Source organism: Patella vulgata, chromosome 9 (genome assembly GCF_932274485.2).
Source record: "Patella vulgata chromosome 9, xgPatVulg1.2, whole genome shotgun sequence".
Classification (NCBI taxonomy): Eukaryota; Metazoa; Mollusca; class Gastropoda; family Patellidae; genus Patella; species Patella vulgata.
Genome location: NC_065887.2, coordinates 38,171,746 through 38,315,924, shown reverse-complemented (window position 1 = coordinate 38,315,924; position 144,179 = coordinate 38,171,746). Strand labels below are relative to the sequence as shown.

General features: G+C 35.3%; 7 protein-coding genes and 1 long non-coding RNA gene across 13 annotated transcripts; 2 read left to right on the top strand and 6 right to left on the bottom strand.

The window, feature by feature from the left end:
* Positions 1-11,567: 11,567 nt before the first annotated feature.
* LOC130014318 (uncharacterized) lies at positions 11,568-13,863 on the bottom strand. The gene is made up of 4 exons (XR_008789271.1): positions 13,724-13,863; positions 13,116-13,169; positions 12,498-12,573; positions 11,568-11,916 (listed from the first exon to the last, which is right to left on the bottom strand). It is a non-coding gene; the product is annotated as an uncharacterized LOC130014318 (long non-coding RNA).
* Positions 13,864-17,508: 3,645 nt separating this feature from the next.
* LOC126807877 (uncharacterized) lies at positions 17,509-37,157 on the bottom strand. The gene is made up of 5 exons (XM_050532741.2): positions 35,395-37,157; positions 24,669-25,157; positions 21,912-22,087; positions 21,288-21,542; positions 17,509-20,628 (listed from the first exon to the last, which is right to left on the bottom strand). The coding sequence occupies exons 1-5, from the start codon at positions 35,864-35,866 to the stop codon at positions 20,404-20,406; spliced, it is 1,617 nt and encodes a 538-aa protein (XP_050388698.2). The 5' UTR covers positions 35,867-37,157; the 3' UTR covers positions 17,509-20,403.
* A 14,651-nt stretch (positions 37,158-51,808) lies between these two features.
* LOC126807860 (lanosterol synthase) lies at positions 51,809-69,350 on the top strand. 4 transcript variants are annotated; one of them, XM_050532705.2, is made up of 18 exons: positions 51,809-51,912; positions 53,022-53,271; positions 54,350-54,488; positions 55,549-55,657; positions 56,151-56,272; positions 56,732-56,828; positions 57,368-57,503; positions 57,887-57,995; positions 58,496-58,614; positions 59,706-59,803; positions 60,465-60,492; positions 60,629-60,685; positions 61,271-61,393; positions 62,011-62,160; positions 62,735-62,831; positions 63,505-63,928; positions 65,173-65,251; positions 66,735-69,350. In XM_050532705.2, exons 2-18 carry the CDS (start codon positions 53,080-53,082, stop codon positions 66,858-66,860), a joined length of 2,205 nt encoding a protein of 734 aa, XP_050388662.2. In that variant the 5' UTR covers positions 51,809-51,912; positions 53,022-53,079; the 3' UTR covers positions 66,861-69,350. The 4 variants fall into 4 exon arrangements, with proteins under 4 accessions (XP_050388662.2, XP_050388661.2, XP_055959424.1 ...); XM_050532704.2 differs by having other exon boundaries at positions 51,809-52,001; XM_056103449.1 differs by lacking the exon at positions 51,809-51,912 and adding an exon at positions 52,145-52,249.
* A 1,133-nt stretch (positions 69,351-70,483) lies between these two features.
* Positions 70,484-123,476, bottom strand: LOC126807872 (serine/threonine-protein kinase 17B). The gene is made up of 8 exons (XM_050532733.2): positions 123,328-123,476; positions 121,626-121,821; positions 98,147-98,359; positions 93,587-93,725; positions 93,035-93,161; positions 92,457-92,505; positions 78,967-79,146; positions 70,484-78,696 (listed from the first exon to the last, which is right to left on the bottom strand). Exons 2-8 carry the CDS (start codon positions 121,715-121,717, stop codon positions 77,709-77,711), a joined length of 1,788 nt encoding a protein of 595 aa, XP_050388690.1. The 5' UTR covers positions 121,718-121,821; positions 123,328-123,476; the 3' UTR covers positions 70,484-77,708.
* Positions 80,008-84,268, bottom strand: LOC130014245 (uncharacterized). Its single transcript, XM_056103157.1, has 2 exons — positions 83,158-84,268; positions 80,008-81,027 (listed from the first exon to the last, which is right to left on the bottom strand). The coding sequence occupies exons 1-2, from the start codon at positions 84,056-84,058 to the stop codon at positions 80,069-80,071; spliced, it is 1,860 nt and encodes a 619-aa protein (XP_055959132.1). The 5' UTR covers positions 84,059-84,268; the 3' UTR covers positions 80,008-80,068.
* LOC130014246 (uncharacterized) lies at positions 85,995-90,255 on the bottom strand. Its single transcript, XM_056103158.1, has 2 exons — positions 89,145-90,255; positions 85,995-87,014 (listed from the first exon to the last, which is right to left on the bottom strand). Exons 1-2 carry the CDS (start codon positions 90,043-90,045, stop codon positions 86,056-86,058), a joined length of 1,860 nt encoding a protein of 619 aa, XP_055959133.1. The 5' UTR covers positions 90,046-90,255; the 3' UTR covers positions 85,995-86,055.
* A 109-nt stretch (positions 123,477-123,585) lies between the features above and the next one.
* LOC126807903 (post-GPI attachment to proteins factor 3) lies at positions 123,586-143,725 on the top strand. 2 transcript variants are annotated; one of them, XM_050532785.2, is made up of 8 exons: positions 123,586-123,711; positions 133,587-133,946; positions 137,918-138,067; positions 138,976-139,038; positions 139,830-139,891; positions 140,506-140,642; positions 141,372-141,576; positions 141,862-143,725. In XM_050532785.2, exons 2-8 carry the CDS (start codon positions 133,662-133,664, stop codon positions 141,926-141,928), a joined length of 969 nt encoding a protein of 322 aa, XP_050388742.2. In that variant the 5' UTR covers positions 123,586-123,711; positions 133,587-133,661; the 3' UTR covers positions 141,929-143,725. The 2 variants fall into 2 exon arrangements, with proteins under 2 accessions (XP_050388742.2, XP_050388740.2); XM_050532783.2 differs by lacking the exon at positions 123,586-123,711 and adding an exon at positions 131,880-132,130.
* Positions 125,385-131,898, bottom strand: LOC126807883 (tripartite motif-containing protein 45). Of its 2 annotated transcripts, none has more exons than XM_050532749.2 (2): positions 131,670-131,898; positions 125,385-130,516 (listed from the first exon to the last, which is right to left on the bottom strand). In XM_050532749.2, exon 2 carries the CDS (start codon positions 130,510-130,512, stop codon positions 129,160-129,162), a length of 1,353 nt encoding a protein of 450 aa, XP_050388706.2. In that variant the 5' UTR covers positions 130,513-130,516; positions 131,670-131,898; the 3' UTR covers positions 125,385-129,159. The 2 variants fall into 2 exon arrangements, with proteins under 2 accessions (XP_050388706.2, XP_050388705.2); XM_050532748.2 differs by having other exon boundaries at positions 131,579-131,896.
* Positions 143,726-144,179: the final 454 nt, after the last annotated feature.

Below are 144,179 nucleotides of genomic sequence, written 5' to 3'. Positions count from 1 at the left end.
ATGTTATATGCAACTGATCAAATTATCTAACGCGATTGATTAGCGTATTTATCAAATATGGAAACATCTTATATTGTGACATGTCAATACTTATGATAATCTAATGTTAAGCGATTATCTTTCTTACACGTGATAAAAGTTTCTTTAATTCAATATAAATATATTGAAATTTGTCAGGAAAACGTTCACGACATCGTAGATGTGAAGAGCCAGTTGAGATAAAATAAATACAATACATTCAGGAGAGATGGAAATCATCACCTATTCTTGTGCAAACTTTTGTGCGTGCAGTCTGTCAAGCGCTCACTACTATAGAGGAAATGTATTATTAAAATAAAGTTTAAAAATATGCTACTGACCATAAGTCTAACAATATTCGCACATTAATTGGGAAAGCCTTATTTGATGGGTTCAAACTGGCGACTTGAACTGCCTGTTCTTAATAGCAGTAAATATGCTTAGATACGCGAAGTTATTAACACATATACTATATAGGAGGACAATTTTTGTAGAGAACATGTTTCAAGTTTGGATTAAAATATTTTTGTAAACGTTAACATGAATAATACAATATAGATAACTGGGAGATAATACACTCTTAGCACCCGAAAATATAACAGAAAAATATCCACATTTAACGTATACACATTTAACGTATAGAGTACTATATATACGGTTACATATATTAACGCATAGAGTAATATATAATGGTACACTAGTTAACGCATAGAGTAATGTATACAAGTTCACGCATAAAGTACTGTAATGGTATACAAGTTAACGCATAGAGTACAATATATAATGGTACACAAGTTAACGCATAGAGTACAATATATAGGTTACAAAAGTTAACGCATAGAGTACTATGTATTGTTTAATGGTCGAGAGCGAGACATTAAGTAATATATTGTAACAACGAGTGTTTTTACAATATATTACGCAATGTCTCAGCTCGAGACCATTAAACATCTTAAAATACAGACACTCCGCACGTGCGTTTACAGTGAAATACGTCACTCGAGTCTAATATTTGACAAGGTACGATTGGCAAGTTGCCCGTACGATTATTTGAAATAATGGTACGCCAACATCAAAGGGTGACGTCACATCTGTATTTTAAAATGTTATACAGGTTGGCAGATAAGAATTCTAAAGGTTATACAGGTTAACGCATAGATTACCATAAGGTTAGAAAAGTTAACGCATAGAGTACTAGTTTAAAATGTTAACACATAAAGTACTACAATGTTATACAGGTTGACAGATAAGAGTGCTACACGGTTATACAAGTTAACAAATTAACCCAAGTACAAAAACGTTATACAAGTTGACAGATGCAAGGTTATATACATTGCACATAGAGTACTAGAAATTCGGCGGGGTATATATTTAAAAACTAGAAATGATCTTTGGTAACTACGAAATAGAAAGCGTGCGTGGTGTGTGTGTGGGGGGTGGGTCTTTATTAAACCCTAGTCATTTAATTGTTCACAATATCTTCATCAAGAAGGTTACACAAACGAAATAGTAGAGATGGGCTCCTTTTTTGTTTTAACAAATTTGCATTTGTAGGTAGTAGGTTTAGGTTTTACACTCTTTTCTTAATATATGGATAAAACTTTGCTCTTGACAAATATTCGTTTTAAAGTTTTTGTAATATCGCAGGTTATTTGAATTTGATAATACATGTGTCACCCTTCATGTAGATCGAAATCAGACAGTCTAAGCATAAATTCTCTGATAAAGAGAGAAGTATAGCCAATTCCAAACGAAACCAAAACAAATAGAGTAAAATAGTGCTCTGACTTTGGTTGCCCAGGTTACATGACCAACCAAATCTAACTGCCTTAGCATTATATATACTTGCTGAAGTTGTCTACATTTTGACATAAGGGCAAGTTTATACCAGTACTTGGCACATTTTGGCATGTAATCAATGGATAATTTCTGACGGCCGCATTTACACAGTGTTCCTCTGTTGACGAGCTTCTGTGTACATTGTACACCAAGTAAAAATTTACAAAAGTTTGACTGTGCCCTTTTGATATGACTTCTTACGCCAAAGCCCCAAACTGAGAGCCACACAGGGGTATAGGCGGTATTATTGAGTCAATACGTTAAAGCAGATATTTAAAGGGGGCAGCCAGCTTTTCTAGTCAGACTCTTAATACAGATAAGAGCTTTATCAGTTTTGACAGAAAGAGTATATACACATTTTGACCAACATAAACCCGATGAGAACATAATACAAGATAATTGTAGTAGGATTCAATTGCAATACGCGTGTTCTTAAAGTACCACGGTTTGTTCTTTTTGTGTGGGCCACCATTTCGGAAGACCGTAATTTTCGTCTTAGACAAATTTACTTCTAGATTAAAGTTATCACAGAATTTTTCGCTGAAACCTACCCACAGAATCAGCTACAAATTATCAGAATATTAGAGAAGTAGCAAAACCCCAGCCTCCTAGATGGTTAAAATAACTAACATTTTCACCATCTGACATAGCATCAAGAGGTTGGTTTATATCGAAGCAGAAATACGGGGGACTGAGGATGCGCCCTTGCCTTAAACCAATGAAACTTTCGAAACTGTGTGTTTTGGCCGTAATTTAACACTAGATACTGTAGACGAGTATAAACTCTTTAAGGCAGTGTACACTTTTCCATGGACACCCTTTTCTATCAGGAGGGACAGTAATTTGGTTCGATTGATAGTCAAAAGCGACAGAGGAATCAACATACAAACAGTAAAATCGACCTTTTGAGCTTGACAAGTACTCCTGGACAAGGCCATAAGAGTGAATGCATGGTCTATTGTAAAATATACAGGACGAAACCCAGCCTGTGCCATGTTGGTCAGCCCATGACATGAGTCTTGCATTTAGAATTGACGTAAAAACCTTGTATAAAACCTGTACATATCCCAACATGTTGGTGTTATGTTTTAGTTTAACCCCGTAAAATATGCCAAAACGGTGTTTACAGCGGACTGAAACTTTTAAAAAAATTTATGGGGTGCCCCCCCCCCCAAACCCCCCGCCAGTGGGAGGCTGATTCTACCACACTCTCCCTATCGCGCTACATCGGCTGCTGCGCTGCCTCGTGCCTCCGGCGTCACAGATTGTCAACATTTTATATAATTTCATTTGCGGACCCCCCCCCCCCCAATATATATTTCACGGCTACGCCTCTGGTACCGGGGTTTATATTTAGACTTTATGTGGACTAGTGGCTAAAACCTTTCACAGACTTCTAGTCAAGGTAGGATCATTCAAGCTGGACTATAATTTAATAATGCTCTCTTTATCATAATTGCCTTTCTTAACTTTTACAGTCCAGTGTTACATTATTGTTGCATTATGAGTACATTCAAAGTATTCGGGCTCTTTGACGTTCGACCCATATGGGCGGCCATTCCGGGAACGTTCTGACTATATCCAAGGTGAATTCGTACATCATTTGGGGCACCTTCCAAATGGACTTTGGGCGGTATTAGGTCAGGCATCGAACAGCACTCGAGGTGCATTCTGAATATTCTGACTGCACTAAATATTCCTACTGTGTTCCAACTACTTTCGATAGCTAATACACACGGAAAGTGCAAGAATCATTCGAGCGAGGCGGGTTCGAGGTGTATTCTAATTATTCAAACGGCATTCTTACATAGCTGTAATAATTTTTGTCAATTCGAAATCCTGGCCCTCCCGAATGTGGTGCGAATTTTGAGAATTCTTTTCTCCAGATAGTTCTACTTGATTCTTACTGAATCTGGATATGTGTGACGCCGAAAAAAGACTTTTCAGTGTCCGTCTACATTTTGTTCCTATACAACAATGGATGCAAAAATTACTAGTTGAAGATATAATCACAGCGGTATAGCTAATTACCCATACATCTCCATAGCTTACGGTATTAAAGTCTTGATTCTTATTTACACGATTGTTAATAACAAACCATAATGTCAAAATAAAAAAGGGGATTTCTACTAACAGAAAAGCCACCAATATTATCAACAACAACGCACTGGAAGTGTTTGTCGCTGTGCTTGTATTTCTCGAACCTAGCTCGACGTGTCTCCGGGATTGAGATTTCATCGTAAATACTAACTGGCATGTTATTCCCATTAGCAACAGATACGGTACTAACTGATCTACAATCATAAAAAATATACTCATAAACATTACGGTTTGTACATCAGTTGTCCACTGATAAATGATTAAACATCCATTGATAGAAGTGTTTCTGTCGGTATATTCCATTGGTTGTATAACAGCAGCAAACAATTGAGGAGCATTTATGGTTATGGCCATGAAAACAGAGATACTTGTAGCAATCACAGCCCGTCTCATTGTGCACCACTGTGCAGCTTTAAATGGATAGCAAACAGATATACATCGAAAAACTCCCAGAACAACCGTTAACCAAATAGATGCCGAATGGGACACAACTTGTAATAGATATTTGTGATATATTATTCCACACCATTCATATGGGACCGGTTTATCGAGATTATTAAAAAAAATATACAATGCTGTTGGAATACAAGCTATTGCAGTAATCGAATCAAAAACGGCAATGGCGGACAGCAAAAAGGAAGTTGCCGACCACATTTGTTTCTGCAATAAAACAAAGACAAACAAACTGTCCATAGCAATCACAATTAAAGTCGAGTAAAACTGCACGTGACCTTCAAGAATGACTTGAATTCCGGAAAAGAAATCCGATCCTAACATCCCACGATATTCTTCGTCTTCATTGTGATATATTACATCAGTATGATTCACCTCCATATTTAAATATCAACACATCCGGGCCCCAAAGTATCCAGACAAATAGTATCTAGAAAAATAGTATGGTTAAAAAAAAATCACGGTCGTCAACGTCTGGATTGGGATATACTGTATTTCATTAGTATATTTAGAGAAGCTAATTCTCTATTCGTTGGTACCTAGACGAAATGGACACGAATGGGCAGCAACGCATATAATGAAGCAATGTGAATATATATAACCTGATTAACATTTAATCGTTTCTGTTTTTACTGCAATTTCTAATCAGTTATGTTCGGTGAAATACGCGAAGTGTCCAAATTGAATGACAGTCTTTGATGTCTGGTTATTCCAGCCTACCTCGGTAGTATTCTCCTCTGGGATATGTTTAGCTTCGTACATCGAGTAGCTTCATTACAAATGGCGCTCGAAAGCATTCTGGCACGCGATTCGTGTGCCAATTTTTCAAATTTCCATTTTGTCTTAAATAGTGGATATCATAAGCCCATCTTTTCACGGTAAGATTACATCAGTGTTGATTTAAATTGACCCAGACGGATTTAAGTCTATTGATTGATCTATAGTAAAATGAACTCACACGTGAAGAAAACACCATTCCGACACTGACTACTTATTAGATATTAATCACTTATTCATAAAAAATATGCTGGCTATGCTTGAAATAGGTAATAACCAAAACTTGTCCAACAGTTGATTGAAGTTTAGTAATATTAACTCACACTTTAACGAAATCACCATAGCACTCAATACTTATTAACTATTGAACTTCATCCATGTTTGCAATAGGCTACATTTCCAACGCAATAAAGACGAGCCTTGTTTCTTACCGCGAAATCAATAATTTTGATGATCTGACATTTAAACGTATATCAGCTTTCCACTGCAAGATATTAGCACAATTTACTTTTGACAGACTAACACATTGATTCTGATGCTTCTGAGCTATTCTTCACCTTATAAAATATATCATCCGCCATAATAGGCGGTTTGAAACACAACTGATCTCAGCTGACAAACTAGACTAGTATTACTATTTAGTGTTACTATTTTTTTCTGTATTGCTTTCAATGTATATTCATAGAAAATTCAGGGCAATAATCACTCATAGAGTTTCCATTATAATTGCGTTAGCAAGGTCTAAATTATTTTAAATAATTGTTTCCTATCACACCACTGTGACATCCCGAGAAGAAAAAGGTCGGGCAGAGACTAATTTAAAGAACACAGCTGTTGATTGGTGAATGACGTGCAGGATCGAATTCTTCTGGGATTATAAAGCCACGTGACCAATTTCACAAATATCGGATGAAAACTGTAGACAGTGGCGATTTTACACCATGGTCCGGTATACAGTAAGTAATCACTTTATTTGTTGAATTAAACGTTTGACAATATAAATTTGAATACCAAAAAAGCTTTCATGGAAAAATTCGTATTCCCATACACATACGATGGCAACCGACACCAAGCGGAAAATTATACACATCGCGGATGCAATAATTCCTATCAATCAACTAATAGTCCTTAAAAGTCGTTGGAAATATCTCCTGGGGATCCATTTGAATTATTATACGACTCATCTTTCTATGTAAGCTCTATGTGGGCACTAACCGTTTCAAATGTATGCCACTAGAATATGTAGATAGTATCTTTAAGGTAATTAGCTCATTCTATACTAATTATGATAAATGTTTTAACATTTAAAGGTCTATTCTAGAAATTCTATACAATGACATTATTTATTAATAGCTTCAAAGAAGATCTAAAGGTACTTAAAATGTTATTAAACCAGTGTTGAAATTAGTTTGTGTCTGCATATCTTTTGTCATTTCATCAGGCATTCCCCTGATAGACACTTACACAAAGTTTGAACATTCTACCTCAATTAGAAAGGGGGTTATTGTGTTCGAAAGTCTCGACCTATCAGATTGAAGTCCCTACAAAGCCTAAGCAGAAAATGCTCATCGTCGAACTTGGTCAACGTAGTCCAGGGGCGGATCCTAGATAGTCCAGGGGCGGATCCAAGAATTTTTGCAGGAGGGGGTTTCTCAGGTTCCTGTAAAAAATGTATCCCCCGCCCCCTCGGCTTGAAATTTTTTGAGAAATACATGGTCTCTATCGTCATTTTGGCGTACATACATACACATGGATCTTTTTAAACAGAGAAATCCAATATCCTGTTTAATACGATGACATTGTGATTCAATTTTATTGATGCAAAGCATTAATTGTGATATCGCATATGTCTATATCATTATCTCGCGCTTTGAGTGCCCATCCTGTCGCACCATCTGACGATAAAGGATAAAGCACAATTATGCGCCTGCGTACTGATGTAATGAAACTATACACGAAGATTCACATCTATCACTCAATTAGAATCCAAGCAATCAAGCTCGAAAGTCTCGACCAATCAAATTGCTTATAGTTCTGTTTAACTTGAGCAGAAAATGCTCATTATCGCGCTTAGTCAAAGTATTGATGTAATGAAACTGTACATCAAGTTCCATCACTCTGACTTAATTAAAACCAAAGTAATCGTGTCCCAACGCATCAACCAATCAAATTGTGTATCACTCTTTCGCCTAAGCAGAACATGCTCATCTTCAAACGCCATCACGGTATTCGCCTAATAAACACCTAGCTCAATTAGAATTATTGCGTCCTAAGAAGTATGAAAGGCAGACGGACGGACGGACCCATTTTCATAGTCTCCGGTTTTCTTCAAAAGGCATGGGCAAAAACAAGCAGAAGTGAGAGCACAGTGGAAATGTTAAAAAGCTGATGGAAAAATCGTATCTCGCAACAGAGGTTGAATATTTAAATGAACTCAATTGGCTAGTTTGAAAAATGAATGGCCATTTTTATTCAAAAGAGAGCATTCCTTAACCATTTTAGTACATTAATGAAATATGTTTTGCTAACTGTTGAAGTCAACGTTATTGTGAATAAACAATTGGACCGCTTCACCAGTTATTCCAAACAGGATGCGCTTACTTTCGAAGTCTTTAGTGCAGAGTACCCGACAAAATTATTCTGTGTCTATTTTATTTTAATGCATACATTTTGTTGAAGACCAAAAGGAACTAATTACTTGTAAGGTAAATATAGTAGGTATTACTTCTTGTAATCACATCTGACTACACATCAATAAATGTTACTGATATTTCTTTAAATTCTTTTACCAAATGACCCACTTCAATAGTATCATCCTTTGAATCATATTGTACGTTATAGACATCTCCTTAATGGTCATCAACATCACAATCTGATTAAAATACAGATCTATATTTCGTTTCGTTTTTTTTTATACATTTGATGGCCTGCACAACATGAAGATACGAGCGGCTATTAACCCTATGACGTCAGACATTTGATTAGCCAATTAGTATTGATGTTTCTAGTGCATGTGCATTACACACAGTTCCGTAACAGACCGTTTCATTGGCTAATGCCTCACACCAACCAGAACACGTCCAGTTCCTAGTGTAGTAAAGACAAGTAAAACGAAATTTCTAACTATAAAAAACGAAACGAAATAGGATCTGTGTTTTAATCAGATTGATGAACACCGCTAACGAGCTGAAAAACCAACCTATTATACAACAGTATATACAAAGTTACCAGTTTCGTATGTAAAATGCATGAGAATTGTGCCAATAGTCTAGATAGAATTGTCCATACCAATGAAAAAAACCGTTTCATCATGTTTTCTAGTGTATAGAAAAAACCCTCATCATGTGTTCTTCTGGAAAGAAAGAGAGAGAGAGAAATGGGGTTTAACGTCCACTCGAAACAAACTAGGTCATTTCGGGACTAACATATGGTTTAATTTTATTTCAATAATTCGCTTGCGGGTAGGGGTCTTTAACAGTGGGAGGAAACCTGAGGACCCGGAGAAAACCCACACGGTTGGACAGGCGACCTTATTCATTTTCACGTAAAACCGGGGATTCTTCTGGAAAGAAAAAAAACCCAGAAGAATAACCCCCAATTCCCCTGGATATGCTTTCACAGCCGCCCCAAGCTTTCAGATCACAAGTTATTCCTGGCATAGGAAAACCTGGAAACCTCAAAGAGATTTACCTTTACAGGTTTATAAAAAAAGATTAAAATAAAGAGCTAGTCGTTCTTGCAAACATACTCGTGGTTCGAAAATAGATAATGACGAATTACTTTCTTCTGAACGAAGTGAGGAGTGTTTAAAGTTTTGACAAGATATTTTCAATTGTCGGATATCATTGGTACAAAGTCTCTATTATCAATTTTATCGTTAAATTATTAAATGGCGAGATTGTTCTAATCCATTTAATATCAAAGCCATCCGATTGTCTAGAGATTTGGTTAGGGGCGTTGTAGCACCATGGGTCGTTTGTCAGACGTGGAGAACGGCAGACGCTAAACCGGTCGCCACATCTGGCGTATAATTCATACATCGTTTCTTACTACATATTTTGGAACAGCCCTTGATCGTCTAGGGGGGATCACGTGGCTAAGTGGGTAAGACGCTAGCTCGCTAGCCTGGAGGTCGGGTGTTCGATCCCTGCATTGGCCGAGAAAGTTCATCCAGATTTTCCGGCGTGGTTCTCCCTTGTCAGTGATGCAGGACGGAGGGGCTGACAAGGAAAGTTGTCTAGTCGTTCGGATGGGACGAAATACCGAGGTCCCGTGTACACATTGGCGTGCACGTAAAAGATCCCTTGGCAGTTGGAATTCGATATAAGAGTAGGCCGTAGTGCCGCTGTCCGGGCAAAATTTCCCTCATAGCACACTGTATGGCGCATGCCCGTCTTCATTAGCACAGGTTAGGAGCAGAACAGTAGGACGTTAAACTCCATTTCATTTCATTTCATTTCATTTGATCGTCTAGGAGTTGGTTGGCTCTGGACTGGCTACTGTTGTATCTCTTTTTTTAAGGACTTCACCATTGTGTTTTCTTACGATACCGACTCAAATATAGCAATTGGGCAATCTGATTAAAATTCAGATCTATATTTCTTTTTTTTATATACTTTCGATGGCCCACACTACATGAAGATCTGGCCAATTGTTGTAGGAGGTCACGTCAGAGGTCATGCGAGCGACTTTTAACACTACGACGTCAGACACTTGATTAACCAATAAACATTGATGTTTCTAGTGAATAGTGCACCTCACGCCAAAAGCTCACCGTAACAGACCGTTTCACTGGCTAATCCCTCACATCATCCAGAACACGTCTATGATAACAACTCTTCTAGATCCTAGTGTAGTAGAAAAGTAAAATGAAATTTTGAGCTATAAAAAAACGAAACGAAATTTAATCAGATTGCCAATTGGGTCGAAACCTGCCTGATCAGAGCCGATAAGAATTCGTTACTAAATTAACTACCAGCCCTGGTACTATATTTACATCTAGATATGCAATGGTACTATATTTACATCTAGATATGCAATGGTACTATATTTACATCTAGATATGCAATGGTACTATATTTACATCTAGATATGCAATGGTACTATATTTACATCTAGATATGCAATGGTACTATATTTACATCTAGATATGCAATGGTACTATATTTACATCTAGATATGCAATGGTACTATATTTACATCTAGATATGCGATGGTACTATATTTTACATCTAGATATGCAATGGTACTATATTTACATCTAGATATGCAATGGTACTATATTTACATCTAGATATGCAATGGTACTATATTTACATCTAGATATGCGATGGTACTATATTTACATCTAGATATGCGATGGTACTATATTTTACATCTAGATATGCAATGGTACTATATTTACATCTAGATATGCGATGGTACTATATTTACATCTAGATTACACTTTTGCAACCCAATAAACGCTGTAAAATTAATGCTGTTCTAGGATTTATTCCCCAATAATAGTTACACCCTTTGGTGTAAATGCAGTATAACACTGGTAGTGGTCTAGCTTATCCAAAACACCCCACAATGGCACCTATTCAGGTGTTCAGTATTCATGAATATCGGCCACACTTGTTAGGTGTAGTTCTTTAAGTTGATAACCGTTGAGAAGGTATTACATTTAAAAAACGCTAGCTGTGGTGTAAAGTTTACAATTAATTACCACTGCTTATAGTTTTTAATTACACCCATTTTTAACAGTGTACTATTTTATAATTAGACACAAGATGGTATTATATTTACATTTGAATACGATAGTACTATATTATTTACACCTTGATGCACGACTGTACTATTTTACATCTAGATACAAGATGCTACTATATTTTACATCTATATAGATATATATCTATATATATAGATACATGATGGCGCTATATATATACATCTAGATACGCCATAGTCACAGTGGCTCAGTTAGTAAGACACTAGCCCATTCACCAGGAGATCCGGTGTTGGCCAAGAAATTTCCCCTCGTCAGTGGTGAAGGATGGGGTGCCTGGTGACGGGAAAAACAGGAATTCTGCGTAGAGAACCCTGTACAGCTGGAATTCATAAGCCCCTTTTCATGCAGAAAAGTGGAATGTTAATCCCAATTTCTGCCAGGGATGGTCGTGTAATTAGAACCCCAGACCAATACACCCTTTCTAAATGGATTTATATGCTAAATAGAACTTAAGTTTTCAACAAATGCTGCTAGTGACCATTTTACAAACACATACTTATTGTTTTAACAAAAATGATATTCAAGTTTTTAGATCAGGTTCAAATACTCCCCAATAAATCAGCCTGCACATGAAATTGAACATGGGTGATGACAACAAACACATTGGTGGTTTCATGAAAGTAATATATTATATTCAACCCATATCAGATACAATAGAACATCTAAATATCAAAGTGAATAACCAAGTTCTATTCATGGACATACAAAACCAATGATACTTATTGACTGGAAGAAATTCACAGTTCCTCTGATGCCTGGCATTCTACCAGGAACATATTGTTCTTGTTTTTTTAAATGGATATTATTAATGTTTTCCCAACACAAACTAAAACTCTTATATACAATTAAGCTTGTAATTCCAAACCTTCTCTAATAGTCTTTTTATAATAATATATACTTATAATCACTTTATTCTGGTCAATCTCAAGATGCTTTCTTTAACTTGCCTAATTTTTCTGAAAGACAATGTGAAATAAATTATGTTATATTGTGTAGCATAGAGTTAAGAGTTTAAAGAGAGAGAGATAAATGGGGTTAAACGTCCACTCGACACAAACTAGGTCATTTCGGAACTAACATATGGTTTAAATTTCAATAATTCGCTTGCGTGTAGGGGTCTTTAGCAGTGGGAGGAAACTGGAGGACCCAGAGAAAACCGATGAGGTTGGACAGGCAACCCTAACCCTAACACCTTGTCACGTACAACCGGGGATTCGAACCCACACCAGGCCTTATGATACATCACACACATGCTAACCATTCGTCCATCCAAACCACCCCCCCCCCCCCCGAGTTTAAAGGATACTACCTGTTTGTTTGGGGTTAGATATGAATAAAAGTATAAATAAAAACATGTCTAGGGTCTTTGAAGGGCATACGTGTGACCTCAATAACAGTATCCAGTATTCATAGTGCTAAGGTTTTAAACGACTAACAACTATAATGTACTTTAAGTGTGACTGAAGTAAAACAACATACACAGTAAATGATTACATGTATGTAGTGCTAAGGTACTATAATGTACATTTTCCATTACCTGTTACTTTAGCCAGTTCCTTGTCTTTATTTGATAAAAATAAAATATCACTGTTAGTTTGCTTTTGATAGACTTTCTGAAAAAAAAATAATTTACTAAAATTTTAAACCAAAGAGCTTCAAATTTTGTTCACCTAGTAAAATTCCCAGATTATTTTCTGAACACTTTTTATAAAAACTTGTATCATACCAGAAGAAGTCTGTGAGTACACAAGGAATAAACTTCTTTTCAAATGCTTTCAATTGTTATTTATTTACTTCCAACTCTGTTGTATATTATGTGTTTTGTGTTTATCATACATTGTAAACAATCTTATCATTTAGATATTCTATTAACATTTAATTATGTGAAAAGCCCTGTACATAAAGCCCTTCATGAAGACTGTGACATGTATAATTTTGTACTGGGTCAATAATAATAATACAATACTTTGGACAATTTGAGAATAGCATTTTGGTGGGTTTTTTTTTTCTCTTCCAATTTACAAATGAAGGATAAAAGTCTGCCATGGCAGTGAGTAGCATTTTTCGCCTACTCTTTGCATGCACTGTGTAACCGTTAAAATATTTAGCTGTATATTATATACTTAATACTATGTATATTATATAAGGTACTAACAGCGCCTGTCTTCAAACTTTTCAGTTCTGACTCTAAAATTGTCAGTTCTTTAATCTGAAATATATTATGTGAAAATTTAAAAAAATATATGGCCCTACATTAAATGATTATATCCACTGAGTTTCAAGAAATCAATGTAAGAAGATAATTAGACATTTATAATGCTGTCTCCACTAGAAGCCTACTAGTAGTCAGGCCCGTAGCCAGCTTGCTAGCTTCGGAGGGGCAGTGAGGTTTTTAGGGGGGGGGGGGGGCACACCTGGCACAGTCTACAGTAGGTATTTTAGAGCTATGGTCGGCATTTTTTTTTCGGGGGAGCTACGGGCCTGCTACTAGTAGACCCACATGTGACATTTACATGACAAAAGGTTTGTGCTAGAATCGAGCTTGGGAACATAATTGACATATTAAAATTTCTTTCAAAATACTTAACTAAAATACTGGGCCACAGAATAAGTTGTCATTTGTGTTCGAGAGAATAAATCGTACCAATCTGTTCAGTATCAGTAGACATAAGACTAAGACACAGTTCCATGGCCACTCGTTGCAGATTATTTAATTTAGCTTGTTCTAAAAGTAAGGCTTTTTATATTGATCGCGACGTCTACCTTTTTGTATTTTGCTAATTCAGCCAGCTCCCTGTTCTCCATTTCTTATAGATATAGCTAGTTAGACCGTAGAAAAAACAGAAGACACTATCCCTCCATTGAAAATGATTACATTTTACTACTTTTACTTTACCTTTTCCTGTAAATGAGAATTACTTCCCTTTGACCGAAATCAAGATTTCACTCAAAAGAAACTGTATGGAAGCCTGTAACTACCATTCCTAAATTCTACTTTTCGCCCCTTCAAAACACGAGAGTCGAAAAGTAGAAGTTACGACAAAATGTGAGGCGACAGCACGCTATACAAGCCAAAATCGACTTGAAAATAGGAAATTAAGAAATAATAGGCCTTACACAGCGATAAAAGCGCCCCTCGTTATTTTCTAATTTCTAGTTTTCGACTTGCATTTTGGCTTGTATTCCGTCTTGTCGACTTTCGACCTACTGTGTGAACCATCGTAAATTTTAAACGGATTTCTTCGATTATGAACAAACTACTTAACTTTGGTTATTATAAACTTACCTGTGTTTGTAATGAACTCCCGTTCGATAAAATCAATTGCACAACTAATTATCACAACGATGAGAACAAGTTCTCTCTTGAAAAATTTGAAAATTTACTTGTAATTTCGACAGAGTCGATGTCAACAATGTCTTCGTGACGTATTGGTCGATTCCAATATACCTGTTGCGGGGGTTGGTTAACATTGAAAGATAGTTTGACAGCGCGATCATTTTGATCGTATATGGGTTTGGGCGACGAAAAATATCAATTGAAGGCAATTACATAAGAGATTTATATGGAAACCATTGATCGCCAGTCTATCAAATTTTCTTCACAATTAAAATATCACTGATTGCACGGATACTCGTAAAAATAAAGTCAAGTATAAACTATAAATATTCTATCTTGTTTATGGTTTAAATAATTTAACAAGGATCATGAAGCTTACCTCCGAATTCTCTGAGTGTATTTTTAATTTTATACGCATTCTTTCGATCGAATAATAACCGCTTCAGTAACATCTTTAAGCATGTTGCGGCAGCCCTCAGCGTGCCTATTGGGTGCCCGGGTGGGTATATAATGCTACTAAGCCCGTATGACCCCGTAAGAAGCGGAACATTAATTCTCGATTCGACAGTTTTGACCGAAGTGTGATAAAGCCCGTAAAACGAATGTATAGTTGTGTTTGTGCGGCATGCGTGTTCAAAAGTAAATTATCCCATCCGAGTCGCTAATCAAATAATTAGAACAAAATATTTCAAAAAGTAAAGCTATAAAATTTGCAGAGATTTTACTAGAATGTAAAAGACGGTAACTAAATACAGGAATGCGGGTAGTTATGTGTGCGAACGCTCAAACTCAATGCCAATTGTCGTAGGTATCCAGACCACTCGGACCAAAGACTACTCGGACTAAGACCAGTCGGACCAAAACAAGACCAGTCGGACCAATTAAATTATATTATAAGGCTAGACAATATGCTATTTATTTATTATTAAATCACAATACAAAGAAGCAAATAATTCTTAAACGGAATTCTTATATTTAGAGTTGTTTAGTTCAATTTTGTGTACGGAAAATAAATCAACGATTAGTTTTAAAATTAATTTATAATGGTGCCAAAAAAAAATATCAATCTAGTTTTTCTTATTTACTCCTGCAATGAGACTCGGTATGTCCAGACTTTTGACAGTTTCTGAATATACGGGTATACTGTTCTTGTCTGATAGCCTAATTTCAATTATTCCACATTCGCGGTATCCCCAGTGGTTTCATTCCGTTCTACCCAACTAACCCCTGGGTTACTATATATGGGGGGAGGGGGGTGAGACACGTTTTCAAGTTATCCGCCCTTGATGCGTTAATATAAACAGCACATAATAATACGAAGACCGGACGTTTATATGCCCCTTTTTAAACGTGACTAAAAGTGTGGTTCTCGATATTTTGCGATTTGGGATACAATTATCAATTTATTCAAACAACACATTATTATTAGTTCGAGTAGTCATATCAAAACACACACAATTATCAATTTATTCAAATAACACTTTATTATTGGTTCGAGTAGTCATATTAAAATAAACACAATAATCAATTTATTAAAATAACACTTTATTATTGGTTCGAGTAATCATATTAAAACAAACGCAATTATCAATTCATTAAAACAACACTTTATTATTGGTCCGAGTCGTCTTTCTGTTGGGTCCGAGTAGTCTATTTGTTTGGGCTGAGTGGTTTATCAGTTGGTCCGACTGGTCTTGAACCGAGTGGTCTTTGGTCCGAGTGGTCATGGATTCTTGTCGTAATTGTACTTGAATTTCCTATGCTGTCACCCCTAATACGAAATGATATCTTCCGCAGAGCGACGTAACCATCTTCTATATTGGTATTTTTCTTTGGGAAAAATTTGTGATATTTCAATTTTTCAAGAGAGAACTTGTTTTCATCGTTGTGACAATTAGTTGTGCAATGGATTTTATCGGACGGGAGTTCATTACAAACACACAGGTAATTTATAATAACCAAAGTTAAGTAGTTTGTTCATAATCGAAGAAATCCGTTTAAAATTTACCAAGACTCAGACAGTAGTCACATTTTTGTATTTATTGATGGCAGTAAGAAGGCGCTAACACGCTATACAAGCCAAAATGCAACTCGAAAAGTAGAAATTATGAAATTGTGTTAAAACACACCGCGCTATTAGCGACCTATCATTTTGGCTTGCTGTCGTACTGTCGACTTTTCGAGTTTCGCCTCAATAGATTGTTGGGTTATGAAAGTTCAGTGAATATTCAACTTCAAATGACAATGATTACTACACGTGCATTTCTTAGTGTGCGCTACTATTCGCCTATAAATAGCCACCACACGTGACATTCTACTTATATCTAACTTATATAAACCTCCAAAATTCTGATACTAACGAATCGTACTTACAGTAATATTTAGATTGTCAGTTGTGAAAACAAGTTCAAAAACTACTTTGAAACATGTCTTTCCATGTACAAACTGTGCGATTTGATGATATATTTAGATTAATTAAATCATATTCAAGCTAATTTATCAATTTTTAGCTTCAAATCCCTCCCAAAACATTCATATCGCTAGTAAATACGCCAATCTTTTTTAAGCATCATTATTTGTGACGTGACTGGACTATTGCGGCAACCAAACAATCTGGGGGAAGATTAATTTTCCACTTATTTGTCTGAAATCGCTGTCCATTTATAAATATCGAAGCCCAAGTAAATTATGGGAATATCTTCTGCTCACTTCTTTTTCCGCTGTTTAATCACAGAGAATGTTTAGTCTCTCACTGTTCTGACAACCGCTAGCCATTTGATCAACATATAACGCGCTCCATGAAAACCTTTTCATTTCTGTCCTGTGGCCTGCGCCATGGGTGCTTTTCGGGGAATCCAGGTTTTTTCTAGTAAGATTGAGTGTCTCCAAATACCAGTATGGTCATATTTTTATTGGGAATAACTACCATATAATTACTTTCGTGGGAATGCACCTTTAACTATGCTACGGTACTTCATAAACTTTGCAAGGATTCTTTTACGTGCACGCAAATGTGTATATCGGGAAACAGTTTTTCGTCCAATCCGAACGACTACACACTGTTCTCTGCCAGACCCCCCGTTATGCAACACTGACAAGCGGAAAATGCTAACTTAGCCACGGTGCAAGAAAACGTAAGAGGTTAAACCCCATTTCATTTGTTAAAAATACAAAACTCTACATGAGGTATATAAATATGTAAGTAGTTTTAATGATCAACTATTTATATATTACCTACTATATAAATACACGTATTTACATACAATAATATCATCTTCCATTTCAAATACAATAATATCATCTTCAAATATATAACTTATACTGAAACAAATACATATACTAGTTCTATAGTTTCTTCTTTACTATGGTGGGGATAATCATCTCTACTTCATTTCTTTTACCGAAACAGTCTGTACGTTTCTATGATGGGGTTAATCACCCAGATTTAACCCTCTAGAGTTGAACACCCCTTCAACCTAACTTTAAAGTGATTATATTATCTTTTTTATCGAAGAAATCGACATACTATATCTATAGTATGTGATCCTTACCAAAATTACCGTTCTAACATTTTTTAATGGGGTGGGTGGGGGGGCGTTCTGGGGTTTTTTTTCAGGGGTGGGGGAGAGATAACCGCCTGTGTGCCCCTCTAATATTTAAATCTCATATTTTTTTTTATCTTATTGGAATAACCATACGGTATTATCAGGGACGGACATCCTGAGCCCCATTTTCTCCCAAATTCCTAAGTTTCTTTTTCCACAAAATATCCAACAAATTTTCTGTTGTACTTTTGTAAAAGTATATGGTGGTCGGGTATCCAACCATCGTCATTTCTGTTGGGTTTTTTTTTTAAGTAAGTAAATGAAATGAGGTTTAACGTCATACTGTTCTGCTCCGATTTTGCTAATGAAGAGGGTTTAAAGTAAGTTGAATAATTAGTTAGAACCCCCACCACACTACGTCAGATACAGGCCATGTTTAATTTTACACCATCCAATTCAAATTACAAAAAAGTTTACATAAACCGTTGGCCACTTTCACATCACATTAAAGGAGGAATTTTAACAAACAATTTCAAAAACAATATTATAATATCCTTCTTCTAATCTTCTTGATTTTTGTATAAAGTTTGAAAAATTGTTGCAAGCACTTGATTGCCACAGGCGCCATCTTCTCATAGGCAAGGTATTCTCTTCTCACGAGCAAGGTATTCTCTTGATTGTCCCACCTTATCACGAGCAAGGTATTCTCTCGATAGTGCTTGACCTGATGGTTTTTACTCACACGCTGCTTTATCCATGATTGGGAAATGACACATTTTGCATGAGCCAGTTATGAAAGATTTTCGTGCCATTTTTGTTATATAAAGTTTTTAGATAATTTAATTGGTCATTGTTTAATATGCTCATGTTGATGAAAAATTGGGTAATGTCGTTTAATTCAAATCTGAAGCTTTGACATTTCATATTTTAAATATTGCTACAGATGAGGAAATGTTTGACACCACTTAAAGGTTAAAGATCCCCTGTGAAATCCGTCACCACTGCATCGCATGATAATGGAGTGTACTAGACAAACACAGACATGCAACACTGGGAATTAGATTAAAGACTATCAGTAGGGTATTATTACATGATGGGGGCACCGGTCACATGAGTGAGGTTTGACTGTATATTGGTCTTCAGGATGAAAACTTACAAGCAAGACACGAGTTATCTGTCCTTAGATACCATTGGTTAACCACGTGCCTTTCAAATAAAGGAATCTTAATCTCCAGAGCACTCTCCTAAAAAGCTAAATACCTTGACTGCGAAAGGATGGGTTGCTTAAAACGCAAATTAAAATATAGTATTAAAGGTACGTAACTCGTTACATCTAAATTCAAATAATAACAAAATAACAAAATGGGCACTGCCAACTCTTCATCTTTAAATTGGCGAGAAACTTTAAGATTCACATTATGGCAATGGTGTCCACGCGCTTTGCTCTCCTCAATTCTGACAAGTCTCTCGAAAATCAGTAATACCATAGGCACTTGAAGTGATTAAAATTTCTTATATCATCTTGTCTTGCATACCACAGTAGGGACAAAGTATATCACGCGCCATATTGTTTTGAATCGGTGAATTTCTTTCTAAGATTATCGCACAATAGTTGCTACTTGTAACACTCTCCTTCCGTTTTGTTGCAGACTAGACTTCCTTTAGTTCTTATACAACCCCCAATTTCAATAAAATGATCATTTTATAGCGTTATTATTTACAAATCCAACTTAACGCAATATCAATTTCTGAATGGGCGGGAAGACGCGGTGTTTGGGAACCTTTTATTTCTGATTGGTTAATGCCCATGAAGTTTTCCTTAGTAACAGTCTAGTCTAGATCACACAGTCCCTACGTCAAACTATCCGTTGAACCTGATTTGTCTAGGGACTGGGTAATCAAACAAAAGAGAATCCCCTTGGCCCGAATGATCCAATTTAGTTATATTAGCAGCTATATAAAGACTCTTTGACAATAAATGGAGGCGGAATGTGTCACTCGTAGTGAATATTGTGAAATGATCGAGAACGAAATGTCTGGTTAAGTCAAAACAATATGGCGCGTGATATACTTTGTACCTATTGTAGTATGCTAGACAAGAAATGCCAGAAAGTTTGATCCCTTCAAGTGCCTGTGCGTAATACTCACAAGATACGAGCCTTAGAATTCAGTCATGTCCTAGACATGTTTTGTTGTTACAAAAGCTAGTGCTCTCTTTGAGAGCAAAATTATAGGCTAATTAGCCTACCAAGGGAATTAACTCTGTCCTCCTAAAAGGACCATTCGTCTCTCAGTTATAATCACAATTTCGCCCTTCTCTTGGTTATACAAGATTGTGTCTTGACTTCCAGAATTCTTCTGTATCAATCAGGCCATGCAGCTGCTGAAAAACCACAGAACAAACAGTACACGAATAGGCTACAGCACAGATTATTCAAAATGTCTTCGCATATCAGGCTGCTATTTACGCAACCCAAGCGTCATTTTCTACGCCGTTTTTTTTTCTCGTCACATACATCGTTTTTCACAACACAATATTTACGTTGATATAAATTAAAAGGTTAAAAAGACTTCTTGCTGGGGAACACTTTGTCTTCTCTTTGTAACATTTTCATCAACCAGACAGCCGTCGGCAGATTCTGGCAACCCAAAAACTTCTGACGTAGTTCACGGGGCGTGTAAGGTGGTGACGTATCGCATGGCGCTCCAAATATTGTGCTTCTCACGTGGATGTGTCGACCTTCACTGTATTGTGGTGATGAATGCTTCACGACATTTTTACTTTTCTGAAGAAAAAGAAGAAAGAAACATGAAAAGAAATGCTAAACATAAGATTTCCCGAGTTATAGCTATTTAAATCATGGATAAGTCATACACTTTGTGACTTTAAGATACCGACACCGGGGACCTAGGATAGAAACGCGATGGTCATAACGTCGAAACAGACACCAATGAGAACGACAAGATCATGACCTTATGGTTAATAATGACGTAGATGTTAAGGACGATGGTGACAGCAGGTGTATCATGACACAGACACCGATAATGGTGTTGACTTGATTAATGATGACGATATAACATATCGTGACCTAGGCATGATTGATGCTGATGATAAGGCGTATCGTGACCTAGACGTGGATATTAACACGACTATCTTAATAGAGTCATGACGACACGACTTCGCGTCGGTGATGAGGGTGATAATGTGACGATACGACTTCACGTCAGTGATGCGGGTGATAATGTGACGACACGACTTAACGTCGGTGATGAGGGTGATAATGAGGGTGATAATGTGACGACACGACTTAACGTCGGTGATGAGGGTGATAATGTCATGGTTACTCATAACAAATATGAAATACAACCATGACGCGGCAGCGGCTTATGACACTGAAAACAATCTAAATCAAGATGTCGATCAGGATAATAATGACATTTTTACCTCAAAAATATCCCTCGTGCACATGTTTGAGCTGTTATTATTCGACCAATGGAGAGTAAATTCGTCATCAAATGAATATTCATTACTTCGACCACTGGTGAAAACAATGACATTGGAATGGTCGGGTGAATTCTTGAAATGTTCTGCTATAACTCCAGAATAACTCTGGTCAACCATTAGATGAACAGCTTTCGCGGCACAATTCTTGAGGTCATCCATTAGTTCAGATACAGGATATTTTTCATTTTCCTCTGCCTGAAATAGTAGGTTTTAATAAAAATAAAATTATTGAAGTTTTACCATGAAATATGAATTTAAATCAAAATTGTCATTCTTCCAAAGAAACGAACAGCCATATCCTTCAATACTAGACTTGTATTAGCGTTGTATGAAAGAATAATTAGTCCTTTGGATATCTTAATAATTGAGAATGACAATTTCGAACGACCGATCATGTGATAACCTATAAGTGCGCATGAGTCATCAAATAGCGAGCGTATGCGAGAAGTTACTACCACTGAACGATCCCTTAGTGATAGTTAAGTCGTTATTTCGAACCACCGGAAATAACTAGAAAACGGCTGAGATTGTATCAAAATTGTGATGTTCCGTAATCAAACTTACCAGTCCATCACTGTTGCTATCCCATAAAAGAGATGTGCCGTCATTTTTAGCTGGATTATTGAAATAGACCACCAGGGAATCAACACAGTGAGCTGACAGACACAGTTTCCGTAAATGGTATCGTACTGCTAGTTTCATGGCGGCTGGGTGTACTCGCTGGGGTGCATCACCTTGTCCTGCAATCACAAAACACAATTATTGGTTAGGTAATAATATCATCCGACATTGTAAATGGAATTGAATACGGCTTAACGTCGTCGTGTCATCATAATATCTCGGCAATTTCAGACTAACAATATCACATGTACAATTCTTGTGAGGAAAATTTTGCCTGGACAGCGTTTGTTGTACCTATTCATCATCGAATTTCAACTTCCAATTCCACACATTAGACTAGAAATGACTGTTCACATGTACTGTCCACTAATAATGTCAAAATTTGGAGTCTTCAAATATTGAATTAAAACTGGCTCTCAAATATTGGACAGATACTACGAAAAAAGGGCGGGGGGGGGGGGGGTAAATGCTAAAAGCTAAGGGTCATTGCAGATTTCGTCATAGGTCACGACATGTAAGTTGGGTAAGCGCATTTTATCTCGTGATCTATGGCGAAATCTGCAATGGTCCTTAGCTTATAGCTCTAACCTACTATAAGTACCCGAGTGTTTGGGGGTTGTATTGGGGGTACCTTTAAACTGCACACAGATAGGAATTATGTGTTCGACATTCCTGAAATAGCGTCTTTTTCAAGTTATTTAAACAATATCTAAAGCAAGAACTGTAATTGTTCTAAAGGACGCATTTCACCCTGAGAAAGTAATAGAACATTAAACTAGCGTTCAGTAAAGCACAATTAAGAATCGTTTTCTAGGAAATTACTGGACTCGAACCAAAAGACACCCACTCGCAGGAATTCCTCGACTCCGTAAAATGTTGAAGTGTTTTCGTAAAATCATTGTAACAATGAAAACGCGCACTTGTTATTGTGGTGAATTTACTTGAAACATGCCACATTTACGCTTGGTTAAAATTTAAAACACTCTATTCCACTCAGTTTGAACTGTTAAAAGCTCCGAGTCGATATTCAATTAATAACTACTTTCATGGAAATTTAGTGGATTTTTTTCGTCTACCAGATGCCCCTAAAACCACATAATCAGCAAAAATTTATATCAACCGTACCAGGTAAGCATGAGTGCGAAAATCTCAGAAATAAATGAGACAGAAGATAAACTTTCGTCGCTTTTATTAATTATGATTCTAAATTCATGAAAAATTGATAAATGTGTTATGGAAAATTTCATTTATAAATTGTTTTTCTATCATTCGTTTATTTAAATCACTTTTTGGCAATGCGTTTATTTTCAACCAGTAGTCTAAATTAAAAGGTAGACGAATCTTATCATTAAAAACATTCTATTGAGCTATTTCAGTTTTGTGTAAATAAACCTTTGATGTTTGGCCGCCTGTAGAGAAAAGTTATTTCTTTTGATCACGTGGGGAGTTTTGTGGGCTGTTCCATTCACCCCCGTCTTTATTCAAATTACATACAAACAGTAAGGGATAAAAGATAAAACTGATTCTCCGGTCATTCTATGTTCCCCCCCTCGAGCCGATCAGCTTCTAAAGAAACAATAGTCGGCTAGTTCTCTCACTGGACAACTTTAAAGGCACATCAAAGGGAAGATAACAATTATTGACGTGATAATTTTCTCCATCTATCTAACTTCTCTCTGTACGTCTGGCTTCTTCTCATCTAGAACTATCTCAAAGGGTGAACTGATTGTAAAGGAGATGTCCATTTCACCAGCACAGAAATCACAAATAAAAATCTCCTGTGCGTTCGATTCTATGAAGTCTATAATTACCAATTAAAAACTCTGTCCGTGTCTCGGGTAGGGATAACCATGTTATTGAAGACATTCGACACTAAAGGGTTAATATTACAGACAAATAAAACAAACTTGGTTTGAAAGGGATGGAGTTTAACGTCCAGTCGACATTATATATTGCGCTCATGCTGAGACTAATTATGGTTGGCTTTATTTACTATGCGGTCAATTGTGCAATTTGATGGATAAGAATTTTGCCCGGACAGGAGTGTTTTACTCTTATTCGAATTATATCTATCACGGGTTCTCTTACGCATATGCTAAAGTGCACACATATGAGAGAGAGAGAGAGAGAGAGAGAGAGAGAGAGAGAGAGGTGAGGTTTAACGTCCACTCGACACAAACTAGGTCATTTCGGGACTAACATCTGGTTTAATTTTATTTCAATAATTCGCTTGCGCGTAGGGGTCTTTAGCAGTGGGAGTAACAATTCGCTTGCGCGTAGGGGTCTTTAGCAGTGGGAGGAAATCGGAGAAAACTCACGAGATGGACAGGCGACCATACTCCTTGTCACGTACAAGCGGGGAATCGAAACCACCCCAGTTGATTCCATGACAGATCTTATGACACAGCGCGCAGGTGCTAACCATTCGGCCATCCAACCCCCCACCCCCCAGGATCGGGTAAAGTCCACTGACTAACTGCGTTTTTGGGGAATTAAAATATTTCTAAATTTCGGTCGGGCAAGTGGTTCTTTAGAAGTGGGGGGGAAACCGGAGTATCGAAAGAGCTAGTCAGGAGGCGACCGATAATATGGTTGTCAAATACAGGCGTGGGGTCGAACCCATGATATTATTTGCATAGACAACACACATATACATGATCCATAGCGCACGTGTTGCTCTCAGGGCCCATATATACTTACTTATCAGTGATTTAGCTCCATTAGCGAAGAACAGCTTGATATTTCTTCTTTTAAAACCATTTCTTCTTAACATATTGTACATATTCTCAACATTCTTCTTGTGACGTAACCCTGACGTCATACGATTCCAGCCTCCTGATAGGACGACAGCTTGATCACAGATTTCAAATAATCGACAGCTGGTGCGAACCGTCTCGCGTGTGGTGGAACATCGCTGTGTATTGTCCCTTATTGGATTACAGATAATCCCGCTTGTTTCATTGGGTGTTCTTAGCACTTGGCATCGCCCGAATCCAGCCACATTAGACATGCACTCTAAATAATTTTTACGTTTTATCATGTATAATTTGTTGGCCGCCGTCGATTCTAGGTGCACCACAGGAAGAAAGTTGATCTCGCATCTTCTTGCGTAGTTCCGTCTTCTTGATCGCCTCTCCAATGCGTTGCGGCATCTACGTCTTAAAGCCAGTTGCATACATTCGCCAGTATCTGGAATAAACAAATAGGACATCTTTTTCACAAATGGTAAACACCAATCTTCTGATTATTTCCTACCTATTTTTGATCTAATATCAACCAATTACAGACAAAAAATAGGGATTTATTTGCCTTATATCTTACGCGCAGGGACGGTGCATTTGTGCCCAAGGAAAGATTAATCACTGCCCGACCCCTTTCTTGTCCCCCGCGGCAACTTAGTTGTGCTAATAATACCACTGGCCTTGTTTGTTAAAGCAGCAAACCAGATATCAATATCAGACTCTCAACTGTTAATAAATTAAATACGTTACTCGTAGTAATTTAATATCAGGATAATATACATTTTTAGTTTCTCTAAGTTTATTTTCTTGGTCTCCTTTACACGTGCGCGTGATTTCCAACGAGCGCGGTTTTTCTCTTTTGTTTTCACAAGATAGTGAATAAAAATTGATCATTGATTACAAAAAGTAATATTTTTATAGCCTGCTCAGTCCTTACCAAAATAACAAAACATTAATGAAGAAATTAAATATCTTCACAAACTGACGTCACCCCCTGGACATGATTTATTTGTTCGCGGACTCCTTTCAATCATTGTGAGTATATTCCTCCGTGCCCCTCTAGTTTAGTTTGAATGAAGATATCGTTTGTATTGTGAAGTGTTTATTGTCTTAATAAACTGAGGATTGGCAGGTTGTTGGCGTGATTTGAAGAATCCGGTGATTTTTAAAGGTCCACTTACACATTCTCCTTCCGTACAATTTTCACGACCAAATCAAATATCACGCGAATTCCATGTGGAAGAAAATGGTACCAGTTAGTGAAATGAAAGGAAATGAGGTTTAACGCCCCACGCGTCTGCACAAATCGGGCTAATGCAGACCAACAATACACCATTGCAATGAAACAAGGTGCAGCTATGCATTTATCTATGTGATGTCCATTTAAAGCGTGTGGTTATTTCTTTATCTACGTGGCGTGCCTTTAAAGTGTTGTTGTTGGGTATGTGGTATCCCTTTAGGAGTGTAGTTATCTATCCGACGTCCCTTTAAAGTGTGTAGTTAGGTGTCTATATATGTGATGTCCCTTTAAAGTTTGTGGCTCGGTATATATCTATGTAGTGTCCCTTTAAAGTGTTTGGTTAAGTATTTATCTGCAGTCCCTTTAATGTGTGTAGTTAAGTAGTTATCTATGCGGTGTCCCTTTAAAGTGTGTATTTACTTATTTATCTATCTGGTGTCCCTTTAAAGTGTGTAGTTCGGTTTTTGTGTATGGTGGTGATAAAAGATAAGATGGCGGATGGTAATAGTATTATTACTAGCATGCACGTCTGTATATCTACTGATGATTATCTGTATTCAACAAATGAACGATAACAACACGTGTATCCTGTTTCTACTTTCACTTCCCAAGTAGTTACACACAATATCAATGAACATCTTTTTTGGGACCGCTCCACAGACCGCCCGGACAATTCTGATATTCGAGGCAGACCATGAATGTATAAAGAATACTAAAACGTTTGAATTTTTAAGAAGAAATAATTATGCTACTGTTAGAATATGAAAGGAACCACGGTGACTAAATGGGTAAGGTCTTGGGTTCGATCTTGGGGTTCCTTGGGGTTTTCCAGCGTGGTTTCCTCCTCGATGTAGTGCATTACGGAGTGGCTGGCGTGGAACCTGTGTGGACATAATCATAAGCAGTCCCTGAAATGTATCGTAACTCCGTTCTAAATTCAAATTCACATTGATTCCAACATCAGAATGCTTCTATGTCATTAATTCATAATAAAACAATGGTGGAATAAAGGTACATTTCAACATCGAGTAAAACACACGGATTTTTGGATTCCTGGACCCTTTATCACCTGTTCCTTGTATTTGTTACACATTTGGAAAGCGCGTTATATTTCTCCAGTTGCATGTCCCTTTAAAATATGAATGCGAAAATGACCCGTTTATTTAGCCCCTCTATAATCGTCGACTAGGAGCCGTTTATTCCTGTTGTGTTCTAGAATATCTTCCGTTAAATATCAAAACACTGACGTAACACAAAACCTTTATTATCAACTACACAAATCTATTTTGAAACAGACTGTCTTAAATTTCTCAATTCAAACCATTGGCGCCATCTCCCGGAAAGATTAAGTACATACATACATACGTACACATATTAAAGTTAAGACAAAGGTAAGATATCGAGAGAAGTGATGTGAGGAGGGGATGGACAACGGTGTCTGGAGAAATTAAACATTTACTATAGCTACAACTGGCCCAGTTTTACCATGCGAAATTCGTACGTAACTAACGTTCGAAAACTAAATGGTAGCTAGCTTTTTTCCGCAGGTAGTGTTTCTGATGTTTAGAATGTGCGTAATTATTACTTAAAGTGGCATTTGGTAAGATTAGATAAAGAACGGACAGTTCTTGCTATAATAGTTAAAATTAGATAATGAAAAGAGAATATGCTGAAAATTTCAGTCAAATTGCTTCAGTCTGAGCCTAGACATTAGCAAATAAATTTTAGGCTAACCTCGATCGTCATTACTACCGTTACTACGGTTATTTCATCCCTTACAAAACGTATTCAACTCCACAAAACATTGCAGGCTAACGATAGCATCGAGGGTTGATTATGTTCTTGGTAAGTTAAGGCCTAAAGAAAGACCTGCAATAGGCAGATTTAGCTCTTGCATGATGCAATTTAAGACTGACGATGATTGCAAAATGCACCAATCACACACTTCAATCGGATTTTACGTGGAATCGGCAATTGAAATGGGTAACGAATGAAATTTAACTCTGCACCAACAGTGTGTCGGAAATATCATAAGAAATAAGCAGGTATGGATTTAGTAGTTTTCGGTTTTATTTGAAATCTTGAAGTGAATCCCTTCAGCTAATACAGGGCTGAAATGGATTGGAAAGGGTTACTACTGGGAGCGACACATACTTTAAAACCCTTGGCACCACGACATGTGATTATTCTGTGCGATATTTTATACTATATTGTCAGGAACTGAGACCGGAATTCCACTCACCTGTCTGTTTAGTTTTTACTAACCATGTTGTTTATTACAAATTTAACGTCCAATACATTTTTGTTTGATATTATAGACAGGTTGATTTATTAACCTTGGAAGGTTTGTATTTTATACTACTCCGCGGTGAGTGGTGAAGGAAAGGGGGGGGGGGCTGGCAAGGGAGAGTGTCTAGTCATAGGACGAAAACCCAAGGTGTAGTGTCCCTTGATAGTTGTCATTCGAAAATTTACCTCATAGCACACTGTATGCTATATGCCCGTCTTCATTAGCCCAGTCGGTGAGGAAAGTAGGACGATAAACCCCATTTCATTTTCTCCCTAGTACCCGGTAAGTTGTAGCAAGTTTGCAGAGTACGTACACTGAGAACAACTCCAGTCATTCGGTGCATTCTGGTTAGTACTCAATATCAACAAAAATTAACCCTAGACAAAAAACTCAAGTTGCATATTCCAAGTTAAAAACTCACGGCACATGTATTTAAATTGATACTAGATATTTTTTGTTAATAACGAGGCATTGAAATTGGACATTTTTGAAATTTTGCCAAATAGTTTAAAGTCTACGAGTGCATCAAATAAAAGTAATAGGCATTACGCGTCTTTGAGTTATGATGGTACTAAATTTACCAATTATTAGTAAATAAACAAGAATAATTTGTGGAAACGAATGTATCTAATTACGATATTTTTTTCTCAATTTTCGATAAGCTCGCGCCACCTATATTCTGACGCTGGTCCTCATTCAGTCTTTTCGGACAATCTGTAATTATTCAAAATATATATCATCCTACAAAAACAGCAAAAATACATCCAAATTCTCAAAGTGATTGGCAATGTCCTTCATGACGAAAAAAAACCCAACAACAGTAAGTCAATATTTCTTTTGCTTTTTTAGCGTAACATATTTTTTTTTTTACCACATACTAGATCTGTCAAACTCATCTCATCAACTTATAAGAGCCAATTTGTTCTGTCAAATCGTTTTCCTTCACGACTTTTTAAAGTACAAATGCAATATTTGTTTTCTAATTGATATAAAACAATGTTGAGTAATGAAATAATTATGGCGACATCGCTTCACTCCCCTGAAACATTTAACACCAGCAAACAGGGGCCACCCATTAAGATCCGCACGTATATGAGAGTACACAATCAGCTTCTCAATGCGCGATTTAGTAAATAAATTTGTGTTTTTAGCCGGGTATTAAGCGACCGCGCCAAGGATTAGAGTCCGAGTGGAAAGTCAGTGATCTTAGACTGTGATCAATTAACAACTACTTCATATAAATTCGTAAACATGTGTTGAGATTTACAGTTAAATTCCGTCTAGTATTCTACCGCCATCAATTAAATAGGATTTTTTTTTCCTTTCTTTTATTGTTCAATGATTTTATTAATAAATATGCTACAATAAAGACGGTAATTCCCGAGGGCCCCCTCTAGCACTACTCCAATTATAGGATTATATGAATGATATTTCAGTTTTAATTGCAATCTAACATTAAAAAATAAAACGAGAAAGAGAGAGAGAGAGGAGGAGAGAGAGAGCATTATTTGCGTGTGCGTAGGCATCTTTAGCAGTTGAAGGAAAGGTGGAGGTCCCGAAGATAACCTATGCCCCTACAAACATGGGATCGAAACAATGAAGTTTGACTTCATGACAGGCCTTATGATCCAAAGAATGTCCGTATGTAAAATATGTAAATATGTAGACTGAAATTGACACTCGGACACGTGAAAATTGTGTGGCCTGTTGCGTATCGTATGCCCCATAAAACCTGTTTTCATTAAATTTGTTAAATCATTGAGATAATCTATTCCTTTAAAGATATCTAATAAAGGAAACGATAAGATAAATAATGTCAATTGTGAGTCACTTTAAGGTTTTATAAGAGGTAAAATAGCGATAAAAATAAACCCAATGATTAAGAATCTCTCCAGAAACACTCCATAAAGAAAATCAAATAGTTTCTTTAAAACTGGGTAAATACCCTTCTATAACACTACCCATTGTATGAATGTAATTGGAGAGAGGGGCTAACCTTGTCGTAACCCTCATAAATTAACCAGCTAACGCGCTTCTATTATTTGATCATCAACTTTTAGTGCTTTACCCAATAAACTTTCTACAGTCAATAAACTAAACGGAGGTAGGTTCGTAAATAAATAGGCACAGGGCTTTCCTCTCTGCCAATTAGACGACATTTTCCTCTTAACTCGTCTATTTTCAGGTGTTTTTGTTTGAGCAAAGATCAATATGAAAGACCTACCCCTCCCCCACTTCAACTTAACAAGATGATCCCCGTGTTAATCCCACCCACACCGATCTCAACTTGTCTTAAATAAATAATTATTTAGCTTTTTCTATAGCCTAATAGTTCACAGCTTCTTATCTCATACCTAATAGATCCTAAGTACATAGCACTCACTCGCATAACTTTCAACTTTTCTCACTTAACACTTCAAAATTCAATTTTAACAGATCGATTTTTAATCACGTGCTCTCGCCTTTCAGTTTTAATGGGTCATTCAAATTAAATAACATGACGAAAGCAAACACTTGTTTATCAACAGCTACACTAATAAAACTTTTACATCATAATAACCTGGACAAATGGTATTACTTGTGAAACTGATCCTAACAGCCCATGTAACATTTCCCAAGGGTCCGAGATCAGGGTATCTGTCGATATGAACTGTCGAAATAGCTCAAAAAGAAGTCCCCACCCCGACACACACATACACAAAATATATATATATATATATAGAAGACCAAGCCAGCGAAAAGAAGTCCCCCCCCCCCCCACACACACACACACACACATACACAAAAAATATATATAGAAGACCAAGCCACACCCAATAACTAAAGACTGATCTAATCCATCATAAAAGGCTGTTTTGGAGGTACTTTAGTCAATAAAATCTATTGATAATCGCGATCATGATCACATATCACTTTAAACTCGAAAAACACATGCATTAATTTGAGAAGATAAGTTGCTTTTTCATTAATATAATTCAATAAAAGTATGTAATATTTCATTTTGATTCCAATATCATGTCTTTAAAACCCATGAAAGCCGTTGGCTTGCTAAAGGCTGAGTCACACTAGTGGATTTATCCTTTAAGTAAAATCCTATCGAAAGTCTTGAAGGATAAATCCTCTAGGTTTTTATGGTCACACACTAAGTAAAATCCTATGGGTTTTAGTCATGTGACACCGCAGGAATGTAAATAAGCCTTTTTGTCTGTTTCGGCCTGGTTGAGTTCAACGTCAGACATCCTGTGGAAGTGCGCGCTTACATTTGATTGGTCAATTCATAGGACAAATCCTACGTGAATAGGACTTGTTCTAAACCTAAGGATTATCCGGAGGCCAGATAATCTATAACCTATAGGACAAATTTTCCTGTTCACATGAAATGATTTAGCCTATGAATATAAAACCTCAGGAGAAATCCACTAGCGTGACTCAGCCTTAACCTGGAGGTCCGGTGATCGATCCCGATGTTGCCGCTTCCCGGGAAAACATTTCACTCATAGCACACTGTATGGCGTATGCCCGTCTTCATTAGCCCAGTTGGTGCAAAAGAGTGTAGAACGTTAAACCCCATTTCATTTCATTTAAAACCAGTAAGCATTGGAAATATAGTGGTACTGATAGTTCGGTAAGAAGAATTTAAACACACAGAAAGAAATAAAGATAGCGAGAAATAAAGATAAGGAGACAGAAATAAAGGAATAAAATCAGGAATGTGTCTGTGAGGAGAGTAAGACAGGAAACGTCTGGTGAAAGATGATCAAAGAAAAGCTGTCTGTTTAAACACCAATAAATCTAAACTGGTTTAAAACAGACAGACACAATTACAGTGTACAGTGTATTAACTGGTTAATACTTACAATAAACTACACTCAATACAAACGGGGATGCGGAAATTTTTGGAGAGGGAAAAGGAGAAGCAACTCCAATTGTGGAAATTCCTGTACGCCAAGTGGATAGAGGGGAATACTTTTTTTAGACCCCCCCCCCCCCACACACACACACATGCCGCCAAGAACATTAAAAAAAATTCAGAAAAAGGGCCATTTGCTGGCCAACGTTTAGTAAGAAAGTTCTTATATTTTCGTTTCGTTACTTTTATTGTAGCACGTGTAGATATAAAAAGGCACATGAACGTTTTATGGAAGAGGGTAGGTATTGCTACGACCCTTGTTATATACATAGTTAAATCTATTAAAATAAAATAAATGCATAATGTCCTACGTTTATGTGAAAAGGAAATGAATGCAGATTGGCATTTCCTTACCAAACACTTGCCATTTTGAGATTAACATTCGGTTGGTTTATATTCAACATGGTAGGAGGAGGGGGGGTGCTGGACAATAACTGTTTTTCGAATTACAAGTCAATGGCTGGTTTTCATTTACCTTGGTCTTTTTCCTCCACTGGAAATGGGGTTTAACGTCCACTCGACACAAACTAGGTCATTTCGGGACTAACATGTGGTTTAATTTCATTTCAATAATTCGCTTGCGCGTAGGGGTCTTTAGCAGTGGGAGGAAACTGGAGGACCCGGTGAAAACCCACGGGGTTGGACAGCGCGCACGTGCTAACCATTCGGCTATCTACCCCCCCCCCCCATTATTTTAATTAAGGCAGTTGTCTGTTTAATGAATAGTCAGATTATTGGCTGCCGTGTCGGTCTAATTATTGCTACATGTATGGCTATCACCACCATATCTTTTCGAGTGGAGTTTCCATGTGAATGAAGATACTTGTGTAAAAATGTAAAGTTGTTTGTAGTGTTAAAAAGAAAAGCTAACCGGAGCTTTGTTGAATCGTTTTAGCACGCGAAACAAAACAATGCCTCAAAAAACAAAGAAAAAACAGTTAGAAAACACAGGGGAAAAAAATGTCCAACTGTTGAAAACAGAATACGAGAGATTTCTACTGATGTTATCGATAAGACATGAAAGGAATGGAAAAACTGAAAGTAGAACCGAGATGAAAGAAATGATAAAATAAAAGTAGAGCTATGTAGTTTTGAAGAATGGGTTAGCAACGTGCTCTTTGATCGTTGACCGAAAATATTTTATCTACCGGCAATCTTGGCCATTTCATTAGAAGAATAAAGGCTTGGATAGGCTACATTACATGACAATACAAACCAACAGTTGAGTAGAAACATTGTTTGCAACTTAGAAAAACAATCACCGAGATAACTTTCTTCACTTAATGAATGATGTTCCATTACACGCTTGAGTTGTGAAGATAACGTTGTTGGAACGTTTAACTGTTATTGGGGTTAATTGGTGTGCTTTGATGTCATGTGGTTTAAAGAGACACTATGTTAAGATATCGAGTTAAAAAAAAGTTTGATTTAAAATTTGTTGTAAGATTGTCAGATCTCGTTCATTCATTATGTGAAAAGCGTCAGTAATGGTCGTTCATGATACCGTTTATAGCGCATCCTCAGTCTCTTGCAAATGTGATTACGGGTTCTATGCCACTCCTGGTTCCCCCCCCCCCCACACACACACACACCGCCCCTCCTCTCCCCATCCCCCATCTATAAAGCTATGTGCGCAATCGAATTAATAAAATACATGTTAGTTCAAAATAACCCCGTTTTCTGTGGAATGGATGCTAAACACCATATCATTCTGTGTTCATGGTTTTCAATGAAGTTACTGATCCCTAATTTTTCACCAATATAGAAACACATGAATATCATCTCGACTTTTGATCAATAATCATGTTAAATTATGTGTTTTATACTTCTTTGATTTGTGATCAGGCATATTTTTAAACAATGACAGGTCTATATAGTACCTGGCAAGATAAAGTCCCTTTGATATGGCTCTTCATCAAAACAAAAACAGATTCAATCAGAAATATTCCTTTTTGATATATTAAATGTATTTTTTATTTATTATAAGTTTCGTTTGATATTCATTTGTTCATTGAGCACCTGGTTTCGTTTGATAAATGTATTCTTTAATCATCTGGGCCAAATAGAAAAAAATAGCTTACCATTATTGATTCTTTTGTCATTGAATTAAAGCGACTAAAACTATTTTAGACCAATGGGCCTATACCAATTTTAAAAATCCGGTACATTTCAGTAAAAAAATCGACCTTGTGTACAGAGATCTGAGTATGTTAAATGAAATGGGGTTTAACGTCCTACTGTCCTCCCGTCCAATGAAGACGGGCATATAGTATGCTATGAGGAGACGTTTGTCCACACACTGATGCTATCTACTCTTCTGAATTTAACGTACTTACAATCAATCTGTTTGACAGATGTAATAAGCCTTCTTCTAAATCTGTGTAATATAACTGAGCTTTAAGTTCAAATGCATTCTACGTGTGACGTCACATCACATGGCGTCGATCATTGGCGTCGGTGAAATGAAATAAAATGGGCATTGACGACATACTGTTCTGCTCCGACTGGGCTAATACCAATGAAGACGGGCATACGCCATGCGGTGTGTTATGAGGGACAGCGGCGCTACGGCTTACTCTTATATCGAATTCCAACTGCCAAGGGATATTTTACGTGCACGCCAATGTTGTTCGTCCCATCCGAACGACTATACGTTGTCCCTTGCCTGTGTCTCGGTCCTGCACCACTGACAAGAAACTGAAGTTGAAGATATTAAATCAATAGAAAGTAAAGTGATCTTTTATTGGCAATAAGGCTGACCAGGGCCAGATTAAGGCCCTAACAGACCCTAACAGAATCAAAGCACTGAAAAGGTTATGACACTCCCACATATACATGTATGTCACTTGAGATAAAAAGCGAAATTACACCGTAAAATATGTGGATATCTTTCGAAATGAAACAAAGCTGAATTTAAAATAGTTTTATTCTACATTTTCAGATCGCAAAATCCAGACTAGTTTCATTCAACTGCGGATTACTGAATGGATTAAATAATAAGATGTAGTTTGCTATTATTCATTACAAGTATATGTTGAAATTGTTCCCCGTGGCAGTTGTCAGATTTTTATTTTATTGCATGCTTATGCTTAAAATATATCATTTATGCATGTGGACTTCGGGTTTTTTTACCCATTCGAAGGACTAGACACAGAAGCCACGCTGAAAATTCCATGGCACTTTGTTGGCCAACAGATCTTAGTGGAAGGATAACTTAAAGAAAAACATTTGAATCTATAACTTACCTAAATAAATGCCGCCTTTTTTCTGACACATGTGACTCCTTTTGTCCATATCCACGTTAAACACAATTACAAGATGGCCAAAATTAGCTGTAGGGTAAGGATCAATAACAACTACAGCTTGATGTAAATTATTTCTAGACAGAGATCCATCAGGTAATATAGCTTTAAATTTGCCGTACGCCGACGGCAAGGCCACGTGAATGTTCATTGCGGACCTCGGCACCAGCACTAAACTCCGACATTCCCGCGACGTCGTAAAGAATATATTTTCACAGTTAAGGTTATGCACATAATGAAAAGCGGCATCCGCCCATCTTTTAAGTCTCGTACCCGTTTGGAAAGATCCGCCCGTCTGCGTCCAGTCCTTGTTTTTACCATAAGACGATATCACTCCGGATACGATATGGATATGTAAATAAATATGAAGAATAAAACGAAGAAGTGTTCTTAATGACACGCGTCTTTCAGCCATGTTGAAGTATGTTTTCTTGATATTATGAATGAATTATAAATTAATCAATCTCGTGAATAGCCGAATGACAAACGCCCTTTTCCTTATTCTGTTCGAGGCATTTGTTGAATGTCTTCTAACAAAGCTTACAGTCCCTTGGCCCGTATTAGAACTAAATCGAATATCTTACAACTAGAACATACATTCTAGATCAACTCGTGTAGGCTCTACTATATCAAAATGTTTTTAAAAATATTAAAAAAGAACTACAGTAATTTGTTTTTTTTTATCCGTGCACAATTATCTCCTGAGATTCGCCACCTTACGACATTTTATACGCATAATTTAATAAAACTGTCAATCTAAACATCACGTGCTGTGCACTTCAGAAACTTTGTTTACTGTCGATTAAATCGTTTCTTATAATTTAATGTCTTTCATTACACATCATCTCTCAGTGCAAACAAATCGCTGGGAAATTCTTCTCCGTTTTGGTCACTTGGCGCTTCAACGGAGATCTAATCTTATCGAGTTAGTCAAACTGTTAACCTAACAACTTCCAAAATCGACTTCTCTTGTCGACCTTTTCAAACACTTGAAGTAACATTGCTGGCTGTTCAACGAATAACGTAACATCGCGATAAACATCAGTTAATATTGTCCTTGAAATCACGCCTGTACCCAACTTGCCGTCATAAACTTATTAACATATGAAAAACATCCCGATATTCAACCATCGACAATTACAAAAAATCACTATTAATGGGTTCACTTTCCTCAATTAGACAATTAAATGGGTTAATTGATTATGAAAATCGTCCCGAAATCCAATCTGCGGTAAATCTTAAACGTTCACTTTAAACTGGTCCATTGTCCTTAACCGACAAAATATTCCTTTATGCGTCTTAAGAACAGGTTAGCCAGCAACACGTGTTGAAAGTTGAAAGTTCCCGCGTGTAACCGTAAAAAAAGTTTGGTGTACTACAACACGCTTTCTCTAATTATCCGCACAAAGTTACAATGTGAGTTAGTTAAAAAAAAAGACAACCTGTCTCGAACCAGTTAGCAGGAAAACAGAAACTCAATACTCGAAGCTGAATATCACTGGACTCGATGCAAGAGTGTAAATGCGTTAATAGTATTAGTATTGTTATTAAGTTCACTTATAAAATCCTCGGATTAGCACACAATCGTTGATAATATATGAGAGTTTGAAGTCAGAATTCTTCGTCTCTATTTGTAAAAGTAAAATCGTTTTATGCTTCTTAATAAATCATCTATTACGGTAAGAATGTAAACACGAATATGTTCAGTTTCTGTTTGTACTCTGTGATATAGTTGAGTCTCGGCTCGAGACAAACATCAAACACGCCGCCACACAGAACAAATTAATCTACCTTTATCCTCGATAGATTAATTCAACCATTCCATTGGTTGTATTCCGACTGTCCCCACCTGTCAATCATGTGTCTGATATTTTGATTGGTTAGCGGTGACATCAATAGTAATTGTTAATTGATACTTTGTAGGAGTTCGCGGTGTCGGTAGAACACGTTTTGTCATAATGCACGTGCGATAATCCCCTTGTAAAATGATAATCCTAAGTATGGGGAACGTTTGAATATTTTTATCGGTTATCATTAAAATTACACCCGCTCTTTGATGTATGTCAAAAGTAAATTGTCGATTTCATTTTGTTGATTTGTTTAAATTGTTTAGTAGGATTCACAATGTGTGTTCGTTTAAAATTTTACGTCCACAGATAAACCCGATGTTGAGATATAATCGACTGATTTCTGTAAGTCGACAAAGTAGGCCAAAAATGACGCTAAAATAAGTTACAAAAAGACAACAAAAACGACCTCGAAGAGACGAGACGTTCACACACCTTGCATTTTATCGAAAGTCAACATCGATTAAAAAAAAACTGTGAAAAATAAGTCGAAATGTCAGTTTAAATTTTCCCCCAATTACTAAAATTAGTCAACAGTGCATCTTTAATTATGGTGTTTCGGCAGTATTTGTATCCATCCCATTTTTACCTTGCGGTCCTAGATTACCGGGCATTGCCCAAATAATCGTATGACCAGTTCGCCGCCTGATTATTTCCTTTAAGGGATGAATGAATGAATGAAATGGGGTTTAAAGTCCTACTTTTCTGCACCGAACGGGCTAATTAAGACGGGCTTACACATACAGTGTGCTATATGACGGTTCTTTTACGTTCACGCCAGTTATACGCGGATACTCGTACTAGTAATAGGTTTTGAAAATTATTGTTTCGAACATGCAAAAGTGCATTGACAACTAATCCATTTTAAAATGTGAAAAAGCAACGTAGACGTTTATTTTTAAATGGAAGCAAATAAAGCCATTTTTCTTTTTAAAAGAGCGTTTAAATTCAGTTTTAGAACCGTTTTTTTTTCGTGTTTGGGTTTTTTTAAATTTTTAAGACATATTTTGGGGTGATTGTTTTATTTTTAATGCACATTTTGAAAGAAATTGAGTATGTATGTATACTGTAGTTATTCATATTTCCAAAATATCAGAAGTCGGCATTTCTTTGATGTGAATGTACCACTTAAAGTAGTCATAATTTTAACCAAAAAGGCCGACCACCCTTGTTCTGAGTGGTTCGGCGAGAACAAAAGACCAAAGGCAAAATTAGATTTTAAAAAATATAAATAGAAGTTAGCCAAATATTGTGAAAATATCAAAAAAACCATCATAATAATCTTGAAATGTCTTCATAATTTTCTTGTTTTAGCCGTAAGGTGATAAGAATTCTGAAGGTTTGACCACCCCGAGTTCCAGTGTTTGATGTTTTTATTTAAGATGGAATCCTTCAAGTTGTGTCAACATCCTCCACACTTGTCTTATTTCCCGTATTACTTATATTCAAAAGATACAAAAATAATACCTTTTACTGATGTTGGGAGTCCCTACCACCCACGACTTTTAGATTTTCCCCGGTGTATTAACGAAGCTGTCGGGAAGATATAACCTATGAACGACCGCCTTGACAGGGCTAACCCAACTGTGATCTCATGTACAGGGTATTTAGATTATCTACGATAAAAAAAAAATTGTTTCGAAAAACTAAGTAAACAAGCGCGGATCTAGTGGGGTATGGTGGGGTGGGATGGGGTGCGGTGGTGGTGCGCCGGACTCCCTGATGTGTGCTTCGCCGCCCGTGCGTCCCTATCTATGGTCTCTGGATTCGCCGTTGGTAAAAGTCCATTTGTTTACTTATATTAGTTAAAATTTTGCCAGTTGAAGGCAATCGCGTATATATCATCACTGTCATTGTCTATGGACGAAATATTTTTGTTTTATTGAGGGTGGGGTGGGGGTGGGTGTGCTAGCTTTTGAATATATAAATGGGGTTGTTCATCCTACTTTTCTGAACCAACCGTACTAAGCCACGTGGTGTGCTACGAGGGGAAGTATGTCGGGACATCGGCGTTTCCTCCTACTCTTTATCGAATTCGAACTGGAGAGGGTTATTTTACGTGCACGCCAAGGTGTTCTCGAGATCTCGGTTGTTCGTCCCATCCGAAAGACTTGACATTTTTTTCTCGCCAGGCCGTCTGTCCTGCACCACTGAAAAGAGGAAACCAGACTGGAAAATCTCCGAGGAACTTTCTCAGTCAACCCGACTGTCGAATCTATAGTACCTCCTGGATGGTGAAACAGCAGCATACACACTGACTGTTATATAATATATGTTAAAACATGCGGCGCTGAGAATAAAAAGATATACTGATAAGACGTTCAGAGCATGGATAACTGATTCAAAGGTATATTAAATATAAATCTATCCAGATGTTTTGTCGTATACAAGTTGACGATGGTGAAACCACTTGTGTTGAAATGTCACTGGTACTTACTGTATTCTATCAACATGGTTTATATTAAACAGTCATCACAACTAATACGTACTTTACACGGTGGTCGAGTGGGCTAAACCCAGTGCCAGATTTACCTATACACAGAGAGAGAGAGAGAGAGAGAGAGAGAGATGTGGTTTAACGTCCACTCGACACAAACTAGGTCATTTCGGGACTAACACATGGTTCAATTTTATTTCAATAATTCGCTTGCTCGTAGGGATCTTTTAGCAGTGGGAGGAAACCGGGGGACCTGGAGAAAAACCACAAGGTTTATAAAGGCAACCCCATTCCTTGTCACGTACAACCGGGGAATCGAAACCACGCCAGTTGACTCAATGACAGACCTTATGATACAGCACGCACGCGCTAATCATTCGGTCATCAAACCCACCTATTTACCTATAGGCTTGGCAATTTTGAAGCCGAGGGTCTCAAACACTCGTTATCATCCTAGGTTATACCCAGTTCTATTAAAACACCCTTCCATCTTCGTCTAGTCATGAGGGTGTGGGATGAGGGGCACCAACAAGTAAAGTAACCCAGGCCCATCGCCGCTTTAATCCGACACGATCTAAACCGTGTAGTTTCGGGTCTTGGATTTGTCAAAAATATGGTTGTGGATACGAGCCCACGATTTTAAAGCGAAAAGAAGTAGATCGACTGTCTAACTTCGTCGGTTTCTCCGGATTGTCCGGTTCTTCCCAATCTGATTATGATGCAACTAATTATTTAACAGTTGTTTGTTTTCTTTGCAGTGACGCTTGACTTTAGCAATTGTGATTAGTTACAATCGTACTCTCCAAACAAAATATCTTTTATTGGCTACATTTTAAGGTTCAGGCGAACGGAATACAAATTTCTTTAAGATATAGTTAGACTGCAGATCTGATGTTAAAAGGTAGGTTGTCAGGCAAATACACAGCTAACTACCGACGGACGTACTTGCTGGGGGAAATAAAAATATTAGTAACGGCAATTTAAATACGACCGTGTAAAAGGAAACGGAAAGAAAATAGACTGTTGGAGGTGAAAGAATGGAGAAATTAGTGGATAGGACGATTAGAATCCCACCCACACGAGAGGACATGCGACAAAAGACTGAATCTTTTATAAGAATGGTTTTTATTTTTCGCAATAGGTTCTAATAATATTATTCCTTGTTTGTGTTCATGTGTGGCAGTAAACCGGCTTCCGGTTTTAGTTGTCGTCTGCTAGCTATTGAAGTTGCACGTGAACATATTCTTTGTATATTTACCATATATATTAAATTAGTATATTATATAATATCTATGTCGGTGTATATATGATAGTGTTGATGTCTGATATACAACAATACGTCTTTAATATAATTTCGTCTTATCTATAATAATGTTTAAAGAAACGCGTTGTATTTTTCTTGAGCAGAACAGTAGGGCATTAAACCCCATTTGTATTTTTGTTTTTAAAAGAAATGGAGGCTGGAATGGAATGTAATGGGGTTTAACGACTTATCGTCATTTTAAGACTAACATGTTTATATGGTGAATTTTGGCGGGAAACAGGCTTGCAAAATTACCAAGGTAAACAGATTCAGAGGTTACGTAATATTTAATCAAATTGTTAGTACATATAAAATTTAACCTAGATCTGTGTACAAATTTTGAGCAGCACACAGAGAGGGCACAAAGGGGGGGGGGGAACACAGTTAACTCCTTTTGTATTGATATGTAAATAGTCTGCCAGGCAACGAAACATACGCTCACTGCAGATAAGTCGTTCAAAAAGTTATAGAAGCGAAACAACTTATCACGGAAAACCTTCACAATTAGGAGTGAAACAACTTATCACGGAAAACCTTCATAATTAAATTGTCAGCAGCACACAGAGGAGTACAAACAGGGAGGGTACACAGTTATCTCCCTTTGTATTGAAATGTAAATAGTTTGCCAAGCAACGAAACATACGCCCACCAGCAAATAAGTCGTTCAAAAAGTTATATGAGTGAAACAAAAAACCCAAAAAAAAACCTTTAAGATTAAAGTCTGTATTTTGTAATATTGGGGAATAACCCTGGAAGTTGTTATGGAAAATCGTTGTAAATCAATAGAATTCTTCCTTTCAATAGGATAAACAACATACATTTCAGAAAGATATGATCCTTATTAATGCCTCGCATGGTGCTAACAAGATTTCGAATCAAATTGCCTATAATTACCGCATGTGACATAAACACAGTTTATTCACTTTCCGAATACTGCTGCTGTCCTGGAAAAAATATATTATTCTTAGAGAAGAAAAAAAGATCCCGTACCTTATTATCTTTATTGGTATAAAAGCTTACATTTTACCGTGTGTGGCTAGAACTAGAAAGAGGCTTTGTCTTATTCAATTTATCAATGAAATCTTTCTTTTTTCTTGAAAGGTAACGTAGACATTTGATGAATAGTTCAAGAAAAACATACCCAGGGTTATTTCCGTTAATTTGGATGATTGAAGTTCGTCAGAATTTATTCTGAATAGATTGGATATTCTGTTCCTTCTCTAAATTTATTTTCTGAGTCGGCATTTCTCTTTAAAAGGCTGCATCAAATTGTTGCACTTGCTTTGAACTTTAACATATTTCAATAAAATGTTTGCACATTTCTGTAAAATCATTACGGAATATCATAAACATGCTTCTTTTGTTATAGTTTTCGTAATAATAAAAAGTCAGGGTTTTTTTTAAAGATAAAGATGGAATTGCGCAGCAGAAAAAAAGACGCAATATTTCTACAGCAGCGTCGTCTTTGAACAAAATGAAGTGGGGTTTAACGTCCTACTGTTCTGCACCAACCGGGCTAATGAAGACGGCCACACACCCTGTAGTAGTGTGCTATAAGGGTAATTTTGCCCGAACAGTGCCAATGTGTACACGGAACCTCGTTTTTACCATCCAAACTAGATACTGTTCTTTACAGTATTCTGCACATAGAGAACTATTATCTACTCTACTTCGAGAATAGATCTCTGCCCTAACTGGTCACCATATCCAACAATTAGTATATACTGTTTTGTAATGCGGTGCTACTCTGGTTCACATTTGTTATACACAAAAAATACCAATTAAACCATTTCAATTTTATTCAATGAAAGCAGAATATACACTTCTCAAAATCGTCGATTTAGGACTTAAAATGTCGGTCAACTAGCTTAGTGTCTGTTCTCAAGCGGAGCTAATTGCAGAAAGACAACGTAAGTTGAGTATGCCTTACTAGGTCCCCGTCCTACACCACTGACAAGCGTAAAAATCTCGAGGTACTTTCCCGACCAGCATGGGGATTGAACCGGGAACTGGAGCCATAGTAGCGGGTTCGTTCAAGGTGTTAGCCGAGAAAGTTCATCGGAATTTTCTGACGTGGTTCCCCCGTGGTATAGAACGGAGTACCCGATAAGGACAGCTTTCTAGTCTTTCGGATGGGACGAAAAACGTGGCGTGCACGTAAAAAATCCCTTGACAGTTGGAATTCAATATAAGAGTAGGCCGTAGCACCGCTGTCTGGTCAAAATTTCCCCCACAGCACACTGTATGGCGTAAGTCAGTATTCATTAGCCAGTCGGAGCAGTAGAACGTTAAACCCCATTTCATTTCATTTCGAACCTGGAACTCCTGGTTGGTGACGAGCTGATCAGTCACAAAATCACGATCTTTCATCTCACAGACACATTTCGAATTTATGTAGATAACAGGTCAGGGCCTACTTTGCCAATTGTCAACTGGCGTCGCTCAAGATTGCCTAGCCAACTTTGTTTAGCAGCGTGGAAGGATAACTAATGTAATTTGTCGCCGATTGGTTTCTTCAAACTGTTATAGTATGGTGTTAATATAAATTACATGAAATCATTTCTAGGATTTAAATTTGTCTCAGAATCGTGCCCTGTTATAAATGAAATAGTGTTTTAACGCCCTTCTATTCGGCACCGACTGGACTAATGAAGACGGAAGCCCTGTTATAGGAGTGCATTCTCTAAACTCTAAACTTTTCTAAGAACCAAGCCCTGGTAGTAAGGTGTGAAATCTACGACTGTAGAATTACCCGTTGTAAGATGTAGTAGATAACATTAATCGTTTGATGTGTTTGTTTAGTACTTATAACAACTTATATACTTGTCTTTGATGTTTTCTGTTTTACCGCCAACAATCTACAATTACTTTATATTTATAGCTTGTACAATCCCAAATTATATCCTAACGTTTTAAACTTTCTTCAAGGCGATCACATAATTTTTCATCGATACCTAACAGAAGCCCGATTTCCTATCGTCCATAATCTGTTGAACCAAAAATCAGCTGATATCGACGTCGGTCTACACACATTGATGTCATCGATGTCCCGATTTGTTATCCTTACAAAAACATCGGTTGACGACAATTGTTGACAACGGATCGGTAAGGATGACAGATAATGTATGCATCAGCCATATTCTGTCAAATGCTCTATTTTGGCTTAAATCTGCGGAATATCGCCGGAAAAGCAATCTGATAAAAATACAGATCTATATTTCGTTTCGTTTTTTTTTATACTTTCGATGTCCTCTACTACATGAAGTTCTGACCAGTTCCAGTGGGAGGTCGTGTCAGGGGTCGTACGAGTGGCTTTTGGCCCTATGACGCCAGACATTTGATTAACCAATCAGCGTTGATGTTTCTAATAGGATACCCAACAGTTCCTTGCATTGTACGCCAAGAATTCGCTGCAACGGACCGTTTCATTGGCTAATCCCTCACATAAGCCAGGACGCAGGTTATATAACAAATATTCCACATCTTATTGTAGTAAAGACAAGTAAAACGAAATTTTGAACTATAAAAAATGAAACGAAACAGGATACGGAAAAGAATCCTTGGTTTCGTATTGGTCTGTACTGCCATCACGTCGAAATGGATATCGTCTGCTATTGGACAAAGACTAGGCTGTATAAAATATAAAATATTAGAAAGTTCGATAGTTTAGTTTGGGACAATGCCCATCTTAGCTGAAATCAAAATTTTTCCATAAAAATCGTAGAACGTGCGCCGACCTTTATTTTTGTGTTTTGGTTTAGATTAAATCAACACGTTGCCAAGATTAAGTTGTTTTAAACAGCCAAGTTGTATATTCTCTTCTTAGTTTATCTGGTCTTAGTTAAAATAAACAATATTTGGAAATAAAAGGTGCGCTTACAAGGGAGGGAATGGAACTGGGTTTAACTTCGCATTGACATTTTCTATGTCATTTTGAGATTACGTGTGCATTGTGACGAGAGAAATTTGCCTGGGCAGTGATGCTTTCGTCCACTTCCACGGGATATGTTACATGAATTATCGATTTGTACACCACACCTAGGACGGTTGATAAAGAGCATCAATATGTTTCACAGAGAATTACGAGTCTCGTATAAAATCTCTGTCATAGATGACTGCCTTAATACGTGCTGTCACAGCACGCGGTGTGAATCATTGGCTGAATGGCGCGTGCATTGTTTACATAAGACATAACTGCTTCGGAGAGAATGCTGCATTTTAGTCATTTTAATACCCATTTACACTAAATCGGAAATAATTTTTAACTACAACTACGTCAAACGCCTTTATTTTTTTTTCCAATATATACAAAAAATGTTTTAGAATTTAATTTGTTTCAGGAAAAAAGTTAATATTTCTAGCTCATTAAGCCGCATCAATGTCATTCTTATCAGTGATTGTCGCGGCCAAGCAAATATTCACTGCGGATCAGTGTGAAGGAGCATGCCACGACGAATTGCTGAATGTGTGAGGATTGGTGGAACAATTACTTACTATTAAGACATTTTCACTTTTGAGTGAAATGGGGCCGTCAGATAAGCCGCCCATATGAACTGTTTATGTTCATGTGTAGGCAATTGGCCTGTTATACACTGGTTACCTCTAATAAAAACTCTAATAAAAACAGCAGTGCATTTCCGCAGTTTTGTATTTTTTCTGAATATCGCCTACTTTTTTTAAACAGTATATATACTTTTATTTCGACTTCCAACTGCCTAGGGTTCTTTTACGTGCACGCCAATGTGTTTTTCGTACCATCCGAACGACTATACGTTGTCCCTGACAAGAACCGATATGGAAATATCAGACTTGGTCCATTCGACGACTCTAACCGAACCCGGAACATTTTGTTCGTGAGTCCAGTGTATATGGCCATCAAGGCGGGGGGAATTCCATGTAACATATTCTAAACATTATCACAAATACGAGGCAACATTTTTATCATTTTGGTAGGACGGTGTTAAATTTGTTGATTGCTTAAATCTAAATAAAGGCGACTAGGAAACGAGGGAGTGAGTAAACGAAGAAGGAACGGCTTGAGAGGTGTCAATATTGACTGTTACATCTTCCTCTCCGCCCCCTTCCCCTATACAATAAATACCCCATTACTATAATATTTGACTTGACTCGTATAAAAACAACAACAAGAACATTATACATTCCATAAAATAAAAGTAATGAATGGATGGAATGAAATGGGATTTAACGTCTTCTTACTTTCTGCATCATCCAGGCTTATTAAAGGCTCAATACCACTCTTGTTGTAACTAAATAATATGTCCCAATCTTTATTCTGGTCAACAAATTGTACTATTTTACAATATTCCAATTAATTGATGATACAAATTTCATCTTAACACACCTAATTTAAAAAATTGGAAAAATTCAACTATATGATTTGAAAAGCCTGACGTAAAGCTTTTCAAATGTGATTTGGATTTAAAAATATTTTTGAACCCTTTTGACAAGTAAAATAGGATTTAATGGATAATTTACACAACAGGTAGGACACTAACACATCTAGTACTTAGAATAAGGCTATTTTTTATTTTCTGGAGCTGTCAAGCCAGCAAGGGTGTTATTGTCCCTTTAAGACGGGCATACAAAATGCAGTGCGCTATATTAAGCGAGACATTGTGCCCGGGCAGCGGCGCTAGAGCCATCTCCTACTTCGACTGTCAAATGATATTTCATGAGTTGTGAACGACACAGGCTACACGAGACGCCTATAGACGCCTTTCCATGTACTGCACCACGGCACTGACAAAGTGAAAATCCCGAGGAACTTTTAACCTCTCACCAACATGATAATTCGGTTTCTGTAGGACCAAGATATTGCAATTTTCATTGCTATGGTTACATCTTGTGATGCAAAGTGGAACAATTAACACGAAGAGGGACATTTCCGCCTTCTCTTCTTCAAATACTAGTTGTTTTCTTTACCTGTACGCCAATGCATAAACGTATTGGTCTCGAACACTCGTCCCATGCGAGTCGCACATTCCTAAACAAGACTTGGAAATCAAAATGTTTTTCTCGGCATTTGCCAAGCATAACAGCAATACCTGGATGTTCTAGCCGAGAACCACCTTACTGAAATGAACCGACTGGGTTAATGAAGACGGGCGTACGTCATACAGTGTGCCATGAGGGAAATTTTGCCTGGACAGCGGCACTAAGTCCTACTCTTATTTCGAAATCTAACTCTCAGGGGTTATTTTACGTACACGCCAATGTGTACAAGGGACTCGGAGGTCTATAAAAATGTACCATACCGTCTATGTCGGTGATACCATTTCTGTAGTTTAGGAGTTCAGTTCTTTGGGCCTGCACTGGCTGCAGCTAGAATTTCACATCTTGCATTTCGCAACTAAACAGAGAGAGAGAGAGAGAGAGAGAGAGAGAATGGGGTTTAACGTCCACTCGACACAAACTAGGTCATTTCGGGACCAACACACGGTTCAATTTTATTTCAATAATTCGCTTGCGCGTAGGGGTCTTTAGCAGTGGGAGGAAACCGGAGGACCCGGAGAAAACCCACGAGGTTGAACAGGCGACCCTACTCCTTGTCATGTACAACCGGGGACTCAATGACAGACCGTATGATACAGCGCAGCGCGCACGTGCTACCATTCGGCTATCCCCCCCAACCCCCGCAACTAAACAAATTAAAGGTTTACAGCTATTAAAGTAGAAATACTGTTTGGGGGTAACTTATATATACGCCCTTGTCTGTTGTTCAATACGATTCAGTTTATTGAATAAAATACTGCCATTAATAATGACCGACATTTGGCATAAAGGGAGATAACATCTTGTACGGTTAATGGATTTCCAAATTCCTTGTGTAACGTATTAGATATTTTCGCCAATATTTAAATTTATGTCAACTTCAGAACTGTTAGTTGACAATTATCATGATTTTCATCTGGCCCTAAATCGAGTTTGTTCAAACATTTGGCTTGGAACTAACCGGAGTTATGCTCATCTATTTTATACTGGTCGCATATTGTAGCGAAATTTCACGCTAGAAATTCTGGCTGCAGGCCTACGTGGTTCCAAATTTGATTTACCTTCGTAAACCCGTCTCGTTTCCATTTAAAACACATTTGTATCAACGTTTAGCGCGTCCAACCTTGCCTGCTCCTTTAAAAGTTAAATAGAAACACGACGAAGGAAATTATTCCACTCCCCCAAAAATAAACAAACAAACAACCAAAATAAAATATTTAGAAAACGTGAGATTTAAAAGTTTGATGAATGAAACGGGAAGGGGTGGTTGTTGATACATAAACAAAAAGCTGGTTCCCACGCTTTGTTCATTCACAAAATATAGTCACAGTTCATCCATTCATCGTTTACCCTCATCGATCACCCTGGCCTTGGTCCGCTAGAACAAAATAATCCCCACAGTAACCTAATTTTTTGTATGGTCACCTCTCCTTGATGCACAGTTGGGTTGTGCTATATTTTATTCCCGTTTCAAATGTTCTCTCCGTCTAATAGGAATGTATGGAAGCCTATTGTGGCCATGTTACATTATGCTTCCGTTAGAATGTCACTGTGTGTGTATCATTTTCAGTTAGAGGGTTGACAGTCTCCAGTTAAGATCAATAGTTAATTATCTCCTGTTGGTCTATATATTATTCCCACACTTCTTCACATTAAAACAAGATTACTACAATTCCACAGACATCGGTTTATAAATTATTGATGTGGTCGTGGAAATGAAATAAAATGCAATGGGGTTTCCTGTTGTATAAAGGCGCGGGCTTTAGTTTATATGAGCTGTCATTGAGTCAAGTGGTGTGGTATCGCTTCCCGGGGCAAGGAATACGGCTTTGCCTGGCCCTCTGGCCCTCTGGCCCTCTGACCCCATCCCCCCCTCTCTGCTAAAGCTCCTGCGAGCAAGCGAATTATTACATTAAAAAAATTGGACCATATGTTAGTCAGTAAGAACTGCCCCCCCCCCCCTCCCCGTGAAGGAGTGTATATACATATCCCCTAAAACCGTTTTTCTAGACCACACTGTACCACTTCTTATTTAATAGGTATGATTGACTTCACCTAGGTAAGAAGGTTTATTTTACTTTTAATAAACAACTTGCCCGCCATTTAAAAATATTTAACCCTACCAGCAACTATATTTTTTTAAATATCTCTATAATTTTTTAAATATCTTTTTTTAAATATCTCTATAAGTTTTTAAATATTAAATTCCTACCTTAGATATTGCATGAGTAACATATGATATGCTATATTTTCAGGGAGAGTTGGGTTGGGGTTACTACCAAATGTCTATCCATGCACCCCTGGTTCGCCAGCCTAACGTTCATTCTACGACCAGGACTGTTCTCAATGAATATCCTGGCGACATGCTTTGGGTCCTGATCACGAAGGATGCCATTATGCACCACACACACCATCAGGTGGTTCAGTCGTTTTTGCGTCAGGGAGTTGTGCAGCCAAGTTTTGATACGGCGCAGAGTGCTGAAGGATCGCTTGGCTGAGCGGGAAATAGCAGGGTTCAGCAGTTTGAGACGGAGAAGAGCTTCGACAGAAGGGAACATCTGCCTCACTTCAGGTGACATACTGAGGAACGCTTCGTGCACAAGCGAAATAGATTTGGCAGAAAACTGGCGCTTGAAGAATGACAATTCTTGTTCCAAGTCCCGATTCAGTTCAGGATACGTAGAAACAGGCTCACAATCGTATTGTCCAGATACCAGCATTTCCGTTAATTTACCGGTGCGCGGAAAAAAAGTCACAGGAAAAAGTCACAAATTTGCCTAGGTAAAAAAAACACAGGAAAAAAGTCACAGTTTTTTTATTACATCTCAAATTCAATAACAAATTCAATAACAATATAAACAATAACGTATTAGCACATATTATGGCATATGAGCACATCTGACATTTTAATACATTATAGCACATTTGACATATCAGTACATCAGACATTTTAGCACATTCAGCTCATTCAACATTCTAGCACATCAATACTCTTTGTTAATTCTAATGTTCCATCCATCTCCATGTAAGAATTCTGGGGTGGATTTGGCACCGCTGGCACGATCTCTGCAAAGATTTCGTAGTTGTGTCTGCATCTTTACAAACTTCTTCTTGACCTTCCTGACAGGTGGATTTCCGATGGCATCCTGGGCGACGACAGTCTGGACTGTGGCTGATTCCTTCTGGAACCACTCCACCACTCTCCAGATGGATGGATGGTGTTGGCCGACAAGATTTTAGAAGTTGTTGTTCCATCCCTCGCAGATGTTGTTGGTACAGGGGGCACTGTTCAACCAAACCTAATTAACTCAAAGACAAATAACTTAAAATATCAAAGATATACTCACTCTACAATACAATATATATAAGTTGTGACTTTTTTACCTGTGGGTTTTTTTTTACTGTGTTTTTTTTACTGTGGCTTTTTTACCTGTGACTTTTTTTCCTAAATTCAATTTACCGCAGCAGGCCAAGTCAGTCGAGGTGAAACAAACGTCAAAATAATTCAAGGCTGCATCTAGCATTTTGTAATATGGCTAAATATATACGCCCATGAGCGAGACACGTATTGTAAGTGCAGGAGGACCGTACTAAAAACAAACTTGTGAAAAGACAAACTACATGTTAGTACCTAGCTACAAATGTCGTAGCGTTAAACTGCGTTTAACGCTACAATTGATACATTCTAAAACTTCTTACGCAAGTCGCAAGTACAAATAGGTTCAAACGCACAATTGTCAACACGTCATACAGTTTGTATTGACATAGGTAATTCTATCACAAATAGTAAAGACTGGACCACTAAAATAGATATTGAGCAGTTTTTCTTTGTGGTAATGCGTTCTACATTTTCAAAGCGACATTTCTTTTAATGTACCGGGTAAGTATTGTAAGCCGCCATGACACCAGCCAGATGAAATCTCGCCAAATTTCGCGTAAGAGTTGGGTTTCATCAAATCATATAATTATGCGGTAAGAGAGAGAGAGAAATGGGGTTTAACGTCCACTCGACACAAACTAGGTCATTTCGGGACTAACATATGGTTTAATTTTATTTACATAATTCGCTTGCGCGTAGGGGTCTTTAGCAGTGGGAGGAAACCGGAGGACCCGGAGAAAACCCACGAGGTTGGACAGGCGACCCTACTCCTTGCCACGTACAACCGCGGATTCGAAACCACGCCAGTCGACTCAATGACAGACTTTATGATACAGCGCGCTCACGCTTACCATTCAGCCATCCAACCCCCAATTATGCGGTAAGACTTCACCCTTATTTCAATGGGAATTGGTTTATTATATTTTAAGCTATGTGCAGTACAGTTTGGGGTCAGTTTATGTGTAAATTAAGGGGGCTATAGGCCAGTAAACTTTTTGTAGTCATTTGACTTAAAAACTTGCGCAAAGGAACTCCGTCGGACGAGCCACTACTGTGGCTGGAGTAAGGCGGAAGACACCAGTAGTGGGACCATTTTTAGATAGTACCGGAAAGGATCTGTCGGGTGAAATTTAAACACAGTTTTTACACACAAAAATAAAAAATCATTACGCCTAGAAGTTTCGACTTCTGATATCCGAGTCTAACGTCTGGCAAGTTCGTTTCTTTCCTTCCCGACCTCCAGTTCTAGCGTCTGGATAATTCAGACTACAATAAGAGAAATCCATGCAAGCGGCAGACAGCCCGTGAGTTATTTTTAGGAAAGTCAGTCGATGTAAGAAGATTGCTGATTGGCTAACAGGTATCTGACCATTGAGTTCATAGAGAGGGGTATCCATACTGTCAGTTTTTTATTTTACCGTTATCGCCCCCGTTATCGAATTGTTCTAATATGAACTGATCGACTGAATTATGCATGAATAAGGTGATTTTATAGTGGGCATAGACTTTGTATTGAAACTCACGTAATTAAATTTTGACGAATCTTTCGAGACGAATTTTAAGTGATAAAAGGTAAGTAGGGCAATAATAAACTGAAAGTAGACACAGCGGTTGATTGGAAAGAAATAACAACTGTATTTTGATTGAACTGTTGTAACCTTATGTATAATTAATATACGCGTTCTGTTTGGTCACATTATGGATGCATAATGATTAAGTGGTTATAACGTTTTACGGACTTTCACGCTCGCTCCTTAAAAGGAAGGGAAGTTACTCATGTATAATTGTGTAGGGATAAGACCATGGCTATTCTCTAGCAGGTAAGCTTAAAAACTTATGGACTGAAATGGCTAGCTTCTATATAACATGGATCATCACATTCTAACCAAACCACTGCCAGTTTCAGCGTCAAAGGACCTGGTTCACAGGACCTCTAAACAGCGTTTTGTGGAATCAGATATTTGCAAGCTATATAGATCCAAATCCGGGGATCACGTGGCTAAGTGGGTAAGACGCTAGCTCGCAAGCCTGGAGGTCGAGTGTTCGATCTCTGCATTGGCCGAGAAAGTTCATCCAGATTTTCCGGCGTGGTTCTCCCTTGTCAGTGATGCAGGACGGAGGGGCTGACAAGGAAAGCTGTCTAGTCGTCCGGATGGGACGAAAAACCGAGGTCCCGTGTACACATTGGCGTGCACGTAAAAGATCCCCTGGCAGTTGGAATTCGATATAAGAGTAGGCCGTAGTGCCGCTACCCGGGCAAAATTTCCCTCATAGCACACTGTATGGCGTATGCCCGTCTTCATTAGCCCAGGTTAGGAGCAGAACAGTAGGACGTTAAACTCCATTTCATTTCATTTCATTTCAGATCCAAATCCAGACAAATCTGCCAATTTTTTAACATATCTCATATCACATTAGTTGTTACTGTGTTTCATTCCTTGAACATGCTGGTGCAAAATGTGTCATTATTATTATTAGTTAGAAATAATAATCTTTTATGAACATTATTTAACTTGTACAATTTAAGAATCTTACAGATTTTTGTATTACTACTTGTTTGAATTTTAAATGTGTAAATTCAATATTTTTCAGGACTGGTTCATTTATTTATGTAGCCTACAACTGATTGCTACAAACTTCACAAGAAAACATGCCGTATAAATATAACAACAACGGACGAAGAAATCGTGGTGGTCCGTACAAAACAACGCCCGCAACAGATCTAACTAGATGGCGTCTAACAAATGTGGAAGGTCGACAGACGTGGTATTATATTCCTGATGGAGAAAAAGCCGAGAGAGAACAGACGATGCTTGAACTATATTCTCTAGGACTTGATACAGTATGTATAGAAATATTCTCTAGGACTTGATACAGTATGTATAGAAATATTCTCTAGGACTTGATACAGTATGTATAGAAATGAAATGAAATAGGGTTTAGTTCTCCTACTGTTCTGTTCTGACTGCTGAGGAAGATGGAGTATGTATAGAATGATGGAGAAATGGACAGTTTATGTAAATTGTCATTTAAAGGAGCTAAATCGCTAATATTTGGGACTTAGAAATTGACACAAATTGGTCGCAACGCATATAATAATATAATATGAATGTATATAAACTGTGGAATATGTCTAGCCTCGTTCTTTGAGTCCCTTGTTACAAATGGCGCTAAAACGCATTATGGTACACTATTCGTGTACCAATGGTAACATTTTTATTTTGTCTTAAATATTGGATATCAGAAGCCCATCTTTTCCCGGTAAGACCACAACATCAATGTTGATTTAAATTCACAAATAATTTGTGTTTTCAATGTCAAAGACTTTGGATGATATTGAGTTAGAGACTTAGCTTCTTTAATGTCTGCTGTCCTCCAGTTAAATTCTAGGGTTAGGGAATGGATAATTAGATTTCTTAAAGGGAGATCATAAATAGGGTGCCCCTCATTCTACACAGCCAGAAAAAAGCTCTAATTAAAGATGCATTATGTAAGAGCTAAATATGCCTATTACAGGCTTTTATTTTGGCTTCAGATGTTATAAAAGTGTTTATTTAGACATTTATTCACATGGCAAGCCTATAATCAACTCTCAAGATCATTGGATGGCGCAGATGTGAATAAATTAAAATGTGATCACCATTTAATTTAAGAGTCTTGATTAACAAGTAACATTGCTACAATAATAAACAATCTGTGTCAATACTTCAAACAGTGATAACGTTGCTCGGAATATAGTAATTAGAATGAAATTTTCAATATTTTAATTTTGAATTATCTATATTTGAACTATTATAACGAAAACGCCCAGCTCTTTATCCAAATCTTACATAATGTGTCTTTAAAGTTGGATTTCCTTTTTAAAGTTTTGCCTTCAAAATTTCAAATTAATATTAACACTTTTTTTTTCTTTGTGACAGAGTGAATATGCACCAGATCTACCAAGACCAACTAAAGCTAGTCAGGCATCATATAACGGAATGAAATTCTACAGTAAATTACAAGCTGAAGACGGCCATTGGGCTGGAGATTATGGTGGTCCACTTTTTCTTATGCCAGGTCGGTTAACTTTTTTATCACAAGATTCAAAGCGCCAAAAGGGGGGGGGGGGGGATGGCTGAATGGTTAGCGTGCGCGCGCTGTATCATAAAGTCTGTCATTGAGTCGACTGGCGTGGTTTCAAATCCCCGGTTGTACATGACAAGGAGTAGGGTCGCCTGTCCAACCTCGTGGGTTTTCTCCAGGTCCTCCGGTTTCCTCCCACTGCTAAAGACCCCTACGCGCAAGCGAATTATTGAAATAAAAAAAAATTAAAAACCATATGTTAGTCCCGAAATGACCTAGTTTGTGTTGAGTGGACGTTAAACCCCATTTCTCTCTCTCTCTCAAAGGGCCAAAAGAAGAAAGTTTACTAACTGTCGGGTCATGTCATATTTTTATCCCTTAAATGTTAAATTGTGAAAATGTGAGCTCTAAAAGATTACTGAGAAGTTGAGACTTACATAAGCGTAACTTGTTCTTAAATGACAAACTGTAAAAATGTGAACTCTAAAAGATTACTGAGTGATCGAGACAGTGATAAGGTCGATAAGGGTAACATGTTCTTAAATGACAGACTGTAAAAATTTGAGTTGGTTCGATATCGTACAGGAACATCCTTTCACACTTCAGGCGGAAAATAACTTTCAATGATTGGAGATTTGTAACAAGAGCTGTGATTGGCGGGATTAGCATTCTGTAGTACAAAAAAGTCAGCCAGTGCAGTCAAGTTATAGAATGTTTTCCGTCCAAATCAGGATTTTGTGAAAATGAAAAATTAGAACATAAATAAGCAATAATCTTCCATGTCACATGCACAAAGCACCGTTGGCATACATATTTTACGACATGATACGTCATAGCATCTTTACATTGTGGTGATGGTTATCTTATCACTGCTGACACTGAAATTATAAATTGTTTCAGTAATTCATGTGAAGGATGTTATATATTTAAAAGCTTTAGTTATACGTTGTTATATATTTGACAGGTTTAGTTGTCATATATGTGACAGGTTTAGTTATATGTTATGTTATATATTTAACAGGTTTAGTTATATGTTATATTATATATTTAACAGGTTTAGTTATATGTTGTTATATAACAGGAAGTAAGTTTACTGAAGCTCAAACTCTAGAAATGATCCGTTATTTACGATCTGTACAATGTCCTGACGGAGGCTGGGGACTGTAAGTTATTTTCTACATTTCACGAATGTATATATTTTAATAAGGCCTTTCGATTGAATCGTCTGTTCACAATTCTTGTAAATATTCTGCAAATCAACAAATTATAAGAAAGACCCCTGAATTATTACTTTTTAAGAGTTATTGCCCTGGGCCCAGTTTCACGAAATTTTTACTAAAGATAAAATCCAAATTTTAGTAGATACTTCAATTTTGATTGGCTAAGCACTAAAATCAATCTAATATTATCCAATCAAATTACTAAAATTTGGATTTTATACTAGTTAAAATTTCGTGAAACAGGCCCCTGGTCTGCCAAGCCTTGTAAACTTTCCACAGTTGTAGTTTTGAGACTGTGTTTTTAAATATTGTTGGAATTCAAGAGTGGGAGAGTCTAGTCACAAGTCCAATGTCCTAACCTTTAGTAATCTTAATCCTGATAATTTAGCCAATAAAATCTGTGTAATCTATCGTTTTTTCACTTTTTTCTCACCAGACATATTGAAGGTCCACCAACAGTATTTGGTTGTGCGTTAAACTATGTAGTGATGAGATTACTGGGCGTGCCATCCAGCGACCCAGATTTAATCAAAGCCAGACAGATGCTCCATTCTTTAGGTAACTATGATGTATATAGCAATAAAAGCTAGACCGGTGCTTCATTCTTTAGGTAAAAATGTAATCTGTGATTTTAGATATTGTAGTGTATGCACTTGTTTAATGAAGACTTCAGACATCTTGATCCCAAACACCTAGTGTAGAGGCCACAAAATTTTCAGTTACTCTGCGCTCAAAGGGTTAAAATTAAAAAGCTTGACAAATATGACAAAAAAATTCAGTCTAGTCAAGAAGCATTTAATAGGATTTCCAGATATAAATTGATATATCAGTCTGGAAACATGAGATTTGATCCGATGAAGGGACGTGAACAACTGAATTCAACAGGTAGATTGGCAGACTTCTCTAAATTCTTTTACACAAACCAGTGACAAATCATGTTTTTGCTGTTAAAAAAGGTTTTATTATTATATATTTCCGGTATAGCTAAAGGGTTAAGATAAGGTTTATGTATTTCAGGTACAGCTAAAGGTATTCCATCCTGGGGCAAGTTTTGGTTGGCTATATTAAATGTTTATAGTTGGGATGGTTTACATTCTCTCTTTCCAGAAATGTGGTAATTTCTTATTTATAAGATAGTTGTTAGTTACCTTCCAATTGGTAGTTAAGTTAGAATCGGAGGAATTTTGAAGCCCAGTTCCAAATTGTCAGGGATAGCGTCTATGTGACTGACAGGTGTTGTCTAGTCACTTGTATGTTCAGCATAACCAAGGTGCACGTAAAAGGACCCATGGCAGTTAGAATTTGATGAAGAGTAGGTAGAAACGCTGCAGGTCCGGCAAAATTCTCCACCCTGCTATTGCAACCATGACCAATGCATTAGGTTGAAGTTAACTTTATAATAACCTGCATCAGGCCCTGAGTTCACAAATCATTCTCAGACTGAAGTTAAGAATTTTAACTAAACTATAGCCCCTTGAAAAACTTTTGTTGTTTTAATGTATCAAATACATCAATAAGAAGCTACATGTATGTTCAATGCTTTATGAACAAATACAAATTTATCTGAAGATCGAAAGTTATTCTACATACATGATCAAAAAAGGATTGATGCTCTGTGTTTCTATGGTTTATATATTGGATGTATGTTTACAGGATTTTACCTGACTGGATACCTGTACATCCGTCTAAATTATGGTGTCACTGTCGTCAAGTCTATCTACCCATGGCTTTCTGTTACGGTAAACGATTTAAAGCTAAAGAAGATGAACTGATCTTATCATTACGTAAGGTAATATTGTCTTGTTATGAAAATATCTCAAAAAAAAAATGTTGGGTTCATTTAAATTACACTTTATATAAATAGCAGTACATGCTTTATAACTGTTTTTCGCTTGAATTTTGATAGAAACACCTGGAAAATTATTTGTTATAGTGGTCTGATAGTGATTCCATATTTGGTGGACCTCCTGTTAAGAGTTATCTCTCTTTAGTCTTCAGACTAAAAAATCGAACAATAATAAGTATTTCTAATGCTGTAAAGTTTTGTTTTTAGAGTTTTCTGTAATTTTACATTCATATGTCAGCAGAAATGTTGATATTTAAAGTTACAGAATAATAGAATTAAATTGTAAATAAAATTTGTAAAATAATTGTTTATTTATGTCGATACAGGAACTATATACAGAAGATTATGAGAATATTGATTGGCCAGCACAGAGAAACAATTGTTCATTGGCTGATTTATATACTCCACACACCTGGTTTCTAGATATAGCATATTGTAAGTTCTTTATTTGATAAAGTCCTATCCATTTCTTATCGAGAGGGTTTTGGGGACCAAAGGGGTCTACATTGTTGCATTGTAGCTATTGAATTTGATATTTATATGTATCATATGTTAGTCCCATTTAACCTAGTTATGTAAAATTGATCTCCACTCTCTATATGTATCATATGTTAGTCCCATATTACCTAGTTATGTTGATGTTTAACTGACACCTCCACTCATTAATATGTATCATATGTTAGTCCCATATTACCTAGTTATGTTGATGTTTAACTGACACCTCCACTCATTAATATGTATCATATGTTAGTCCCATATTACCTAGTTATGTTGATGTTTAACTGACACTTCCACTCACTAGATGTACCATATGTTAGTCCCATATAACCTAGTTATGTTGATGTTAAACTGACACTTCCACTCACTACCATATGTTTGTATCAGGTTGTGTCACCTTCCTTGTTGAAACATGATGATTGTGTTTATAATTTTAGATGTGTTGGATATATATGAGAAATGTTATATATCATCAGTTAGAGAGAAAGCATTAAAGATGTGTTACGATCATATCTGTGCTGATGATAAATTTACTAAAGGTATCAGTATAGGACCGGTGAGTTACAAATTACATACATATATATGAAGAGTCCAGGGGAAGAATGATCTAAGTCACATTTTTGTCTTTTCGCATAAAAGGCAAAACAGACTTTTGGATGAGAATGCTTGACCCGAACAGAACAACGTGTGGGTTTAATTACAACTTCAAAATGATGTTTAATACGAATCATAGTTACCAGTACAACAACTGACTTCCACTTTTCAGTCAAATTAAGGTCAAATAAAGGGTACGATGGACGTATTTGTCCAGGAGGCCATTTTAGAAGGGCCTTGGTTCGATGTGACTCTGATAGTTTTTACCTGAAATTAATTGTTACACAGAAAGCTTAAACAGATGGCGCCATTAACTGGGGTTCGTTGAAAAAGCGTCTTAGATCGTTCTTCCTCGGGGCTCTTCATATATAACACAATCTCATTATTATAAACAGTTTTAAAAGCAAGACATTATCATTGTGTTCAATTTTTGTTTATTTGGCCCTTGTCAGTAGTGCAGAATGGACGGTCTGGCAAGGAACAGTGTCTAGTCATAAGGATGGACCAAAAAAAACAACAAGGTCCCGTGCAAATAGCACACTGTATTGCAAACTGGTATGCCCATCATCATTAGCCCCTTTTTTCGTTACGTTTCACACTCCATTAATATCTAAAGAAATTTTTAAGAAAGCATCTGGACCTGTGAGGACAGAATGATAATAGTTTAAATAGGTGAATTGCTGAATATTCTTTTAAAAAACTCTTTGCACAAAGATGAAGTGGTGTAAACAACCCAAAAATTAATCGAACTAAAATTTTAATTATTAAAAAGACACAATGCTATTGATTACTACAAGATATCCTTATATAAACCAATATTTCTACTATGAAGAATATTAAATGTCAGTGATAAATGTAGTAAAATGATATCTCTTCACATTGACCCAGTATATTTAAGAAGGATAGGCATTGATTCAAATAATTTAAGATTTCCACTATAGAACCAGAATGCAGTTTGTCCATTTCAAAACCCTGTCAAGAAAATGTTTTCATATTCTTATTGTTTACAAATCTAACTCTAGAAACCTGTATTATTTGTGTGATATGTTTCAGGTATCCAAGGTAATACAGATGTTAGTTCGCTGGTTTATTGATGGTCCAGATCATCCAGACTTTAAAATGCATCAAGATCGTGTTAAAGACTATCTCTGGTATAATATTTATTATCCAGTCTCTTATTGCTGTCATGGAGCCATTGTGAAATAATAGTGTCGTCTAGGACCTTTTATTACTTCAATACATTTTTCACGCATTTTTTAAGACACTTTCGTTTGAGTTTTGTATTTAAAAAATCTTATGTGGCATCTGTATTAAAAATGGATAATTGAGACTATGTTTTTTATCGTACCGACTTTAGTAATGATGACCAAGGCTAGGCCTAAAAATCAAAAGCTAATATCTTGGTTCAGAGTGGATCAATTTGACTGAAATTTTCAGCAATTTTCCCTTTACATTATCTACTACCAGCTCGTTATTTAATCTCCCATAATGCCCCTTTAAAGTTGTTCTGCGACACCTGTATAATAAACATACATTAAAACCTAGCACAGTCAGATAACAATTCTGGTATAAATAATGTTAAAAATAAGACTGCCAATTTCATTAAAAGGTTAAGAATCAAATAGGTTTTCCCTATGACAAATATAAACTTAATTTTGATTAAATAAAAGCCCTGATTACTGATACCGGTAATGCTGTATTGTAAAATAATATTTATAGCATGACTGACGTTTCTTACATAAACATTGTAAATTAAATGAGAATTCAAAAATTACATATTTAAGCTTTTATTGTAAAATTTGTGTTTTTCAGGATTGGTTTAGATGGAATGAAAATGAATGTAAGTAGCTGTATTTGTTGTATTTTCAAGAACTTTTAATAATATGATAATATGCCTAAAATATTGACCTAGCTTTAACAATTTTCTGTGCCATACATGGTATGTATTTATCATAGATAACCAAATTATTTTTAAGGGTACGAATGGTTCACAGTTATGGGATACAGCTTTTGTAGCACAGGCACTTTTAGAGGTTAGTTGATTTTCATAGTGTTATAGCTTTAAACATGATCAACTAATATTACAGCCTTAAACAGGTTCAACTAATATCAGACAACATTAGATACTACAGCTTTATACATGTTCAACTAATATCAAACAACATTAGATACTACAGCTTTAAACAGGTTCAAGTAATATCAAACAACATTAGATACTACAGTTTTAAACAGGTTCAAGTAATATCAAACAACATTAGATACTACAGCTTTAAACAGGTTCAACTAATATCAAACAACATCAGATACTACAGCTTTAAACAGGTTCAACTAATATCAAACAACATTAGATACTACAGCTTTAAACAGGTTCAACTAATATCAAACAACATTAGATACTACAGCTTTAAACAGGTTCAACTAATATCAAACAAGGACAGTAAAGGAATGGAGATTAACATATCATCCATACAATACTTTGGTTATTGTGAGAAAAACATACATACAGTTGTTGTTTTTTTTATGGCAATATGTTCAATGCTAAGGAGAATAATTTTGCTTAGATAGCTGAATTTCCACCCCAGTTTTCATCCCATTTCACTTTACTGGTTAAATTTCAGGGTGGAGCAGATACTATGAAGGAATTTTCTCACTGTTTGGACAAAACTCACGAATTCCTGAAAGTGAGTCAGATTCCTGAAAACCCACCTGATTATCAGAAATATTATAGACAGATGAATAAGGTAGGTTGACTTTCAAATTTAGAGCTGAAGAGACAAATTGAACTTTGTCTTCATGAATTTAACTTTTTTTGACAGGGTTAGCTAAGTTAAGGGTTGGGCAAGCAGTCTTAACACATTCTCTGTAGATCATTAGGTTTGTATACCGGCCAAAAGGTCAACCATTGCTGGTTTATATGTGACAAGTCTAACTGTGTAATTTTTTTCCTGATACTCCAGGTTCCTTTGATTTTTAAAGATCCTGAATGCTAGCGAATTGTCTAGTCATTTGGATGGTACGAAAAACTGAGGTCCCGTGTATACATTGGCATGCATGTAAAAGATCCCTTGGCAGTTGGAATTCGATATAAGAGTAGGCCATAGTGCCACTGCCCGGGTAAAATTTCCCTAATAGCACACTGTATGGCGTATGCCTGTCTTCATTAGCCCGGTCGGAGCAGAACAGTAGGACAGTAAAACCCCATTTCATTTCACTAGATACAATCTAACATATTTTAGTCCTGAAATGATTTGGTTAGTTTCAAGTGGTTATTAAACCATTTCTCTGTCCATTTAGTAGAAGAGACTGTTGCTCGATAATCTTTTAAAAACTAATTTACGCTATTTTTTCTGATGTATAGGGAGGATTTCCATTTAGTACAAGAGACTGTGGCTGGATAGTCAGTGATTGTACAGCAGAAGGGTTAAAGAGCGTATTGTATTTACAGGAGAGATGTGATTATTTATCACAACAAATTCCTGCAGAAAAACTTTACCAAGCTGTAGATGTGGTAAGTATTTAAATTTTACAACATACAAATCTTCCTTCCCTTTCTAAACTTGTATTTTTTTGTATAGTGTATTGTATAACTGAATCATTTGTGTATATTTGTATAGTGTATTGTGTACTTGATTCATTTGTGTATATTTTGTATAGTGTATTGTGTAGATGCATCATTTGTGTATACTTTGTACAGTGTATTGTGTAGATGAATCGTTTGTATTTATTTTTTACAATGTATTGTGTAGTTGAATCACTTGTGTTTTTTGTATAGTGTAATGTATTTTGTAGATGAATTGTTTGTGTTTATTTTGTATAGTTTATTATAGGCCCTATACCTGAATTGTTTGTGTATATTTTGTATAATGTATTGTGCACCTGAATTGTTTGTGTATATTTTGTGTAGTGTATTGTGTGCCTGAATCCTTTGTGTATATTTTGTATGGTGTATTGTGTACCTGAATCATTGTGTATATTTTGTATAGTGTATTGTGTACTTAATTCATTTATGTGTAGTTTTGTTGCATATTTTTATTGTATATTTTATTCCATATTTTTATTGTATATTTTTGTGTATATTTTAGTTATTAAGTATGAAATGTCATGATGGAGGATTTGCTAGTTACGAAACAAAACGTGGTGGAGTTTTACTAGAAAAATTAAACCCTTCAGAAGTATTTGGTAAGATAAGTTTTTGTGTTATCTAGAATGAGCATCGTCTAGATTGTATTTTACTAGAGTGTAAAAAAATAGTGCTGTGAAAATGGATCTTATATTACCTGAGGAGGAGGCCATGGTAGTTCTGTGATTTAACTACTGGTATACAATTATGAAATTGACATCAGTGTCTTGTAAATGCTCCCATTACCTACAAAAGAATAAATATGTGACCGACAGCTGGGTCGATTTAGCTTCTCTGTGTGTATGATTTGTTGCCTGGCAACCTATATATATTTTTAAAGTATTAAAGCTGTGTCATGTTTTCTCTTTAATGTTTAAAAGGGGCCCCAAATTAGTTCTCAAAAACAATTTGTACCATAAATAAATATGTCATGTTTCGGTAGAGTTTAACAAAGGGGACATACCATTTTTGCAACTACGTTAAGGCAACTATAGGGCTTGTGCTGGAATTTTCTCCGTTTTCACTGTTGATGCAAGGGCCCAATGACATTTTCAGCCAGGGGCAACATGCAAGCTTAATCCGGCTCTGTATGGGATTCAAAATATATATCAAATGATGGTCAGTCGCTTATTCTTTCTGAGTGATTTGATTGATTATATTCCTTCTGATTACAGGTGATAGATTATATTCCTTCTGATTACAGGTGATAGATTATATTCCTTCTGATTACAGGTGATATTATGATTGATTATACGTATGTAGAATGTACGTCTGCTGTGATGCAATCATTGAAACATTTCAAGGACAAACATCCTGAATACAGAGCTGACGAAATCAGACTTACACTCGATGACGGTCTTCATTATATTCAAAATAAACAAAGACCTGATGGATCATGGGAAGGTTCATGGGGAGTGTGTTTTACGTATGCAGCATGGTTTGGTTTAGAAGCGTACGCTTGTATGGGATTCCGATACGATAAAAATAATGCTCCCCCTGCAGTAAAAGAAGCGTGTAAATTTCTGGAGTTGAAACAGAAAGAAGATGGTGGTTGGGGTGAGAAATTTGAGTCATGTGAACAAAGACAGTATGTAGAGTGTGAACAATCACAAATAGTCAACACCTGCTGGGCTTTATTAGGTCTTATGTCTGTCAGGTAATATAAACTTAAAGATACATTATGTAAGATTAGAGAAAGAGCTGGCAGTTATCACTATAAACGTTAAAAACTACATAATTTAAAGGAAATTTGCTGAAAATTTCAGTCAAATTTATCCAATCTGAACCAAGAATTTAGCAATTGAATTTTAGGCCTAGCCTCGATCATCATTACTAAAGTCGGTACAATAAAGAACATGAACATAGTCTCGATTATCCATTTTTTTAATATAATCATCAATGAGCATTGAGCAGCAGATCGGATTCTATTCCAGTAAATATCGTAGGCTAGTTATGACATCGAGAGTTGAATATGGTCTGCATAAGTTAATTAATGTCTGATTAATAATTTAGATAACATTTCAGGCCTAAAGAAAGCCCTGCTATAGGTCTTGTATAATGTTTGGTTAAAGTAGCTAAGTCTCTAACTTAATATCATCCAAAGTCTTTGACTTTGAAAACATGAATTATTTGTGAATTTAAATCAACATTGATGTTGTGATCTTACCGGGAAAAGATGGGCTTCTGATATCCAATATTTAAGACAAAATAAACATTTTACCATTGGTACACAAATCGTGTACCATAATGCGTTTCAGAGCCATTTGTACCATAAGTCATGTCAAACGGTGAGGCCATATTCTTATCTGGAGAGCATGCGCAACAAAAACTATCGGTGTAGACTGGAATAACCAGACGCTAGAGATTACCATTCAATTGAGACTTCTGGCATAACTGATTTGAAATTAGAGTAAAAACAGAAACAATTGAATGTAACCCATTTGTGTCAATTTCTAGATCCCAAATATTAACTGTGTGTCCATAGCCCTAATACACATCTTTTGATAGTAGATATTAAAAGAAAAAATGTTGAAAGTGGCACCGCTATTTTTGATGCATTTCATGTCCACCAGTTACAGAATATATACAAAAAAGTTCCACCACAGTGAGCAAAGATCTTCAACCATATCATCTTTCTCCATTACGTTCAGAGGGGTTGGGTGGTCGAGTGGTCTAATGTATGCTCTTTAGATCATAAGGACTGTCATTGAGTCAAGTGGGGTGGTTTCGATCAGAAGCATGTACGTGACAAGGAGTAGGATTGATGGCCCAACCTCATTTGTTTCCTCACACTGCTAAAGACACCTACATGCAAGCGTATTATTGACATTAAATTGAACCATATGTTAGTCCCAAAATGGCCTATTTGTCATAATAACCATATGTATTAATTATTTACAGATATCCACATTTAGAAGTTTTAGAGAAAGGTATAAAATTAATCATGGATAGACAAATATCAAATGGAGATTGGCCACAGGTAATGTTGAGTTTATCCTATGTTTAAACCTATTGGGTGACAGGGGGGTTGGGGGACCGAATGGTTTAATTGTGTGCATTAGTTTATAATATCTGTCATTGAGTCAAGTCGTGGGGTTTCAATTCCCTGCTTGTACGTGACAAGGAGTATGGTTGCCTGTCCAACCTCGTGTATTTTCTACAGACCCTCCAGTTTCCTCCGACTACTAAAGACTCTGAAGTGCAACTGAATTATTGAAATAAAATTGAACCATATCTTAGCCCTGAAATGACCTAGTTTGTGTCCTGGAACTTAAACACCACCTCTCTCTCTCTCTCTCTCCCTTTGTTGAGTGACTAAGCTAGTGGGCAACTGATTGATGGTTACTTTCTGTTTCTAAAATCCACATCCAAATATTGCTAAAAAAAGCGAGAAATAGGGAGGGATTAAGTTTAACATTTTATTTATCTGCTCCAACCAGGTAAATGGAGACATGAATAATTTATGCCGTGCTATGAGGGTAATTTTGCCCAGACAGCGACACTACAGCACAGTCTTATTTTAATTTTCAACATCAGTGCCAGTGGATTTTAAACTGCCAATGGTATACACAGGCAGACAGATACCAGTTGATGATTTTCATTGTCAGACTTTCCATCCTGCACCACTGACAAGGGGGTGGGGGGTTGGATGGCTGAATGGTTAGCGTGCGCACGCTGTATCATAAAGCCTGCCATTGAGTCAACTGGCGTGGTTTCGAATCCAACCTTGTGGGTTTTCTCCGGGTCCTCCGGTTTCCTCCCACTGCTAAAGACCCCTACGCGGAAGCGAATTCTTGAAATAAAATTAAACCATATGTTAGTCCCGAAATGACCTAGTTTGTGTCGTGTGGATGTTAAACCCCATTTCTCTCTTACTGACAAGGGGAAACCACAAATAGGGTTAAATTGTGTCACAAAAAAACAATAAAATCAAGAAAATTTGTATTTTTGTGGTACTGATCCGTATGATCAGAAACAAAGCAGTAAAAAAGTATAATTTTACTGTGTATCTAATGATGATTTTCCTGAAAACCAAAAACCACAATATACAATATTCAAGTAACAATGCACAATTTGTATTTTTCACTAAAATATCAAATTTCTCAAGGCTTAATCCCATGCTATTACGCTAACATTGATTATTTAATATTTGATTAAGGAAACAAAATCAAAATACTAACGCTAGATAATATCACGGCATGGATTCAATCAGATTTAAAAAGAAATTCTTACCAAAATGGCAGCAGGCTTGTTACAATTTCAATTCGATATATCGTTGTTAATAATGAACAGAATTGAACCATTTTTGGACTGATATTCCTATTTGAGATTCAACTTTCATAATATCGTACTTTTCAAGTGAATCCTATAGCTCTAAAATGGTGCATCAAGACTTTAAGACTTATGTTATGTTCCTATATAGATAATAATGTAAACTTATTAAATATGTTTTATATTTTCAGGAGAATATTCCAGGTGTTTTTAATAAAACATGTGCTATAAGTTATACTAATTATAGAAATATATTCCCCATCTGGACACTCGGTCGATTTACAAAACTTTATCCACAGAGTTCTCTAGCTTCCTAATCTACTACATAACTTCATGATGTCAGAAATTATCTCATGATTGACAACTAATTGTTCGGTCATCCCCACGGGATAGAATCCAATACGATACCAAATAATTTCACCAATATAATTATGATTGTTGATGAAGAGCAGCCAATCATCATCATCATCGACCAATGATCCATGACACATAGAATAATTTTTTTTATATACTTTATTTTATTATTAACCATTTGAACACCAAGTCCCAGAACTTATTGTGACCTCAACTATGGTTTCCTGGGACCAAGATCTACATCTAGATGTTGAGCTGTAAGATGTCCTTCATCTGGATGTTAACAAGTGAATGAGAACCAACGGCTTGTATTGGCAGAACTACAACTTCACAGCAAGAAATCCGGATGCTTGTGTTCAAAGGGTTAAATTTAAAAGATGACTTCCAATTACAACAACTGAATGCTGAACTTTTTCAAGATTTACGGGACCATTTATAAGCATCCTCAACGTGGTTGTTATTGTAAATTTCAGACACTTACAAAGAAAGACAACTTAGTATATGAACTATGGATGCAGACCACCAAAGATTATTCCCATTGACTTTCTACCTCCTTATATTCAAGTGTGAAAATTAGGATACAATGTTGACAAGAGCTTAATTAAAGGAACCATACCTATTCATTTGTGGATTAAACTAGTTAAATCTGTGGAAATGATTTTGCAATTTTGGTGATTGACAATAGGTTCCTGAACTTCATGCTATTTACTAAGTGCCTGGTAAGCTGTCTACATATAAGTGCCATTGTTATAGTGTTATATAATCAAATTCTATGTAAGAAACATCAAATCCAACCACCAACTCACACAGGATTCTGGGGTTTTTTTAACCGCTCTGTCCAAACTTAGTGAATTTAGTGCGAAATTCATGGACATTTTTTAAAATTAATATCCTGTATCAGTGCTGTACAGTTTCTATGATGATGATTTAATTGTTTTTAATAAATATCCTAATTCTATCATTCTTTGAGTTCTTGAAATAGAAGGAAATTAAGTTGACAGACTAATATACTGAGCGCCATGGAAAACGCATCACTATTTTTTCCCAAATATTTTATTACTAGGTGGTTTTGTATGTATAATATTATGCAATACTATGAACTATTGTTTCACACAATGCTCCCAAACGCAAAAAAAATCGGCCTGTGTTCACAAAAAAAAATTGCACGAGATGCACATGAAAAACCCAATATTCACGTGCAGCATTGTGTGTGAGCCCTTTAAAAGCATGTTTTCAACTTAATATGCAGTACATGAACTGTGAAACGTCAATCTGTCGTAATTTGTTGTTGTACGTGTGAAGGAATCGAGCTAGAGATGCCGAGACTTACTGAAAATCAACGGAATGAAGCCATGGGAATGTCCAGGGCTGGCATGTCTACACGTGCTATTGCCAGACACTTCAATTGTCATCAGTCCACTATTGGAAGGTTGGTGGAACGTGTTTGAGTTACTGGATCAACACGTGACCGTCAACGTCCTGGTCCACAACGCGTTACAACCCAGGCTCAAGACCGCTACATCCGGGTCACTCATCTGCGTGACAGATTCCGCCCAGCGACTCGAACAGGTGCAGCAGTCGTCGGAAGACAAGGACCAGTAAGTGCCAACATCGTAAGACGTCGTCTAAGAGAAGTAGGACTCCGTGCACGACGACCTTATGTTGGAGCTATCCTCAGGGATCATCACCGTCAGCGGCGTTTGATATGGGCTCAAGGACACCAGACATGGAGAAGAGTAGACTGGCAAAGTGTGCTCTTCAGTGATGAGAGTCGCTTTCATCTTTATCACGCTGATGGCCGTCAACGTGTGTGGAGACGTCTTGGGGAACGTCTTGCAGACTGCTGCGTCTTCGAAACGAATCGATTGGGTGGGGAAGTGTAATGGTGTGGGGAGGCTTCACATTTCATTACCGGACCGCCCTACACATTTGCAGGGGTCGCGTTAATGCTGTAGCCTACCGTGATGATGTCTTGCAACCAATTGTTGTTCCAATGTTTGGAGCGCACCCACAACTTCAGCACTTCCAACAGGATAATGCACGTACGCATACTGCCCGTTTTAGTATGGACTACCTGGCTGCTAACAACATCAATGTCTTGGACTGGCCAGCCATGTCTCCGGACATGGCACTGATAGAACATGTCTGGGATGAGATTGGACGCCGTCTGTATCGGAGACCACAGATGCACACCATTGCTGCTTTAGAAGCTGCTCTTGTCCAAGAATGGAACAATTTGCCCCAGGCCTTCTTTCAAACATTGGTAAATTCCATGCGACGTCGCTGCACAGCATGCGTAAGAGCCCGTGGAGGATACACGCGCTACTGACATCTGTGTCGTACTTTTGGTTTTAACCCCTCTGACTTTGTACCGTTAATTACAGATTAAACATCCATAAGTGTACAAATGTGTTGTTATTGATGTGTTCCCATTTGAATATTGTTCACAATAAGAAGCAAAATAAATAAGATATGTTTACAGGATCATTTTGTTATACGAAAAACTGAGTGATGCGTTTTCCATGGCGCTCGGTATATATTTTAATAGTCTGTACCGGAAGGAGTCACAGGTGCTCAGCAAGGCACCGACTCACCTGGATTTTTATGTTTGATCCTGGCGTTGGCCGTGAACGTTTCTCAGGATTTTCTGGCGTAATTCCCGCTTATCAGTAATCCAGGATGGAGCCAGGACAGCTCCCAGAAAGATTTGGCAAAGGTTTCTTCATATCATGGCCTACGGCCATATTCATTAGCCCTTTATGTACTGGGCTTAATCATTGTATGAATACGAATAGGGTTTAATTTCTCATCAACACAATATTTCGGTAATTTTGAGACGGACATGGTAATTTTTACTTCTATGTTTACATGTTCAATGTGAGGTAAGAGAATATTGCCTGAACTTCATGTCTACTCTTCTTTCAGTTGCAATTGCAAGTGTTATATATGTCTATACTAGCAGGATACCCGGCTTCGCTCGGGGGTCATAACTCCGAAACCGGAAGTGGTAGACTAACGCCACCTGGCCTATGTTACTCCCCGGTCCGAGCTACCCCTATACCCCAAATTTCAGACTCGGGGCAGACCTAGTGTAGCCGCCAACCCCGAACAGACAGACAGACAGACAAACGACAGTCACAAAAATATATATAGATAGTCCAGGACACTATAACTTGGTGTTATACATGTCTATATAGACAAGCACACTATAACTTGGTGTTATACATGTCTATATAGACCGGCACACTATAACTTGGTGTTATACATGTCTATATAGACCGGCACACTATAACTTGCTTGATAAAGACTAGAAGTAGCCTAGTCGAAACCTTGCTCAGTAATTGTATTCCATAGAATTGTGACCTGATGCCATTGCATTGAAACAATTTAAGCAGACTTGTATCACTTCTTTAAATAATATGGTACACAATTATCATTTTAATTAAAGCTACGTTTCGTTGCGGGTTCTCTAAACATTATCACTTGAATGCTTAACTAACCACCAAAGGGGGGTAATAATTAATTTAACACCTTTTTATCAGATGTATGCTATTATGGACATAAAAATCCCAGGATGTGGAAGAAATAATGACAGATCCATTTTGATAAAAGCATTTTAATTAATATTAAGTCACATTTACAATAACATATTGTTCCATACACGGTCCACTCTACTCTATTTACATCAAAAATTAAAACTAAAAAAAAAAATTATATTTGTACATAAAACAAACAAAAAATATCAAAGATTTATGTTAAATTATGTGATAAAATTAGTATACATCAATTGTAGTCAATATACAACTACACTACTATCTACATTAAAACTTCATTCCTTATAAACAAGTAAATGTACAGTTATCTCCCTTTAATTGTTAATCATGTCTTTTTGAAGCACTATCTTCCTTAAATTAAATTTTATTACATATCAGTAAAACAAAAGAAGAAAAGGTTTTACTATGAATATTTGTAGCATTAAACAAGAATTGATGTAAGAATATCACCATTCACATTTCAGTGAGAGAGAGAAAAATGGGTTATTTAGGGACCAAAAGGGTAGATAGTTAATCAATGACAATATCATTGTTTGCAACTAACCTACTTTTACTTTATCATTGACCTAATATTTCTCAGTTCATTTCTTGTTTTATAGTAATATTAAACTAATTTTAATAAATAGTTATATTCAATTCATTCCGTTCAATAATTGTAATTTCAAAACAAAGAGTATATAAAATACAAACACTCTCATTGTAATCTACTGTATAAAAACCCATCACATTAACATACATAAAAAATATTCATGTTTTCTCATGGTACCTTAGTTGAAAAAGAATCAAAACTATTCTTTTGTCATCTCCATTCAAGACAACCTAAATCATTTTCTGTTGTGAGAATTTGTTAGACCTGGGGTTCGTTTCAGTCACAGCCAATGTCAGCCTATATAACTAAGGGTGATTAGTTTGGATCATCTACATTTAGACTGAATCTAATCTAACCCTAAATTAACCTGAACGGTCCATTGAGGTTTATCTAAAAGAAAAAAGATTTGTAAAGTTAAATTTCAATTTGCCAAATAATTCCAAAATCAAAAATATCGTGTTCTGTATCCCTTTTCTTTTCTAATAACAAATTAACTTTAACAAATTTTATACCATGAAAAGACACAGAAGGCGGACACACTGACAACATCCAAACCTCACCATTTTATATCGAAATCAATTTGTAAATCAGATAATAAAATATATAATACTATATTCTCTAATAAATTATATCGTTATATCAAGTTTCACCCATCCAATTAAAAAGTTTCTAGTTCTTCGGATGGTCAGAATACTGTCTGATCCTGACTGGATGGAAACAAACTAAATCTGACAAAATAATTTAAATGAAGCCCTCAAAAATGTTTTAATGAATCAAATACAATCATGAATTGAAGATTTTACATAAAATCAAACAAAAAATTACATGTATATTGTATAATTATCCCTCAGCAGTAAAAATATCCTGATTTGCTGGGGTTAAAAGGGTAGATATGGTTACCATTGTTCCCTAAAACACTACAGATCATTTTTTTGGTGGAATTATACTTTTTAATAATTGCATCAACATTTTATAAGCACACTGATGGTTTATATTTTTCAGGATTCAATATTTGGTCTTTTTATGTCGATTTACATTTTTATTGTTTGCTCATTTGTTGACATAAAATTTAATCCAAAAGGATAATAACTTTAATGCTGTATTGGAATCATATCATATTTAAGGTAACTATGACAAGTTTCAGATTTGAATAAAATCTCAAATCAGGTTACAGGTCATGTTTTCTTCTTGAATGCTCGAGTGTCAAAAATAACTGTCGATTTTTAAGTAGAAAGCATAACCAGTAATGTTATTTCGGTGCTATTTTTTAAGTTAGTATCTCCTAATTACGCTAATATCACACAGCAAATAATTTTTGCATCTAAATTCAAGTAAGATAACATACATGTAAAAATTCTAATATTATACTTAAGCCGACCAAAAAATCGACCCGATTTCTATACTTGTACTAACTGTGCTTAAAATTAAAATTACGGGTGTAAAAGTTGTTCCCTAAAAACTAAGGTAGGAATGATAAGGAATTTTTTGTACGAGATCTTTTTAGATGTTTTATATGAGAATTGGTAATGTTTATAAAAGCTGCTATGTTACATCGTGCAGCTCCTTGCTATTTGGCAGTGTCTAGTTTGAGGCTAGTTGGTGAGGTTAGAAATTCCCACAAGGGTTAGCGTTAGGTAACCCTAAGCCCAGAAATCCTGATAAACAAATTTTCCATATGAAAATGAAATGAACCAACTAGGCTAATAAAGCCGGGAATACACCATAAAGTGTGCTGTGAGGGAAATTTTGCCCGGACAGCGGCACTACGGCCTACTCTTATTTCGAATTCCTACTGTCAAGGGTTCAGGACCTTGGTTTTTGTCACTTCCCAGGTCCTCGGTGCTGTACCACAGACAAGAGGAACACATGCCAGAAAATCCAGATGAACTTTCTCGGCCAAAACCGGGATTGAACACAGAACCTTCAGGTTAGAGAACCAACATCTTACTCACTGAGCCACCTCAGTTCCCCCGCATATGAACATGACCTCCCCAGCTAGCCTGAAAATAGACGACACCATTAATCTTTGATTTTAACATCCTGTTTACCGTGATAGAATTAGTCTTGATCGTCCTGTCCCAGCTCGAATTGTCTCTTAAACAACTGCAACATTTCTAGGTCTGGATAAATAGCTTCCAATGTTGTACATGGTAACTGTACAGTTCAGGCAATGTATTCTGTATATTTTAAACACAAGGTGAAGGTCAGTTCACCTCTTAACCAATCGTAAGTCATGACTAATTATCTGTGATGCTATTCTGTCAGACCAATATTAGTCAAAAAGCACAGGCACTTGAAGGGATTAAAATACAACTTCTATATCGTCAAGCAGTAGTAATAAGTTTTATTGTAATCCCTTCAAGCGCCTGTGTCAGAGACAATTTGGGGTGTGTGATCAAGACTATGTCATACAGTAACATTTCATTCCTTCTGAACATAAACCTATACTACATATTTATGGAATAGTCATTTTTTTAAAACAAAATGAATTGTGTTTATGTACAGTAAATGAAGTTTGTTAAATACTGAATTGAGTTTTTTTTGGTTTTGTGTGCAGATGGGAATACTTGAATTATTGAAGTTATCTTAAATATTTGGGACATATTGGATTACTGGGTGCTGTGAAATATGTTGACACATACTTTTTGGCTTATTTGAAATTAAAGCAACACTATAACCATCTAACCAGGAATATTCATGACAATCACATCAAATATGTTGCAGGAAATTAGGACAATAAATCTCATTTGATTTAGATTCAACTTTCAGTACGGCAGCTTGCGAGGGATTAAAAATCCCTCAAATGACCGTCCGAGACTTTAAACAAACAAAAATATAGTCCTAGTTCATTCCACAGTATGAGTCAAATAAGGACTGAACTTTTTTATCCATAAAAAACAATGCATGCATTGGAGGAAACCTAATTACATAACATACAAGTTTAATTATAGAATATGACACTTACAAAACCTGATGAACAACGAACGTGTACTATTATGCATAAAATCATTAATGAGGTAATTTTTATTTTCATGCATAATTCATATTAGTAAACAAACAAGGAATAAACACAAAATATTCAATTTTTTTGTGAATAAATATCTGTTACTATAATCAGAAATGACAGACTGGAAAAGAAAGACACAAATTTGACATAAAAACAATTAGTTAGCATTGATATTCACAAACAGCTTGTTATGTTACATTTAAAAACACTTAAAAGTCTGATATTTTTATAATCAAACTGACATGACATTCAGAATAGAGAACAAGAACAAAACTTTCATGCTAGTTACCGTAAAAAAAACCCTTCTAGTTCCGAACAAATACATTCTAGTTCCTATCAAAAACATTCAAATTCTAATCGGGGACTTTCTAGTTCCAATAAAACTTTCTAATTGTGATCGGAAATATTAATCAGGGATATTCTAATTCAGCTTGGGAAATATTGTTATTTCGAATGCGTTACAAATGAAGACACTAAAGAATCTATAGATCTTAACAACAAGCATAAAACAAGATATTTGAACATTTAAAGCTTAAATATATCGAAAAAAACACTGCCTCAAAAATAGCTCAGCTTTCAGTTTCAAAAAATAATATATTGTATAACAGACTCTCAAAAACTTTAATGTTCAGTATTGGAAATATTGTAAAAAAATTTTTTTTTTTTTCATCTTTCAATTCATTATCTTCTAGGGACAAAGTACTTACAAGTAAGTACACAAACATTTATTCCTGGACCAGTGTAGGGGCAAGGTATGCTGACTCATACTAGATTGTCGGACAACATTTCAAATAGAAATGAAATGGGGTTTAACGTTCTACTGTTCTGCTCCGACTGGGCTAATGAGGATGAGCATACGTCAAATGCTATGAGGGAAATTTTGCCTGGGCAGCGCCACTATGGCCTACTCTTATATTGAATTCCAACTGCCCAGGGATCTTTTACATGCACTCCAATGTGAACACAGGACCTTGGTTTGTCAGGCCTCCGTCCTGCACCACTGACAAGGGGAAATCACGTCGGAAAATCCCGATGAACTTTCTCGGCCAATGCAACATTTCAAATATATTTAGAAATTTCATGATGGTATTGTTCTGTGGGGATATTCTATATTCATCTTTGACAAACTAAAAATAATCGTAACATTAAAGTTTTTGAGAATATAGCGTCTGTTGGATGTAATTACGCTCTAATCAATCACTAACCTTGCTCAATATACATATATACATGCACATACACACAACGGCCAAATTGGTCGAGTCGTCAATTTTCATAAATTATAAAATTACGAGAACATTCCCACAATACAGTTAGAAATATAATAACATAAATAGCAAGCAGACGGAGCTGATTTCACATTTCCTGTTTTGTGATAAATAAAGTCACCTTGTCGGAGTACGTAGCAATACAGTATTACCTTCATCATTGACATTAAAGTTTTGAAAATTATCAAAATTTAAAACAGAAAATGTGAAATATATTAAAGCCAAGAATTATAAAATATGTAATTCATATAAATTCATTTTCATTGTATTTAAATCAGTAAAAATGAGTCTATTTGATTTATACAGATATCGTTATAATAAGAACTAATCCTTTAAAAATTATTGGGTTCTCGGATCATTTGTGACGATTCCTTTCCCCTAAATGTTGGTATTATTAAATGGAATAGTCTTAATGATTTATGAAGTAATATACACAATGACTAATGATGATGATGATGATTTCGATGATGACAGGCAATGATGATAATGAAGATGATCCAACACAATTGCTTCAATCACAAAATTATTTTAACAGAACTCGTAAATCCACGTTTCGATAATAAAGACATTTTCTTGACAAATTTTGAAATCTTTAAAACGATTTTGGTTGTCAAAATTACAATTCACTACCGAATTCTGAGCCTCTTATGAAGAAAAACAATAATTGTTGGTATTCTTTCTGAATTAGTTAATTATGTCAATTGTCATATATGTTAAAATGATAAATCCTCCGAGAAAAACAGATATCTGTATTATAATGATCATTAAATGAGATAAAATGTTTGAATTGGTGAAAATCAAATATTGAACATCATTTCACAAGTCTCCATGCAAAAATAAATAAAGAGTTACAAAATCCATCAAAAAATTACAACACAATAAATAGTATATTTCCATTAGATACCAGCTTGTGTTTTATAACAGCCAACGTTTTTTTATCATATCTTGTACAGAATTTCTCCTCAACTTTTTATATAAAATGTCTTCATTAAATTTTTGATAAACGTTTTCTATTTTATTTCAAGAAATTTTTATAAAAAGTTATAAAAGACAACTATGTACAAAGTATGATTTGAACATTTCAAGAAAATGTGGCGCCTTAGATGGTGTTTTTGGTTGCTTACACAAATACTTGAATCTTCAAGTAGTATTATCCAAGATTATTCAATTTCAATTGAAACTGATGGTATTTGTCTCTACTATGAAATATTTACTAATCTTATTAAATGAAATCAACAAACATTCAAAAATAAACAAACAGATGAAGCAATATAGACTGCTTTGTGAAAGATTTATGATCATTTGAATTGAATATTTAAATAGTAAATGCAGGAGGACCGCACTACACACAAAACAAAACTGACTAGACAAACCTGCGGACAAGACAAACTAAATAGACGTTGCAAGAAATAAACATCAAATATCAAATCAGGGGAATGGATCCGGAACCCAGTCTTAAGCATCCACTGTGCGGTACAGTCACTGTTCTCAAATGCTATTTTAATATTCAATTCAAATTCAAATAATGCATTAGGATATTAGAATAGTAAATTTAGCATTCAATGTGACCACTATGGACTGATAACAATACTCGCACATACTTTACAACATGCACATTATAGAGTTCATTAATATACAAATTATCATAATCTTAATCAATTAATCTTTTAATCCACATGTCTGACCATAATATTGTATCTCTGGCCAGAGTTGTTAATCAATCTGGCCAGAGTTGTTAATCGTTCTGGTTGGTTTATTCTAAGAATCATCTTTATTTATGATTTATGTAGGAAAGAAAGTTAATATAAATAATCCTTAACAATTGTCTGATTGGTAAAAAAAAAAAATGCAAAGACATCTGTATCTTACTTGATTAAAATATATTTAAACTGGAAAATACTCATGCAATGACTCATAAAAAGATATAGCCAGAATATGGTTTTTGTACAACAGCTTAAACCAACATTGTTCATATTGTTAAAATATGATTTTAATTTAAGTTTAAAGATACTTATGATAATATCATATGGTTAATTTGTTTTCTCAAATGTTATATTATGATAATGAGTAAATGAACTCGTTGTGACATACAATAAGAATGAAAAACAAAACAGGGCACCAGGGCATAAAACTTCATTTTCCTCAACTTGTGTTTCATGACTCATTAGCATTCTAAATAATTTCACATTTTTCAGGGCATTCATGTGATAAAAGAGTTGGGTTTAACATCCCGTCAATGGAATTATTCGGCTATTTTGAGATTAACATAAGTGTTGGAGGGAAATAAGATTGAATGCCCTGGGCCCAGGTCTGACAATGATAAAAATTAATTTGTAAGTATTTTTTGACATAGTTATAATTACTACCGATACCCTTTTATTACGAGACAAACTCATTCACTGTTTAACAGATGCCGAGTTAGTTTCCAAGGCTGTTAACTCTTCAACAACTGTAATAGTGCGATGATTTAACGACGCCAATTTCTGCAGGTCTTCATCTTCTTCAACAGTTTCACTTTTCCGTCTTTTGACGGGAATCTCCATGGATCTACGTTTGAAAGACTCATCTTTATCTTTATTCTTTATACTCTCTCCGGGCAGACGACTTGGAAGTGAAATTCGCTGAACCTTGTTACGTGCAATGACCTTTTGTTCTTTACCATTAAATGGATTAATAAATTCAATGCTATTCTGAGTAGAAGATATTTCTCCATCGTTCGAGACGTTTGGAAATGGTTTTTGCTCACCAGTAGGACTTGATAACTCTGTCTGCTTTTCAAATGTTTTTGAAAACTGAGTAATTTCCGTCTGCTCAGATATAAAGGAGTCTGAGTTTGTGTTATTCACGAGAGAGCTAGAGGAAGACAGTGGTTTCAAAACAATTGTTTTATTCACACTATACGTAACTTTAGAATGATTTTCTTCATTTTTTCGGTTTTCATCATTTTGAAGTGAAACAGAATTTGTTATTAATGGTTCACTGGCAGCCACTTTTTTTACAATGTCATCAACTTCCATAGATTTACAATGCATATCACCGTTGACAACTGGTATTTTTTCCACCATATTGTTTTTATTATCAGATATTTCCGTTAACGTTTCCACAGATTTAACCGTAGAACGAAAGTCCGAGGGGATTTCAATATGAATTTCTTTACTACATTTTACTGACGATTCTGAAAGCACATCTTTCTCATCTAATTCTATTATGTTTTTTCTCCCAGTCATCCGTGGCAAGGTTTGGTGATGCTTTTCGTTGCAATGGGATGAAGTTTCCTCCATATTTGATTCGTTGCTATTGGATACAGTAGGTGGAAGGTTGGCCTGTATTACATGGGATTGCAACCAGGGGTGTTCAAGGCACTGACGGGCTGTTAAACGCTTTCTGAAATAATAAACAAAATCTTGGTTTACATTTTCGTTTATATACCAAGTCGTAGTCTGATAATAAAAACAATACCTATTACTTGTGCTTAAAAATATTTGGCACAAAGGAGAACAGACATGGCCTGATGTGGGACTTTTCCAGAATTAGGAGGTTACTCTTGGGCATGTCTGATAACAGCGGTGTTTAACCCAAATCTTTAAGGAAGTTCATCTCTCAAAATGAGTACTTAGTTTTCAATCTGACTTCAACAATTAAACTAAAACTTACTTGGCATTTTTTACAAGCAGACGGCTAATGAAATCCTGACAATGGTCACTTTTATCGCTGAATAATTCCTCTGGGAAGTCGACTTGCATTGAAGATATATTACAAAATGTTTCTTGTTGGTTTTCTCCAGCAAATGGTGAAAATGCTGTCAACATAACGTATGTTAATACGCCCATACTCCTGTAATAAATACAATACATATATTTGACTCGACTTTAATGGCATTTTTTGAAAGATGTCGATAAGCTAGGGTATGGATGAACAGATGAAAGATTTAACATCCAGGGGCATTATGCACAAAAACTGATACCAAAATGTTTTTAAGGATTTAGAATTTTCATTGGCTGAGAGCTAAAATCTTAACCAATGAAAAGGCTGCATTTTGAAAACATTTCAGTTTAAGTATATATGTTGAATAGGCCCCTTTCTGTAACCACAACTAGGTTACTTCACAGAGAGAGAGAGAAATGGGGTTTAATGTCCACTCACACAAACTAGGTCATTTCGGGACTAGCATATGGTTTAATTTTATTTCAATAATTCGCTTGCGCGTAGGGGTCTTTAGCAGTGGGAGGAAACCAGAGGACCTGTTTTGGATTATAGAAACGATACTCGATTATATAGGAAACATGTTTATTAAAGGCTGTTGCCTTTCTATACTCAGTACTCACATCTTGACTATACAAGATTTTACAAAGAAAAACACATGGTTTCAAAATATGGCTGCCAACTCAACTTCTTACAACATTTTTTAACTCCAAAAAAAAGAGAGTCAAAAGAAAACAAGAGTTGTCTCCCTTCAATCATTAATCATTTCAGAACACACTCCCCCCTTATTGACGCGAGGTCAATAAAATACACTAAAATTTAACATAATTCTTGAGATTTGAACTCTTAATAACAAAACTCTATATCTTGGATACTATTCTTTAAGATGCATTACTCTATAAGATTCTATACTCAAATACTAAGATTCTATACTCAAAATATTAAGATTCTAAACTCGTTACATGTACTAAGATTCTAAACTCGTAAATACATATATAACACTGATTTCTAACTGTGTACTCCAATACTTATCAATAATAAGATACATTCTCTACTAATCTCTAACCAACTCTATTGGATACAATTTCTGTATAGGTCGATTCATAAATATTATTTTGCCCTGTTTGTTCTGAACTCTTACAACAGCGGATCGCACGTTATTATCACGACCTGGTAAAATTCTATCAACTCTACCCATTTCCCAATTTAAGCGCGATACTTTATCATCAAATACTAGCACAATATCACCCTCACGTATGATAGGACCTGTTTTAACTCTGGAACGATGATGCTCGCGTAATTGAGTAACATAGTCATTCCGCCATCTTGACCAATAATGATTTATAACAGTCTGCAAGTATTTCTTGCGCTTGCAGAATTCTGAAGAGGTATTACCAACTACTTTAGGATTTGGAGTAAACAGCGGTTCAGACAATATCCTTCTCCCCAATACTAAATGCGAAGGGGTTAGGGGTTCTATACAATCATCGCTAAGATATGTAAGAGGACGCGAGTTTAAAACGCCTTCAATGTCCACTAATAAAGTCAGTAGCTCCTCATACGACAAATGAGCATTACCTAAAGCTTTTTTCAGGCATCGTTTAGTTGAACGCACCATACGCTCAAAAAATCCGCCCCACCATGGGGATCGTTCAATATTATAACACCATTTAATGTTCCTACTATTTGTAAAGGCTCGAAGTTCAGCACTCTTGAAAACCAATCCATTGTCTGAATTCACTAAAGTTGGTACTCCACGCCTTCCAATAAAACGTCGAAAACTCCTAATAAAAGAGGAAGAACTAGCGTCCGTTGCTAAATCTAAATGAACCGCGCGACTACTCGCACAAGTATACAACACTATGAACACCTTGTTCATCTCTCCACTCTTAGAATAAATGTCTTTAACGTATAATGGTCCAGCATAGTCCACTCCAATATTTGTAAAAGCGAAATCGTCAGAAAGTCGAAATTCTGGTAAAGGAGGCGCTAACGGAACTCCATAAGATTTACCTTCCATTTTACGACAAGGAATACATTTAGTAATCACAGCTTTAACAACTTGTCGTCCGCGACAAACCCAAAACTTTTGGCGCAACTGAACTAAAGTCTCTGCTGTCCCATTATGATGCACATCTCGGTGACACTTTTCAATAATCAAACTCGTAAAACGATGAGAATCTGGTAGGAAAATAGGAAATTTGGCATCAAACGGCAAATTAGAATTATCTATACGACCATAACATCTCAAAATACCATTGTCATCAGGTTTTAAATTAAGCGATAGCCTCTGTTGCTCAAATTTACGGCCACTCAAACTATGTTGAATATCTCTGCACCAGATATTTTCGGCACAATTAATTTCTTCCTTGGACAATTGATCTGTTTGGACTTGTACATTGTCTCTTTTATTCTTCACGAAACGCAAAACATAAGCAGTCACTCTTAGTAGGCTATTAAAGTTGCTATAGCGGGAAACGTCTAGTATATTTTCGATATTGTGATTAGTTTCGACATTTGCGACACAAACAGTTGCTTTCTTAACTTCAGAATAAAATGGTTCACTCAAAGTTTCTTCAACGTTCCTCGGCCAATTCTCTGTCGAACTTAGCAAGTATGGTGGTCCATGCCACCATAGATCATTGTTTACCAATTCTACTGCCTTGCATCCACGTGAAGCAACATCTGCAGGATTTTCTTTAGTTGAGCAGTAAGACCATTTACTAACGTCAGAAGAATCACGAATTTCAACCACACGATTATTCACGAACTGCTTAAACTCACGAGTAGTATTTTTAATCCAAGATAACGCGACTTGAGAATCAGACCAAAAATATACAGGCGCATCTACGATGTCCTTTAAAGCTTCTTTTACACATGCAGCTAGTCTAACAGATATTAAGCATGCTAGTAGCTCAAGTCTGGGTATAGATTGTTTCTTTAAAGGCGCCACACGCGTTTTAGAGGCAATTAAATTACAGTGTATTTCTTTAGTATCTGAATGTTCACATCTGATATATACACAAGAACCATACGCCTTTTCGGAAGCGTCACCGAATACATGAAATTGAATAGAATTCGCTTGCCGTAGTTCATAACAAATACAGCGGTTAATGTGCAAAGCCTTTACAGCAGATAGGCTAGACACTAAATTATTCCAATAATCACAAAAATTATTATCTAACGGATCATCCCAGTCTAAAGGATTTTCACACAACTTTTGAAAACATAGCTTAAACAGTAATACAATAGGTGATATTAAACCAACTGGATCAAAGAATTTCGCAGTTGTACTAAGAACCTGTCTTTTAGTTAAAGTTGCATTAACAATCATACTTGACAAAATTTTATCAAATTCGAATTGAAACATATCAGCGCTATTATCCCACTTTTGACCTAAAACACTGTTACAATCAAAATTTGAATTCTGAACAAAATCATTATAACCTGTATCGTCTTCGATTACATCAGTCTCCATTTTCTTAACATCAAATTCTACTTCAGGAAAATCACTGGACTCATGCAGCATAGACATTAACACTTGCGAATTACTACACCATTTTCTCATATTGAATCCACCCTGATTTAAACATAATTTAACTAATTTACATAAATCATAAGCAGAGTTTACATTATCTGCCCCAGAAGCAAAATCATCAACATACAATGACTTAAGAATATTATTCAAAATTTCTAAGTTATCATCCATAGAATTACTTAAGTGATAACGAAGGGTTGCATTTAAAATGAACGGACTTGAAGTCACTCCAAAGACCACTCTATTAAATCTAAACACTTTAATTTTAGGTGACTCGCTAAATGGATCATCAACCCATAAGAATCTAAGAAAGTCTCGATGCTCTTTATAAATGGCAATGTTCAAAAATGCCTTCTGTATGTCAGCAGTCAGAGCGATGGAATTCATTCTAAAACGAAGGAGAATATCGAAAATAAGCGGATTTAAAGAAGGGCCCGAGTATAAACACTCATTAAGACTAGGTCCACTTGTTTTACACGAGGCATCATACACAACTCTTAACTTAGTTGTGTCCTTATCTAAGCGTAAAACTTCTCTGTGCGGAATATAATGTATTGATCCAGAATTAATTATTACATCATCATCATTTACAATATCAATAATACCTTCAGATAATTGTTCATTAATTATTCTATCATATTCTTTAAGAACATCCGGCTTACTATTAAGTCGATACAAAAGAGATGATAAGCGTTTAACACACGTAGAATAATTATCAGATATTTTAAGATGATTTTCTTTAAATGGTAACTTCACTTCATACCTTTTACCCTCAAATGTGATATTATCATTAAAATCTGACAAAACACTAGATTCGTCATTACGAATACCCAAAGATTCAAGCTCCCAAAACTTATTCAACTCAGACTTAATTGAAGATACATCACAATTGTCATCAGATACAGAACTAACGTGCAATACATGCGTATGACTTAAATTAATAGTACATTGGTCACTACTCGAATTATTAATTACAGGGCCAGACAGCACCCACCCAAGTTTCGTCAACATTGCAACCGGGCCAGGGAACTCCCCCCGTCTCGTTTCGCCACAAAAGAAATTCCAATAGAAATCTGCCCCGATTAATATATCTACTGCAAAATCAGAAGGCCCAGATGGATTAGCTAATTTCAAACCCCGTAGATGAGGGTACTTTACTAAAGCATTACATGTTAATTGGTCGCTTATGGCATTGCATATAGAAGGTACACAATGCGCTGTAACATACAAATGTAAACCATCATCACCTGCAACAGTAAATTGAACAATATCACATAATCGTAACTTAGGAGTTTCCTCCCCAAAAGTTTTAATAAGTAAATTTTCACGCCCCACAGTTCTTAAATTTAACAATCTACGTGTTTCATCAGTAACATATGTTCTTTGACTACACAAATCAAATACAATGTTCTTATACAATCCCCTAGAATTATCATTATGATTAGCACATACAAAACCTACAGCAGTTTGTAACAAAATAGAATTTTGATCATCTGTACACGTCATGTTAGATGTCACAGTTTGACTCGGTTGTCCGGTTTCAGTTTTATTAACATAACTAGGCCGCCTTAAATTTTGTTCAGGCCTATAAGTACAAATGGCTTTATTGTGTCTTTCTCCGCAGTTAAAGCATTTATAGTCACGATTAGGACAATTTCGTAACACATGTCCAGAGCGCAAACACAAAAAACACTTTGCTTTATGACGTAAAATAGATTTGCGAGCTGAAATGTCGGTAACAGAAGTGCAATTCACAGATGGGTGTTGCTGAGTACAAAACACACAGTACGGAACAGGTCTTTGATCTTTACTCGAAAATAAAGTTGAAGCTGTTGAGGGATTAACCCGGTTCGATCTGGATTGAGGACTGTATACGTTGTTCAAAGAATACCCGGATTTCTTGGTAGAATTACTATGCATTAAATCGACTCGCTCTCTAGCTTCAAGTTCAGTTTTTAAAATATCTAAGACCTCGTCCACACTCCAATCTTTAACTCCACGGCTAATAAATAAACGTAACTCTTCAGGAAGTTTATTCATGATAATAGGAATAAGAATATTACCATACGATTCAGACTGTACACCCATAGATTTTAGACTTCGTATCTGGACCTCAATGGTGTCGTATAATCTGCGAATATGTTTAACTTCACAACCACTCGTAACAGATTGTAAATTTAGTAAAACGTCCATATGCCCAGAAATAACAACTTGCTTATTTGCAAACCTATCTTTTAAAAGCTGAATTGCTGCATCATAGTTTTCGCCTATCAAGGACAAACCTGCTACACAAGAAGATGCCGGTCCGTCCAACAGACTCTTTAAATAATTAAATTTCTCAACATTTGAAATGGCACTGTTATTATCTACTGCAGCCTGGAAGCTATCCCAAAAAGGCTGCCACAACTTTGAATCACCAGAAAATCTAGGCAAACACAATTTTGGCAATTTAGTCTTACAGACAAAAGTTTCTTTCAATGAATTACTAGGGCTACTCAAATCAGAATTATCAGCTATACTGGTACTCAATTTTTCACTGGCCTTCTCATTCTTATGTAAACAAAATTTGATTTTATATAAAGTTCTATTAATAGTGTCCGCAAATTCACTTGATTCAAAAATATCATTACCCACTTCATCTTCGTCTTCAATATCTTCCAATACTTTTTCATCGTAAGATGCTAAAACAACTTTCTTTTCCGTTAAAGAAATTCTGTATCCTTCTAAACTTTCAACTGAAGAAGGAGATCCATCAAATTCGGCTAATAATTCTTGAACACTTTGAATAATTCGGGTAACAAAGGCCCTATGTCCCCCTCTGATGCGTTTGTTTTTCTTGGCCACATCACTACGCCTGTCTGCGTCGTTACTGGTCGTAGACATGATAATAAATGTCAATACTTTATAGGATTAAGATAATAAGGTCGACTGGCACATGAACTTAACTCAACAGATTGACTGACATAACTGTATCCGTCTCGTCGGACCATGTTTTGGATTATAGAAACGATACTCGATTATATAGGAAACATGTTTATTAAAGGCTGTTGCCTTTCTATACTCAGTACTCACATCTTGACTATACAAGATTTTACAAAGAAAAACACATGGTTTCAAAATATGGCTGCCAACTCAACTTCTTACAACATTTTTTAACTCCAAAAAAAAGAGAGTCAAAAGAAAACAAGAGTTGTCTCCCTTCAATCATTAATCATTTCAGAACACACTCCCCCCTTATTGACGCGAGGTCAATAAAATACACTAAAATTTAACATAATTCTTGAGATTTGAACTCTTAATAACAAAACTCTATATCTTGGATACTATTCTTTAAGATGCATTACTCTATAAGATTCTATACTCAAATACTAAGATTCTATACTCAAAATATTAAGATTCTAAACTCGTTACATGTACTAAGATTCTAAACTCGTAAATACATATATAACACTGATTTCTAACTGTGTACTCCAATACTTATCAATAATAAGATACATTCTCTACTAATCTCTAACCAACTCTATTGGATACAATTTCTGTATAGGTCGATTCATAAATATTATTTTGCCCTGTTTGTTCTGAACTCTTACAACAGCGGATCGCACGTTATTATCACGACCTGGTAAAATTCTATCAACTCTACCCATTTCCCAATTTAAGCGCGATACTTTATCATCAAATACTAGCACAATATCACCCTCACGTATGATAGGACCTGTTTTAACTCTGGAACGATGATGCTCGCGTAATTGAGTAACATAGTCATTCCGCCATCTTGACCAATAATGATTTATAACAGTCTGCAAGTATTTCTTGCGCTTGCAGAATTCTGAAGAGGTATTACCAACTACTTTAGGATTTGGAGTAAACAGCGGTTCAGACAATATCCTTCTCCCCAATACTAAATGCGAAGGGGTTAGGGGTTCTATACAATCATCGCTAAGATATGTAAGAGGACGCGAGTTTAAAACGCCTTCAATGTCCACTAATAAAGTCAGTAGCTCCTCATACGACAAATGAGCATTACCTAAAGCTTTTTTCAGGCATCGTTTAGTTGAACGCACCATACGCTCAAAAAATCCGCCCCACCATGGGGATCGTTCAATATTATAACACCATTTAATGTTCCTACTATTTGTAAAGGCTCGAAGTTCAGCACTCTTGAAAACCAATCCATTGTCTGAATTCACTAAAGTTGGTACTCCACGCCTTCCAATAAAACGTCGAAAACTCCTAATAAAAGAGGAAGAACTAGCGTCCGTTGCTAAATCTAAATGAACCGCGCGACTACTCGCACAAGTATACAACACTATGAACACCTTGTTCATCTCTCCACTCTTAGAATAAATGTCTTTAACGTATAATGGTCCAGCATAGTCCACTCCAATATTTGTAAAAGCGAAATCGTCAGAAAGTCGAAATTCTGGTAAAGGAGGCGCTAACGGAACTCCATAAGATTTACCTTCCATTTTACGACAAGGAATACATTTAGTAATCACAGCTTTAACAACTTGTCGTCCGCGACAAACCCAAAACTTTTGGCGCAACTGAACTAAAGTCTCTGCTGTCCCATTATGATGCACATCTCGGTGACACTTTTCAATAATCAAACTCGTAAAACGATGAGAATCTGGTAGGAAAATAGGAAATTTGGCATCAAACGGCAAATTAGAATTATCTATACGACCATAACATCTCAAAATACCATTGTCATCAGGTTTTAAATTAAGCGATAGCCTCTGTTGCTCAAATTTACGGCCACTCAAACTATGTTGAATATCTCTGCACCAGATATTTTCGGCACAATTAATTTCTTCCTTGGACAATTGATCTGTTTGGACTTGTACATTGTCTCTTTTATTCTTCACGAAACGCAAAACATAAGCAGTCACTCTTAGTAGGCTATTAAAGTTGCTATAGCGGGAAACGTCTAGTATATTTTCGATATTGTGATTAGTTTCGACATTTGCGACACAAACAGTTGCTTTCTTAACTTCAGAATAAAATGGTTCACTCAAAGTTTCTTCAACGTTCCTCGGCCAATTCTCTGTCGAACTTAGCAAGTATGGTGGTCCATGCCACCATAGATCATTGTTTACCAATTCTACTGCCTTGCATCCACGTGAAGCAACATCTGCAGGATTTTCTTTAGTTGAGCAGTAAGACCATTTACTAACGTCAGAAGAATCACGAATTTCAACCACACGATTATTCACGAACTGCTTAAACTCACGAGTAGTATTTTTAATCCAAGATAACGCGACTTGAGAATCAGACCAAAAATATACAGGCGCATCTACGATGTCCTTTAAAGCTTCTTTTACACATGCAGCTAGTCTAACAGATATTAAGCATGCTAGTAGCTCAAGTCTGGGTATAGATTGTTTCTTTAAAGGCGCCACACGCGTTTTAGAGGCAATTAAATTACAGTGTATTTCTTTAGTATCTGAATGTTCACATCTGATATATACACAAGAACCATACGCCTTTTCGGAAGCGTCACCGAATACATGAAATTGAATAGAATTCGCTTGCCGTAGTTCATAACAAATACAGCGGTTAATGTGCAAAGCCTTTACAGCAGATAGGCTAGACACTAAATTATTCCAATAATCACAAAAATTATTATCTAACGGATCATCCCAGTCTAAAGGATTTTCACACAACTTTTGAAAACATAGCTTAAACAGTAATACAATAGGTGATATTAAACCAACTGGATCAAAGAATTTCGCAGTTGTACTAAGAACCTGTCTTTTAGTTAAAGTTGCATTAACAATCATACTTGACAAAATTTTATCAAATTCGAATTGAAACATATCAGCGCTATTATCCCACTTTTGACCTAAAACACTGTTACAATCAAAATTTGAATTCTGAACAAAATCATTATAACCTGTATCGTCTTCGATTACATCAGTCTCCATTTTCTTAACATCAAATTCTACTTCAGGAAAATCACTGGACTCATGCAGCATAGACATTAACACTTGCGAATTACTACACCATTTTCTCATATTGAATCCACCCTGATTTAAACATAATTTAACTAATTTACATAAATCATAAGCAGAGTTTACATTATCTGCCCCAGAAGCAAAATCATCAACATACAATGACTTAAGAATATTATTCAAAATTTCTAAGTTATCATCCATAGAATTACTTAAGTGATAACGAAGGGTTGCATTTAAAATGAACGGACTTGAAGTCACTCCAAAGACCACTCTATTAAATCTAAACACTTTAATTTTAGGTGACTCGCTAAATGGATCATCAACCCATAAGAATCTAAGAAAGTCTCGATGCTCTTTATAAATGGCAATGTTCAAAAATGCCTTCTGTATGTCAGCAGTCAGAGCGATGGAATTCATTCTAAAACGAAGGAGAATATCGAAAATAAGCGGATTTAAAGAAGGGCCCGAGTATAAACACTCATTAAGACTAGGTCCACTTGTTTTACACGAGGCATCATACACAACTCTTAACTTAGTTGTGTCCTTATCTAAGCGTAAAACTTCTCTGTGCGGAATATAATGTATTGATCCAGAATTAATTATTACATCATCATCATTTACAATATCAATAATACCTTCAGATAATTGTTCATTAATTATTCTATCATATTCTTTAAGAACATCCGGCTTACTATTAAGTCGATACAAAAGAGATGATAAGCGTTTAACACACGTAGAATAATTATCAGATATTTTAAGATGATTTTCTTTAAATGGTAACTTCACTTCATACCTTTTACCCTCAAATGTGATATTATCATTAAAATCTGACAAAACACTAGATTCGTCATTACGAATACCCAAAGATTCAAGCTCCCAAAACTTATTCAACTCAGACTTAATTGAAGATACATCACAATTGTCATCAGATACAGAACTAACGTGCAATACATGCGTATGACTTAAATTAATAGTACATTGGTCACTACTCGAATTATTAATTACAGGGCCAGACAGCACCCACCCAAGTTTCGTCAACATTGCAACCGGGCCAGGGAACTCCCCCCGTCTCGTTTCGCCACAAAAGAAATTCCAATAGAAATCTGCCCCGATTAATATATCTACTGCAAAATCAGAAGGCCCAGATGGATTAGCTAATTTCAAACCCCGTAGATGAGGGTACTTTACTAAAGCATTACATGTTAATTGGTCGCTTATGGCATTGCATATAGAAGGTACACAATGCGCTGTAACATACAAATGTAAACCATCATCACCTGCAACAGTAAATTGAACAATATCACATAATCGTAACTTAGGAGTTTCCTCCCCAAAAGTTTTAATAAGTAAATTTTCACGCCCCACAGTTCTTAAATTTAACAATCTACGTGTTTCATCAGTAACATATGTTCTTTGACTACACAAATCAAATACAATGTTCTTATACAATCCCCTAGAATTATCATTATGATTAGCACATACAAAACCTACAGCAGTTTGTAACAAAATAGAATTTTGATCATCTGTACACGTCATGTTAGATGTCACAGTTTGACTCGGTTGTCCGGTTTCAGTTTTATTAACATAACTAGGCCGCCTTAAATTTTGTTCAGGCCTATAAGTACAAATGGCTTTATTGTGTCTTTCTCCGCAGTTAAAGCATTTATAGTCACGATTAGGACAATTTCGTAACACATGTCCAGAGCGCAAACACAAAAAACACTTTGCTTTATGACGTAAAATAGATTTGCGAGCTGAAATGTCGGTAACAGAAGTGCAATTCACAGATGGGTGTTGCTGAGTACAAAACACACAGTACGGAACAGGTCTTTGATCTTTACTCGAAAATAAAGTTGAAGCTGTTGAGGGATTAACCCGGTTCGATCTGGATTGAGGACTGTATACGTTGTTCAAAGAATACCCGGATTTCTTGGTAGAATTACTATGCATTAAATCGACTCGCTCTCTAGCTTCAAGTTCAGTTTTTAAAATATCTAAGACCTCGTCCACACTCCAATCTTTAACTCCACGGCTAATAAATAAACGTAACTCTTCAGGAAGTTTATTCATGATAATAGGAATAAGAATATTACCATACGATTCAGACTGTACACCCATAGATTTTAGACTTCGTATCTGGACCTCAATGGTGTCGTATAATCTGCGAATATGTTTAACTTCACAACCACTCGTAACAGATTGTAAATTTAGTAAAACGTCCATATGCCCAGAAATAACAACTTGCTTATTTGCAAACCTATCTTTTAAAAGCTGAATTGCTGCATCATAGTTTTCGCCTATCAAGGACAAACCTGCTACACAAGAAGATGCCGGTCCGTCCAACAGACTCTTTAAATAATTAAATTTCTCAACATTTGAAATGGCACTGTTATTATCTACTGCAGCCTGGAAGCTATCCCAAAAAGGCTGCCACAACTTTGAATCACCAGAAAATCTAGGCAAACACAATTTTGGCAATTTAGTCTTACAGACAAAAGTTTCTTTCAATGAATTACTAGGGCTACTCAAATCAGAATTATCAGCTATACTGGTACTCAATTTTTCACTGGCCTTCTCATTCTTATGTAAACAAAATTTGATTTTATATAAAGTTCTATTAATAGTGTCCGCAAATTCACTTGATTCAAAAATATCATTACCCACTTCATCTTCGTCTTCAATATCTTCCAATACTTTTTCATCGTAAGATGCTAAAACAACTTTCTTTTCCGTTAAAGAAATTCTGTATCCTTCTAAACTTTCAACTGAAGAAGGAGATCCATCAAATTCGGCTAATAATTCTTGAACACTTTGAATAATTCGGGTAACAAAGGCCCTATGTCCCCCTCTGATGCGTTTGTTTTTCTTGGCCACATCACTACGCCTGTCTGCGTCGTTACTGGTCGTAGACATGATAATAAATGTCAATACTTTATAGGATTAAGATAATAAGGTCGACTGGCACATGAACTTAACTCAACAGATTGACTGACATAACTGTATCCGTCTCGTCGGACCATGTTTTGGATTATAGAAACGATACTCGATTATATAGGAAACATGTTTATTAAAGGCTGTTGCCTTTCTATACTCAGTACTCACATCTTGACTATACAAGATTTTACAAAGAAAAACACATGGTTTCAAAATATGGCTGCCAACTCAACTTCTTACAACATTTTTTAACTCCAAAAAAAAGAGAGTCAAAAGAAAACAAGAGTTGTCTCCCTTCAATCATTAATCATTTCAGAACAGGACCTGGGGAAAACCCACGAGGTTGGACAGGCGACCCTACTCCTTGTCACGTACAAATGGGGATTCGAAACCACGCCAGTTGACTCAATGACAGGCTTTATGATACAGCGCGCGCGTGCTAACCATTCGGCCATCCAACCCCCCTAGGTTACTTCAGTATAATAGTCTGTTTTGCTTGTCAGCTGAAGCCGTTAGCAGTAGGGAGGGAAACCTGGCTGAACCTCGAGTAACAAACTGGCTGTCAACATTACCCTTTCAACACAGATGATCGAAAACTACAACCACATTAGAGACAAACCTAAAACATGCAGCAGAAGGACGTAGACAATCCAGCCCCAGAAAAACTGACACTAAAACATTTTAAGTACAGTGAATGCCGTCTTTTCATCACTAAGGTCTTTAATTTGTATTTATGATTTTAACTCAGATAATGGAAAGTATGCAGTATCAAAATATTTTAGTTACGTTTTCATGAATACAGCATAATTATGAATTTATCAGGACTGTCGGAACCCAATAATTTACAAATATGCTTTTATTAGCTTAAAAAGCTCCCGAAACCCAAATTTGCCCCCGCTAAGCTGACAGCCCCCCCCCCCCCCAATATGAATTTCGTTCTGACGGGCATGATTTATGGATGATCTTGGTGGATGCTTCGACTAAAATTTAAAGATGGTAAAATTTGAACTTACCACATATCAGTCATGATGCTGAGAGGTTCATAATCTAAAACTTCTGGTGCTATAAATATACAGTACAGTTTATTGATCATTCAAAAAGAGAGAGAGAAATGAGGTTTAACATCCACTCAACACAAATCAGGTCATTTTGGTACTAACATATGGTTTAATTCTATATCAATAATATTTTTTTGCGTGTGGGGAAACCAGAGGCCCTGGAGAAAACCCATGAGATGGACAGGCGATCCTACTCCTTGTCAAGTACAGACTGGGAATCAAAACCACGCCACTTGGCTCAATGACAGACCTTGTGATCTAACAAAACCTAGGAAATGGAGCTGATGAATTTCCTTTCCTGTTCGCCTCTTCCCACTATATACTACATGTAGACTAGCCTCTATACTAGACTAGCCTCTGAAACACAACTGCGATATCACCCTTGGACTAAGCAGAAGTTAAGCATTCATTAACAACAAATGAAATCAATGGTCTGGCTAGGTGAGAGCGATGTTGGAAGAATGAGAAGCTGTCGTCCTTGTGAATGATGTGATGATACTGTAACCTGACCAATATTAATATTACTAACTTACCAACATAGTCAGCTGTTCCTATAATATCTCGTATATCTTCACCAGCATGAACTAAACACGCAAAACCTAAATCACAGATTTTAATATTTCCATGTGGAAACGGTTTTGTTAATAATATATTTTGTGGCTGAAAATAAAAAAAAAACAATCAGTATTATGAGCTTAATCCTAACAAAATATCCAATCTTTACGACCAATACTCTTTATAAAGTATTGATCCTTCATTGATAACCTACTCGACCTAAGAAGCTTATTTTGACCAATATTTAAAAGCAATAATGTTAGGCAGGCGACAATACTCTTTATCAAATAAATTTATGAGACTGAGCCTTCATTAGTAAATCAATCTGAATAAAACACAAATCCTATTTTGTTTTGTTTTTTTTATTGTTCAAAATTATGGTTACTTGTCTTTACTACACCAGGATCTGGAAGAGTTGTTATATAACACACGTTCCTGATGATGTGTGGGATTAGCCAGAAAAATGAAACAAAATACAGATCTGTATATTAATCAGATTGTTGGTAAATGAGAGAAGAGAAGATCGTTACCTTTAAATCTAAATGTACTATATTCTGTTCATGTAAATAAACTAAACCCTCTAATATCTGTACAACCAATCTTATTACATCTTCTTCTTTAAATGATTCTTCTATTACACATTCATGGAATAATTCTCCTCCTTCACAACTAGAAATAATACACAATATATTAATACACAACTACAAATATACAAACATAGAATATAGTAATACACATATATACATGTATATATACACAAAATCAAATACATGCAAGTTGGACTATGTCTAGCTATAACAATCCAAGACGCAAGAAGATAGGAGAAGTTGGGACAGAAGAGAAGAGAATTTGAGTAGCAATCAGACCCAGTATGGTAGTACCACAGAGTAAATTAATACATAAAAACACAATATACATTAACAATAACAGATATACATGCACACATAACATACATAGTATTTACTGATACACAAACATACAATATACACACATCTAGAATTTATTGATACACACATACAAACTTCATAACAACATCTCAGAGAGAGAGAGAGAGAGAGAGAGAGAGAGAAATGGGGTTTAACGTCCACTCAACACAAACCAAATCATTTCGGGACTAACTTATGGTTCAATTTTATTTCAATTTCAATAATTCGCTAGCGTGTAGAGGTCTTTAGCAGTGGGAGGAAAGTGGAGTACTCGGAGAAAACACACAAGGTTGGACAGGCGACCCTACTCCTTGTCACCTACAACATCTAAGTCATTTTTAGTCTAACGGTTTTATTGTTTTATTTTCTGGAACACATGGCTCTAATAGCAGTGGTACAGCAGGATAAAAAGTACAGCCACTGTTTCCAAAATCAAAGTGGCATCAGGTGTTCTGAACCAAGTACCGGTAATCTTACCCTTGGACACAAGGTTAGGAAAGCAACCATTAAATTCAGGGGTCGTTGTCTTTGTCAATCTTATGTATGATTAGTAAAAGCGACCATCCATGAGACAAGTGACATTAGACAGATTATTAGTGTAATTATTAGAACCAGTTTAATCTGTTATAAGCATCCATATGTTACAGGATACAAACAATGTTACATTACCAGATGATACAGGGTGTAACTAGATATTTCTACCTGACTGATTTCATACAACATGAATCTACATATTGTCATCTACTACATGTCTATATTCTAGACAGACAGGTCATTACTAGTTTAATGTCAGGTCAATATCCAGACCACAGGTCAACTACATTCATAAACTTGGTCAAACATACATGTATGAAAAATGAAATGAAATGGAGTTTAGGGTCCTACTGTTCTGCTCCGACTGGGTTAATGAAGACGGGCATATGCCATACAGTGTGCTACGAGGGACATTTTGCCCGGGCAGCGGCACTATGGCCTACTCTTGTATCGAATTCCAACTGCCAAGGGTTCTTTTACGTGCATGCCAATGTATACACTGGACCTCAGTTTTTCATCCCATCCAAATGACTAGACAGCAGTCCTTCTCAAGCCCTCCGTCCTGCACCACTGACAAGGGGAAACCAGGTTTCAACATACGACTATGAAAATTTTGAATGATTACCAATATAATTATTGTGATACATGTTTAAAAACACAACTCTGACTCCTAATTTTTTTAAGTTTAATTTGTAATCACCATAAAAACAGATGATTTAAAATACAATTATTTCTTATTCTATTTAATTGTTATCTTTGCATGTAAACACAAGTCGAGATGGTGTCAACCATTAAAATGGCCCATAAAAAAATAGTAATCTACTGAATAAAATGCTTTATTTTGCTATTTGTGATGCAAAAACTTGATCACAACTAAAAATTATAAATTGATTGTAAAGTAATTATCTGGTAGTTATTTCTAGTAAAAGTAGGGTAATTTTGGTGGATAGTAGAGAAACACAATCTTATTACAAAAATACTGGTTTCATTGAAAAACAGCCAGGCGGTGCAGGTCCAAGACAAAAATGTAAGGGTTTCAGTAACTGCCACTTCTTTTGTGTTGATCTAATAGTAATAGCTTCTACTAACTTCTAGCACAAATTTTAGCTCTGTGGCCAATGAAAGGTTGGAATTATTAAAATATTTTGCTTTAAAGATACATTAGTTAAGAGTTTAATAAAGAGTTGATCATTCTTGCTATAATAATTCAAAAATAGTTGATGAAAAAAGAAAATATTGAAAATTTCATTCAAATTACTTCATTCTCAGCCAAGTTATCATTGTTTGTAGTTTTGACAAGATGTGTGCACAGTGGTAACCAAGGCACTGTTATAATCGGGACTTAGCCTCGCTTTACTACTTTTAAATTAAATTTTTAAATAGCGAACCGTTTTAATCTAGTTAAAATCTTGAGTATCCTATGCTATCGAGAGTCAATTATGGTCTTGTTTTTTTTATTAAATGTCTAATTAATAGTTTATAACATTTCAGGCCTAAAATTTAGCTCTTGCATAGTGTATGTTTAAGTTTTTGTGAATAAAGTGACAGGATATACACTCTAAATACCTCCATCTTTTTAAAAAAAATCCCTCTTATTTACCAAATCCCTCACATTGTCTAAACTTAAGGAGTTTTTTAGGAGACCAGTCAAATATAGAAAACAATGATCGCATGTACTCAAGTCAATTAAGTACAAAAACTCGAAAAGGTTGTGATATAATAAGACTTTTGTCGTTTTAAACTGTGAAAACTAAAGTAGCATGATTAGTAATTCTAGAGGTTTTTTACTAATTGTATGAGGAAGTTAAGGAAATATCTTAATAACTACTTCCTTATAGAATTCAAATCAACTTATTATAATTAGTTATATTTAATTATAATTACTTATCTAAAGACGGGAAATAATCTTACAACTCGTTCTTTTATTTAACCCTTTGGGTACCAGACTCAAAATTCTAAATGACGTCAAATTAAAACCAATTGTTTGATATGACATCATTATTTTTACATATTTTTAACGTCCCTAAATGTCAATTAATAATGGATCATTAACAAAGACACCATGAATTGAAGATTTTTTAACTTTCAACAGAATTAGCTCTCGAATAATGTCTCTTTTACTAAATGTTAAATAATCAATTTGAGCCCTTGAGGACAATTTTGTGTGGATTAAACCATGTAAGATTTAAAACTATTTGATATGAAACATTACTCATTATACAGCAGAAAAATAAACCTTAAATTTATTGAAAACTTCAGACCAAATTTTGAATAGCAAGTAACTAATGTATAGCAAAACATTGAAAATCAAAAACAACCTTCTGATTATCTCATGGATGATATATGTAAGTCTAGCTGCTAGAGGGGGTCCACAAGTTTTTTCCAACAGATAAAGGGACATAGCTTTGGTACATGTATTAGTTATATCTTTTGTCCTCAAGAACATACATATATATATATTTCAAGTTAAGAACATCCACAAGATTTTTCAAACATATCTAAGGTCATAACGCCTGAAGAAATTATATCGAAATCGTTGAAAACCCGATAGACATTTTGTGAATATAAACACTGTGTTTAAATGTTAAGTATAACTTATCGCATCTAGCGTGACTACAAGGGATCATGGACAGACAGAGAGAGAGATAATAAAATTGAAAACTTCTTTTCACTCAGTTATAAATAGCTAGTGCTGGATAGATGCAACACAAAACAAATACTACACAGAAATATAGCAACAGATTAACTATTCCCAGAAAGAAATACAAAATTCAAAAGGTAAAAAATATGTTAATGAAAATTTCTATGATGCAGTCAGTCCTGTGAGAACCCCACAACATAAGCATAATATTACACTAAGTCAATCACCTCTGATTAACACATGGTGTGACATACAAGTCTACTCTGACATGTACTTGATGATTAGGGTAAGGTAAAGACTAGCCAGGAACTAGAGCCATTTCTTTGTGCAGAGAGAAAATGAAACACAAACATATTCTATACATCTGACATTTATACAATGAATCAGCTGATCATGATAGCAGACAGTTTGGAGAACTAGGCTACTGTTACAGTGTTACATGTATGTCATGCCAATGGTATTTCATGTACGTCTGTAAATCTTCAGAACTTGGAACTTTGGAACAAAGTCATTTTATTACAACAATATTGCCTACTGGTTGCATCAGCTAGGATTTTTGTACAAGGGTGTGAGGTTAATATATTCTCTTTATCTGGAAATTTACTTGGCTTCTTCATTCAATTCTGAGGCAATCTATCTGACCTTTAAATTGGCTACCCTATTATCATAAAGTATTCCAGTAAGGACACAGTAACATTTCATCTTAGGAAAGTATGTTAGTCATTCGATTAACAGTCCTTCAAGTTTACGAAATCATGCGGGAGCCATAAATGTGAAGGACTGGATTAAGCTGTATAGAATTAAATATGGTCCTAAAAATGCAAATAGGGATCAGGAGCTTTAAACCGTATTCTAGCCTATTCCTAGAAGTCATTTAAGATGAAGCTGAATTATATAAAAATTGCTCTCTCTAGGTTCCCTCTACACAGGTCCAGATCATCATTGTCTATCCATTATAATTGTAATAAATTAAATAGTTCAATTCTTACTACTCAGTGATTAAAATAAGTTCTGATGACGTTTCATAAACTTCTAATAAATCCACCAATCGTGGATGAGCAAATGCCATTTCTAACATCACCACTTCTCGTAAGATTTCTTCTCTCGCACTCTTTCCTTTCCGCCGTTTGCGTATGAATTTGGCCGCCACAACATCTTTTGTTTCGTTATTGACACACTTTTTAACAACTGCATATTTTCCCCTAAAAATATAAAATAAAAAAATATAAATCACAATTATTGTGACAATACAAAATGAGAAAAGACTGTACCATAAAAAAAATGTTTGAGTTATTGGTCTTATGTCAGTGTACCCAACATTCATTGTATGTACATGTAATATCATTTGTCCAGCAATCATTTGTCCAGGAACTTGTTGGAACGTAGTGTGAAATAAACCCAGTGATTGCTTTCCATATAAATTTGTGTTTTATATTGATGTATCGTTCACTATCCTACTACTGATATTGTGCAGATTAAAATTACATACATGTACCCGTAATCTGTCAATAACACATAATATCAGTTTTCTAATTCTTATACATATTAAGAATTCTTTCTTGTTATATTTTGTGAAAACCACTAAATAAAACAATCTTTTATATTTTGTAAAACAACTGCATCTAAGACTAAGTCTAAAACCACTGGTCATAAAAGAGACTTGATATTATGCCTATCATCTGTTGCTTCCACTTGTCCATGTGTCCATGTACAAGTAGCTTTTTGGGTGGTGATAAGGGGATTTAGTGTTGCCTAGTCCTTCAGATGAGACAGAAAAATATGAAGTTTATCCATGTACATGTGCGTCATTGGTGTACACACAAAAGATCCCTTCCCTACTGCATCCCAAAACTTAATGTGTTTACAGTCCTGACTCTCAAATATCAAACCAGCAGGATGAACTTGTAGAAAAGCATTTTATTTTGAGATTTTTATTTACAATTTAAATGGCGTTTTAAAATAACTACATGTAGACCGCTTTGATTTCCGTGGTGTTTAATATGTTGATTTGATGTGTTAAGTAGAAATATTATATCTATATCAATAAAGCCAGTGTTGATGTATATATGTCCGGTGTTTGGTTGTTGAGTGAAAGTGGGGGTGTAGAAGAGGAATGTAGAGGTTATAATCTGACCCAGCCAGCCAGCCAGTACAATACAGTCACATATAGTAGTATATAGTCTATAAGGTAATTATACAACCAGGTATTCTAGACTAGATAACTAGTTGTAAAACAACAGGTGATTAATGATATGTCAGGTATTTTAAACATACTATTATAATTACTAGGTTTAATTAAAGGGGAAGTACTTGACTTATACATCCCTCTATTTCATTGGGTTTAAAGTAATGTTATAATATCCCCCACTCCTATTTCACTGGGTTTTAATTAAAGGGAACTGTTAGGGTTACATCCCCCAATTACCTGTAGATCTATTTCACTAAGGGAAACTATTATATTCACCCTCTATTAATTGTTAGGGTTATATTCCAACTATTACCTATTTCACTGGATTGGAAGGGAAACTATTATATACACCTTCTATTAATTGTTAGGGTTACATGTATATTCCCCTATTAACTTTTTCACTGGACTGGAAGGGAAACTATTATATACACCCTCTATTTCATGTACCTATAAGGGTTATATTACCCTATTACCTGTAGACCTATTTCTATTTCACTGGATTGGGAGTACCTGTAGACCTATTTCACTGGATTTGAAGAGAAACTTATGTACAACTCTATTACCTGTATAACTATTTCCATGGGTTTATATTAAAGGGATGTTATTATATACACCCTCTATTACCTGTATAACTATTTCACTGTGTATAAATATTTCACTGGGTTTAACTATTTCGCTGGGTTTAACTATTTCGCTGGGTTTAAAGGGAAACAGTTAGGGTTTTTCCACATGTATATGTACATTGATCAAGAGGAATTTACAAAATCATAATCATGTAAAAATAAAACGTGAATGTAACGTCAAGAGTAGAGAATCCAGTTTTAATAAATCAAATTGTCATTTTATAAAAACAGGGTTTGCCCTTTAAATATTGTAAAAAAAATAAACCGTTGAAGTTGGATCTGGTTGAATTTCAAATTCAAATGAAACCTACCATGAAATAGTATGACTCATATCTTGGTAATGTATAAATGCCCAGTCAAGCGGAACCAAAATCTCCATAAAATCTGAGATTTATATAATTATTTATACCTGGATAAATTACCTGAATACAGGTAAAAACTGTATATATTCTTTACTAAAAGCTCATCCTGCTTACATCATAAAAACTTTATAACAATTAATACCCCAATAACTGACAGGTATTTCTACAGTAAGGGCTATATATATAACGTATATACCTTTGTACTGGTACATCAGTGTAGCCTTAATATTTCACTCACCACAGCACAAATAAAATATATTTTACGATGTGCTTTGGCTTTAAGTTTATTATTACTCCATCAAATAATATTTTCTTAGACTATTAAATATTTTACTTGGAGCATTAGTACAATAAAATAATTTTTAAAATCTGCATAGCTAAGCTTCAGTGTTGTTTTTATGGTTGCTGTTTGTTTTTTTTTTAAATTAATAGCCCAATAAGTGAAAGATGACTTCTAGAAGTTATAACCTAATATTTTAATGTATAATATTCTCTATATATGAATAAAATATAAAGTATAATATGATTTGGCTTTTACCTCTTATTATTTTCAAAATTAGGGAATGTATATCTAAAGATGCTTTATTATAAATGACATTTTCCTTTACCATTTTGACAATCTGATTAAAATACAGATCTATATTTCGTTTCGTTTTTTTTTTTTTTTTTTATACTTTCGATGGCTTACACTACATGAAGATCTGACAAGTTGTAATGGGAGGTCGCGTCAGGGGTCGTACGAGCGGCTTTTGACCCTATGAAGTCAGACATTGATCAATCAATCAGCGTTGATGTTTCTAGTGTTTACCCACAGTTCCGTGCCTTGCACGCCAAGAAGTCGCCGTGACAGATGGTTTCATTGACTAATCCCTCACGCCATCGAGAACGCAATTTATATAACAACTTTTCCAGATCCTACTGAGGTACAGACAAATAAAACGAAATTTTGAACTATAAAAAATGAAACGAAAGGTGTATGGAAGATTTATTTAATGTTTCCTTCCATCAAGGTGATATCACAGACTTTAAAGGAAATATAATTTTGTTTTAACAACAATATTTCCACCTACAAATACAATTCAGCAAATGTCAAATGTTTAAAAGATTGCCTCAACTGAATTAATCATATCAGTTAAAATAAATTTACAATAAATGTTCTGAATAGATAAAGATATCTACAGTAGAAAGATGGGGTTTTCTTGTAAAAGTAATCAATATTAAAAGTTTGTATGGTAACTTTGGTTAAAGATAGATTTAACCAGGTAGAATATAACCTTGAGAATGGTACATATATTGTATATCTATAAGTTATCTGTTGTATATTGATGTTAAACACCTGTAGTATATAACATGGTTAAACATATTACCTATGTTCTTTTTTTTATTACACATTATACTCTAACTTCTCACTCAAAAATACACGTATTGGTCACGTATGGCAAAGTCTAGACTACCTAAAGCATATGGATGTAACATCATCAATTTTTCTTCAGGTTTTTCCGTTTCCTCCTATAAACAACCCTTCATGCTTGCAATTTATTGAAACAAACATATGCATGTACCATGTTTGTTTCATTCTTTCTAATGTTGATGTACATAGAACTCAACATGGTCTTTTTAAATTATCTCATATACACTTGAGACTAACATATCCTTTTAATATCCCTTGGAACTACAGGTGGAGGTGATATGAATTATGTCTGGACAGAGTTCTTGTGTTCAAGAAAAAAAACTGCTCAGTCAGGGATTATTTAATACCGATTTGGTCTTTTATTTTCATTGGGCCAACTTGCAGAACTTGCCAATCTGACTAAAACACAGATTCATTTCGTTTCGTTTTTTATAGTTCAAAATTTCGTTTTACTTGTCTTTACTACACTAGGATCTGGAAAGAGTTGTCATGTAACCAGCATTTTCTGGATGATGTGAGGGATTAGCCAATGAAAACAGTCTGTTAGGCTGACCTTAAAAATATCTTTGTTTCACCAAACCCGACCCACAATCGAGGAGAAGGGTCGGTAGGTCGGGTTTTTTTCAGATTTTTTTTTTAAGAGCTAATTTGACAGCTTGATAATTTTCCGGGTGCAAACATTCGTCTTCTTTTATTGGCAAACAAATCAATGACATCGGCATCGGGATTTTTCTTGATGCACGACTCGCACACAAATTGCGACAAACTCACGTTTGAAACTCCCTCAACACGTTTTAACGATCGTGCGGGTTGTGCCTTTATTTTTCTCGAAAACGGATATTGAAAATATCGTCGTCATGTTTAAAACGACGCCCCACAGACATAGAGGCAGAATCATTTCGTGGGAATGGACGTGCTTTCGTCTGCAACCATTTTGTTGAGAAGCGACACCTATGACGCTTTCGTCTTGATCAACCAGTTTCAATAATGAATCAAACCATAGCCATAATAAAGGGAAATAACTCTCGTGATATATTTCAGGTTGACACACAAAATAAAATAAAAAGATCGCGGAAAAGTGCAATAAAATAATTTAAGTCGGGGGTGGTTTTAGTTAGTCGGTCGCGTTAGGCGAAACAAAGATATTTTTAAGGTCAGCCTTACGGCGAGTTTTTAGTGTGAGGTCCACAATACTGTGGGTAACCCACTAGAAACACCAACGCTGATTGGTTAATCAAATGTCTGATGTCATAGGGTTAAAAGACACTTGTATGACCTCTGACACAATCTTCCAGCTAAAGTATAAAAAAAAAAAAAACGAAATATAGATCTGTACTTTAATCAGATTGAGAACTTGTAGAACTTTTTATTTTGGGATTAGAAAATCGTTAAGTTCTTCATGGCCAACACACTGGTATTTAAACTAGGAACAGTCTAGTAATGGAACCTGTGCATTCTTACACACCCCTCACCCCCTAGGTAGATTCATAACATTTTACACAAAAACAGAATAAACGAAACCAACTCCTTATAATACTATCTGACCTGGGTGTAAATTACACTTAGATGTTTTCAACAAAACCAAGGGGGTAAAATAAATTTCTCTTTAATATATTGACCGACACAATCATTTATAGATCAAAGAAAAATACCTATTATCCGATGTCTATACATCCATGTATAATACATTCACAATATCTCTTAAAACGCTAGCAAAAAATAAACAAATTTACGACCTAAATAAGTTCTATATTCATCATGTGATCAGCAACACGTCCCGATATTGCGCTGATGAATGAAATTAAACTATTAGTACACAGTATTTTTGGGCTGAGGTATAATGTATACACAAAAAACGTGTTTGTTTGTCCCCTTATAGTCGAATATTATATTGTTATTTTATTATCCTATCATATTTTCATACAGCTGAAAGTATTCTTGGACAATTGACTGTTATCATTGATATTTCTATAGACTGTAATTCCTACACCATTATTAAACATTAGGACAATTAGCTTTTCACTTTTGATCAAAACAAAGTAATGCTGAATAGCGTACACCACATGTAGTGGCTCCTAGCTTGTCAAGACACAGATCCAAATTATAAATGGTATGAAATGTGGTTAAACAATGCAAACACAGCCAGCATAGGCCATGCCGTGTGCTACACTCTACAAGGGAAATTTTGTCTGGACAGTGGCATTTCTGCTTACTCTTCATCGAATGCAAACTGCCAAGGATTCTTTTACGTGCATGCCAACATGTACAAAAGTATTTGTTTTCATGTCCCATCTAAACTATTAGACAGTGTAATTCCAAATCATATACAAGATTTATAGTCAACACAAAAAGTCAACCTTTGAGCCCTGTTGTTGAAAACTGTCAAAGACAGACATTTAAATTTGTTACATGAATAAACAGGAGTGTTGACTAGTCTTACTAATAAACTCAATCCCAATCTATGCAGGTGTTGATATTAAAAATATTGATGAATGAACTACATGTTTAAAGTAGAATAGTATCTTCAATAACCCACCAAATAAACTGTATTCATGTCATTATTACTAGTACGTACCAATTGAAATTTATTATACAAGGCTCTTTATAACTCGTACATGTCATATATGATATACAAGCACTATTATATACTGTAAACCTGTAGATTGTCATTTTAGGGGATTGAGAAATCATTGTACAGTAATGTGAACGCTGAATCTCTAAAACAGAATATCAGTATATATAAAGAGTTCAACTCTGTGCAGTATACAAAAATATGATGAGTGTCAAAGATCTGTGCTTGTGACTTTCAATTTTCTCAATATTAAAACTCAATGTCTGTTTGTAAATGTTAATATTTTAGAATTGTATTGATCTACATGTATACACTAAAATTCTCAGATTTATAACTTCATACTATAAGTCTACTTTAATACTTCTACATGTATTTCATTTTACTTGATCTAATGTAAGCCTTGCACATTCAACCTGTTGTCCTTCAGTTAGGTGCATTGCCTCGTACTGACCCCTAAAGATTAACCCTGTCTGCTTTTTAAATGTATATCCCTGTACATGGGAGTCAATGGGCTACTACTACAGCTACATAGTTGCCACCAATACTATATAGTTCCTGATATTAACAATATCTATGCCTATGATTCCTGATAGCAATAACCTTGATGAGAAAATATAGTTCCTGGAAGTAATAAAAGCGTTGATTATGTAAAACATATGAGATGTAAAGAATAGATGGTCGAAAAGGTTCCAGATTATATAAACAACTAACTGACATTATAAACATCTCTCCTTCATATATCATACTATAACCTACGTAATACCTAGTATAAATATGATGTTCATCAAGTCACCTTCTTAATACACCACTCTACTCAATAGATACCAGATTTATACTGAAAACACATGCAGATTGGAATTGGTGGCCCCCAACATTCTGTGTTTCAGAAAAATTTGTTTGTGCCCGAGGAACATCAAATCTTTTGGACTAGATCAGACCACTTTGGTTTTGAGTTGGGTTGTGAGAGAGAGAGAGAGAGAGAGAGAGAGAGAGAGAGAGTTTAACATTCACTCGACCCAAACTAGGTCATTTCGGGACCAACACATGGTTTAATTTTATTTCAACAATTCACTTGCGTGTAGGGGTCTTTAGCAGTGGGAGGAAACCGGAGGACCCAGAGAAAACCCACATGGTTGGACAGGCGACCCTACTTCTTGTCACATACAACCGCGGAATCGAAACCACGCCAGTTGATTCAATGACAGACCTTGTGATACAGCGCGCATGTGCTAACCATTCAGCCATCCAACCCCCTTTTGGGTTAATACATATGTTGATTTAATTAAATTTGATAATGTATGTTGATCTGTTCTGTTCTGTGATATATGTATATACTTAATTAAAGTTCTACATCCACTGATATACCTATAGTAACCAATTTTCAGTTCAATTAATGACAGATTAAGACAAAATTTGAAATTTAAATTAGTCAACAACAATTAAACTACACACAACTACAAAGAACGATGGAAAAATGAAATGGGGTTTAATGTCCTACTGTTCTGCTTGAATGATGGAAAAGGCATGGGATCTTTGTTAATGCATTAATATGCATCATATGTACTTGGTACAATGTATGTTTTTGCTGACAAATCATCTAGCAAATGATTGTTTTACCTTAGTAATAGATTGTATTACCTGACAGATATATTGTATTACCTGAGAGATATATTATGTTACCTGTACATCTATGTAAAAAGGCTTAGCATGTAATTCTGTTGTTTTTGTTGGAAGATATATATGAGTTGTACCAAAATCATAATTCAATCCACATATCCAGAAATTAGACATACGGTTTTTACAATCGTTTTACCTAGTCAATATTTCTACAAAGTCTTGGCTGCATTAAAGTCGTAAAAGGTCTTGGAGAATGGACTAGATTTAGAGCTGACCGGTATATTCAATCTAAAATATTTCATCTTTATGACACAAGCCTTTCTACTGATATTTTAATTGCTTGAATTTTCTTGGCTTTCATTTGGGGAGAATGGTGATGTGAACTTTGCTGCCGGTCATCACCCCGGTAGCCAGTCAATTTCGCTGCCAGTCATCTAGTGAGTCAATTTGCTGCTAGTCATTTAGTGAGTTCATTTCGTCGAGAGTCATCTAGCTGGCAGCCAGTACATTTCACTGCTAGTCATCTAGCGAGTCAATTCGCTGCTAGTCATCTAGTTGGTAGCCAGTCCATTTCGCATGCTAGTCATCTAGCGAGTCAATTAGCTGCTAGTCATCTAGTTGGTAGCAAGTCCATTTCGCATGCTAGTCATCTAGCGAGTCAATTCTCTATCAGTCATGCAGCCAGTCCCAATTCGCTGCTAGTCATCCATAAATGAATCAAGACGACAGGAGTCAACTGTTAAGCATACATTTCATATACCAAAAAAAGTGACAAGGTGACATTGAATCGGGCCCATTAACCACTTACGGTACATTATTTATCCACTCCTAAATGCACAAATTTTTTATTCATGACAGTAAGATGAACTGATGTTGAGTTATTATATAGACAATAATAACTTTTAAAATTCCATAAAATACCTCTCCTTTTATACTATAATTATACACACCCACCCATCTCATGTTATACATCAGATATTATCTTATTAATAATATTATTATATCTAACTAAATATCTAATGTATTTATAAATGCTGTTTCAATGTAAAATTGAAGAAAAAAGCAGAGTCATAACTGGCTTTAAATTGGCTGCATTGGCAAAAGACTTGCATTTCTACTGAAATACCATGTTCACCAAAAATAGCAATTTAATCTAAAATCTTGTCATACAATATAAATAGACCATAAATCAAGGGTAATCAAGAGTTAAAGATTAACTAAATCTGTATAAACTTAATTACATTGTAAATGCAAAACGCAAGACAGGTGGGTTGGAGAATATCTACGATTGACTAGCTATTTTGTTTAGCATTTATGGCTCCAGAAGGGTAACAGTCGCTATATTGCCAGTGGAAACATTTGGATCCTGTTAACACAACCATTGAGAGAATAAATGAAATGGGGTTTAACGTCCTACTTTTCCGCCTACACCAACTGGGCTAGATGAAATAGGGTTTAATGTACTACTTTTCTGCCTGCACCGACTGGGCTAATGAAGACACTCAAGACAGTGAATTTAATAAAGATGATATTAAGCATAGCGCTTCCCTATAACACTGGGGTCTTGTGTATATGTTAACTGGCTGCTTTATGTACTGTATTACAGTTTATGCAAAGACATATATGGTAAATTTCTCAATCCACTACTAATTTTTCTTCCAAACAATCGTAAAACATAAAAGAATCTCAGTATGATCTTTGTATACAAATTTAGCGTGAAACCATATTTGCTGTAGTCAAAGGTGAAATATGCTGGAATGTTCAAGACTTGGACTAGACTAAGACTAGACAACAATTTTAGCGTGACACGTACATGTATACCCAAAGGTCTCACATAATAGTTGAGAAAATTTGAAAATTAAAAATCAAAGAGGAATGATCTATTTTATCATTTTACAACTTAACAAAAATTCTAAATCTATATTCCTTCATGATTTTTTAAAATAAAAATTATCAAAAATCTAAAAACATAAAGATCTTGGAAGCTGTATCTGAGATTAATTATTTGTATATCTTCAAAGATATATGTAGAGTAAATAAAAACAAGTAGAGATGATATGTTACAATAAATATAACAGGTACAGAGATGTTAGATCTGTCATAAAATAAACTTTCATTGATAATTTTTGACACCTAGCAACTACATGTTACCTACAACACCAAGGTGTTTATATCTATCTACATCTATATGTACATGATGTGGTCTGATTAACAAAACAACAAATCAACAAAAAAATAAACAGAAAAAAAAACCATCAACATACACCAAATATATATATAGACATTAAGGAAGCAACATGATTAACACACAAGGCTTGGAGTCAAACATTAAAAAAATCATTGACTTGCTAATCAAACTACTCAATTAAAGAGAGATAGAGAGAGAGAGAGAGAGAGAGATGGGGTTTAAGTTCACTCGACACAAACTAGGTCATTTCGGGATTAACATATGGTTCAATTTTATTTCAATAATTCACTTGTGCATAGGGATCTTTAGCAGTGGGAGAAAACCAGATAAACCCACAAGGTTGGACAGGCGACCCTACTCCTTGTCATGTACAACCGGGGATTCGAAACCACGCCAGTTGACTCAATGACAGACCTTATGATACAGCGGGCACATGTTAACCATTCGGCCATCCAACCCCACCTTAATTAAAGAACAACTAAATAAGACTGATAAATAAAATAACAGAGAAAACGGTAATACTGTTCGGAGCAGAACAGTAGGATGTTAAACCCCATTTCATTTCATTTCACAGAGATCTGATCTTACCTGCCCTATATTACCAGTGATTCTTTCACACTAACTGTCCTTTTATAATTAGTCAGGGGTTTTCCTTTTTTTAGTCAGTCTTGGAATTTAAAGACAATTATCGGGAAGTAAAAACCATGATTCCTCAAAGAGTCAAAATTTATAAAATTGCAAATCATTGACTTCCAAATTAAATTTTTGTCACAGGACAACCACGAAATAAGCCAGCAATAAATTATTGACAGATATTACATTAATCATACATAAAGCACAGTATCATGCAAATTTAGGAGAGAAAAACATGAACACTCAAAGCGGTAAGACCACAAATCACTAGTAGTCAACTGTTTATGTGATATTATACATGTACATGTAGTAGTGACAGATTGATAATACATGTACATGTATATGTATGTTCTTTATACTGTTTTGCAATGGAATGGGGTTTAAAGTTGAAACTAAAATATGGTCATTTTCATTTCATTGGTTACATGTGCAATTTGAAGGTGTGAATTTTGCCCAGACAGTGGCACTTCCACCTCCTCTCCTTCGAATTCCAACAGCTAAGGTTTTTTCTCTGTGCATACCAACATGTACACCAGAGGACTTTAATGCTTTTCTCCCTTCATAACGACTAATATTTTGCAATCGGAAAAACCAGTTACCTTGAGATGATATTTGGTAAAATATGCTTTTGTAGGATATGCTTTTCTTTGTTCATTACAAATGGCACCTAGAACCATAGAATACTCAACTCGTGTATTGATTATAAAATGTTTACTGTGTCTTAAATATTGGATATAAAAATCAAATATTTTCACGGCAAGATAACAACATGAATATTGATTGAAATTGACCAATATTGAATTCTAATTCGTGTTTTTAATTTTAAATATTATGGAAAATACTGAATTAGAAGTTCCTCTCCTTTAAAATAATATGATAATGTAATATTCAGTATGTCTGTTAAGTTTCAAATTTGTGATTTATAAAATTTATAAAACTATAAAAATGATATTTATTATTTTGTCAAGTGTAAAATAAAAATAATTGGTATCAGGTTATAAAATATAAAATATTTGAGAAGACTTCTAGTTACATGTACGGGTAATAAGATTATTGTGAACTCCATTGAGGAAAGTTCAAATAATAAAGTAATTGTATACAGGCTTGAGTCTATGTCTATATTAATACCCAGGATGTTGTTAACATATCTTTATAAATCTACATTTCATTCACACTCTACCCCCATCAAGTAACTCATTCTCACAAAACCAGGTTTGATGGCAAAAAATTTCCTTTTTTATGTATTTAGCTAAAAAGGAGAGCATAGCATTCACAGATACATGTAGTAAATTATGATTATACCACAATTTCTATAAAACGTCCAAAGCGCTTAATTGCCCTGACATAGATAAAGCAAGCAATTTCAAGCCGACTGCCTCAGATGACCCAAGATAATCCAGATTAGTAAAATCACCAACAGGACGACAGCTGTCATGGTTTATTTCACATCTTCGAGTACTTGAGTGGACATTGTCCGGCCCTCTGTATTCAGAACTGCACTACTAACGAGGGGGAAACAGACTGAAAAATCCTTAGGAACTTTCTCACCCATGACCGGGATAGACCTTGGGACTTCCTGCTTAGTCTGCTAGCATGATACTCAATCAGTGGGCTAACAATGTACAGAGACATAATGTACATTAATGGTTTAAAACCCATAACTACTGACAAATACTTTCCTTTAGGGCTCTTTTATCACTTACAATGTTTGTGGGATTTTATCTTGACCACACATATTGGTCTTCTAGTTAATTACAATATCAGGTGCTGCCCTCGAATACTTACTACTGGACCAACAGAAACCCAATTAATATAGGTTGAATGAGTTCATTCATTGTCATTAAATAATTTAATTTATAAAATATACATCATTAGTACGATTGTAGAGGAAACCTAGTGAAGGTATCACTTCCTGTTGACCTAGGGGTTACCTCTAGGATATGTATATTTTAATGTACTACTTTTGACAGGTCTTAGGTCATGGCACACAGTATAATTCATCAGTACACTTTAAACTTACAGAAGCTATATTTCTACTGGAATTCTTTTGTTAAAAGTATTAATGCCACAACAAGCAAGAAAGTTCACATTATCTCAAAAGTGTACTAATTGGTAGAGATCCCTTGTCACAATCCTGACAAAGCTCCGCCCATATAAATAAAGTTTGTTAAACATACATTATGCAAGAGCTAAATCTGCCTATTGCAGGTCTTTCTTTAGGCCTCAAATGCTATCTAAATTATTAATTAAGACATTAATTAACTTATCCAGACCATAATCAACTCTCGATGGCATCGCTATCCTGTGATCTTTAGTGGATTATGTTCTGATTTACTGCATAACTTTCCTTCACGATTTAATTATTAAATGGATAATCGAGACTATGCGGAAATTTCAATCGCTTAATTTTCGGTTAATAGTGGAACAATTTGACTGAAATTTTCAGCAAATTGCTTTTATATTATCTAGTTTTTAACTATTATAGTGAGAACTGCCAACTCTTTATCTTATCTCCCATAATTTATCTTTAAATAAAGTTTTGAAAATGAATGTGTAATTTTATTTTAAACAAGGTCATATTGTATGAACATCTTTTCATTAAGACAGTTTGCTAAAAATTACGACCATTAATTCTCATAGTATAAAAGTTTAACAAAAATGGCGAGTTATAATACTTCATACATACCGGTATATGTACAAGCACCCCCCCCCCCACACACACACACACACACACACGAAACAAGAAAACAAAACAAAAAACACTAAACTTGTTTCATGATAGGTTTTTTCAAAGCTATTGATGAATTCAAGGAAAACCTCACCACTTTGTGACTGTGTAATGTTTTTTCTTAAACTATTTTGACATCAGGCAGGAAATGAAACAGGAATCGGCAATAAAACTATTTAAAATGTTTAATATTAGGATATGAAATAGATAGCAGGAAAATACAAACAACGTTAAGTGTTTCTATAATAAACTTGTGACACTTGACCAACGGAACATGACACATGTACAGCCACATGTTGGGTTGTAGAGATATTGTTAAATGCGAAGCCCCAAAATTCGTAGAACGTCATACATGAAAGTGGGTTCAAGTACTTAAATAAAATGCCAAAATGTGTCAACTCTTTACCCTATCTGCAAATTTCAAATTATATTATCCAACCATGCAGAAATTTCAGTCTTCAATTTTATATATGACTTGAGAATCGTGACAAACATTTAAGATTTCCTGTTATTTATTTCATTAATTATGTTTCATTATTAAAAGTAAAATAAAGGAAATGCGATTTTATTTTCATATAGCATTTTATCATTTTATATGTGGGTGTGAAAGCCATGGTCAGTGAAAGTCCTATCATTGAAGATACACACAAGAAGTTTTCTTGAACTTAATATTTAACTCTAGTTAAAACAGATATTAATTTTAGGAAGAGTCAAGTGTTTTTTTGATTGCAATATCCTTAAATGTGTAATACATGTTTTATAAAAATTGAAAAATGCTTCATTTGTCCTATCAGTCACAGAGATATTCACATGTGACTAGTTCTTCAAATGGGACAAAAAAACAAAGTCTCATGTTAAAAGAACCTTAATCGTTACGATTCAACCAAGAATAGACAGAACCACCGATGTCCAGTTGAATTCCCAGCATAGAACACTGTATGACATGTGCCCATCTTCACTAACCAGTAGGAGATTAATCGTCACTTTCATTCATTTCACCTGTGGTTTCTCAGATTTTTTATCTATGAGTGTCTGACTCGTTGAATCTGAAGGAAAAACACTTGAAAATATTGAACTTTGGAGCCCTACTTTCATCATACATAAGTTTTATTTGTTTACAATCAGTACATGTATATGTGTACTTTACACCTTCCTTGTCAAATTAAAACATTGATAATATCTAAATAACATGTCATATCACTTATTACACTTCTCCAGGAAAACACCCAAACAAAACTACAAAAGAAATCTTCCCTGTATAAAAATATCTCTATTGATGTTGTTATGCAATTTCAGAATGACATTTTCAACTTGCTTTCTGACATGGATTATAAACAGGTCTGGAAATAATATAATGATTTTTGTTTATACATTGTACCTGACTAAATGTCAGGACGTAATGAACTGGTACCCAACATAGTGAATTTTGTTCAAAACCTTAAAACATCAATAAAAACACTGAGAAAAGACAAATCTGTCACATACAAAATCAGGGACACTGAAGGAAACTAGATAATGTAAAGGGAATATGCTGAAAATTTCAGTCAAAATTCTGCACTCTGAACCAATATACATGTATTAGTGATTGAATGTTAGGCCTAGCCTTGATCATCATTACTAAAGTCGGTACGATAAAAAAAAAACATAGTCTTGATTATCCATTGTTTGGATTTAATTATCAAAGAGCGTTGAGCAGCAGATCGGATTCAAATCCCGTGAAAATCCGGCAAATAAGACGCCATCGAGAGTTGATTTTATGGTCTTTTCATGTTAATGTCTAATTCATAATTTAGATAACATTTCAGGCCTAAAGAAAGACCTGTAATAGGCAGATTTACCTCTTGCATAATGTATGTTTAATTTATGCCTGACAATATCTGTGATTAGTGCCTTATTACCAGGCTTGATTGTTGAGCACGTTATAAGCTAAATATTAGTTGTCTACAATGGACAGAGAAAAGTGTTCAAAATAGATGTGATCATATGACTTATCTTATTATGACACCATTTCCTTATGATATTTCAAAATGAAAATCTAACAAAAACATTTCTCAATTTAAAATTATAATATTTTCCAATATGTAAGCTGACAGTAAAAGCAAGAATTCCATCCATAATGTGGGTTTGTAATATTGTAATAATTGTATGGCTAAATGTTCAAATACATGAGATGCTGATCGTAGTCTGTGTTATCTATGCAAGTCATGGGTTCAATCCAAGACTTGTACTTAACCCTTTCAATGCTAGACGTAAATCCACTGCCTGTGCTAGACCCTTTTTTGAGGAAAAAAGGGAGGTTGGAACTGAATGCCAAGCAGTACTTATGGAAGCTTTTATGAAAAATCTTTTTGTCTGTTGGGATGGGCATGAGGTTGGGCTAAGAGGAAAAAATAGAATTTTGGAAATTTGCATAATAATGTAGTCACGTGACGTCATGGCGGCCATTTTGGATTTCTCATTTCACACTAAAGCTAACACGAAAACGAATTTTTCTCCATGAAATACTTAAAAGATATTGTTTTTTTTACTGGATTTTGATAAAGATATATAAAATGAACAAAAATATCAATAGCAGCCATGAGCAATGCCGCCGCGAACACGCGCATCACGTCTCCCGCTGCCATGACCACGTGCGGATTGCAATACCTTGTTTTTACTTTCACTTTCATCCCCAAGTCCTATATCATTATCAATATAGTCAGTCAATAGATCAACACGTTCGGGAATCAGGAATTACCTACGTATTTTACGATCCAGTAGGCCAGCATTATTATCAACATCAGAATTATTGTCAGAATCTACTGCAGACACAGGGCTATCGTGTTCACATTGGGCTTGTTCATCATGCACGGGAGACATAGCTAGCCATGGGCGGAACGTCGCGCAACAAATCACACACTTCATAATACCAATCACTGTCCTGACTACTATCATTATCAAGTAACTGGAAACGAATTATGTGTATCACCCGCCTCGAAATTGTCCACATGTTGGTCAGCAAGACGTCATTCACGACTTCGTCGAGAGTGCATCGTCTACGTTGTCACAATGCACTTCGCCATTTTACGGTTTGCTGCTTTGAAACACGTGGAAATATGTTCTAGTGTATAGAAAATACAATAGATGGCACTTGCAGTTACGGTACTAATTTTAGCGAGGGCTTTACTGAGTACACGGTAATACCGGGTACGGGCATTTTACCGACATTTTATAATACCCGGTACTACCGGGTATACGCAGTGAAAGGGTTAATAAGGAATAGCTTCACCTGCCTAAACCGATTTTGTTTAAAATGAAATGAAATGAGGTTTAACGTCCAACTGTTCTGCTCCTACTGGACTAATGAAAACTGGCATACACCATGCAGTGTGCTATGGGGGGAATTTTGCCTGGGCAGCAGCACTATGGCCTATTCTTATTTCGAATTTCAACTGTCCAGGAATCTTTAACGAGCATGTCAATGTGTACACAGGACCTTAGTTTTTTGTCCCATCCAAACAACTATTGTTTCCTGAAAGTACTCCAGATTCTTCCCAATCACAAAAAGAACCCTGTGCACAAACGAACAATTGAAATAATAAAAATACCATGTCAGTCTCAAAATGACTTGGTGCTTAGCAGACATTAAACCGCATTTATCTCTTTATCACTATCAGTTATTCAAACTTCTTTTTTTTCCTACATTATGCTAATCTAGCTAGACCAAGGTACAATGTGTTTTCCAAGAAAAAGTTACGATAGTCTTTTGAATCAAGAGGAAATACAACAATAATCTTGTCCTCCTATCAGTATCGTCGGCCATTCTTGGAAAAACAAACGTACCTTGCCCTGAATTAGCGAAAATGAAGGAAAAAAATCCCTATATCTTGGTCTAGATTAGCCAGAAGCAGGGCAAAATATTCATCATAAAATAAAGTTTATCAATTTTATCAATAATGATTTTAGGATATTGATAGAATTATTGCTTAAGGCAATGCGTCCCTCAAATTTTTAGTGTGAGCAAGAATGTTAAGTTTTGGCACAGCCTAATGTACATGTACATGTAGATCTCTCATGCCTAATAAAACTGTAGTGGCAAATAAAAACAGGCCATTTCTTTTTTTTGAATGATGTGAAATATGATAAACATTTTGTTTATATGGTCTACAATTTCTGCGCATGTGAATTTTCTTTGTGTGCATGTTTCAAAACATCTGTACATGCACACTAGAATTCTTGCTTATTGCCTTCACTATTCCAACAGAAGATGTAAAACAGATGTTTCATAAATCTTTATTTTTTACAACAATTTTTTGCCTTGGTTTTTGTTTTCATCTACACATTCAATCATTAACCAAGATATAAGATATGATAAGTTTGACAGAGAAGACAATTACACCTGTATATCTGTATTTATATAGTGTAAGTACAGGTAGATTATTATCCCAGATTACACTAGTCGTATTTTAATCACAGTAATTATCATAATGTAAATTGTGTAGTCAAGCCTACAGCCATATATAACTAGTTTTAAACTGGCTAGTATAGTAATGTATAAATCCAATCATCTCTTTTAATGGACCATGCAGCTGAACAGTCCAGCAACATACATGTACAATAGTACACGTACATGAAATGAAATGGGGTTTTAACGTCCTACTGTTCTGCTCCTAAACTGGTCTAATGAAGACAGGCATACGCCATACAGTGTGCTATGATGAGGGAAATTTTGCCTGGACAGCGGCCTTCTCTTATATCGAACTCCAACTGTCAAGGGATCTTTTACGTGTACAGCAACATGTACAAGGGACCTTGGTTTTTTGTCCCATCCAAACAACTAGACAGCTGTCCTTGTCAGACCCCCCCATCCTGCATCACTGACAAGGGGGAACCACGCCTGTACACGTACACAGACCAGACCAAAAATAAAGTGAAATCAGAATTAACATCTTACTTTTTTTGCATCACCCAGGCAAATGAAGACGGTTATTCTGCAGTGTGCTTTGAGAGAAATTTTGCAACAACAGTGGCACTACTGTGTGCTTTTAATTTGATTTCTTATGATCAAGGTCAGATGGGATGTAAAAAAGGAGGTCCTGTCTATATGTAACAGGCTCTTTTCATTACCAGGTCATCCCCATCCAGCACCTGAATCTTGATCAGGGAGACCTTTATGTCAAGCACCTTAAAGTTGAAAATCCCTCCCCATAATTTCCAGATTTCTCTCATATTGTTGACAGATGGTTGAAAAGTCACTACACGTGTATCCATGTTTGTAATAATGATCTTTCTTTAATTGGTCCAAACTAAGAGTTTTTTTAGGAGAGTAATTTTAAGGAGAGCTTTATTCAGCTCACCAGTGAGCGAACTAAAGAAAAAAAAAGTGTTAGCTACTTCAATACATCTCTCACAGATGAGCAGAATGACAAGTTACCTCAGAGAGCAATCATACCTTGCCTGGAGCATATCACAACTTGTAAAAGGCTTGTTCAATGCTGAAGAATTGATGATTGACAAGATGGATAAATTAAAACATTCTTTTGGGTGAATAAATGATATCCTTTAGGATGGATAAATGATAACTTCCTTTCGGATAAATGATAACTTCCTTTCGGATGAATAAATGATAACTTCCTTTAAGATGGGAAAATGATAAGCTACTTTAGAATGGATAAACAATAACTTCCTTTAGGATGGATAAATGATAACTTCCTTTAGGATGGAAAATGATAAAATGAATGAATGAAAGCAAGAGAGAGAGAAATGGGGTTGAACATCCACTCACACAAACTAGGTTATTTCAGGACAGTAAGAATGAAAGCTAGGACAGTAAGAATGAAAGCTAGGATAGATGAATGAAAACAAAGTAAAGAGGATTTGTGAATGGAAACATGGACAAATGCATGAAGTCCAAATTTACAAAACTTCCCCTAAAAACCTTTCGGAATACCACACATTATACAGTAAATAACAAACAAACATCTGTATAGTTGTTGGGATGTACCCATATTATGTAGATATTCGTGAAATGTGACAAATTACCTACAGAATGAGAAATAATCCCAGATTAAACACAGGTAACAATGAGTAATCATATACAGGTAAATCATAGGTAAATAATCCAAGTCAAAAATAGTATGGGTTGATCGCGACTTTTAGATTGACAGTCATGAATTGACAAGGAACAATACAGTGTGATGTGGGAAAGAGGACAAGAGAGAGTGATTATTTGTTTGTTTACTGACCATTGTCCACTGAACCATGTATTAAAACATCTCAACTGGCATTATTGACCACACGAAATCTTTAAATAATAATTGTACAGCTTTAATATACCATACAGCTAACTTGAACAAACTCCTTCAATGTCTATAATTTATGAGAAAATTACAGAAGACAATTTTAAACTATTTATTTTTCAGCATGGTTTTCCCTTGTCATTGGTGCAAATAGAGGGCCTGGCAAGGAAAAGTGTGGATGGGATGAAAAACCATGGTCTTGTGTATACATTGGCATGTACGTAAAAGACCCCTTGATAGTTGAAAATCAACAGTAGGCCCTTTCTTACCCCATTTAATTTATCTGTTCATTTGATGTTCAATGCGCTAATATGTTTGCTTTTTAACTTTAACTAAATTACCTGGGGTGGGGTTGGGTGAGGGGACCATTCATGTATCTGTGGCTACATGTAAAAACAAAATATTTACATGTATCCATGATGGGAAAATCCTATTCTACTTGTATCTTTCAAATGTAAAAATCCTGCCATTAAAAATATGGCTGTTTGTTTGTGCTTCATTTTGAGCTGTTCTTGGATTTTGTTCGAATGACTCAACAATAGAAGATAATCTCAAAATTTCCACCTGTTTTGAAATATTTTCCATACAAACATGGCCACCAATCATGAGTAACGAGTGAGTTAATGACCAATCTGATTAAAATACAGATCCTATTTCGTTTTATTTTTTGTAGTTCAAAATTTCATTTTACTTGTCTTTAATACACTAGAATCTGGAAGAGTTGTTAACCCATGGTTTGGATGATGTGAAGGATTAGCCAATGAAACGATCTGTTATGGCGAGTTTTTGGCGTGAGGTGCACGGAACTGTGGGTAACCCACTAGAAACATCAACGCTGATTGGTTAACCAAAAGTCACTCACATGACCTCTGACACAACCTTCCACTACAAACAGTCAGATCTTTATGTAGTGTAGGTCATTGAAAGTATAAAAAAAAAAAAATGAAACAAAATATAGATCTGTATTTTAATCAGATTTGCTAATGACTATCAATATTACCCTTTGGTATACTCGTACTATGAACACAAAAAATGAGCCCTTTGGTTGGAGTCAATATCCTATGCAGCAAGTGCAAGCATACTATGGACCAGGAAACGAGCATGACGTCATCACAGCCATCTTGGAACTGTCTCATGTCGATCGAACTTGAATTGGCCGTGCCTCAATTTTTTTTTTCGAAGAGCGGCATACCAGGATGCAGAACAAGATGAGTGGCATCTGGGATCAAGTTCTTTGTCATAAAATTCCCGGAATTCAAGCTTGATGGACATCAAAAATCTACAAGTGACTTAAACCATAAATATGTGACCTCTGTTATTTTCTAGTACGACTAATAATAAATCTATAATAGTCGTGATTTTATCTAAACCATATCAATATATATAACCACAATTATATCTGTTCTATTTCTATAACACTCCTTTTAATTTCATATGACATCATGTCAAATAGGATGGTATTTAGTGATAATAATAGCAAGCGTGTCGACAGGATCAATAATAGATAATCAATCAATCAATTATAATAACGACAGTGATTTGCTGTTTATCTACATACTTGACATTCCTCAAATAGTTTCTACCAGTTAGTTGAATGAACTGTCTCTCTCTCCATAACAATACTAACAGTCTGTTTACATTAACTTTACATACATAATACTTACTGACCAGTCACATACATCAAAATATACAAGTTATTTACATATTGTCCATATTAATTCAAGGTGGTCATATAACACTGACTGACTAAAATGGCCACTGTCCAGTCAAACATCATTATATATACATGTACAGGATAATTATACTGATATAAATGAAATAAAATGAGGCTTTTATGTCCTACTTTTCTGCACCCAGCTCATTAATGAAAACAGGCATTATGACTGACTATTGTTCGGACAGAAGCATTTCTGTCTAATAGTAATATTCTTTGGAATTCCAACTGTCAAGACTTCTTTTAAATGTACGCCAACAAGTACATGTATACGAGCAAATCTCAGTATTTTGTCCCATCTAAACACCTACATGTACATGTAGATACTTGCAAGGAGAAACTAAATTGCAAAATCCAGAAGAATTTTCTCTACCAACAAAGTGATCGAACTCCGGATGATGTAGCGCCATACTCACTGAGCAGTACCATGTTTCCATGGCTTTTGTAGTATTTTTTTAAAAAATAAAATGTGGTTCTCATTATATGTGTTTAGTATGTGTGTTTTTATTTTAGGATCAAGAGTTGTTTCCTGTCACATTAATTACAGTTTTTATAAATGACACAGTCATCAAAATATAGAGTACATGAATCTAACATTCCACAAAGTTTTAGGCCTAATATTTGGGTACTGTACTATATTTCTACTAAATGCAGATCATCTGGACCTTCCATGTAACATACATGTATGTAGGCCAATTGCCAAGTCAACACCTAATGGTAAATAATGATCACACGAAGCCTACAATTACATGATTCAGTATTATCACCATATGTGGTCCAATGACTATTATATGTACATTGTATAAAGTGAATAAACATCTTTAGGTAAAACATATGTCATGTCAACACATTGTGAAATAATTCCTCTTTTCATTGAATACATCAAAATAAAGTCATTTTACTAAGTTCTACCATAAAAATGTATAGGTCAAAAGCTTGGAATATATTATTTGATGTTGGCAAATTAAATGTCTGATTCAATTCTTAAGTTATGTGTGTCTTAGTCTTACAGTATTTTTAGATTTTATATAGAAAGAATTTCCTGGTAAGTTTTCAGCAACATAACTGGAATAATGATAAGATTTTGTCTGAAAATTTAAGAGCAATATATGTAGCCAGCTATCTTTTATCTCATACTACTACAATCTACATGTTCACATGTTCTATATCCCTGTATAACCTACTGTACTAACTCAACTAACCAGAGAATTGTCTATTAATCATTAAATTGTCATAGTCAGGAGAGAAAACTTTTACTTTTTCATTTATTTCGTTATTTAATTGCATTTCAAGTCAAATATAAAATTACTTCAACCAACGCCCTGCCAATAAAATATTAATTGATTATGTAAAGAAATCAATCAATCAGTTTAAAGCAGTAAATCAGTACTGCATGTATAAATAATCAATCAGGGTTGTATGTATTACATATTTATAAAAAAAAACCGAACATTGTCGACTTTGATGTGATGTGTGATTCATCATCTTATCACGTTTATTTAATCAACCACTGATTGATTTCACCTGATAAAAACTTTACATGTATAATGTAATAACAACCATTTTATAGAGCACCTTAATGAATGAAATGGAATTGTATAGCAATCCAGCTCCAACTGGGCTACATGTACTGCACCAAACTAGAGTAAGGTACCTGAACTCTCATGTCCTGCTCAGTTGTACCATAACATTTTGTATAAAATCAAACCACAAAAAATCGGAGAAATAGGGTTTCATGTCCACAAACTAGGTAATATCTGGTATTTTATTTCAATATTTTTGTGAGTAGCCCAATATAAAAAGCTACACACTATACCCCTTGGCACTGGTAATAATGGTACTGTAAAATCATACGGGAAAGTATGACACATTTAAAAAGAGTTAGACTACAGTGTTTTGCACAAGACCCTTGTTAAACTCGTTGAATACATATGTAAGACTAGCAAATTGAAAAATCAAATTTAAAGAGCTTATATCAGTAATGGTTTTGTAAAACCTTCTGTTAGGACTTACATACATGTTCAACACATTCTGAACACTCCTGTTTTAACTGTGCAGTCAAGCCGTAAATTCATTTTTTTTTACAGACCATCTAAGATCTTCAATTCTAAGCACAAATGCCTTTAAAAAGAAATAAATATAAAGTCTACTCACCGTCCAATGTTTCCCTCAATGGTATATTTATCTGTTAACGGTTCGGTCTTAATACTACTGGAAGGAACATATTTCCCCTTTAATCCATTCATAATTAATCCTCTTAATACTTGAATCTACTCTCCTCTCTCTTCCTTTCACTTCTTGTTCTCAATACACTTTTAATTCCCTTTAACTCACTTGATATAAAGTAAGGCTAAAACATAAGTTAAAGTTATTTTAAAATTTTAAGAAGTTAAATAAAAAACAGAAGAGAAAATAACAAATGTTTCAGCTTACACTTCCTGAATGTCAGACTCAATGGCCCCAAATACATTTAAGGTAAATCAAATATTAATATCATATTTCATACAATTTATGAAATGTCATGCACTAAGAAAGGAATTGTCACTTTAAAAGGGCTTGTCCCTGTCCCATCCTTTATCCATTATGTGAAAGTCTACTGTATTGGAATTTAGCTTTTAGCATGAAATACACTTTGACAGGTATAATAAGGTCCTCAGACAGCTGGGATTAAAAGGGATTATACAATTACTAGGATCCTTTGATTTAGATGAGAATAAAAAGTGACAATTTAAGTAAACTTGATTTGTTTTGGGAAATGGGTATTTGTCTATACTTGAAATTTTAGGATCACAGATAGAACCAAGGTTAAGATATAAATGATTTTGTGTTCAATTGTTGACAGTTTAAGTAACAAATGAAACTAAAAAAAGAAACAGGCGACTTTGCTTAATCTTTTGACAGACAAATTTAAGCTTGTCCCATGAATAATCAAAATAATACATCAGATCAACCCATTCAACACCTTATTTCATCCTACAAGATAAATCAAAGAGGTTTAACTTATTTAAGAGAATTAAAATATCCATTTTAACATGTGAAGTAAGACAGGAGTATCATCAATATGTTGACAAAATTAACCTAGAATTCAGAAGCCATAATGAACACAAAGGAAATTAGGTTAAGAAGCAGACTAATGAGTTTTATTAATGGCTTAAGTAATTAACCTTTGGATTTTTACAATATAGGCCTACTGTACGTGGTAATGGGGTTGAAATAATCACTGCTGTCAGAATACAAAATACCAGTGACGTCTTATGATAAATTCTCGACAAAATCAATTCATTGTAGTAAATCATGAAATTTCAAAAATCAGTCACAACAAATCTGATTAGATTCCACAGAGAATGGGTCTCTAGAGCACCAATACATTACTTGATATACCCATACTTTTTCATGTCACCAAGTACCAACAATATTTGTAAGGCATGTTTATTCTTTTTTTGTAATAACTTTTTAAATCTGGTTTGTAACTTTGTATAAGTTCACTCATGCTCATGCCAGAACCTACTGGAGTTTAGAGATGTCATTTTCATTTATAATTTCATTCATATTGATTCATAACTTAAAATTTAATTTAAAACATGATTTTAAAATATTAATTTTAGTTCATTGAATAAAACAAACCATCGCTGGTTTCCCCCAGATACTTATAGATTACAACAGTCTCTATATGCCTGGTATGCAACGTAAATCTTGCGATTAGTCATACACTGATTAGTCGTGGTGATTTTGACAGGAGTGAAAGTAAAAACACCTTTTCGAATCTCCTTTTGGTTCAATCAACTGTTTACATCGGTAAATCCTACACTTCCAATAAGTCCAAATTAAAGAAACAAAATATAAATGTAAAAAATACCATAAGTCTGTAGGACTCTGACTTTAGGCCATTTCCATTAATGAAATATTTGCATTTTCATATCAAAAACTTTCTAAGTTCACAGACATTTATCACTCACTGCCATCTCCTCCGTTCACAGCACTCATATCGGTTTGACTTCCGGCCTAGTCCAGGTTGATTGAAATCGAGGTAGGTAAAAACTTGACTAACCAGTCTCTCATTATTTTGCATAGCATGGTGGGCGTTTATTAAAGGTCCAGGGGTACATTATTGACTTGGTTTGATAGTAATTTTGTTGTTTATTGTTGGCAAAGCCTCTAATATTCGCTTGGCCGCCGTTCTGTAGCCTAATTGTTTGGCCTTGTGCTGTGGGTCGGCGCTTCTACCTTAATTGAAATAAAGGTAAATTTGTTTCTCATAGAGTCATAATAAATATTTTTAATATTTCTTTATTCTTCAAAGCAATCAGGATAACATATATGACAAATACACGGGCTTTAAACATAAAGGAATAATGAGCATTTTAAATTTCGGTTAGCTTCTGGATTACTAATACTAAAAGGCTATGACCTCTTTACAAATTTTTTGCCAAGTGTCTGGAAAATCTAGTCTTATTTCAAAATATAAAATTTCCAGGGGACACAACTGCGTTTAACAACCCTTAAAAACATGGATTGCCCCCCATAATGAACTGTCTTTATTCACATCATTATATGAAATACAAATGAATTGAAATGAAATGGGGTTTAACGTCCTTCTGTTCTGCTCTGACTTGGCTAATGAAGACGGGAATACGTCATACAGTGTGCTATGAGGGAAATTTTGCCCGGACAAGCGGCGCTAAGGCCTACTGTTATATCGAATTCCAACTGCCTGGGGATCTTTTATGTGCATGCAAATGTGTTCCTGGGACCTTTGTTTTTTATCCCATCTGAATAACTAGGCAGCTGTCCTTGTCAGGCCCTCCATCCTGCACCACAGACAAAGGGAGACAACATTGGAAGATCACGATGAACATTCTCAGCCAACACCAAGAGTGAACCTTTGGCCTCCAGGCTAGCAAGCAAGCGTTCGCACCCACTTAGCCACCGTGACTCCCCAATTGAAATACTTGAGAAAATAAAATCCTGAACAACTTATTGTGCGAACCTGAGACCTCCTAGTTAGCCAGCTGGATTCTTAAAGTATTCACTTCCCTGCCGCGGCTCCCCTAAATAATTGTACAGCTCACATTCCTGTTTACCATGCAAGGGTCTCTTTCTCATCAGTGCATGAGCGCCGTGAGCAAGTAGCTGACTCACTAACCAGGAGGTCCCGGGTTCGATCCTGGTCTGGCATGGTTTCCCCTTGTCAGTGGTGCAGGGCAACATCTAGTTGTTCGGTTGAAACGTAAAATGGGGGGGGGGGGGTTGTACATGATGGCATGCACGTAAAGGAACCCTATACAGTTGGAACTCGAAATAAGAGTAGGCCGTAATGTAGGCCAAATCACCCCCCACCCCTATAGCATAATGCATTGCATATTTTCATCTTCATTTTACAGGTTGATTTCTCCTAATTAGAATTGTCACATCCATTATAGTATAATTTAGTTTTTGCCATATATCTATCATGTTCACAAGATTTTTAGAAAAGGGGGCATAAATTTGAAACACTTATCACAAAAGGTTTTTCCTTTCATGACCACAATGATTCACACCAAATTTGAAAAAGATCTGTCACAAATTGCATGCACAAGCCAGGTGTTGACAACGGATTGTCACGATGACGACTACCCGTGGGGCGTATAAAAATTGGTGTCTATTTAGGGTTATTTCGATTTGTTGAAATGGTATCTAGAAGGAGCAAATTTAAACATTTTTGACTACTTATCCAAAACAATTGTGAATTAAACAAAAATTGATTGATGTTGTTTGGGGGCTGCTTGACTGCCTATAGGGTAATTCTCAGTCCATGTCGATTTCCATCACCAATATATTTTATGGGGACTATATGAGAATCATTCTCCTCTATGACAGGAAAAAAACTGCAGTGTTTTTTTTTGTTTTTTTTTACTTTAACACAAACAATTTCAGCATCAGAAAGTTTTATTAAATAATAAACTAAAATTATTTTTAATAGTACATTAAAACTATGCAATATGATATAATAATAAAGCAAAAAGCTTAATAAACATTGTTAACCATAATTAGAACTAATTTTATATAACTAACAAGCAGATATAATAATTAACAAAGTATATTATTTCAGAACAGTTTCATGAAAGTCAACTAATAAACCTACATAATTAAACAATATATTGAACAAGCGCATTACCAGTATATTAAATAACAAACAATCCAAAACAAAAAAAATATTAGAGGAGAAATAAAATTGTTGCAGATTTGTTACATTTTATTAATTATCTAATATTGAAATAGTTCAGCCACACACAACCATGCGACAGGACACTTTACCCAATAGTATACATACAACCATGATATCTGAGATAGCATCCAGTTCCACAATGAAGCGATATCACAACCAACCATACACAAAACCCTAAGGACCAATTTTTTTTATTCCTTTAATGATTAAAACATATTAACACATGAGCTGTGATGTCATGATAGGAACTGTCAATAAACCAACCAGCATTATGTACTAGGCATCTTCAATCCAACAATTTTCTCAAAATGTTTACAAAACAAAGATTACGGTAGCTGTTATAGAAAGTGTAGCTGGTTTGTTTATTTAAAGTGACTGACAGTTCTTCTCATGACATCATAGCCATCATGTTACAGTAATTAAAGATAAAATGATTTGCCTTTCAAGTTGTGAATGGTTGAAACTATCTTAATAGGAAATGAAAAAAAAAAAACATAAAAAATCTGCAACAACTAGAGTACTCCTTTAATAAAGATTCAAGGATTTCAAAATAGATAATCATAATTTTTTTTATAAAATTACAACCCAATATTTTAATTAAGCTTTAAAAAACATGACAATTTAATCAACACAAATTGAGGAATCAAAAGAAACAAAAGATCGATTATAAGAAAAGTTCACTAAATATTCACAAATACTTGACAGATATGTATTGTAATTTTTGGTCTGGCTAGTAGTATAAAGAAAGAGCTTAAAGGACCACCAAGAAACAGGGTTATCATCTGCCAGGGCTTTAAATTCATGGGTAATTGTTGTGTTAAAATATTAAGAAGCTGCATCATGTTGTCAGGGATGTAATGTTCATTTAGAAAATCTAAGACATTCTAAAAACAAATAGCTCATATTAAACAAACATATGGTCCAGAAATGTTATTCTTTTTCGGTCAATTTAATTCTACATGATGTAAGGTAGTTTAAAGGATTACCAAAAAAAAACCCACTTATATTAATGAAGTTTCAAAAATTGAAAAGGATAAATCATGAATGCAAATTACTATGAACATTCCACTTTTCAGGCTAGATGCCAGAATCTGTCCACCTCTCATTTTACCTGTATTACAAATGAAGTGAACAAGGGTTAGCTCCAAGAGCTTTTAAAGAAATATTCAAAAACAATTTCATAATTTTTGGTCCAGACGTCATCACTTTAACTGGAATATCCTAATGAAAATCCATCAAAAAATTGTTTATTTAAAACCTACTGTTCTAAAAATATTGTTCTAAAAATAATGGCATCATTTTAATAACTTAATAAGTTTGTTTGGATCAACCACATCTAAAATACCAATGAAATGGTACAAATATTGTGTGTACTATATGATATTGGGTGTGCTAAATGAATTGGTATAAATATTGGGTGTGCTAAATGAAATGGTATGTCTGCTAAATGAAATGGTATAAATATTGCCTGTCGGTCCATAATGTGCATTTATATACTTAACCCTCTATAACCAATAGTAAAAATGACAATGTTAAATTTGCTTTTCTTAGTCGAAAGCCCAAAATAATCTTGATGTTTAAAGGGTTAAATAGATTAGATGTAGTACCATCTAGTTTTAATACCATCACATTCTATAACTTGTATATTATGTATAATTATGTTTGTATATCAGGTTTTGTGTATTAACACCTTCAAGCTGTGACAAAAAGCATATAACACTGTCCATTATGGTTGTGTATTCCAAACCAATCCTTACAGACCATCTTAAAGTACAAGATATTGCGTATATTGTTGAATTATCCATTATAAACCCAAAAGATTTTTTTTGTATATATTATTATTTACCTCTTTCATTAAAGATATACAGCATAAAATTATAAAATTACAGAAAATTAACCATGGCACTTTCAAGATGCAAAAATATAACAACATTGGAGTAATAATAAAATTGGGGTAATATTAATTTTCTTTGGTATCAGTATATATTATAATAATCACAAATATATGAGCAGTACACCATTACCTAAAAACTGACATGGTGCTTCACTATTGACACTACAGTATAGATAATTATAAGATCCAAGTTATCTGTGATCATTATGGTATATATAATTAAATGGTAGTATATAAATGTTTATTACATATTTAAATATATCAATTATCTATTAAACATGCATATTAAAAACACTTAATTGTTACAAATATTGATAATACTTGTATGAAATCCTCTAATATTTGCAGTATGTAATTAAATTACCAGTCTAATATATACACAGAATAAATAACATAAACAAGAATGATGTAAAACACTGGAATAAGATTTACTACAAGAGGTGGGGATTAGTTGATAAAAAAAAACCTTCCTCAGTTGTAAGTAGATTAAAAGTAGAGCCTAAATTCTCTTTCCTAGCACTGCATATGTGATCACAGAAACAGTCACTGTCCAGACTAGCAGTCTAGCATTGCATATGTGACCATAGAAACAGAATTAGCTGTATGTTAGTCTCAAAATGACCATGTCTATTACATTTACAAATCAAGATCAATCATAAAGACCAGATCTATTACATTTACAAATCAAGATCAACCATAATGACCATGTCTATTCCAATTACAAATCAAGATCAACTAGCAGTCTAGCATTGCATATGTGACCATAGAAACATAATTAGCTGTATGTTAGTCTCAAAATGACCATGTCTATTACATTTACAAATCAAGATCAATCATAAAGACCAGATCTATTACATTGACAAATCAAGATCAACCATAATGACCATGTCTATTCCAATTTCAAATCAAGATCAACCATAATGACTAGATCTATTACATTAACAAATCAAGATCAACCATAATGACCAAGTCTATTCCATTTACAAATCAAGATCAATCATTATGACCAAGTCTATTACATTTACAAATCAAGATCAATCATAATGACCAAGTCTATTCCAATTACAAATCAAGATCAACCATTATGACCAAGTCTATTACATATACAAATCAAGATCAATCATAATGACCAAGACTATTCCATTTACAAATCAAGATCAATCATAATGACCAAGTCTATTCCAATTACAAATCAAGATCAACCTTAATGACCAAGACTATTACATATACAAATCAAGATCAATCATAATAACCAAGACTATTCCTTTTACATATCAAGACCAACCAAAATGTGAGCAATAAACTGTCTAATCGCATGAAATCTATCAAAGACACAACCTAGGAAGAACAAATTTTTTTTTCTATAAATACACATGTAATTCATAATAAAACTGATCTGTATTTGTGGTTTAATTTTCTAGAACACCAGATACCACTTCTCTGGAGTTCATGTAGTTTACCGTATCAAATTTTTTCTGTACCTTCATTTCTAACATAATAAAATATTTTTAATTCTAAAACATTAAAATCTGTACAAATAAAATAAATGTACATAAGGTACAACTACAAGTAAAGTAAATGTAAGAAGACTAAACTTTCTTATAAGTTACAAGTTTTGAAGATTTACGATAAGCAAAATATGAAGCTACAAAAAGATAAACTAAACAAAGTAAAGTTATAAATAAAACATCTAAATTATTTGGATTTTCTACAAAAGCAAGGAAAATTTGCCCTAAGGTCGTAAATATAACTAACATAAATATAGAGCCAATCAATTTCTTCATAGTCCACGTCTCAGTATTTATGTCGTTGTTATCGTTGTTTGACGATTTCGTCTCCTCACCTAAAGAATTCAGGGTTTTCTTCTTGTTGACTAAACTACCGAAATTAAGAAACATTACATCACGAAATATGTAGTCCCGACCCTTCTCAAACGACATTGTTTTATATGTAAGTGATCTGCTTTTTAGGTGTTGTTTCTGTTCACACAGTGTTTTCTGAAATTTCTCAAAACCATCTAAAAGTTCCAAACACATGTCCCCTTCCTGGAGCTCTTCGAGGAAGTGAACACCATTATCCAGCTGATCGAAATATGATTTCAACTCATCGCTGTAAGAACTCAACTCTTTTAGACCTTTCGTCTCTTCATTTTGTAACAAGTCTTTTTTCATGCTTGTAAATCGTTCAATATTTTGCTGAAGATGTTTCGATCTCTTATCAACCTCCATTAAAGTCTTTGAGGAAGTTGTTTTTATCTCTTCAATAGTTGTTTGAATACTATCCATGAGTGTATCAGCATCTTTCTTTTCAAGGGTTAGTCGATCCAATTCTGTTTGTAATTGTTTTTGAGCTTCGCGAAGCTTCTTCGTCATTGGTACTGTGTCATGAACTTTGTGATCCTCACATGAACAGGTGATGCACACAGCCACATCGCACGTAATGCAGTAAATTTGTAAAATTTCATCTGCATGCTTTGGACATGTACGATTGGAGGACATATTGACAGCATTCGGCGCGGTTTCAATTCTGATAATTGCGTGACGTGTGGAATCATGATGGCATAAGCGATGCTCATGGATGCAAAAACGACAAATATCTAAATCACAATCCACACATTTAAACTGCGACTGCATCCATTCTCGCTCGCATATATCACAAGAACTACTGTAACCCTTCGATCCAAGCTCATCTTGAACACTTAAAATGTAAAAACTGATCGGAAAAGCATCTATTCCACCTCTTGGTACGAAAACATCTGTGCGACATTGCGGACATCGAAATAATCTTCCAGTGTTAGACGATGAGCGTACAATATTGCCGATACATTCAAAACAGACAGTATGATGACAAGGAAGCAGACGTGGGTCTTTAAATTCGTCCATACATATTGGACATACCAACAATCTCTCCCTTAATCTCTCTATTTTATCACTTGTAGCCATGATTCTGAAAAAATCAAGAATTCAAAGAATAAATTTAATAATCCTTGAGTGGTATGTAGCCAGGCTTTGTTGGGTTGTTTTTTTCTTTTTTTAAACCAAACATTATAAGATGGTAGGCTGAACTAGGTACTTATCAAAATTAGGACACTGGTAACCTGTTATCATGTTTGTTTGTTTGGCAGAAATAAGTGTCAGATTCTTGCCGATTTGTGACACTAGATTACAACCCAATGAGTCCTAATTAAAGTACATGTATCAGGGATTTTGAGATTTTTCACAAAAACTTCGTCCTTTGCATACAGTACCTTAAATTAAACTAGAAGGCCTACATCATTAATTCATTATCCTTTCCCAAGATGCTATGAGGGAGAATTCGTGCAGACAACGGTGTCACAGCCTGTTTCGAATTTCAACTGGAGGGTTCTTTTACGCATGCCAATCTGTACATGGGACCTGGATTTTTCATACCATCTGAATGACTTGACACTAGGCCCTTCATCCTAACAAAGGGAAACCCAGCAATTAAGCATCTCACTCACTGAGCCACCGTGGCTTGAATCACTGAGATCAATAGGGACATAAGGTCGAGGGGGAGGGGCACACAACCCCTCCTAGAGTCTGTTGGCCTATTCATGCCTGAAAGTACATGTATTACGGTACGTTAATGAACAGGGTGGGGGTTGGAATGGTCTAGTGGTCACCTCTGGCTTGCGGCAGTGGTTTCGATCCCTGGTGTGAGCGTATGTGGCTTGGAGATTGGGGCACCTTCTCAACCTTGTGGGGTTTACTCCGGGTACTCCGGTTTCAGGAAAGACCCCTGCTCGTGCGCTTAGGTAATAAAAATGAAAAATAAGACTCGTCTGCGATATCACCTTCATTGAAAGCGGACGTTAAACTCTAAGAACAACAATGAACAGGCCTTACAGGGTGCGGTAAATTTTCAGAATTTTATAGTAGGATTCAAATACTTAAAAGTACTTAAACTGTTTTTTTTATTTCTTATAATAATCCATTTATCATCTATATTTAGTCTATATATAATCTATTTTGAATTATTATAGTTCACCTGACAATTGTTTGTTGGTCTAGTTTATTTGTGGCTGCAGCATCAGACTTTGGCCTTTTATATTTTCCACATACCACCACATGTCACTCACCACAGGCAACGTTCTCTCATCGTCACGGCTTCAGCTCTTCTAAAACTAAATTAGTCTATTAGTATTATTAGACTAACTTGTTGGTGTTTTAAGTCTGCTTTTACAGACTAAGTAAGAAGAAAGACACCGCTAAGCAAATGAGCTTGTTTTGATGAAAGAAATTGATTGGCTAATCTTAAATAACATCAACAAAAAATTTCTCAAATTTTAAACAAGAGAGGATAACTCTCAGATAAACGGGTGCTCGGCGAAAAAATATTCGCCTGCGTCGAATTCTTTAAAGTGATGTTTTATAAGAGTAACAGATAACTATGATACGTTATATTTCAATTCTGCATAATGGCAAGAAGTGACCAGATGTAAAGAACCAAAAAAGAGCAGCAAAGCGGCAACTAAATTTCGTATAAAGGAGAATTAACAAACTGAACGAATGACCCAACAAAAATAATCACCCAAGGGAGGTAACTCCATTTTAAATAAACGGATGCAGACCACCAATAATTTCCCCATTGACTTCAATGTTAATCCTTACCTATGTGCCCGCCTGCAACTTTTCCCCAAATTTGCGTAGGGCTGAATGCTTTTCACTACAGATAGAGAAACAAATGGTCATGTCTTTGCACCCAAATTTTTATGAGGTTCACCACCCAAAATTTGAGATACACAAACTTGTAGAAGCCTACTAAAAAAATGTAACTATTCGCCATACATATCACCGTAACCAACCTGATAACTCTGTGATCCTTCCGCCTTTCAATCATGAATATCTACCAATACCTGGCAGAAAATGTTAATTCAAGCCCTCTTCGTCCAAATGGGCATGCAAAAGGGGAGACAGAGAATTGCTATAAATAGATTAATCAATTTAATTTTGATATGGATTAATCCATTTAATGTCAATATGGATTAATCTGTACAATATTGATATGGATTATCCATGCAATGTGCATATGGATTATCCATGTAATGTGCATATGGATTATCCATGCAATGTGCATATGGGTTAATTGTAAGATGTTTGATTGTGTGAACAAACTTCTGTGGCTTTCATAAGCTTATCCCCAGACGAGGAAAGGTACTATATAGTTCTGTCTAGAAGCTTCAGCTGTGAATGATGAATCTCAGCGGTGTGCATGCATGAAACATTGTAACTAGTATGAATGAAATGTCTAAAGTTGGTGACAAAATAAAAGACACTGATAATGTTTGCAGTTATGCTAAAGTTAAAATTGTATCGCTACACTGGGCTGGGTATGTTTAATTAGGCATAATAGTATAACAATCTGATATTAAAGACGTTACAGGCATTAATAAACAAAATGAATTTGCACCGTAAAACTATCATGATCAAATCGTAGTTAAAAATAAAGATATCTGAGATATATCTCAACTGTTTTCAGCTACATTCTCGTAACTAAATTGAAGTGCATTTAATACCGTTCACATTTCAGAGATAAGATTTTCAAATAAAACATCATTTAAGACAAAATGACCTGATGACTAAACAAGTCAAGTGACAACAGGACATTTTTTTGTGAAAATATTCCTTTTCAAAACCACCTGTTTCTTGTGCGATTAGTTCTAGTGAGTCATTCTAGCTCGGTTAGTATGACACTGGCTTATTTATCAAGATGTTCCAGGTCTGATCACTCTATTGGCCATGAAAGCTCTTTTTGATTTCCCGAACCGGTGTCCCCTTGTTAGTGATGCTGGACAAATGACCTGGCAAGAAAAAGTTTGGACAGGATTAAAAACCATAGCGATTTGTTCTATGCAACAACGTAGCTTGGTTATTTCAATTCTAAGCAGTTATTTATATGTAGGCCTAGCTAGACGTGTGAATCTGTAGTGAAAATCAATTCTAAGAAGATTGTGTTGTCTTTAGATTTATAATTTCCTTTTCATTTTACTTTACAGATCAAATGTTCTACTGTTGGTAGCCGAGCCTCAATGGTAACCCTTTTCTAACGGATATCAAGAAAGGTGTGAAGAATGGAAGATCTTTTAAAATCAAGTTTCATCTTTCTGTTGTTAATGATCATCAGTCTGACAGGTTGTCAAGGATCCGTTGGGGATCGGTCGTATAAATTTATTAAATGTTTGAATAAATGTATTACTACGAATTGCTCAAAACCACATGATTTTCTGACCAAACAACCCCTACATCTGAAACTACTACAGTGGGATTGTGAATCTGAGTGTCGTTACAATTGTATGTGGTCAACAGTTGATGCATTTGAAAAAGATGGTTTAAACATCCCTCAGTTTAATGGAAAGGTAACAATTAAATTCCTGTGTCATTATTTTTTATCAATATTTTAATTTTCAAAACTGGTGGCAATGACAGTGATTTGAATTGCTTTGCTATAGTCAGTGTTGTTTGACTTCTGTTTAGCCATAGCATCCTTCTGTCCTTGACCTGATTGTTCCGTAACTACGATTTGCGGAGGACGAATTATTGTTTAGGTTTAATCGAAAGCGAGAGAGAGAGAGAAATGGCATTTAACGACCACTCGACACAAACTAGGTCATTTCAGGACTAACACATTGTTCAATTTTATTTCACTAATTCGCTTGCGCGTAGGGGTCTTTAGCGGTGGAAGGAAACCGGAGGACCCAGAGAAAACCCACGAGGTTGGACAGGTGACCCCACTCCTTGTCACATACAACTGGGGATTCAAAACCAAGACAGTTGACTCAATGACAGACCTTATGATACAGCACACACATGCTAGCCATTCGGCCATCCAACCCCTCTTAATCGAAAGCTGTGTGATCCAAGTACTTATCAGTTACAATAGACCTATACATCTAGGCATTCAGTTCATGACTTCTCCACAAAGTTTTGAGAGCACTTGATGTTTTTTGCAAGAATGCAACAAATCTGTCAATCATTTGCTGAGATAGGTGGTGTGATAGGTGTATGAGCTCGATAAATGTTAGAGGGGCAGAATCTGAAATGCCCGAAAAATTTTGGGTTACTGACGGCAGTGCTTACTGTGTGGGGCCCCCCCCCCCCACCACCACCCAAAAAAATTTAACTGAACTGCAGCAAACACGTTTTCTTAGCGCAAATGATAGTGGGAACCTAACATTGAGTTGGTTGTATTAACATCTTCTATTTCTATGTAGCTGGTTTCCACAATTAAAATGAACAGTCAGACCTTTTATGCTCCTTAACGCCGTCACATGTGTAAAAATTAAATAGCTATTTGAATAACTTCCTTGTTGAATGAGTATGCTAATAATAACATATGATATAAAGAAGACGGTGTGTGAAATTGTATACGTATGTATAACATCAACGATAAAAATATGGTTGGTGTAATTCATTGTTTATGGATTTGGATCATGAATTTTTTAATAACCAGAAGTCTTTTATGAACGAAAGGTGTTTCACTGGTGTCCTTTTACCAAGATAAATCTAGAAATATCAGATAAATTTATATATAAAATGGTCCCATGATGCATAACCTACAGGATAGATAAATGTTAAGGGGGCGAGGCAGCTAGATCCTGAAGTGTTGAAAAAACCCAAACATTTCGGGTTACAAGCGACGGTGTCGGTCGTCTGAGAGGGGAAGGAGTGCAGCTTATTTTTAGCTGATCCTGAAGTGCCCAAAACCCCGAAAATTTCGGGTTACAAGTAACGGTGTCGGTTGTCTGTGAGAGGGGAAGAAGTGCAGCATACCATGTAGCTTCCCCCCCCCCCCCCCCCCCCCCGAAGAGAATTTGGAAATTTGACGGCTGCAAAGGCATTTTCCTTCTATTCCAGCCCGTGAATACAGCAACTTTAAAGTAGTCTCATATAGCCTGACTTTAGTGGCTGACTTGAATTCCAATCAACCAATCAATCGTCGGGAGGAAATTTTGAAAATTTAACTGCTGCAAACTGCTATTCCAGGCTGTAAATACAGCAACTTCCATGTGGTCCAACATAGCCTACCTTAGGGGACTTAACTGAATCCTAAATTACAAACTATTTGTCCAATTTTCGAGGACACAGTCTTAAAATCAATTCAATAGTTAATAGATTAATCTGTATTCAGTGAGTACTATTATAACAATTTAAAATCAACTCAGTCCAGTTAATAGATTAATCTGTATTCAGTGAGTATTATTATAACAGTTTAAAAGTTAAAACTCACTCAAATTTTAGGAGTCTCCGAGAAATGAAACTGCCCAACAAAATGACCACTCCTTGTATGCAAATTGTGTAAAAGTATGTAATATGAACGTTATGTAACCTATAGAGGTCACAATTTTTATCTGATTTGATGAAACTTAAAATATATGTTTATATTCCAAAGATCTAAGTCCCTGTTGATATTCGTGCATTTCAGACCATAACTTCCTGGAAAATGGACCCTTGTACGAAAAACCACATTTTTTTTTGTCCTCCGCCTTTTGAAAGAAGCAGAGGACTATTAAAATGGTTGTGTCCCAAAAAGACTGTCCGTCCGTCTTTTTGGGACACAATAACTCTCTTTCTAATTGAGCTACAATGTTCAAACTTGGTGTAAGTGTTTATTAGGTCAATGCCTTGATGGAGTTCGAAGATGAGCATTTTCGTCCTAGGTTAAGCAGAGATAAGCCATTTGATTGATTGATGCTTTTGGACACTATAACTTTAGTTCTAATTAAGTGAGAGTGATGAAACTTGGTGTATAGTTTCATTACATCAATACCTTGACTAAGTTCGATAATGAGCATTTTCTGCTCAGGGTAAGCAGAGACATAAGCAATTTGATTGGTCGAGACCTTGGAACACAATAACTCTCCTTCTAATTGAGTTGGAATCTTCAAACTTGGTGTAGGTGTTTGTAAGGTCAATGCCTTGATGGGGTTCAAAGATGAGCATTTTCTGCAGAGATAAGCAATTTGATTGGTTGATGCTTTTGGACACGATAACTTTAGTTCTAATTAAGTGAGAGTGATGAAACTTGGTGTATAGTTTCATTACATCAATACCTTGACTAAGTTTGATAATGAGCATTTTCTGCTCAGGGTAAGCAGAGCGATAAGCAATTTGATTGGTCGAGACTTTGGAACACAATAACTCTCATTCTAATTGAGTTGGAATCTTCAAACTTGGTGTAGGTGTTTGTAAGGTCAATGCCTTGATAGGGTTCAAAGATGAGCATTTTCTGCAGAGATAAGCAATTTGATTGGTTGATGCTTTTGGACACGATAACTTTAGTTCTAATTAAGTGAGAGTGAGGACACTTGGTGTATAGCTTTATTACATCAATACCTTGACTAAGTTGGATTATGAATATTTTCTGCTGAGGGTAAGCAGAGCGATAAGCAATTTGATTGGTCGAGACTTTGAAACACATTAACTCTCCTTCTAATTGAGGTAGAATGTTTAAACTTGGTGTAGGTGTTCATTAGGTGAATGCCTTGAGTTCTATGATGAACATTGTCTGCTTGAGGTAAGCAGAAATAAGCAATCTGATTGGTTGATGCTTTGAGGACAAGATAACTTTGGTTATAATGAAGTGAGAGCGATGGAACTCCGAATATTGATTCATTATATCATTACCTTGACTAATTTCGATGGTAAGAATTTTCTGCTTAGGCTAATGAGCGATAAGCAATTTGATTGGTCCAGGCTTTGGAACATAACAACTCTGCTTTTAATTGAGATAGAATGTTTAGACTTGATGTAGATGTTCATTAGGTGAATGTCTTGACTGAGTTCAATGATTAACATTTCGGGCTGAAGCTAAGCAGAGCTAATCAATTTCATTGGTCAATGCTTTGGGACAAGATAATCTTGATTCTATTTGATAGAGAGTGATGAAACTTAGTGTATAATTTGATTGCTTTATACTTTTGAAAAAAAAAATAAATATGCAATTAATTAATGTGTGTCATCTATTTATTTTGGGATTTCGGCGGGGGACATCAGCCTCACTGTTGGCTTGTTTAGCTTGTTCTCTATTCATCTCTTGCAAAATGTGGATATATCTTGCTTGGCAACTGCTGGTTGACATTATTTTATGTCATGTATGAACTAACTGAGAGGTCAGTTCTCCAACCATTCAATTTCACTGCCTGATAGTCCTGACTTGCAATTATGACTGAAATGAGTACCAGGCTTGCAGGTATTTTGAATCGGATATAATACAAAATTAATTACATGTACATTATTTCTTGTGATAGATGATATAGCCCCTTAAAGTTTATACTTAATATTCATGTTTATATATTTACTTGAAAAGTTTTTTTCCTTTTTTTTTCAGTGGCCCTTTATCCGTTTATTTGGTATTCAGGAGCCAGCATCCACGTTATTTTCTACATTTAATGCTATGTGTTGTCTTGGTATATTTTATTTTCGTAGAAAAATATTACCAAGTGTTCCTATGTATTATGTGTGGCATATTGTGTCATTAGTAAGTTTTATATTCAATACTATATAATCAAATAAACAAATACCTTATCATTAGTAAGTTTTATATTCAATACTATATAAACAAATACCTTATCATTAGTAAGTTTTATATTCGATACTATATAATATAATCAAATAAACAAATATCTTATCATTAGTAAGTTTTACATTCGATACTATCTAAACAAATACCTTATCATTAGTAAGTTTTATATTCAATACTATATAAATATAACTTATCATTAGTAAGTTTTATATTCAGTACTATATAAACAAATACCTTATTAGTAAGTTTTATATTCAATACTATATAAATATAACTTATCATTAGTAAGTTTTACATTTGATACTATATATAAACAAATACCTTAACATTAGTAAGTTTTACATTCAATACTATATTAACAAATACCTTAACATTAGTAAGTTTTACATTCAATACTATATTAACAAATACCTTAACATTAGTAAGTTTTACATTCAATACTATATAAACAAATACCCTATCATTAGTAAGTTTTTCATTCAATACTATATAATATAATCAAATAAACAAATGCCTTATCATTAGTAAGTTTTACACACTATATCATATAAAAACAAATAAACAAATACCCTATCATCATAGGAAGTTTTATATTCAATACTTCATATAACCAAATAATTTATTACTAGTAAGTTTTATATTCAATATTGTATATTTTTTAAAAATTGTTTTAATATTTAAAGCAATCTCTGACTTATCCTGTCATGGTACCTTTCCATCATAGATCATTTTCATATTGCTGTCATTTAACTCGATTTGGCTGAATTTACTGGTGCACTATTTTTATTTTTAGCCCCAAAATAACCTTGTTAGTTTTATTTGGAGGTTAAACCCCATTTCTCACACTCTCTATTTTTATTCAGGTTTCTCTTAATGCATGGATTTGGTCGATTGTATTTCACACTAGAGATACTGATATAACTGAGGTTAGTATTAGACAGTATAATTTATAGTTGGATTATAATAATATTCATTATGAAATGCTCAGACTCCTTCATTAACTCAGATTAGCAAGTACAATTTTTATTATTATCTCAATAGATAAATCAGTTTATTTTTAGCATTTTTACAGATAAAGGTTATGAATTTTTGAAACATACATTATGCAAGAGCTAAATCTGCCTATTGCAGGTCTTTCTTTAGGCCTGAAATGTTATCTAAATTATTAATTAGACATTAATTAATTTATCCAGACCAGGATCCGGTTTGCTGCTCAACTTTCATTCATGATTTAATCATAAAATGGATAATCGAGACTATGTTTTTTATCGTACCGACTTTAGTAATGATGATCGAGGCTAGGCCCAAAATTCAGTCACTAAATTCTCGGTTCAGAGTGGATGAGCAAATTTTCAGCAATTCCCTTTACATTATCTAGCTTTTAACTATTATAGTGAGAACTGCCAGCTCTTTATATAATCTACCATAATGTATCTTTAACATGTGTTGTGTTTTATAGCAAAATTCTTTGAACTACCTAATTCTATGCCCATTGAGTGACAGTCCGACAGGTAAATTCTGCACCGTGTCAACTTCTCTGCATGTCCGAGACAGGAGTCCTACTCTTCAGCATCAGTTGTAATCTTGAGAAAATTACGAGATTGAACAAGCTACCCTACTCCATGACACAAACAATCATGGGATTGAATTGAACCCACAGCTTGCATAATTCATGATTTTATATTAACACTAATTGGTGGACATTTATATCTTTCAGAAACTAGATTATTACTTTGCCTTTTCCATTGTGTGCTGTAATATTTGGGCTTTTATGTGCAGGTAATAATTAAATATAATAAAAACTGGATGTACTATATATATATTTAGCTTACTTCTTTATCTGGAATATTACAAAAATTGTTTTCAGGTAAAAATCACGGCTTTGTGGATGAATCCATGCACTGTTGATATGGATTAATCCATGCAATGTTGATATAGATGAATCCATGCAATGTTGATTTGGATTACTCCATGCAATGTTGATTTGGATTACTCCATGCAATGTTGATATAGATGAATCCATATAATGTTGATTTGGATTACTCCATGCAATGTTGATATGGATTATTCCATGCTATGTTAATTTAGATGAATCCGTGCAATGTTGATTTGGATTACTCCTTGCAATGTTGATATGGATTAAGCCATGCAATGTTGATAAAGATTAACCTATGCAATCTATGCAAAACCATGCAATGTTTATATGGATGAATCCATGCATTGTTCATATGGATGAATCCATGCATTGTTCATATGGATGAATTGGTGCACTGTTCAATCCATGCAGTGTGAATTTGGATTAATTGTAAGATATTTGATTGAGTGACAGGTGACAAACTTCTGTGTCTTTGTTTTTATTTATCTGTATATAATAATTAGTTGATATATTTCAGGTATTTTGGTACCAATAGTTGGTATAAGACTGTTGTATTTACTACTATAATAATGACTATATATTTATATCATATTTACTATTTACATTATATTCAAATGGATTATGGTTATAATGTGACAGTCAATATAACATTAGGTAAGTACAAGGCTGTAGAGAGCAACTGCTGACAATATTTATTGAATTATATTAAAATTCTCAAGTCTTTCGAAGCTTTGTTGATATTTTATATGATTATGACAAACAAATGAAATGAAATGAAATGGGGTTTAACGTCCTACTGTTCTGCTCCTAACCTTGGCTAATAAAGACGGGCATACACCATACATGAGGGAAATTTTGCCCGGGCAGCGGCGCTACGGCCTACTCTTATATCGAATTCCAACTGCCAAGGGATCTTTTACGTGAACGCCGATGTGTACACAGGGCCTCAGTTTTTTCGTCCCATCCGAACGACTAGACAGCTGTCCTTGTCAGGCCCTCCGTCCTGCATCACTGACAAGGGGGAACCACGCCGGAAAATCGGGATGAACTTTCTTGGCCATTGCTTATGACATACAAGATTTTAACCATCAACATCAGATATAATGGACATATCTTTATATCAGAGGTGCTATCAGTATATTAGAAATAAATAAGTCATCAGAGAATGAACCCTATAGATTTTCAGCAACCTTTTCTGCAACCTTCCGTTCAGGAGTTAGAAGCTTGAAGGCATAAAGAATCCTTAACAAATTTGGTAAACATCTAAGCTGCTGTTTATGGCTATCTTTTTTTTTTTGTTAGACATAACTGCTTTGTGGGGAGTTTAGAAAATTTTGTGTGTATCAGAAAGTATGATGTAAAATTTGAATTGTATTTTTACAGGTATTTTGAATACTATCCTATGGTCTATATGGAGTTTATATAGAATTAAAAAACAACCTTATTTGTGGAAATGTTTATTGACTATTCTAGCTGTACCCATGTTGTTATTATTAGAGTTATTCGACTTTCCCCCATTCTACTGGTGTTTCGATGCTCATTCTCTGTGGCATGCTGGGACAGTTCCATTTGCTATCTTATGGACAAGGTAAGCTGGTGATTAATTTCAGTACATAAGGTGCGCTTGTTGAATTGGATATCAAATTAATCTCATAATGTTTGGTTCTCCCCAATATTTCAGCTTTTGACCACCGTGACACATTTTGGTAGATAAAGCAATCCATAAACTACGTCTTTTTTACATATTTATCTGGTTAGCATTAGTTAAGTGGATGTTAAAACCCACTCCTCTGTTTAAGACATAGAAAATAAACAAAATGAAATTGTAACCTAATTTCAATTAGATTAGCATTATGTTATTTTCTTGTTTCAGTTTTGTTGTAGATGATTGTAGATATCTTCAAGAGAAACAAGAAGAATCATTGTTAAAACTTGACTAACATCATTCCATAAAATTATTAATTTTAGTCAATTAGTCATGACAACCAAGTTACTTTGTTACTCACATTGCTAAATCTAAATCAGATTTTATTATTCACACAAGAGATGTTTAAAGGTTATGTCCCAGAAAAAAAAAAGGTATGCAAATCAAGTGCAAAAATTTGAAGGAACAGCTTTTTTACCTTGTCTGAAAGTTTCAGTTCAAAATATTAGCCTTTTAAAATATTGCCAAAACTGTGTATAGTGGTTAAATAGAGCACCCTCCTACAATTTTCAGTTGAGTGACATGCACGTATAAATTGAAAGTATGGTGGGATGTTGTAAACAGGTGTATCCATGCACAATTAGTATTCAAGAATCTCATCTCTGTCAGACAGCATAACGCTGGTATTTCTTAGGTTAAAGGGGCGTTATGAAAGGTTAGATAAAGAGCTTGCAGTTCTCACTATAATAGTTAAAAAACTAGATAATGTAAAGGGAATATGCTGAAAATTTCAGACAAATTGCTCCACTCTGAACCGAGATATTAGCGTTTGAACTTTAGGCCTAGCCTCGATCATCATTACTTAAGTCGTTACGTTAAAAAACATAGTCTCGATTATCCATTTTTGGATTTAATCATCAATGAGCTTTGAGCAGCAAATCGGATTCAAATCCAGTGAAAATCTGACACCGGTCTTTTCATGATAATAAATCTATAATTAATAGTTTATAATAAACTTTATATAACATTTCAGGCCCAATAGACAGATTTAGCTCTTTCATAACGTATGTTTAACCTTTGTCATTACAAATGTGTGAATTGCTTGATTTGATATTTGTTTTATAATATCCATGTATTTCTGGTTGTCCATGTCTTTGCATCGTGTTACAAAACTCATTTTATGAATGTCATTCTTAATTTGAATGAGTATTTTGATAATCCTATAGCTATTGTTATCCACATACACAGCTTTAAATTTGAGAACGATCAAATCCACATAGAAACTGATCGTGTGTATTTCTTGATATCTTGCCTCAAACTATTCTTCAATATACAGTTCCATAAATCCTGCATTTTGTTACAATATTATTATAATGTATATATAAATGTACAGCATTTCGCTTTTTTTTGTTCGCAATAATTTTAATTATTTTTATAAATACTTGTAGCAGATAAACCGAGGATTGAAAGAAAGTGTACCAAGATATTTTAACGTATTGGGTCGAGTGGATGTTTATACATACAGTATATCATCTAGTCAATTAACAAAGGGTTGGGTCACTTGGCTAACCTGGTGTCTATTCTCCAATTGCTAAAGACCCATAGGTACAAGCAAATTATTGAAATAAATTGTCACAGGTTAGTCCCAAAATAACCAAGTTTTTTTGTTAAGACACTGGAAGGTTACGAGAGAAACTAGGAATATCAGTGGTGCAGAGGCAATAATTACAATGCAGGAATTTGCTCTCTGATGGCATGCTCCCAAAGACTAACGGAAATAGGAAGAATGTGTAAACTGGAAATCTGAAAGTGGTGAACAGAAATAGGCCACAATCCATGCAATAATTTCTTCATTTACAGTAGAATTGTTTTTTAAAAGTAAAGATAGTAATAATTTCTCCAATAATTAATAGTTCTAATTGTTTTAATGGAATATTTTTTTAAACAGATAAGTTTATTCTAATTATTTGTTGTGTGATAATACAACAGGTCAGTTTATTTTCAAATTGTTTCAATATTTATAAATAACTTGATTTAATTGTTTTGTTGAATTGTTAATATGATATATTTTCTACGCCAATAAATTTGTATCTAAAAAATATGATCATTTTGTATGGAACCTTCATTGTAGAATATTTAAATATTATTATACATCAGCTGTCAAAAGGTAGTCACATTGCTAAAACCAGGTTGGATGGCCGAATGGTTAGCATGTGTGCGCTGTATCATAAGGTCTGTAATTGAGTCAACTGGCGTGGTTTCGATTCCCCATTTGTACGTGACAAGTAGTAGTATTGCATGTCCAACCCTGTGGGTTTTCTCTGGGTCCACCCACTGCTAAAGACCCCTACGCGCAAGCTAATTATGGGATAAAATTGAACCATATGTTAGTCCCGAAATGATATAGTTTGAGTCGAGTGGATGTTAAATCCCTTTTCTCTCTCGCTAAAACCAGATGGTATCACCAAAACCCATGACCTTGCTAGTCATCACTAATAATTATTGTAAAATCCAGATTTCTAAAGATGACAAGTGATAGGGTGACC

What these genes read in the sequence shown, in the direction of transcription:
- LOC126807877 (XM_050532741.2), bottom strand. Translation starts at nt 35,866, where the DNA reads ATGGCTGAAAGACGCGTGTCATTAAGAACACTTCTTCGTTTTATTCTT. An exon ending in AAAAGGCGGCATTTATTTAG is followed by an intron (nt 25,158 to 35,394) that starts GTAAGTTATAGA and finishes TGTTTATTCCAG; the next exon opens with ATACTGGCGAATGTATGCAA. An exon ending in GCACGAGGGATATTTTTGAG is followed by an intron (nt 20,629 to 21,287) that starts GTAAAAATGTCA and finishes CTTTTTCTTCAG; the next exon opens with AAAAGTAAAAATGTCGTGAA.
- LOC126807860 (XM_050532705.2), top strand. Translation starts at nt 53,080, where the DNA reads ATGCCGTATAAATATAACAACAACGGACGAAGAAATCGTGGTGGTCCG. An exon ending in ATTCTCTAGGACTTGATACA is followed by an intron (nt 53,272 to 54,349) that starts GTATGTATAGAA and finishes TCTTTGTGACAG; the next exon opens with AGTGAATATGCACCAGATCT. An exon ending in TCTCTCTTTCCAGAAATGTG is followed by an intron (nt 56,829 to 57,367) that starts GTAATTTCTTAT and finishes GTATGTTTACAG; the next exon opens with GATTTTACCTGACTGGATAC.
- LOC130014245 (XM_056103157.1), bottom strand. Translation starts at nt 84,058, where the DNA reads ATGACGTGTACAGATGATCAAAATTCTATTTTGTTACAAACTGCTGTA. An exon ending in TAATGAACAATTATCTGAAG is followed by an intron (nt 81,028 to 83,157) that starts GTATTATTGATA and finishes GTAAAATGGAAG; the next exon opens with GTAAATCTTATGGAGTTCCG.
- LOC130014246 (XM_056103158.1), bottom strand. Translation starts at nt 90,045, where the DNA reads ATGACGTGTACAGATGATCAAAATTCTATTTTGTTACAAACTGCTGTA. An exon ending in TAATGAACAATTATCTGAAG is followed by an intron (nt 87,015 to 89,144) that starts GTATTATTGATA and finishes GTAAAATGGAAG; the next exon opens with GTAAATCTTATGGAGTTCCG.
- LOC126807872 (XM_050532733.2), bottom strand. Translation starts at nt 121,717, where the DNA reads ATGAATGGATTAAAGGGGAAATATGTTCCTTCCAGTAGTATTAAGACC. An exon ending in ATTGAGGGAAACATTGGACG is followed by an intron (nt 98,360 to 121,625) that starts GTGAGTAGACTT and finishes TTATATTTTTAG; the next exon opens with GGGAAAATATGCAGTTGTTA. An exon ending in CTTATTTTAATCACTGAGTA is followed by an intron (nt 93,726 to 98,146) that starts GTAAGAATTGAA and finishes TATTATTTCTAG; the next exon opens with TTGTGAAGGAGGAGAATTAT.
- LOC126807883 (XM_050532749.2), bottom strand. Translation starts at nt 130,512, where the DNA reads ATGGCTACAAGTGATAAAATAGAGAGATTAAGGGAGAGATTGTTGGTA.
- LOC126807903 (XM_050532785.2), top strand. Translation starts at nt 133,662, where the DNA reads ATGGAAGATCTTTTAAAATCAAGTTTCATCTTTCTGTTGTTAATGATC. An exon ending in GAGATACTGATATAACTGAG is followed by an intron (nt 139,039 to 139,829) that starts GTTAGTATTAGA and finishes TATATCTTTCAG; the next exon opens with AAACTAGATTATTACTTTGC. An exon ending in TTTGCTATCTTATGGACAAG is followed by an intron (nt 141,577 to 141,861) that starts GTAAGCTGGTGA and finishes TTCTTGTTTCAG; the next exon opens with TTTTGTTGTAGATGATTGTA.